Source organism: Hemiscyllium ocellatum, chromosome 38 (assembly GCF_020745735.1).
Source record: "Hemiscyllium ocellatum isolate sHemOce1 chromosome 38, sHemOce1.pat.X.cur, whole genome shotgun sequence".
Taxonomy (NCBI): domain Eukaryota; kingdom Metazoa; phylum Chordata; class Chondrichthyes; order Orectolobiformes; family Hemiscylliidae; genus Hemiscyllium; species Hemiscyllium ocellatum.
This window is the reverse complement of record NC_083438.1, coordinates 19117417-19261595: the sequence shown is the minus strand read 5'-3', so window position 1 is coordinate 19261595 and position 144179 is coordinate 19117417.

Sequence of the window (144179 nt, the reverse complement as noted above, 5' to 3'; positions counted from 1 at the left end):
CTACACCAGCTGTACAGCCACGTGTTAAGCTGTGCCCACTCCCTGTTCCTCGCCTCGCTATCTCGTGGCAAAAGTAGTAAACTAGAGAACACTACTCTGTTCATCTGCTTTGCAGCTTCTATCCTAACTCCCTGAAATCACTTTTTTATACCGTCGATCATTTTCCTTGCCATATCATCAGTACCAACATGTAAAAAGATTTCTGGCTGTTCCCCCTCCCCTTTTACCCGATTGGAGACGCCTCAGACCCTGGCACGAGGGAGGCAACATACCTTCCGTGAATCCAAATTCTGACCACAAAATCTCCTGTCGATTCCCCTAACTATCGAGTCCCCTACCACGAGTACTTTTCTATTGTGCCCCATTCGCTTCTTTGCCACAGTGTCAGGCTCAGTGCCAGAGAACTGATTGCTATGGCTTTCCTCTGGTAGGTCAGCCCCGCCAGCAGCATCCAAAACGGTGCACTTATTGCTGAGGGGAATGTCCACACTGGATCTCTGCACTGTCTGTCCCCTTTCCTCCCCCTAACTGTTACCCATCTATCCTTGTCCTGAGCCTGAGGAGTGTCCAACTCCTGGTAACTCCTCTCAATTACCCCCTAAGCCTCCCGAATAATCCGTAGTTCATCCAGCTCCAGCTCCAATTCCCTAACACGGTTTTCAAGGAGATGCAGTTGGGTGCACTTCCTGCAGACAAAGTCAGTGGAGACGTGTGCCATGTCTCCCACCTGCCACATTCTGCAGGAGGAGCATGCAACTGCCCTAGCATTGATACCCGACATATCTTAACACCCACTCAGTACTAAAGCAGAAAGCTTAGGTCAAGTTGCTACAAAATTAATAACAAACTTATGTTCAATAGAGAAATTTTAGAATTAACCTTATTATTATTATCTAGGTTAGAGGAGGAGGGCGGTGCGAGACACTACAGCTGTATAATCTCGGGTCTAGCCGCCTTACTGATATATATGGTCACTGCTTTCCTTCGTGGCTGTCTTTCTGGTCCTCGTCACTTCCTCCCCTGCTCCCGCCCCTTCTGTGAAGGGGAAAACACCGCTGTCCGCTACTGGTAGGTATTTTTTGAAAAAAAAAACTGCCTTACCTTAGCTGCAGTCTTTCGGTTTGGTCTTACATCCGCTACTGCTCGCACTCAAAATGGCCGTTGGCGTCAAAGGGTGAGAATTTATACTCACTGCTTTCCTTCCCGGCTGCCCCTCTGGTCAGGTCATTTCCGTTGTCAGTTACTTAAATTCCAGTTCCAGATGTTCATGTATAAATAAGCAAGTGATCAGATCGTGTACAGTTGGTTTACAATAGAAGAGAAACAAATGTTGAGTGTCAGAAATTCAAAGCTTTACATTGGTTGACACCATTGCTTTTGAAATAGAAATGACAATTGATATTGTGCATTCCGAGTTTAATTAAGTCAAGTTCAAAAGTGTTATATTAAGACAATAAACTGAGCAAATCAAATCAAAACTTTATTTCTGATTTAGAATCTCTCTCCTTCAGATATGTTGATATGTTTATTCAAATCATTAGGTCCAACAAAATACTTCCATTTAGAAGTTAATTGACATATTGTGTGGAACTGTCGCCGAATTAGATTCTAGGACTGTGCACTTAACAGGAAAACAGTAAATATCTAAGAAGAAAGGACAATGGTGAAACATTTGAAATATCCAGATTTGAATCGTTTTGTTTTCGTGTCTGTTCCAAACTTTCTATCTTGAGATTTCCATTTCTTTCCAACATAGATTTGAGCTGATAAAGAATCTTGTCCATCATTTAATTTCTTATTATTATTCCCTGTAGCGCACTGTTCACAGATAAGTGTTACTTCTCTACTCCTGGATTTTTATTCCTGAACTTTTCCTCTGATTTTCTGGAACAGAGTTAAGTGTATGAAACTTCTGCGATGTCGTGGATGCAGTGTTTTTTTTAACGTAAGAAAAATGTGCTATTCCGTAATAGTATGCCTTTGGTACATTCTGCTAACAATGTCGACAGCTATGGCCAATGACAGTAGAAACAGCAATATCTCAAATACTTAGTACCTCTAGAGTAAATGAAGACTTAATCTTTCGGTTTTCACACCTTCCGACCTGATTGTAGCCAGGAAACGTTTGATATATCAGATTAAGTTCGACTTGGAATACGATGAAATAAGTGATAGGTGGAGAATGGGTCCAATGAGTCAGAAAACAATAGTTGGGCAGACGAAGAAGTGGGTAAATGTCTGTATTCAACAATGAATTGCTTGTACTTAAGGCCATTGGTGGCATACAATGAGCTCAGTAAGATAGCCTGTCATGTGTGTAGAAGACCTTGTGTGTGTGAATTAGGTGCTGACATGGTAGAAGGTACACAAGAAGTAATTGAGGTATTGAGAACAACGAGTTGCAAGCTTCCTAATCCGAAAATGAAGAGCATCCCTTGCAGCTTGCACTGAGCGTAGAAGTGTCTTTTCAACAAGTCCGAGACAGAGAATTCTACCAAGTTACATTGTTCTGTGCTGAAGTGACAGGCAACTACAAATGCAGGAACATTTCTGCAGAGAGAACGTAGGTGTTCTGAAATGCAGTCAACTAGTCTGCTAGTCTCACTGTAGAGGTGACTGTACTGTGAGCATTGGATACAGTAGAATAGATTATCCTGAGAGCAGGCAAAATGCAACTTTACATGGAAAATATTACTGGGCTCTTTGGTATTAAAGGGGGTTTGAAATAAACAGATTAGGTGTTCCACGTTAAGCAACTTCCAGGCAAGGTGACTTGGGAGTATGGGGAGGTGCATATGTAGAAAAGATATAGACCAAGTCGTCCAGCAGGGAAGTGGCCCCTCCAGAATGATGACAAGAGGGGAGTGCGTCTAATGGTGACATTTGACTTGATACATGGCTGATAGTAATGAATTCTGGCTTGAGTAGAATCTTCAATGTTATTATTCTGAACGCACAGCAGACCTTGGAATGATCATTGGGGCAGACGGAGTATTTCTCCATTTGGAGAAAATAGCTTCCTTGTCTATTTAATAAAAGAAAATTAGAATTGCAAAGAAAAGTAGAATTGCAAAGAAATAACTAAACAGCATGTCAAGTCATGTTAAAAGTTACAGTACAATTAACCAATAGCTATGACCTAATAATGCGCATTTTACTTCAAATGAATATATGTTCTAGTTACACTCCCGTTACTTAGGATGGACAAGGAGTCAGGGTATGCAGAATTGCAACAGGGGAAAGCTACATAAGCTACATCAGCTACATACGCTCGATAAACAAAGAGAATGTGTGACGTTAAATCAAAGTGTTCAAACATTTGTGCACCCTTTGGTTGAAGTCAAGTTCACCCATTCCAAACCTGCAGTCAGCTTTTAGTTGCAGCACCAATGCACTATTTCTTCGTTACTAAAGAAATGAGCAGTACTGCGTCACATAACCTGAGAAACTTAACGTCCAAATGTTTACTAATGATGTGCATCCAGCTGACTGGAAATTAACTGTTCTTCAAAATCCAGAAAGGTGTCTATTTCCATGGGTTCTGTTCAAGAAATCCTTATTTTGATATGCCCATTTGATTTTTGTCATTGGCAATATTACACTCTACAATGTTAAAGTGTAATAGCAAGTTCGAATGGCCACGTGTCTTAGAACATTCAATGCAGATATCGAAATTAATCTTTCAAAAGAAAGAACAGTAAAGGCTTTCAAAAGTTGTGAACACAATCGTCTTTTAACGTATGCTGCATTCTGTAAGAATCGAATTACTCGTTCCAACAGCTCACCTTCTTGCGTTTTTGAACTAGAAATGATTCGTAACATTGTTGTAATGATTTCAAACACATTGCATTTACGATAACCTATAGAAATGCATTGAAACGAAGCGTATATCAGGAGAATTATAACATTCGTGTACTTGCTTATAAATTGCAGAAAATAAGATTATTCGCTATGTCATAATTTATGGCTCAAAAATCAGATGTCTTTCTGCAGCATTATTACACGTAATTATCGCGTCTATTTACACGTGAAATACATCAAATGTGATTGGACAAAAACTAACAAACTTTGCGTGAGTGCATCGTAGCGAATCGTTGCCTGCTGAAACAAAAAAAGATGTTTGTGTACGTTGACCAATGATGCAGTTCCACCAACCTTTTTTGTCAATCAATGGTCAATGCTATAGTTTTGTGGTTTCGAACTAATAGAATTTCACCCTTCACGCCTGTTCTGCCATTCATTATGACGATGGCAGAACTATAAATTATCTCAGCTTCTCCTACCTGAATTGTCCCCGTAACCCTTATTTTAACAACCAATGAAAAGAAAACATTCAACCGTGTCTTGAATATGTTTAATGAACTTGCTTCTATTGTTGCATTGAGTGGAGAATTGCATGGATGACTACTGTCTTGGAAACGCAGGAACTCCTCATCTCTGTCCTAAATCTAGCCCGCTAATTCTGAGGCCATGTCTCCCAGTCGTGGACTCACGCAGCATTGGAAACAACTTGCCTGCCTCTATCGTAATTCTGCCTTCCTTAATTTTATCTCTTTCTCCAAAAAGCACCTCTTATTCTTCGAAATTTTCTTGAATATAATCTCAGGCACCTCAACCTCTCGTCACCTCCAGAATCAACCCATTGGGCGTCATCTGCACCTCCTCCAAAAAGAACATATTCATTGTTAAGAAAGGACAACAGAACTGTGCACAACAATCAACGTTTGGGCTCATCAACAACTATCCAATTGTAACAGAATTGCAGTAGAGATTTGGCTTTCTCATAAATGTTACAAGAAGGAACTTAATACTTAGTAACTCGATGATGCTGCTCCGATAACAAGTCTATGTTGTCCTTTTTTATTTCCTTTTCAGAGGATTGCATAGAAGTTGTTTCATAATGCCTAGCTTGGATTTGCATCGGTGGGATTTAGGGCCGATTTGAATATAATTAACAGATACTGCCTCACACTAAAGCCTTTCATGTTTAAAACAAAGTGCACTAAGAATACATAGCAGCCAATTCCTCATGCTCAGCTTTTCTCTTGTTTCTGATGTTTTTCGCAGTCAGACCAGTTTGAGGCTGTTGACCGAAGAACCAGATCGATGGAAAAGTGCGTTCCATATTGATATCACTCTCTATCTTTTGTAAGACCGTGTTTTTGATCCTACCTTTTGTGCATATCCGTGTTTAAGGAAGTCCTTGCAAGTGTTTGTAAAGAATTGTTAACTTAGTTTTGTAGGTTCAGTTTTCAGGTAGGTGATTTTTTTCTGTATTTTGTTTTCTTCTGTTTGTATTTAATTTGGTAATCTTGAAAACTAATTTTGTTTAGTTTAAAAAATAAAGGTTTCACCATCTGCATCACCACTGGAATAAGCGCACTGTACCTGCTTTTAAGAAAAAAAAATTACCATCTACTACAAATTTTGAACTACTTTCTTGAAACGTTTTGGGATAGTGGGAGACCGACCCTGGAGCATAACGAATTGGGATGCCTTTGCGGGGTTTATTCCACAATTCCGATTTTAAATCAGAGTTTGATTAGATTAGATTCCCTACAGTGTGGAAACAGGCCTTTCGGCCCAAAAACTGATCCTCTGAACAGCAACCCATCCAGACCCAATCCCCTCTGACTAATGCACTTAACACGATGTGTAATTTAGCAGAGCCAATTCACCTGATTTACTCATCTTTGGGAGGAAACCGGGTCATCTGGCGGACACCCAACGCAGACGCGGGGAGAATGTGCAAACTCCACACAGACAGTCGCCCCATGTTGGAAGCGAACCTCTAACTCTGGTGCAGAGCAAACCACTGAACTACCGTGCCTCCAACAGTGTTGGACTTGAATGCAGTGAGTGATCGGTGTTAGTTTATTTTGTTCTGCATGTTGCTTCAAACAGTGCTTAGGAAACAATAGCTCCTTCAGTAAGCAAGAGTTTTCTGGGAGTGGAATAGATAACTTTGGAGCATTTACAAATAGTGATAAAGGGCAAGTTGCTGGAATTTTAGACAGACGGGGTTTTGGAGCAACCTACTTCCCTGGTCAAAGGACCTGTATTTAGAGCAATAGCTCCACATTGAAATTTCTAGGAACACCTACAGAAATGAGTAATATCCAAAAGAAAATTGGGCAGCTTAAGTTAGAGGCAAAAGCCAGGGAAAGGGCTACAGAAATGAGAGTTTTGAATTGTCAGTAAAAGTAGAGGAAAAAAGAAAGTCAGTGCGTCGGATTTGCAAAACAAATAAAAAGATAGTAAACGACAGAGTCGATAGAGATAAAGAGAGAAATAAGGGAGATAAACTGATAAAGACGAATGGAAGAAAGAGTGAGTTTGAACTTTAGAAATTGGCACGTAGATAGGAGTTCAAAAATTCATTTCATGAAGTATGGAGAACTGATTTGGAAAAAGCAGGTAGCGAAGATGTCGAGAAATGTCATTCGAAGCTGAAATGGCAAATGATTATGAGTAGGTCCATAAAACAAAATTTTGCTTCTGAAAGCAATGTCATTCCATGATGGATGGTAATTGGAGAAAAATGAAGTCGTTTCTTAGAAATGGAACAGTAGATTTCGGTGAAGATCATAAACATAACTTACAACAGGGTGGATATGAAACACTTGAAGTGGAAAGAAGAGTTTAAAAATCTCCAGTGTTTTCTATACAATAAAATGGGCCACATGAAATCACAGTGTTGGTGCATTAAGAAAAGTAAAATGTACCCAAATGTACGAAAATTGGTTAAGCCAAAGAATTCTGTAGAAGTGGTAATGGATAGCGCATTGCATGCAATAAAGCCCCGCCAGAATATATAAGCTAGTCGAAGGTTGGTTGAGGAGGTAGTGCTAGACCTTCTCAAAACATGTACCTGCGAAGTTACTGTCAAGATGGCCAGCAGTCGCAGGCAAAGATGTTCTAACATGAAGAGGTGCAGGATCCTATCAGTTTGTGAATATGAATGATGAGGAGATAAATACTTCTGAAAGACAATTGCCTGAAAAGATAAAAGTAATGTGAATGCACAGTGAAACGAAAAGGTCTCAACTATTTTAAGTGATGTCAGAGTGTCCAGTTGTGGAGGGGAAAAGTGGCGATAGGAGTAGTTGACAAACTCTCTGATACAGGGTTACAATGTGCCCGTATTAATCATATAGCTGTTTCACAGGAAGGAGTTCTGCCTACACTGGTTGGAAAGCTAGAGGATAGTCAGGCAAACGAAATATTGCTGGACAACGAAGAGGAAGTGAGGCCTGCAGATGCTGGATATTAATTCGAGGGGGTCGTGCTGGAAAAGCACAGGCAGCATCAGAGAATCAGGACGATCGTAATTTCCAACAAAATCCTTTCATCAGGAATTGTGCAACACATATCCTTGGATCTTTCCAGATTGTGTGGTAATGTGCTAACAAAGTCACCTGTTGAAACAGAAGAGGTCTAAGAATTCACATAAGAAAATTGAAGTGGAATAAGCAAAGACACTGTTTGATCAGATGAGGAGATACAAACCAAGAGGTGATGGATGACAAAGCACATCTTTAGCTCAGATAAATGAACTGAGTTAAACCAGAAAGATTAAAAAAAACTAAAAGTAGTTGCATCAAAATGAATACTTAGCAAAGAATCTGAATGCATTTCTGAATGCTGTTGCCTTAAAAATGATGACTTAATGAGGTAACTGAGGCAATCAGTTACTCAGGCAAATGAGAAATGGCAAACGTTCAGCAAGTCATATTGCCAGTTGTTGAGAAAAGGGAAGGGGTATGAGTGGCACACAGGCTACCACCAAGGGGTTATTTAGGAGTGAGACACACGCACTCTTAAAAAATATCATTGACCTGAACTGCACAAGAATGGAGTTTAATTTTGCCAGGTATGTCAAATAATTGGACAACTACAATCAATAATTAAACCCTCAAATTTAATACTTATTCCTCAATATGGTTATCCTTAGAGAATGCGGGTGGTGGCACAGTCGTTAGCACTACTGCCTCACAGCGCCAGAGACCCACGTTCAATTCCCGCCTCAGGTGACTGTGTGGGGTTTGCACACTCTCCCCGTGTCTGCGTGGGTTTTCTCCGGTTTCTTCCCATATTCCAAAAGATGTGCAGATCAGGTAAACTGGCCATGCTAAATTGCCCGTAGTGTTAGGTGTAGGGAAATTGGTCTGGGTGGGTTGCACGTCTTTGTGGACTTGTTTGGCAAAAGGGTCTGTTTCTACACTGTAAGTAATCGAATAATCTTAATTGATTCCGTGGTGGCCTTTGATAAAATAAAAGAGCAGAAATCAGTATTTGTTAACAATAATGGGTGTGTCGACTAAATATCCTGACGTCGTTCATAGGAAAATATCATAAGAAAAAGCGTTGTAGAGCAGTTACTCCATTTTTCTCTCAATATGGAATACTCACAGTGATGCAATCAGAACACGGGTCATATCTAAACTTATATCAAAAGTATTCAAAGACATTATGAACATCTTAGGAATAGAACAATACCACTTTATTGCATAGCAGCAAGAATCGCACGGAGCCCAAAAGGTGACATCAGACATTGAGGGCCAATTTTCGGGCTTATAGTCATGACTATCCAAATGATTTGCATAACGAAGTTCCTCCCTGTTTTCTCCGATCAGAGATGCAATAAATGAATCAATCAAATTCAGTCCATTTCAATTTCATTTTGTGCATGAAGTGAGAGATCCAATAAAATTGATTAAGGAGAAATTTGTAAGTCAGAATTCAGAGAACACATTTTTTGACGAAAACAAATTTTCAGGAATGAATAAACAGAGTGAGGGGGTTGGCTTCACAGAATTTAGAAGTTTCATCGCATGCAATAAACATGAAGCAAACAGGCACTCAAAAATCATGAATTTTGATATCATGGACATGATGTTAATATTGCTTCCATTAATAGGTGAACCTTTAAAAGACAGGATTAATGGAAATTGTCATGTCAAAAGGAGATTGAGTGAGGTGAACAATTTGTTGCGGATTCCAGACAGATGAAATTTAACAGAGTGTATGATGTGAATATCCTAACAAGGTATTTTAGGAGGAAGGAAATCAAATTGAGGCAGTATTATTGGTTGCAACACAGGGGGAAAAAACTTCAGACTATTATGCATTGAACATTCCTCTAATTAAACTGGACAGTGAGGAAGTCACAAAAATTGCGATAAGTGATAGAGCTCCATTGCAGAGAAAAAAAAACCGAAATGACCTGAAAGAGTTATTACTATCACATAGAGATATATGTGAAATTAAGCTGGTAAGTACTAATCTAATTAAGCATGATATGGATTTCGGAGATACTGCTTCGATTTGGGAACATCCTTATAGGCATACTCCTCTAAGGTTGGGAAATGTTGAAATGGAGATTGAACACATGTTCCAAGAGGACATAATCGAACTGATTGACAGTGACTGACGCACACTTACAACAACAGTGTAAAACCAAGTGGTACCGAATGCTTGTGTATGGACTATCACAATGTCAATGCAGTTACAAGGACTGAAAAATGTCAAATTGCACATTTGTAAGAATGTGACGGGAAGGTGGGACAATAAACCTGTATTTCTCAGTTTGCTTGTACAGAGCACGCTGGCATGTACTTTTGTCGGAAAGATTGAAGACAATTTCAGATTTTTTAACGTGGAATGAACTGTATCAGTTGATAACCTTGTCATTCGGTATAAAAATTGTCAGACACATTGCAGAGAATAACGAAAATATCATTTCCAGATTACCCAATTGTATTTGTACGTATTGATGTCCTGGTGATTTTTTGGCATGCATGGAAGGCATATTTACAATATTTATCAGGGTTGTTCGCTCGACTTCTGAAGGCAGGCTTGGTGATAAACGTGGCTGAGACTGAAATTGCCAAAAATCCAAGTCATTAACCTCGTCAATGTTTTGGAAATGTATAATTTGCCCGTTGGGATTCAAAAACAAAGGTAATTAGGAGTTTCGCAGACTATCGATGAATACTGCAATCATACTGTCGCTGTGATTGAGTGAATTTTATGAAAGTTTGTACCAAATGTTGGCAGTGTGGCTGCAACACTCACTGAATTCTGAAACAAAAAAAAGTTTCAGTGAACATTGGACTGTCCAAAGCTATTTGACAGATTGAAATCTGTGTTCGCCACTACTGCAGTATTCGGCACACCTATTCAAGCAAAGATATTCAACATGGCTATCAATGTAACTGATATGGGTATTGGTGCTGTGCTCAGGGAGAAAAACGACAAGTGATTCGAAAAACTTGCGAGATATTTCTCCTGGAAGTTGTATATTCATCAGCAGAAATATTCCAAAGTTGAGAAGGAGACTTTGAGGTTCTTGTTGACGTTGAAACATTGCAATTTTTTTATTTTACCGTCAATACATCTGAGATAATTACATATGCTCATCATAACTCATTGAAGTTAGTGACGAAATTTAAATACAAAATTTCCAGGCGGTTTTGATGGCGTGTGTTGTTGCAGTTATTCAATTTGAAAGTTGTGCATGTGGTAGCTGGAGAAAACGTGATTGACGATGCATTTTGAAGAGGTGAATGAAAATCAGAAACGTTCAGTGGCAGCAGTAAAACAGACTGAAACAAATGTAGTAATGCATTTTTGCATGTTTCTATGTGTGTTTTCGGCTAAGAAGAATGTACGTTTGTGGCCAATTTAAAATTAATCAATCTTTGGATATTGATACTTTTTTTTAAGGCGGAGATCTGTCATGATGTTGCTCCTTCAGCAAGATACTGTTGTTCTGGAGTTTTATTTTTCTCAGGGAGTCGTAAAAGCAGCAATTCTGAATAGTGGATAGATTTATGGGCAATTTGGTAATATCTAACATGTAGTGGATGAGTCAAAACATATTCAATTAAAAATATGTTTGTACAACGGAAAGAGCTTGGCCTGTTCTCCCAACTCAGCCTTACATCGGTTTGAATTGGTTTTGACAGTCAGCCAGTTTGGAATCAGCTCATCATTCAGCCATTTCTTAGAAGCCATTGTTCCATGCGCAATCTCTCTCTCTCCCTCTCTCTCTCTCTCTCTCTCTCTCTCTTTCTCTTTCCCTAAAATAACTTGTATTTGATTATATTTTTTATGCTAAGGGGTGTCAATAGATATTCTTGCAAGCATTTTAAACGACATCGTTAAGTTTGAATGATCTGTGGGGTACAGTTGTACAGTTAGCTGATTTTGTATTCCGCTCACTTCCGTTTGAATTTAATTTGATAATCTTGTAAATAAGCTCTGATTTTTAACTCGACATGGTTTTACCAGCTGCAGCATTCCCAAAGTATGCATGTTACACCTGCCTAATCCAATTATTTCAGTTAGGGTCGGGGCTACTACCTTGAAATATTTGAGGGATTTATAGCCTGTTCCATAACAGTGAATCCATTGAAAAGATCATTCGTCAAAGTTATGTTGCCCTTCCAGTAGCCTCTGAATATTATGCAAACTTTGTTCAACCTGTGAACATCGTGAAGAATATTCGAACGTGTTTCTTTGCAACAGAGAATGTATCTCGTCAGTTGTTCTATATTTCGAAGCAAGCTAACTTTGACAATAGACATTAGGTGCATGAGTAGGTCATTCATTACGTTCATTGCTGACCATCCACTATTAGTATCCTGCTCCTAACTTATCCCTGTAACTCTTGATTCCACTAACTTTAAGAAATCACCTCTTATTTGAAAGTATCCCATGTACGTGGTCTCCACTGCCTTCTGAGTCAGAGAAGTCTAAGTATATATTCCTGGCCCTGCAAGACTACAACTGATGGAACATAGTCCCAGGTCAATGATCCGGCTGTCATCAAATGTAATGGCTGAACGAAGAATGAAGTACAGGAACGCAACACAACCATAGACTAAAGGTCGAAATATGTCCATTTTATATTGCATTCCCACCACGCACTGGACCGATTACCTTAACACCAATGTCAATAATTGTGTTTTTTGGACAGTTTCAAGGCGTGATTGCACCACTTAATGCTTGCAATACTGTCTCTGTCAAATGAATTTTCTCAAGTGTGGCTACACTGCCATGTGTGTTATTCTTTAGCATTTTCAAAGTATGCATACGTGCCAAGGTTTGCATTTGAAAAACATAAAGGCTCTTTTGCAATTTCTTTTTGCACAGTCTTCAATATTAGAATGTTTCCATTCCAAGGATGCACTTTGTACAACACATATCGTCAGCTCGTGCTCATCCTATTCAGCTTAATTTTAAGGTGTGGCGAGTTAAGACGTGATTCAACAGGATGTTGCTGAGAATGAATGGTTTGACTCATAGGGAGAAGCGGGTTTGTGAGGGATTTCTTTCACTGGAGCATAGGAGGTTGAGGGTGATAGTATACAGGTTTATAAAATCATAACGGGTGTGGATAAGTTAATCAGCATGCATATTTTCGTTAGGGTGGGGGGTGTCAAGACTTGAGGGCATGTATTTAAAATGAGACAAGAATGACTTAAAATACATGAAGTGGCATTCTTTTTAAACGTTGGGAGTAGTTCAGATGTGGAGTTAACGTCCACAAAAAATGGTGGTTGTGGATACAGTACCAACATTTTTTAAAAAGTATGTGTGAATACACAAATAAGTAATGTTTGGAGGAATATGGGCAAAACACAGACAGTTGTGATTTATTTTATTTGAGGCCATGTTCATCATTAAATGTTTGAACAAGAGAGACTGATTCCATGGTGCATCACACCAAAAATCTAATCTCTATTTCTTAGCGTAAACAAATAAAATAGTTGGAAAGAAATCAAATTAGCACCGGTTTCTGAGTGATATGAATTAATTTCTCTGGCAATCAAACTCTAAAAACAAAATCCAGGCACACTTCCACGTGAAATACGTGTGATGCAAATGCTGTAAAATGTTATGTCATCTATCACAAATCCGTGTACACTGATGCTCTATTTTCCTATGGACAGCAACCAAACAAAACCCACACTATCTCCCTCTGTCGGAAATATTATTTTGCCTGCTTGCGAACTGCTCTGAAGAAGGATCTAATCGAAATTATTATTCAAATTAGCATTTTGAATTATCAATTCAAGTAAATTTTTTTTAGAAATAACTTTTCTCAATTGTTAAAAAGGAGGCTGTTTCCTTCCCTTCGATTAACAAAGCTGAAATTGTTTTCTGTGCTGTGAAATGTACAAGTGTTAGAACTCCATGAAAAATTGAGTGAGTGTTCCTCATATCCATATCTTGCTAATTCATACTTACAGTTGTAGATATTCTGAAAATATGCTCCCTGTATGTTAACAAGATGCTGAAAAGATTAAACACAAGTGCAAAATTAAGTTGCATCTATTAAGAATCTGTCCAAATCTCTGAAAATGTTTTAAGAACATAGCTCATACTGTAAACTTTCTTGTGTTAAATGCAGGTGGGGAATGAATGTTCCAGTTCTGATAAAACCAGTGAAGCCACTCGGATTTGAGTGCAACAAACAATACTTAAATACTGCTGTTGAATGAACACTTAATGTAGAATAACGTAAGGGTTGGAAAACCGAGAGGATGCAATAATTATTATTAATTAGATGTTCCAATTCAGTAACATCCCATATACACAACCCTTGAAAAAAGATAAGTCTAAACTCAGATTCTTCCTGACAATGCTCGATTGTACTGGCACTATTTTATTGCTTTTCATGCCCGTTTATTTATGTTCTATTACTGCCTTCTAAAGTTGCCCCACAACATGCAATACTCCTTACGATTGTCAACCAAAAGTAACTGTCATTTTGATAGTTTCTTTTTTGCATCTTGAAGGAATTATCATTTTTAGAACTGCAGTTTAATTCGCCAAGACCCTGCGCTAACACCATCTGAACTCAAAAGTATTCCAAACTCAAAATGCAACAGCAGTAAATGCATAGGTACAGTGCCAACTAAAATTATGCTCTAAGAAACTCAACATCCTGACTCGGAAATATATCGCCATTGTTTCATTGTCGCAAGTTCGAAATCCTATAAGTCTCTCCATCTAACAATGTGAATCTACCTGCCAGCATGGGAAACAGCACTTGAAGAAGGCAGATCACCGTCGGCTTTTCAAGTGCAACTAGTAGTGGGCAATCAATGAAGTCCGAGCAAATAATACAGATGAAAAAAAGGCTTTTATTTCAAAGTTTTTTTTTGCTGTCGATGTGAATTACACTTTTCACCTATTTTCCAAAAACTGTTTAATCAACGTTTGTATATTATTTTATTACTTACCATTTTTATTTTATTTTAAAAACTTGTTTGAAATAAAGCTGCTACAATTTCAAACTCAGTCCGAAATTCTGTCACGTTGTCACTATTAATAAATCAGATCCTTTCACAGCATACAATTGAAATAACCACTTTTTTCAGATCTGGATCGAGGTCCAAAACTTTTGGTGTCTAGATTTCCCTTCAAAATGCCAGTTGAGGACGACATCTGTACTAGATTCCTAAATGTCGTTGTGCAAAGCTTTGCTGCTCATTTAGGTTACCTTCTCAATTTGCAGACGTGGATTCCCTGATATCACAGCATTGTACAAAAGATAATTACATCTCTCAACATGGCCAAACTATTTTATTCATTATAAATACAACAAACTCATGCTTCATGCTCCTAGGGTTAGCTAAATCTTCCTATCTGATAGCGTATCTGACTTATCTCCTATACAAACCTCGTGTTTTCAAATCAATTCTTTCATTTATCGTTAAGAAGTTAAGGGCACTTATGAGTGACTTAGTCTGCATATAGATTTTGTGAGTCAAATTAGTCCCAGGACCGTGAGGAAGGAATTTCAAGGATGTCCACATGATGTTTTACTGAAACAGTTCCTTAAGGGAAAAGCTCGTGATTAGAATATCTTAGACTAGGGATTACACAAGGGAGGAGGAATGACGTTCTGTGAGACTCTTTGCGGTTGAGAGATGCGAATGTCAAAGAACTCTTCATCGTGATGTGGAATGAGGCCTTTGATGATAGGATAATGTTCGTGAACACTGACATCACAAAACAGCTTAATCAAATTATTAGCTGAACACAGCAATTACACAGAGTCATGGCGTTCTTGACAACTGATACGATAGTAATATATCTTTTCAAATTTGAGTAGAGTGGTAGTAAGGGATTCAAACACCAACGGCATTTTAGAAGAGAAAACATGGATAAACGCCCTTTTTTCAGACGATTTTAAAACTTTTTGTCGTATCTAGTATTTATACAATGGAAGCAACTGCATTGACATTCATTAGACGGTGTCGTAAATTATCGGTACAGATACACACACACACAATCTCTCTCTCTCACACAGACACCCACACACACACACACAGAAACACAGACATGCACACGTATGTATACGTTTGCATGACCACAATGGCAGTTTTAATTTGCAGCCTTTTTCGTTAGTGCATCAAACATCGAGAATTCCAAGGCATACATTCAAAATCAGCCATGGACTCAGAGATGAGTTATGATAAGAAACCCTCTGAACAAATCTTGAGAAAGATCCTTTTACGAGATAGAACAAACTTTGTGAAAGAGAAGTGCCTGGTCCCACGAGAATCAAGAGATTGCAACAAAAGATTAATGGATATGTTGAAGGTATAAATGTGACTGACGAAATAAAATAAGGACTTTAACTGACTCTCTGTGGAGAGACATCTGCACACAGTCGGGAGAATCCCCATCTTGCCAGCAGAGACGGTGTCAAAATCAGTTTTGAAATGCATATTATGGCAGGGAGGCCTAATCACAAGGATGATTGACAGAACAAAGGTGGAATACTGAGTCATGTCTCAGAATACGAATGGATTGATTAAGATGTGTTGTGATTGTCACAGTGCAGGTGCTAAGCATATGAAGCAAACATAAAGAGATCTTGGGAAGACAATGAAGTTGTTCATTAATGATGCTAATTCATCGGACTGGATGTGTTGTTTAGAGAGGATATGGCAATGTGTGATGTCAATATTCCATATAATCCGTGTAATATAGCAAAGCAATCATTACCATATTGTGAAAAGTAAATGCGTAAAGATAGCTCTCACAACGTGCTTTGGTAAGCTGCTTAGAAGATCGATTTGTTTTCGTGTTTGGAGCAGATTTGTCGTTCAGATTTAGATTTTGGATATAATTTTGTTCGCTGAGCTGTTAAATCCATTTTTAGACGTTTTGTTACCATACCAGGTAATATCAGCACTGAGCCTCCAGTGAAGCACTGATGATAAGACTATTTTTTTTGTTTATGTGCTTACGTTTCCTTACGTGTGTGCTGTCATGCCCTGTGGTGATGTCGTTTTCTGTCACTAATTCCTTTCCTGTTCTCTATCTGAGGAGGAGGCAAATGGGATCTAATTCAAAGTGTTTTTTTTTTCAAGTTCAATTGAATTGCCATGCTTCTAGGAATTCTAATGCTTTTCTCTGTTTGGCTTGTTCTAGTATGCATGTGTTGTCCCAGTGGAAATGGTATTTTTCCTCATCTCTAAGCAATGGTATTAAAGATCCACGCTCACTACTATAAATTAAACTACTTTAAACCCTATAAAGAGTCCATTGGAAATATAAACTGATGGAAATCTGCATTAGAAGAAAACGTGTTTTGGAAAAATTGATCGGATTGAGGACTGATAAATACCCAATGCCTGATGAACTATATTTCACTATATGTGTCGAAGTGAGGCTAGAAAATGTTGATAAATTGGCCCTAATCATTCATGATTCTTTAGACTCTGGAACAGTCCATACAGAATGGAGTGTATTTAACGTAATCTTAATTATAATGGGAAGAGTTAGAAGGACAGGTTGAAATGTTAAACCAGTGCGGGTGATAGCAGTAATGGGGAAGATTCAAGAATTTTAAAGCAAAATCCTTGGAGAAAGATATTGGAATTGGATGCAGTCAGCGGGGAATCGCAAACCAAAAATAATGCTTGATCAATTTACTGGAATAATCGACAATTTGCTAAACGAGTTTGTTGTGTGAGGCAATGGGCATTCAGAAGGCTTTTGACAAAGTTCCAAGTTAGAGATTATTGCGTTAAAATTTAATCAAGGGACTGTGATAGTGCATTGAAATTGATTAAAACTAGTTGAAATACGGGAAGCAGAAACAAGTTAAGAATATATTTTGTTCTGAATGGCACATATTAACTGTTAGGATACCAACCGGTCATCACCAGCAAATCTGCTGTTCACAATGTGTGCTAATGATTTAGATGACGAAACTAAAAATAATATATATAAACTTGCATATGACATACAGATAATGGAACACGATGTTACACGGGTGGTGAAATGCAATTGGATACTCTGACTTGTCAAATGCCTGGCAATTGCAGCATAATATGCATAAAGGTGAGGTTATCTTATCCACACACGTCACATAATTAGGTTATTAGATCACTAGCTCAATAGTTTAAAGTTGAGATAAATGGAAATGCAATGAGTCCCTAGTATCATAACCACACCATCTCTGGAAGTAAATATTCAGATGCGGCAGACAGGAAAGAAACCACACTTATCTTTGCCTTCATTGTGCGTACATTTGAGAACAGCAACAAAGTCATATTGCTGCGAAAGCAGGAGACATTATTTCGATTGCACTTGTAACATTGTATGCAGTTTGACTTCCTTATCTAAATATGAATGCTCCTGCTATGCAGGACTGCAGCCACGATTTGACATATTAGTTCTTGGCATTGCATCACGAATGCTTAAGTAGAAACTACGTCGGTTCAGAATGGATTCCTGGGATGTCAGAAAAATGAGATGACATCACGCAGAAAACCATAATGTTTCAATAGGAAAAGACATGATAGATGCAGCAGAATTTTCACGTTGGTGGGGAATTCAGAAACATTAGCCTCAGCTCAATAATCAGAAATAAAATTATTAGAACAGAGATGTGAAGAAAAAAAAATGCAAATAGGCACAGAATATGGAACGATGAAATTCAGCAAATTATTGAAGCGAAAATATTCTATTTTTTCACGAAACAAAAGATATGTTAAACTATTATGGACAAAGGGATCAAGCAAAATGTGGGGAGTTTGAGATTTGTGTTTTGAGCTCGATGTTCAGCCAAGGTCACCTTTAAACCGAAAGAAGGCTAGAAGGCTCGAATGGCCTTATCCTGCTCTCTCTCTTATGTTTTGATCCACCTTGCCTGTCTTCCACTAATTTAAGAAATATTATCTTCTTACTTGTCACTATGCCGCATTATTCTATATTGAACTAAATCAGGAGAGAGTAAATAACTGGGCGCTGTTTTGTCTGCAGCTTTAGAGACTGATGATTTACGGTTTTGAATTTCATAATATCATGAGGTGCACAGAAAGGATAATTAGACAAGGACTTTTCCCTGTGCTGGGACTCTGCGGAACTAGAGGGTTGGGGGTGAGGTGGAAAGTTTAAAAAGGTTCTAAGTGTCACCTTTTTGGCACAATGGGTTGTGTGTGTATGGAATGACCTGCCAGAAGAGGCCATGGAAACTTGTACAATTAGAACATTTAAAAGTGATCTGAATGTGTATATGAATAGGAAGTATTGGGAGAAATATGCATGATGTGCTGTCAAATAGGACAAGATTAATTTTGGCCATTTGTTAAACATGGGCGAGTTAGCCAGAATTGCCCGTTTCTGTACTGTAAATCTTTATGGCTGCATTTCTTTATCTCTCTTTATGTCATTAGATCATTGTTGATATTCTGAATGAAGGATTGCTCTCTCAGCTGGAAGGTACATGTTCAGATGATTTGTCACCATACTAGGTAACATCTTGCGAGCCTCAGGACAAAGCACTGAGGTGATGTCATTTCCTATGGTGCTGTCGCTTCATATTCATTTCGTGATTGTGTTGCAGTGTCAAAGAACTTGGAGATGAACTGTCCAAAATTGCGTATTTGCTGTATGCTCAATGCTCAGTATTGTTCCGCCTGTCTTTTCAATACCCTTACTTCTTTTACAAAATTACGGTCCTTCCAGTTTTGAATACTGTTACAATTCAATACTGGTAACAAGGTGATCTCAACCAAGCACAAACAACACCAATATCTGTCTCTCAGGTTATCAGTCCCATTATTTTTTGCCTGTAACCAACCATCCTGAAGTATTGCAAGTGCTGAGCACTCATCCATGTCGTTCGGAAATCTGTGCTTCCCGCGAACTAATATTCTCCTGACAGTTTGAGAATCCGGTTTTCCTGTTGTGATGCTAACTAATTGGCGGAGATGGGCCTTTTTTGGATTAGAAATTGTAATACACTTGTTATCTAAAAAATGCGACTTTCCAGTCCTCTGTTATCAATATACAAAGTTTGCCGTCCAAAAATATCTGAATAAATTTACCTCCTAGCTCCCGGGTTTGTTGCTATTCCATGAAACCAAATTAATTCTATCAAGCTCAATACCGAAATCTTACCTTACCTGTGCTTTGTTGTTTGAGCAGCAATTTATCCCTTCTTGCCTCTCTACCTGCATGCTTCTAAGAGATCACCACACGACTTTTGTCATCCGCTTTTTTCCCTCTCTACCTCAGAGTATTGAGGATAGTGATGCAATGTTCCACTTCTGAACAACGGAAGTGATGTTTGTATAACCTGTGATAATTCCGTCAGGTTTATTTGCCTGGGAAAGATCCTATGTTCGTGACATCAGACATAGCAAACATTATAGACTGTTAAAACTCACACAACACTAGGTTATAGTCCATCAGGACTATCACCTAATGAAGGAGAGACACTCTGAAAGCTATTGTGCTTCCAATTAAACCTGTTGGACTGCAACCTGGTTTTGTGTGGTTTTTAACTTTGTACTGTCCATTCCAATATCGACATCTCCAAATCATGATTATAGATAGTACATTTTGTTAGTAACTGTCATCACGTAACCTTGAAAGCTCACTGATCAACTTACAGTTTACATTTTTTTTAAATTCTAGCCGTTTAATAAAACTGTACCCACACTCACATTTTTTTTTTCCAATTGGAACTCCTGCATAATGTGAGTTTTCTTTGAATTAGTTTAGTGCTCAACACCTTTTGCAATTTTGCCCCCAAATTTTCAAGTAACTGTTTTTGTTTTCTTCCCATAGTAGCTTTCTTTAATTATTCAGCAACTTAGATTAACAGAGGAATACCAGGCTCTCTTTCAGACGCAATTGCAGCATGTCTATGACACCACTGTTCTTTTTTTTTCATATATGTCTTCTCTCACCTCAGTGTTTGACATTAATCCAAACCATTTTTTAAAATTTGAATTTATAGCCATTCTTTCACCTCTGAGTTCAGAATGAATATTGTCGCCACTTTACTGTTCTTTGAAAACTTTCTATGTAATCTGCTAGCACAGGTTTTATAATGGCCTCTCTGTGCATCAATAATAAAATTGCTGTCTATCTCTGATAAGACGAATGGTGACTATCCCTGATCGAATCATGCTGTTCTAATTGCATAACACATGCTTACATCAATTCCATCTCCACTACGTCCATGAACAGTGATTTTACAAACAATTATCTGTATTTGGCTAGTTTATCGTTACAAATCTTCTTGAAATGAACCCATGCATTTGCTGTCTTCCCATCATTGGGCATCTATTTTGCGGCCAGAAATAAAGTAACATTTTGGAACAGAAGAGCTGTATTTTTTTCCCTCAATTCCCATAGCAGCCAAGGTTACAACTTAGCGTTTTTATTCACTTCTAAATCAGTCTGAAGTTACAATAGCGCCTGAATTTTTCTGTCACAACGATCAAGATCCGAAATTTTCTACTTCCCGACATATTACTTCAATCCACATTCTCCATAGTGACGAACGTTTACATATAATCATTTTAAAATGCACAATTGTTCTCCAGTTCTCTGCACAGAACATTATTTGCGTCGTCAATAGGCCTTTCAAAAGTTCGGATTCTCCTTTATCTTACCTAACAATGTGTTATTGAAGCTCCATGTATGCTCTCCTGACTGCTTTGTTTAGATGTCACATTTTATTTTCTTGAATCCACGAGATTGGCTCTCTTTGCAGCAGGTAAACTCCATTCTGCTTCAACATAACAAATTCTGGTTATTACTGAAACTCCAGGGTTCGCTGGAATCTATGCTTCTGTATTTAACTATGAACAGTTGCAATTTTCTCATAGACCGTCTTTTCCGTCCTCCCAAAAAAGCACACGTGTTTGCACAATCATATAGACAGACACATGCACAAACACACACAGGCACGCGCGCACACACACACACACACACACACACACACACACACACACACACACACACACACACACACACACACACACACACACAATTCTTATGCACATTCAAGGAGATAATTGAACCCACTGTACCTGGTCCTGAACTGTATGGTTTTAATCAACCTGCTTTTGCGGATATAAATTTGCACAGTGCATTTCAGTTTTTTTCATGTCAAACGAAAACTGTATATTGTAGAGTTCATGGGAATGCTCTATCACTGCCATTTCGGCCACCTGTCCGTATTTATTCACCGAATTAAGGACAGAACTTGATTGCATCGATTTGGTGGTGACAGGTTGTTTGCTCACGTGCAGCGAATATTCAGAAAGCTGTTCAGCAAATGTCAGTGAACTTTGTGCCATTTTGTCAGACATCATGTTGGGGAAAATTAAGGGAGGGAGTTATTAGGGACAGTTTTAACTATATTTGGAAATGGACGGACTGATTACGGATCGTCGACAGGTAATGAAATCGCGTACCTCTAAAATGATTGTGTCTTTTGAAGAAGTGAGGGAGTAGATCAGTGAAGGCAGACCACTGGACATTATACATTTACACTTCAATAAGGAATTTGACGTGGGTCCACATGGTAAATTGATTAGCAAGTTGTAATCACCTGGAATACAGGGAAAGCTAAATACTTTGATTCAAAATTTCTCAAATGAGGGGATGGATGGTAGTGGTGGAGCGTTACTTTTGTGACTGGACATCCGTTTTCTGTCATGTATTCTGAGTATTAGATGTGAATATTTGGTGATGACTAGTAAGCTTGAACAAACATCAACTTTGGTGGTGTAGTGGAAGCAGTTTAACTCAGAGTATAATAGGCCCGTGATCATGTGGACAAAGGGGCCAAGGCGTGGCATTGATTTTTAAGTTAGATAAATTTGAGGAGTGCTGTTAGATGGAACAAATCGAACAAGACTTAAACACTTAAAGTTAAGGTTCTGCGGAGTGTTGCACAACAATAGATCTTGGGGTGCAGGTTAACATTAGCTTTAAAGTGCAATCGCACGTAAGTGAAGTCTTCACAAAGGCTTTTGCTATGCCTGCATTTGTTGGCTTCTAAACTCCAAATTGAGCTCAGGGGTTTGGATAAATTTATGCAGCTGTGCAGTGCACTGGTAGGTCAGTCTTGTAATTCTTTTTCTTTCCAATTCGCATCTCTCTTCTACTTGAAAGATGTTATTAAACTTAAAATGGCATGGAATAAAATTCGCAAGAATGTTGCCGAACTTGGAGGTTTTAACCTACAGAAAGAGGTAGAAAAGGGCTATTTTCGCTGGGGCTTCGGTGGCTGAGGGATAAAAGTCATAAACATTTTATCAAGTTTGTATCTTCATGAACCGCGCCAATAGTGTTACGAGCCAAATAATCTGTACCCAACCCAGTTGAGGGATTCCAAAGCATGACAGCATATGATTAATGGAAGAAGAGAAAGAATTGAAAGAGGCCTAAGGTTCAACTTTGTCACATACATTGTTGTGCATGCATAGAAAGAGCTGCTGGGGGAGCGGGTGGGTGATTGGGGGGTGAACTGAGCCTATTCCAATCCCCACATTTGAAAGGAATCTGGATGTGGATATGAATAGGAAGTGTTTAGAGGGATAAGGGAAAATGCTAAAAATTGGGCTGGAATAGTTTAGGATGTCAGCTTGTCATTTTTCAGTTAGACAAAATTGTCTGTTTCCATGTTATATTTCTCTATGAGTCTACGACTCTCTGATGCATGTTCGACTTGTGGATATCAAGTTTGAAAAAAATCATGACGACATTACAAAATAAATCTGCATCCTCCATACCATTTATATATTGATCGTTCCAATTAGCATTTCTTGTAGTTGCAGCCCTTAATTAATTAACTGCTTTTGAACTAATACACATCAGTGACTTGACTAAATATCTATGTCTCCATAACTAATGAGTGTTTGTTGGTTTATGTACCATCCCAACAGTATGATTGCCCCTTCCCACTATCTTTTCATGCTTACGTTTCACACGCAAATTCTCCTTGGAGGACACATCTCGATAACCCTGGTCCATATATAACAGACTGTTTGAATAATAATGAAACTGCACGCAAATGTTATGCCATTCACGTTGGTTACCTGTATTTTTTCTTATTCATTCGTGAATACTTACGGGCAAGTACCGATGATTTTCTTCTGAAGCATTAGCTTCCATTCACTTTGAAAGAGTTTGGAACTGGAAAATGGGTGGCTGACTGAAATGTCAAATTACTTGGCTGGACATGTTGCTTTATGCGAATGGTTTTGAAGCAATTACTTCCTGTTCTCCATTTTCTGTGAAAATATTTAATGTCACATTTTTATCATAAAAAGTAAAACTCTCCGTCACACCTAACTATTTCTTCACTTTCAGGAAATACCACACTTGTAAGTTATCTGTCAATTAAGACATACCAATTCGTCGTGTGCTCTCGTTTTGGTTGATCTTTGTGCATCACACCCCACCATTTCTGGTGTGATTGCAAGTGCTATCCATTTACTTTCCTCAAGGTAAACAGTTCAACAATTTACATGTAGGATACACTCTTACTGAACACTTTCAGTACTTCACAAAAGTTGGCAGTTAATGCAAATAAACTGATTCTTACGATAGATAGGCAACTTGAATTTGTGAACGCTACAGGTAGTGCTCAGAAAAACCAAATAAATGTACTCCCACAAATCTAACCCCAGCTTCCAATCCCATCACACACGACACTTATGGCGACAAGCATGGAGAGGAGATAATAAAATAGTGTTATATGTGGGGGAAACATGTCCTGCGAAATAGTTAACTAGCCTGTATACATAGGTGAGTGCTGACATTTCCTTAATTTTCTAGACGTTACAGTTGTCTGCACATTTTCCTTCCGATTTTCTTTCTTCTCCACCGGATGTAATGAACAATTATGCATGATTCCTAACCACTTCCATCTTTATGAATTGTTCGACTGAAAGCAAAATGTCATCTGCCGAATCAACATTGTGAAGACTTTGCCAATTTATTTAGAATCCCTCACCTATTCAGTTATCCAGGAACTCACCAGATATTCCGTGTCAGGTTCACGTGTTTTGCCAACCACAGTTAGTCTAAACTGCACAAACCATTCAGCTGCACAACTGAATCTTCATTTGATTATTTACATGAAAAGAGTAAATTCCATGAACACCTTTTTCCTGTGGTTTGCAGCCAATCAAAATAACTTTATTAGGTTGCATTTACATGATTTCGAATCATGCAGATCTTTCGTTTCCTTCAGCATTTTATTTTGTAATATAGTTTAGCATTTTCCCAGTACATTTTAACTTCAAAATGCAGACAAGATTTTAAGAAATGCAACATGTGCATGGGAGATTTTCCCTTGTCTAATTTGACAGGTTAACTTTCATAAACTGAAAATTAAATTTCAAATCAACAATATGTAATTTTGCAAAGGATGTGCAGGGATTACTAGAAATATATTAAACCAACTGCTCTATTTTATTTAATTTTCCATTATCATCATTAAAGAAAAATGATTTTAATCTTTTTCATATTTCTACAGCCATAGCAGACACACCAACACAAGTCATTTAAAGAAAATTGTTTTCGAGCCTCTTGGGTTACATGCTGCACAATTCTTCTTTCTTTTTCATTTGCATTGAATCTATGTTATTTGTTGCATATATAATGCCATCATTCCAATCGTGTGAATATAAAATTTAGACAGAATGTATTTAACTAAAAATACTTTTATTTTTCGATCCTTTGCCGCATTTTGGAGCATTCTGCATAATATTGAGAATATAAATCTTATTGCAGATCGCATGATTTATAGAGATGTACCAAATTAGACACGGTAAAATTTCTGCATCCATTCAAGCTGCTATCAAATTGTTTAAAACGTTTAACTCTCTATCAGATGCTATGTATTAACAACGTACGAAAAATTTAAATGATGATTATGTTTGAATCATTTATTTGGATGTCCGCAGGCATGCATTACACAATGGCAGCTTTGCTAATTGACTTCTCTTCGTCAGCTTGAAGATTAATATTGTCACATAACAGTGAAACAAAATGTTATAACCATGCAATGGCGTATGCTGTGGCATTGTAATACATGGTTGACTGTTCAAACAGGAATATATCTGATGATACTGCAAACTGTTGGAACAAATTTATTTCCACGTGAACATAGCATGTGCTTATGGGAATGATTAGCTATCATATACCTCTTTTTGGTGTTAGCTAAACCTACATGTCAATGAAAAAAAGCAATTCCATGTAAATGTGTGCCGAACACAGTATTGAATCTAATGGTTCGACGTCTTAGATTTTTGAAAGTTCTTGCGTTTAGCATGTACCATTACGTGTGTCAAAACAAGCAAAATTGATGACACAACAACAGAGTTGCAGTTTAAACATCCAGAGGTGCGAAGTTCCAGCAGAAGACATGTTGAGGGAATTGATAGCATAGATTTTTATTCCTACTGAAGCTTCATTATACGAGACAAGCTACATTCTGAAGGGGAAAGGCAATGAGTACTCATTTCTGCTGTTACTAAATGGCTTAGTTCCTTGCTAACAGTTCTACTCATCATTGCATGTTGCTTCTGTTTTCATTTGAATCAATGTTTTCGGACCAGTGATTTCTCTTTTTGTTTGGTACAATTTCATCGAACATTTTCATTGTGTAGTGTGGCATTATCTGCTGCTGCATTTCCATCAGAAAACAAACTTAGCTCTCCAAAACCATGAATAAGCATTTCTTTAAATGGTAACAATGTTAAGCTTTAGTACATTCCAGAGAAAGATTCGTGCTGACTTATATTGTAACATTGGGAGTAGTAAGTACAAACCATATCAAACTGACATTGCTTAACACTCGATTGTAGCAATTGCAATCTCCAAGAGATGTATTACATTTTTATCTACCCAGGAATTTCAGAATAAACTGAAACTATTTATGGAGGATCCTCCTTGGAAACAGATGGTAACCTAGGCTCGAAAATATATTCATACAGGAGTTGTGGAACTGCTCGGCAGTGGAGACAAAACGGGTATGTTTAATCATAATTCAGATATAAGGACATAACAATTGTGTTGTGAAATGTGATAGGACAATGTTCCAAGTGGGTGATTTGTATAACGTGTGTGATAGACTGCTAACCTGTGTGAATATCGTACAGTGCGATCTAATACCATGATATTTCAATTTGAAAGAAAAAAAAAGTTGGAATGTCCAGTACACAGTGATGTCGACGTGAGCTGTAAAACATTCAAATGTGCTTGCTGCACAAAAAAACATGATAGTGGAGCATAATGCAGTAGAATCATCTTTATAAAATGTATTTTCAAGGCACTGTTGAATGAGAAGTTATAGAACACATTCGGCCATGTCACACAGCAAAAAGCTAGTCATAAAAGAAAAGAAATGTCTAATACAAGAAAATAGACTGCACATTGGGAAGAATCGGAGAAGTAATTACAGAATTAGCGAATGAAACAGGCAGAGACATTGATGTGAATTCTGATCATGACAAAATATGAGAGTGCATGTTCCATTAATATTTGCAGTTCATGGACTTCTAAAGTGTTATATAGTTGGCAGGGATAAAGGAATGGAAGACGTTAAGATGGAAATTGAAGACCTACCAAAGAAAAAACGTACAATCCACTCTTTTGGGTTAGACATGGCTTAGATAAACAACTCAAATAAAGACAAATTTGGAAATGCTTTCGAAAGAATGTAGCTGTCACCCAAATTTATAATGAAGCATTTTTTTTTACTTTCGGATTGGCCATTACTGAAAATAATAGCGTTGTTAAATTAATAAGGTGCAGTTTATGTCATATGATTGGACCCTGGTCGTTTCTATCATCTGTCCTACCCAAGCCAGTGGAAAAGATGAGTACATTTGTTGTAAAGAACAGTGCTTGAACGTTAAAGACCTTTTCATTAATTTTATGTAGTTTACAGTATATGCTTGTGAGTGGAATAATGTGAAATTTCTCGAGTAGCTTTGTGATGAAAATTGTGACAATAATTGAAAGCTTTGGATGTTTTGTCAATATTTTCGCAATTGAAAACCAAGTTCTTTACTTTTCCCTACAGTCGAACGATGTGCTTCAATAGATGCAGCTAAAAGATAGAAAATGTTGTAGGGAAACACAAAATCCAGGCATTGAAAGTTGCCGACTTTAATTTCTGAAATCTTATGAAGTCTAGATAGTCCTCAACTTGTTATTAAGCTGAAAGCAAAGTCTGTCAAAATATTTTAGTTGTATACAATGTAGGTTCCAATATTTATTACGTATTAAATATCTTCATTTCCTTCCAAAATATGTTTCTTTTTCAACAATATTATTTTTTAATTTATTTTTTTGTATTTCAGACTGCTCAATATTATTTTAGCTCAACATTTCCTGAAACTCACTTCTTAGGAAGAATTTGAGTATTCTTATTAAACAAACACAATTATATGATCAAATGTCAATGGCAAACATATTTTTTTTCTGTGAAATCCCAAAGGACTGGTATAATAATGAAAACTATTTCCTAACTGCATAAATATCCCATAACATCAGTCTAAGGGATAATTTTATGTTATTAGCATACTGTGACATTGATAAAAAATAACGAGATTCTTTCCGATCATTTGCAATGCTATTTTACAACGAGTGAGGGTACCATTTGATTCGTTTTATGGACCAGCCCTGATCTCATCAAACATGACGTGAATGCAGCCCAGACCCTGACTTTATCAATTGTCTTAGACAGTTAAAAGTACTCCAGATATGATGTAGCTGGTCAAACGATTTGGCTTTAGATAAATGAGAATATTTTTACTCACCACAGAATGAAACAAAAATAATCTAAAACAGAAATTGGAATAATACATATTTGAAAACCCAAAAGACATGATGTCCCCACAAATTAAAAAAAAATGCTGTTAGAATTTCCTGCAATATTCCCATATACACAATCCTTATCAAAAATAAAATTCAAACAGAGGTTCTTACGGGAGGGATGTTAGCCAGAGGGAGAGAGAGAGGGTCTGCGAGAAACGTTGTTTGAATCAAGGCACATTCATTTTCCAAAAGCATTGATTTCTTGCTAATACAATAAGTTTTAACGAAAGACCCTTGACTGAGAGAACGAGCCACTAAACGTTCATTGTATGTATGTGTTAAAAAAAACTTTAAATCGTTCTTCCCTGTTTATTCCCTTTGGCAGTAACCGTCAGTCATTAGCAAACTCTCTTATTCTGGACACATCAGAAGGTCTGCCTTTTAAAATCCCTCTTGAAGAAAACCAAGCACAACATTCGTAAATGAGCAATATCATCACACCTCCAGCCAGATCAAGAATGAATGAAAATTGGATTCATTTTAAATCCTCTTAATATTGCACTGATAATATTCTACTACTGATATGCATTACATTAAATATATTCATGCAAACATGAAAACTACAACATTCTCTTTCAGTCTGTTTACCCCGCTGAGTCACAACAATGACTCGGGGAAAGCCATTTCCTCCTCCCACATGAACAATTTCCAAATTGAATGATTGTAATAACAAGTTCCATTTAAATAATGTGAAATTCTTGCCTTTAAATTTGGGCGGCACGGTGGCACGGTGGTTAGCACTGCTGCCTCACAGCGCCAGAGACCTGGGTTCAATTCCTGCCTCAGGCAACTGACTGTGTGGAGTTTGCACGTTCTCCCCGTGTCTGCGTGGGTTTCCTCCGGGTGTTCTGGTTTCCTCCCACAGTCCAAAGATGTGCGGGTCAGGTGAATTGGCCATGCTAAATTGCCTGTAGTGTTAGGTAAGGGATAAATATAGGGGTATGGGTGGGTTGCGCTTTGGCAGGGCGGTGTGGACTTGTTGGGCCGAAGGGCCTGTTTCCACACTGTAAGTAATCTAAAAAAATTTGTCCAAAACGTCAATGAGTTATGGTCAGTACGTAGAATCATATCAGATACATTGCTGGTGACACAAATGTTGAAATGCTTTTCATCCACGTTTCAACAATTGTTCAGCAATTATGTAATCTCATCATGCATATGCTCCATTTTCAAATTCGATGTTTGTAATAACAAACTTCTTCTAAACGATCCGGATAGCCTTTTCCTTAAATTTCTTCACCAACTTCAATAGGTTATGATATACAGATAAAAATGCCTCAGATACTTTATTATTAACTTACATGTTGAAATGTTATCATGCTAATAGCACAATCAAAATCTCTTTCTCAGCTGTGCAATATTTCTGTTGATGAATACTCAACTTCACGGAAGAATACCACACTGGCGTTATTTTATCTTTTTGTCATCTTCATGTACGAAATAGCAACAGTATCCAAATCACTCCTGTCAATAGCCAGGTTGAATTGGTTTGCGCAATTAAGTGTGGCTAATAATAGTGCAGCAGTTAACACAGCTTCCAGGCTGTCAAATGCTTTCAGATAGAATTCTGTCCGTTGAATCTTCCTGCTGTTCTTTAATAACTCTGTCCGTAGAGCAGCCGCACTGTCAAAATGGTATGAATTTCCAATAAAACCATTCTATCCTACGAATCGTCATACTGCTCTTTTTATCGATCTTATGGAAAACTCCAAAATTACCAGGGTGGTTGCATTCTATTGAGGCATTTGTCCATGTCCTAATAATGAAACAGGAAGTTGAATTTTGTATGATCAAACGCACTGTTCGTCGGGTATATCACCAAGCCTGCCTCCTGAATTGGATCCAAGAATGTTGATAAATTTTGGAAATTCTTTTTTAAAAATCAACAGGTCATACACATATGAATGTGTTTATATATGTATATGTGTGTGTGTGTGTGTGTGTGTGTGTGTGTATATATATATGTGTGTGTGTGTATATATATATATATATATATAATATATATACACACTTTTCATATAATTTCAAATTAATATGGTTCATTCGGGATTCGTTCTTCAGAATAATGAATCTGCCAGTCTGCATGTCCTTATTTTTCAATGCAGCATTTCAAACATGGTTTCAGGTGTGAATCAGGATTTTCAACAGCGGTTGACACTGAGATACCCCTTTGGTTACCACTTTTTTTTGGAACATTACTATGAGCAAGCTTGAATTTCTACAACTCACATTGATAACGTTGTCTTGGAGCATGTGTTAATCTCCTTTTGAATCAGTGCCAACTTTACAGTGTTAAGCTTATAAGGATGCTGCTCAGTCAAAACAAGATTTCCTATATCTCCACCATGCATGGTTCTTTTAGTACTTCCCAGCTGGTCTTTACATATTTCCTCAAGAGAAGTTAGTAACAGTTTTAAAGCAATTCAGAATTTCTCAGGAGGGTAACAGCGTAATTTGCGTCACTTTTGACACCTTCTTCATTGACTAATATAATTTGACGAACGCATAATTCAGAATCCTTTGAAATTGGTTCTTCACTCTGTGTTGCAAACATTTAAACATTCTCCTTTTGCTTTAATTCCCTCTCAATATATATCGTGAGGATACTCACATGACACACTCTCTGAGATTCATTTCTATCTGGAGACTTTATCAAATAGTTCACCTCATTCAATCTCCTTCCGACATGATAATGTTCACTGATACTTGCTATTAACGATTCAGCTAGAATTTTAAGTAACACTGAAACATTAACTCCTGAGAGCATTGAAAACAAACGTGTCTGTATCTTGTTTCACTGGATACTGGGATGTTTTTAAATGCTTTCTGGCTAACTCCCCGCTCTATCACACAGCTCTGTAAAGTTTTTCACGAAGTCTACGTGTATGCTCCCCAACTTTGTTTCTTGAATTTCTCCTTAATTCCTTTTAGCGGTACTCTCGTTACATGTTGAAAGACTAATTCACATGGACTGAATTTGGTAAATTGATTTGTTGCGTCTCTGACGATAAGATGTACAAGTGTACTTCCATTATCACAATTATCTGGATAATCAAGAGTATAAGCCCACAACATGGTCTTTAATTTATGAAACGACATTTCAAGCGAATTGTGTTTGTTATACAGTGAATTTAAGTTATTTTATTTATAGGTGTGCAGTAATTCCTTGAATAATGTTGATGTGAAGTTTAATCCTTGACATGAATGTTAGTGGTAGTGCACATCAAGAGAAAAAAAATAATTTGTCAGGAAACGACAACCCTTTTAACTGTAATATTGCTTAATGGAGTCCTTTTGGAGAATCTAGAGGACATATTTATTCAGTTTTACAAATTCTGATACCCACCTTTTGTTTCCCATGGGGTCGTATGCAAACAATTAAATTAACGTAAAAATGTCTTCCAATGAAGGAATGAGTATTAAAAGTGCAGATTTAATTAAGTCCTTCGATATTCCAGTTATCTGACATATATGACATTACGGACAAAATGTAACTACATGCTGATGCACACCACACTACTTAACTAATGTTTTTGTGTTTCACCTGGAGTTTTGCTTACTGCAAAATTATCTCCCACTGGTAGTACATGGGTGCCTGTGACATATCATTTCTATAACCGACTTACAATATGATGAATTGTCAATCAATATCTCAGACACTTGAATATGTTATAATCGACATTTCAAGGAAAGTCTTGGAATAAAGTGTGGAAACAGGCTCTTCTTCCCAACAACCTGACCAACTCCCTGAACATATTAAAAACATTCTCTTAAATTATGCTTCCAACCTACGCAACCCTGAACACTCTGGGTAATTTAACTGATCAGAATACCTTTGGACCGTGGGAGGAAATCAGAGGATCCGAAGAAAACACATGCAGACATTTTCTTAAGGCGTGAATCCAACCCAGGTCCTTGACAACATGAAGCAGGGCTAACCACTAAGCCACTCTTAAATAACACTTTCTTCTCAGAAGACAGCACTCAGGGTACCATTCCGTTTTCTCTTTTGTGCATTACTACAAAACGGGGCCCCACCCCTCACCGCCCCCGCCCTCCCAACCCGATAAATTTAAAGCAGCAACACAGAAAATATTTATCCAATGCAATAACTTGTGAAAATTCATGAGGCCAAAAGTTACTCAAAATAAAAATTAACAACGTTATTTCTTCAAGTGTAACAGATAAAAATTAACTTAGAACTTTTTACCATTTTTTCCAGTATTCTGTACTTTACTTTCCCTTCCATAATAGCAGTCCAATAAAAACCTCAAGTAAAATAATTTTAAAAAAAACAAATTTAAGAATCAAGGACCTTTTGGCTCTTTCCTTCGCATCTTCGGACCTAGAATTTCTTCTTTTTCAACATTTTTGTTTCACATGTCATTGATAGATTTAGGTAACTTTCAGAAAGTTATGTTTTGGGAACTTTGGACTTCGTGGTGGCTTGGCAATTCTCCCCTAAATTGTTAGAGTTTTCCAGGTCTTATACACCAAGTCATTGGATTGTTTCATTGTCTTTTTTTAAAAAAAATATTGTCAATATGCTAAATTCAAACTTAATTGCAAGTTGGTATTTTGAAGTAAAACTTTAAACTGATTCGTCGAAGTGAACTATGCTTTTGTCTCATAACAACTCAGCCAGTACTAGCTGCTGGACCAATCGTTATATGGCAAATTCACCAGCAGTCTGGGTGCTTGCCACGTCCTTCACGCTCTACTTTTCATAACACCTCTACCTGATGAATGACATCAACCGTCATCATGAAAAGATGGCATCGTTCTTTTTTGGTATTTTAAAGCAAATTACCATAACATTCAGATAACTTTAACGTGATTCACTTTAACTTCTTCCTCACTCTCTCTCATCCCCCCTGTCTGTGTATATATAGCATGATAGAGATGAAGTCCACTATTTACTTTATCTGTTACATCCGCGATCATGCCTCTGCTAAATGTACATTTTTCAAATTAAAAGTCTGTAAGTAAAGACTTCAACGAAAAAGTCTCATATCTTTGTCTTTACAGCCTTCTAAGAATGTAAGGGGATGGTAATCACAGTACATAAACGTATCTGTGACATTGTTCATGACCAACAGATAAATGTTGGAAAGCGGTACCAAACACAATATTATTTTTGATCATGGTGTATTACTTCTGGTGAATGCTGAGCTTCCTGAAAAGTAACCAACTGGCACTTCGATTCCATCCTCATTTTCCAGAAACAGTACAGCTCCAATTCCAATGTCAATGTCATTGGTGGCGATTAGAACATAGAACGTAGAAAAATACAGCGCAGTACAGGCCCTTCGGCCCTCGATGTTGCGCCGACCGAAGCTACCGAACCTACACTAGCCCAATAACCTCCATATGCTTGTCCAATGCCCGCTTAATTGACCATAAAGAGGGAGAGTCCACCACTGCTACTGGCAGGGCATTCCATGAACTCACAACCCGCTGAGTAAAAAATCTACCCCTAACATCTGTCCTGTACCTACCACCCCTTAATTTAAAGCTGTGTCCCCTAGTAACAGATGACTCCATTAGCGGAAAAAGGTTCTCACTGTCAACCGTATCTAAACCCCTAATCATCTTTTACACCTCTATCAAATCTCCCCTAAACCTTCTTTTCTCCAATGAGAAAAGCCCCAAGTGCCTCAGCCTTTCCTCATACGATCTTCCTACCATGCCAGGCAACATCCTGGTAAACCTCCTCTGCACTCGTTCCAATGTCTCCACATACTTCCTATAGTATGGCGACCAAAACTGCACACAATACTCCAGATGAGGCCGCACCAGAGTCTTATACAACTGCAACATGACCTCAGGACTCCGGAACTCAATTCCTCTACCAATAAAGCCCAGTACACCATATGCCTTCTTCAAAGCACTATTTACCTGGGTGGCAACTTTCAGAGATCTGTGCACATGGACACCAAGATCCCTCTGCTCATCCACACTACCAAGTAGTCTACCATCAGCCCAGTAATCCATCTTCTTGTTACTCCTACCAAAGTGAATGACTTCACACGTAGCTACATTGAACTCCATTTGCCACTTTTCTGCCCAGCTCTGCAACTTATCTATATCCCGCTGTAACCTGCCACATCCTTCTTCGCTGTCCACAACTCCACCGACTTTCGTGTCATCCACAAACTTGCTCACCCAGCCTTCAAGCCCCTCTTCCAGGTCATTTATAAAAATGACGAGCAGCAATGGTCCCAAAACAGATCCTTGTGGAACACCGCTATTAACTGCGCACCAAGATGAACCTATACCATCAACTACTACCCTCTATCTCCTTCCAGCCAGCCAATTCCTAATCCAAACGTCTAATGCACCCTCAATGCCATATCTCCGGAGTTTTTGCATTAGCCTGCCATGGGGTACCTTATCGAACGCCTTGCTAAAATCCATATACACCACATCTACTGCTTTACCATGATCCACTTCCTTGGTCACCTTCTCAAAGAACTCAATAAGGTTTGTGAGGCACGACCTGCCCTTCACAAAACCATGCTGACTATCCTTGATCAAAATTATTCCTATCCAGATGTTCATAAATCCTATCCCTTACAATTCTCTAGAAGACTTTGCCCACAACAGAAGTGAGACTCACTGGCCTATAGTTACTAGGGCTATCCCTACTCCCCTTCTCGAACAAGGGGACCACATTCGCTATCCTCCAGTCTTCTAGCACTATTCCTGTAGACAACGACGACATAAAAATCAAGACCAATGGCTCCGCTATCTCCTCCCCAGCTTCCCAGAGGATCCTAGGATAAATGCTATCAGGCCCAGGGGACTTATCCATTTTCATCCTTTCCAGTATTCCCCAGACCTCTTCCCTACGTACCTCATGGCCATCCATTCTAATCACTTGTGACTCAATATTCACATCAGCAACAGTGTCCTGTTCCTGAGTGAATACTGATGAAAAGTATTGATTTAGTGTCTCTCCAATCTCCTCCGCTTCCACGCACAACTTCCCACTACTATCCTTGACTGGACCGATACCTACCCTAGTCATCCTTTTATTCCTGACATACCTATAGAAAGCCTTTGGGTTTTCCCTAATCCTACCAACTAAGGACTTTTCATGTCCCCTTCTCGCTGCTCTTAGCTCTCTCTTTAGATCCTTCCTGGCTACCTTATAACTCTTAATCGCCCCAACTGAACCTTCACGCCTCATCTTTACATAGGCCGTCCTCTTCCCTTTCACAAGGGATTCCAATTCCTTATTAAACCACGGCTCCCTCACAAGACCCTTTACTCCCTGCCTGACTGGTACATACTTATCAAGGACAACCATTAGCTGTTCCTTGAACAATCTCCACATATCATTTGTGTTCTTCCCTTGAAGCCTATTTTTCCATTCCACACATCCTAAGTCATGCCTCACCGCATCATAATTTCCCTGCCCCCTGCTATAACTCTTGCCCTGCAGTGCACACTTATCCCTCTCCATCACTAGAGTAAAAGTCACCGAGTTGTTGTCACTGTCCCCGAAGTGTCACCTACCTCCAAGTCTAACACCTGGCCTGGTACATTACCTAGAACCAAATCCAATATAGCCTCACCTCTGTTGGCTTGTCTACATATTGTGTCAGGAAACCCTCCTGCACAAATTGGACAACCACCGACCGATCTAACGACCTCGAGCTATAGCTTTCCCAGTCAATATCTGGGAAGTTAAAGTCCCCCATAACAACCACCCTGCTACTTTCACTCTTCTCCTGAATCATCCTTGCAATACTTTCCTCTGCTTCTCTCGGACTATTAGGAGGCCTGTAGAAAACTCCTAACAGGGTGACCTCACCTTTCCTATTTCTAACCTCCGCCCAAACTACCTCAGATGACAAGTCTTCCTCCATCACCCTTTCCACCGCTGCAATACTATCCTTGACAAGCAATGTCACACCTCCCCCTCTTTTACCCTCATCTCTGACCCTGATTGAAAAATGTTTGGAAAACTTTGGTGTAGGTAGACCTGGTTTAGTGTTTTAAATTGCTTTGAAATGCTGGAATGCCTCCTGGCACTGTTCGTTAACCCGGCAACAACTCTGCTCATGGGTTCTTTTTTGGAATGTGGCGGGTGCGTTTTTCATTCCAAAGGACATCACTTTAAATTGATTTAGTCCATTTGATGTTGGAAACACAAATGTTATTTCCCGATCTCTGATAAATATTCCTGTCAGCATCGACACAGTCAGTTCAATTTAGCGATATAACTCACCTGTCCATCGTTCTCGAAACAGACCCCCCAATCTTTTAAATGGATATTGTCAGATTTTGTTAGCACGTTGACCTTCCAATAATCCAGGCAGAATCAAATAATCCTTTACAATTTGGGAATTGAGGCAAGCAGCATCTCAGAAGTTTTTATTCCGCCACCTGCTTCATTCTGCACTGTGCCCTCTTTAGGTGCTGTTTAGCAAAATTACCTAATTGATTTAACATCTTCTGCACCTCCGAACTAAGTGTAAGATCTATGACTTTGGTCCTGTCATTTTTTCTTTACTTCATTTCAAATGACTTTTCACTTTATGCCTGAAAATTGACTCGAAGTGAGTGAACTGACATTCCGGCAGTCACTCCCTTTGCAACTTCACACACTTGAGTTGGCAATTCACCCTGATGTTACATAGGGGTACGCTGAATATGTGTCCATCTATCCCACAAATTACCACAGTTGCGGGTAAGGGATCAAAAAGAATTCATATTCGCTCATCTCTCACAACCAGCAACTGGTTACAAACGGTATCTCTCAAAATTATGACTTCTTGTCCTTCTCGTCCAGTTCTTTCTGAGGAAACATTTCCCACAAAGGCGGATGTTTTGTCGAGATCAGCTAGTAACTACACATCCAACGCCGTCAAGTCTCTGCACTTCCCTCCACCTTCTTGGTTCTTCATGTGATCTATTTTACTCCCTTCACTGATGCTACTGACTTAGCTTCTTTTACTGTTTAATTCTATTCTCCCTGCTATAGGAACAACGCTGCTAAGCTTGAAAAGATTCAGTAAACATTTGCAATAATATGTTGGTGTATTTTAGTTATGTGGCCAAGCTGAATGGGCTGGAACACTTTCCCTTGGAGAATCAGAAGGTGAGTGGTGACTTCAGACAGATTAACAGTTCGTTAGAGGCATGCATTGTTAGAACACACAACGCCTTTTGTCAAGTGTAGGGTAGTCCAAAACTATAGCATGTAACTTTTAGTTGTGAGGAGAAGGATTTCAGAGAATCTTAGGGTCAATATTGTCATGCAGATTGTGCAGGTTCAGAACAAGCGGCTAGAGGAGCTGGTGGAGGTGTGTATAACTGCAACATGTAAAGGACATTTGGATGGATGCCTGAACGACAAGTGTTTAGAATGTTATGCGCCAAATCCTGTCCAACTAGAGTGGTCTGTTTTGAACCGCTGGTAAGCATAGACGAGTTGGAACAAAGGGTCTGTTGCAGTTATGTGCAACTCCATGACTCGATGAGTGTATGAAGGAAACACAGTCACTTGTTTTCAGGTCGAAAACATTGTCCTTACTCAATAAGAAAACAATAACAAGATAGTGATTCAATTAGGTATATTTTAAATAATTCCTGCGTAGATATGAAAGAAATGTCGACTCATTGAAGCTCTTCAACTCTATGCTACTTTCTCCCCACTCCCACCCTCCTCTAGCTGATCTCTTCACGATTCAGGCTCACTGCATTTATTCCTGATGAAGGGCTCTTGTCCGAAACCTCGATTTTGCTGATCATTGGATGCTGCCTGTACTTGTGTGCTCTTCCAGCACCACTAATCCAGAATCTGGCTTCCAGCATCTGCAGTCATTGTTTTTACCTCATTTTTAGTTGGGCCAAGTTCCGTCAAATATGAAGACTCAGAAAAGCTGGAGATTGCATTTTTTGACAGATTGATAGGAATTATCAGTTGACTTTAAGAATTTCAGAATGGAATTAAGTTTGCATTCAGAAGCCAATTGGTTTTGCTAAACGTTTACGTCAGATCAACAAAAGTTAACCACCAGAACTTGATCAACAACAGATCGAAAAAAAAGTCTGAAGGGCAAGACACTCAGTAAACAGAAAAAACACGGATTAGCCAGCATTATGGCGTACCGTTTGCATGTAGGTAAAAAAAATAACTGCAAGCTTTAGAGTTTAAAATATGCACGAAATGAAATAGCATGATGGAAGGGATTACAAAAGTGCATTATCGATATTAAAGACTCTCTGATCATCTTGGTTCGTGCAAAACCGCGATCTATTCAAAATAATATTATTTTAGGGGAATATCCTTCTATTTATGAAAAAAAGATATGCAGTTAGATACAGTGGACGCAACACAAATATTATAATGTCATATAAATACATACCATCAAATTTATTGAATGAAGCCTGCGACTGAAAGAAAACCATGGAATCGTCAATGACTAAATGATTTCTATGTATCATGTGAAAAAGAAGTATACATCATATATTCTTCCCCAGTAACAATTCGAGAATTCTGAAACTGGATTATATGCTGAAATATTTGGAGTGCAATCTACAAGTAGAAAGGGACGAATTACATTGGGAAGTTTATTTTAAAGCTTTCTTTAATAAGCTAACACCTCTTGAATTTGTTATGCTCTTGTTCAGAAATGGAAGCACTGGAAAGAAAATTAAAAGTCACAGGTCAGAAAACAATGAAATTCTTTTATTTAATGATTATATGGCAATTAAAACGTGTTACATTGTGTCCATTCCTGAAATTTTCGTTTTGAAATATGATTTGACTTTGTCTAAATGTCTGAGATGGACAAAATCTTTTGAAAACATCTGACGGAAGCTACAATACTTTTGGAGACAGAATTTGACTTTCAAATACACTTGTAGAAGACATGGTACATATAATGTAATCTTTGTCCCGTAACTCTGGATTTGTATGTCCAACCGTGCGAAGTATGTGTTCAGCTTTCGTTTTGGCAATAATAGCACACCGTAATAAGATTCCCCATTTAAGAAACCGGTCAAGAAATACAAAGGTTTATGTATTGCCATTAATATTATGTAGGAGATTATTTCAGCCATTTTCTTTCTGTAAGCATTAAGTGTTTTTACCCTCAATATAAAACAGATTTCCACATGCTTTGCGAAATATTGAGTTTTCTGAGATCGGTAAATAGTGATGCATTGTCTTTTTCGATAATGGACATTCCTTTCGTGATATACACGATTCTACAGCTTCACGTCTAATGTTTACAGTTTTGACAATGCTAGCCAAACCAATTTCATCCATTTAGCTCTGCCAGAGTTTGCGATTTTTGAAGGAGATGTCAGAAATTTAAACTAATATAAAGAAATAACTCAATTCCATTGCCATGAACAGCAACGATGTCCATCTGATTCAACTGTCTGTCACCACATTATGCTTGATACGTTAGAAAAGAAGCACATTACTTTGTGATATCCACCACTGTATATTTTAGTACGATAAGTAAAGTAAACACTATTTTTCTACATTCACTACTTGTATCATTATGACGTAATTCGCCGCTATCTGTACCATTCCTTGCTTTGAGAAACTGGTACCAGTGTTTGAGAACCACTGCACTGACTTAGCTTTCAGTTTACGTGTTAATTTCGTTCCACTGGACATTCACCTCAAATATGTACCTCGTTTCGCTGCTTTTTTTCTCGATATTCCATGCAAACGTGATTATCAGTAGATTATCTCTTATTTAGCACAAAAGTTGAAAGGCGGAAATTGAACAAACTGTTTATTACAAAGACGAAGAAGAAATTTGTTTCGGGTTCTGATACATGTTTCTTACTTCTTTGGCAACAAGTAATGTCATACTTCACCTCCATTCAATTGCAGTCACTGTGCTGAATTTGAGACACTGTCCTCAACATGACAGTACGTTACAAAATGTTTTGTGACAATACGAGAACTGTATTTTTCAGTCCTTGTATAGGTTAAAAGGATAAATGATAAATATAAGATATTTCATATTTGTACCACTGTCAGAATTAACTGATCTAGTCCCTAATAGCATATAACATAATAATATGCATTACTGATTTATCTTTTGCTGGTGTCCATTTTAGTTTGCTCATAAATTTTATAGTTTCTCAATTTGACAGTTTTTCAAATGCGTGTCACTTTTTGTCAAGTAAATTATTTTCTCACAATTTCTATTTTTCATACAAGTATTCCTTGTTCAAAAGGCTGAAAACGAACTAGGTTTTGAGTAAATTTGCGAATTCTAATGCTAATTTGCCCTGATTCCATTTCTTATTGTAACATCGCAGAATGAAAACATTCCTTTCCAAGAAATTCTTACGGAAAAGACAAAAAAAAACCCCAAAACTACCCAGGAAAATAGACAAAAGACTGGCTTTTAAAAAATCATTTAAAGAAAAGTGTAGGTAATGCATTCTAGATGGATTTTCATTTGTCAAACCACTCGACTTTAACCGAACCTCAAATGATATCTACACTGCCATTAAAATGCAGAAAAAATTGAACTGAAAGAAAGCAATCTGCAACACTGCAATTGTATCGAAATGTTCAACAATAATATATATAAAACCAATTATGTATTATCTGCCAATAAAGGAGTATCCCATAAAGTAAACCTGAGCAAAGGCATATTCAACAAAATAGGTTGTCTCACAAGCAATTCTAGACAACGGAAGAGAACCACTGCTCTTAGTCATAACAGAGTGCAATAACAGCTTACACATTCAGATTGAAGACCACGGCAACTGCAGAAAGGTAAAACTGAAAATCGTGATTCTGTGTCGGCTTAACCCCATTTATGCAGGCTGCTTCTTTGTTTTAAATGTTAAAGAAGCCTCACAAGATATCTATGTTATTGCAGACTGCACGGTGACTCTGTCTAACCTTTCCTCATAAAGAAAGGGCAAACTAAATTTCTGAAGTGCATAAGAGCGTCACACGTCCCGGTTGAAAGAAAATAACCCCTAAATATATAAAGATGGCGTCATTTTTAAATAAAACCTTTAGTCTTATACTATGAACACGAACCTATACAGGCATGAGATTGATTGTAAGCATGCAAACATTCACTGCTACAGACTAATCTATTTCATTATTTGCCACCACCGTGCGCCTTTTTCATACTTCATCAAATTTGTTACAACAGAGCAATTAAATTCACTTGAACTGGAACATGTCTAATTTTCACGGTGAAGGTTGCAATAACAAGCTACATTGGGACAATCTTTTACATATTTTTTCCAAAAACTTCAAGTGGTTATGATCAAAATATGCAACTATCTCTGCCAAATTATTGTCAATATAAATGTTGGAATTTTGAAATGAAAGCACAAAAAGCAAGGCCTTCTTTTAAGTTGTGCTATGCTTCTATTGATACATATTGAATTTACTGAAAAAATATCAATACTTCGATATATGTTATCGTCGTCTTCATGGAAATGTACAATACTGACACATATATCACTCATATCAGTAGCCAGTCTCAGATGGCATTGTGCATTTAGGTGTGACTAACAATGGGGCATTGGTTCACAATGTTTTTGGCCGATCAGTTGCCTTCAGAATTTCTTCAGCAAGTCAATTAGTAGAGTAATCACCTGCCAAATGTTGGTATATACTTCGTGTAAGAAAAGAAAACGTCTGAGTTCCATGAATTGGAGAGACTGACTCTTTGCCTAAGTTCGGGAAAATCCCCAAATGCCGAACGGCAGGGCAGAGGAACCTGACATACCCTTTTGTGGATACATTCTTAACAATGTTTAACACCAAGCTTGCCACTTGCAGTCAAATGAACAATTTTGGTCGATGTACCAGACTTTCCTTCAATACGTGACTAGAAATCACGATTTTGTCAAAGCACAGCACGAAATTGCAACTCCTGAAATGACTGTATTTGATTGTCTTCAATATATATCTTCATTTCTCATACTAAATGGCTTGCGTTTGAAAACGTGCACTCAATCGGCATCAAGAACACCAAACCAAACATTTCTTGGCTCTTCCGGAAAAAGACGACTTCCAGTTTCTTCCGAGTCTGTCCCACCTTCCAAGTGCTGCATCCCAAATGTGGAATGGGATTCGAAAAAGATTGTCTATGATCTTTGATTTTCCGTTTGTCCACATATACTCATTGGGCAAAATTTGGTCTTTGCAACATGACTATGGGTGAGCTCCATTTGCTGTATCTGTCTTCGATTGTTTTGTCTTTGAGTAGGCTTTTCATCCCTTTTGAACCTTTGCCGACTTGGAAGAATTAGAAGTTAAGTTTAGAAGGATGCTGCTTAACTGGAATAATATTTCCGATGTCTATATCATGCATAATTAAATTAGAACTTGCCAATTCATTCCCACACAATGTCCCAGGTGATTGCAACAACTTGTTGAAGTCATTTCGAAACTCCACTGCAAGGTAACTCAATAATTCATTCCTGTTTTTGAGAACTTCCTCATTGTCCAAATTAATTTGAAGAAATTCCAATTCACTAACATCAGAACTTGAATTTTTACACTGTATTATAGCCTGTAACACATTCTCCTTTTACTTTGCTTCACGGTCAAAATAAGTCTTGACCATATTCATGTTCGTGAAAATGTTTTTTTTATTCTGTGTGGCGTTGTTATCAAACAATTCACCTCACTCAATTTCTTTCTGGATTGATAAGGTCGACTAAATCATGCGTTTCAAAGTTCATTGACTGAAAAAATAAAACTAGCACTTTGTCACCAGTAGAAAACGTAAGCTTTTTGACTTCTTATGTACAGCCTGTTTCATCACATGACGTGACACTTTCAAATGCCAATTTGCTAAATCAAGCCCTTTATTTGTTATGTCACTAAAAATTGTCAAATAGTCCAAACATATGATCTCTAAAGTCTGACTTATCAATTTCTCATGACTGCATTTCAGCTGTCCTTTCAACATATGTCTGAAAAGTAATCCACGTGCACTGAATTTGATTTATCAGATCCTTCCTTCATTTCAAAATGTGCGAATGGAATTCATTTATCCAAATCCTCAGGATAGTCCTCACTATAAGAAGACAACATGGTCTTCAATTTAGAATATGACTATTCTCGTGCTTCCTGTGAGTCTAAACTGTACATAATGCATTCGACTTGTCCTATTACTAAGCTATCCATAACTTCCTTGAATTCTTTGAGTATAAAACTTGAACCTCAACATGATTGTATATCTATGAACAGTCAGAGTCTCGAAATACCAACTAGGTAACTTCTGCACAATCCTTCACGATGCTGGTCAATGCAAGAATCTGTTAAAGTCAAATACGTGCATGCAATATGATAAATTAAAATAATTCCCTGTTTATTGCCGATCCCAGTCCTATGCAAGCAATTATGCATTTTATAAAAGCATTGTCAGACGTGTGAATAGGTATTAAGGATGCTGATTATATCCGGGAAATGCATTCTGAGCTTCTTAATAAACTGAGAAAGAAGACTTTTTTATTTTAGAAACCTCATGGCATTCATAGGAGGTCCAGACCATTGAGAAACTTTTTTTGGTCTCATGGTTTAAATTTTCTTAATTACAATATCTAAATGTTTGCAGTTCGTATGCTAGCCACAACACATCCTTTTTATCGCTACCAAGAAAACAACCTGATGAACTTCTATCCATTTCCTATTGGTCTGAGTATCAAATGGTCTCCATTTCCATTATTTTTTAAAATATATTGTAACATTCTCTAAAATACTCAGCTTATTCTTTTCGTATGATTTTTGTTTTGTTTCAAGTGCTTTACCTTTTCATATTTTCTTTGTAATTCTGCTAATTTATCTGAGCTAATAATATCTACTTTATTATCTTCTTTTCTTTTCATTGTTCGCGTAATTATGCTTTCTATAATTTGATCATTAAAGTCCTTACCTTTAATGATGAATTTCTCCTCATCCTTCATATTGTGGCTTTCCGAACTTTTTACTGTGCTGTTTGGAGAAATCCTAGGATGTATTTCCTGTAGCACAGCGGTTTCCTGATTTTCATTTGTGTTTTCCACCAAAATTAGCATCGGCCACAAATGTTATGCAGATATATAATTAAATGGATAAACTTTATTTCTGGAAGAAACATTTCCTGCTCTACTCCTAGCCGTACTTGACCACTTTTCAGAGGATTCCCAATCCCAACACTGCACTTGTCATCATAAATTCCACATATTACCATCTTTGTTGGCAATTCTCCTTCTGAATTTCATATCTCCGTATGCCTCACCAACAAAAAAAAACTTGTTCACTTTTCTCATAAAATTTAATTTGTGCATCTGCTCCTCATGGCATACATGAATAAACATCACCCTCGAAAATAGTCATGTAAAGAGAGCTAGCACTTCCTTCTCAACCAAACCCTGACCAGTTGTATACTCTTTTGCAACCTATTAGTTCCCACACTTTTTTTAATCACTTCAGCAAAATTCACCAGTCTATTTATTTTCCCACATCCGTCTTCCCAGTACATTTTATTCAACGTCCCTACTGATATTTCAAGCAAGTGATATTATTACACGAGAGGTAAATGAGCTTTGTTTTTACTTTTTTTTCCCGCAATGAGGTTCCTTTCTTTCTTGTGCTAATCTAGCTTTAATATCTTCAATGATTTAACATTTTCCTTAGCATCTCAAGATTGCTTTGCAAGCCCTGTTTCTATTCTTCACAGATGGCAACTGATGTCGAAATCCAAACATTTGATTATGAACAAACAAGTAGACATGTGGAATATACACTGTGATGTTGTCATTTAAATCTCATTACTTCAGGAAGTGAAGGTTTGAAATTCGTCAATAGTATCATCTCCCTAAAAGTGTCTTACGTTAGATCTATTTTCAATGACTTTATCACTCCATCAACATTACTTTGTTTTAATTTTTCAAACTCTGAACGCGATTGATGAGTTTATTATTTCTTGCATGCGAAACTCATTGTCTGTGTGCTGTGGTTCTAGCTCACATACACACAAGATGGCGTTTATCACTTTTCCATCCTAACCAGAAAACAATTAGGATATTGTATCCGGCCATTTTGCTTGGTTTGTCACTTTCTCAAATAAAATGAACACTTTTTACATTCTTCTCATTAAAATTTAACATCGCTTGGGTATATTAAAAAAAATCAACACCAGACCTCTTGTTACGTTGGCATTGTTCTCCATCTCTTCCATCATCACTGCTCCTAATCTCCAAAACGACATCCACCAGTTTAAGTCTACTTTGAATTGTCAGTTCCAAACTGTGAAGCTCACAATTATTTTTGTTTTCCCTTTCCTGAGCAAGGCCTTCATTTTCTTCTTAACTTTCTGTTGTCAATCGCATATAACAACGTCTCATTTCCTTTTCATGTTCGAGCTGCTTCATTTTCAAACGAATTTCAGCCAATTTGCATGATCCCAATGGCATTTCCAAACATTGCGGTTATAGAGCAATTGCTGTGACTTCCTCCCCTTCGCGCGCTGACAGAGGTAACCCCACCTAGAGATTGTCTGAGAATTTAAAACTCTTTGCCTTTTTTACTTTCTGCAAATTTATAGAAATAAGTTCTCCCCTGCACAGATATCTCCGCAGATTAAATGAACCATTATTATGCAATGCATACACTATTTAAATTAACTCAATTCCACACGCGAAAAGAAATACCACAATCACCAATCCCTGCCTATGAAACCAATAATTCCAAACGCAACCTGGAATTAGAGAACATGATCTCCAAAACTCCCGAGTTTATTGTATACAAAGTCAAGCCCCTCGATCTTCAATGCATGTGACGAAGATACCCTAGATGAGCACATTTTCTTTTTGCAATGGTCAATGCAAGGTGGTGCATAGAGAGAGAGAGTTTTATATCTGTAGATATTTAAACATATCAAAGAGAAAGAGAAAGAGGTGTGTGTGTCGAAGTGTACACAAAATAAAACGAAAGGAAAGTAAGTGACTAAAATGTAAAGCTGTCGAATTGCTAAAAGGCCATGAAAACATCCATTGCGAATGAAAATTGCTATGGACCACGTAAGAACCCCACTATATTATAAGAAGGTAGCCCGGATATTAGGTTTCATAGTTGTCTTAGGCAGATGAAAGTTAGGTATACCAGGAATGATGCAGCTGGTGAAACCACTCACCTCTCCACAAAAAAGAGAATTTGTGTAAATACTACTAAATGAAACACGTTTGAAGGAGGAAAGAAAACTAGAATAAGTTAATCAATCTGAAAACATAACTGACTCGGTCACTTGATATCGCCGTTCCAAATTCCTGAAATATTCCCATCATTAGACCTCAAGACAGAAAAGGTATTTTCAAACCAAAGTTTATTTTCCGGCAGATAAGTTAGAGAGAGAAAACATAGCGAGAGATCTTTTGCTGAAGCATGGAGCCTTTCACTATCGCTGCTTCTCAGCCACCAGCAGTTTCTAACGTCAAGAATGAAACCAAACTGAAGAAATCCCTGACAACTGACTACTTCTCTTTCATTGCACAAGTGACTTAACAAAAACAAACAAAAACTATTTTCCTTGATTGTAGCCTGAGTAAGCATATGTTTAATTGCAATCAAAGAGACCTTTATCCAAACAATTCAGAACCTCTGCGTTTTTCAACCCCACTTGGAAAAAAAACTTAACCTTGTTAAAGGAGCTGCATTATCACATCTACACGGATTAATTTCAATACCTCTTAATCTTACACTTGTATACACGGCAACACATGTATATTACATTGATTATAATCATGCAAACATTCTCGAGTAAGTTACATTTCTGTCCACTACTTCTGTCACCGAATGCCTTAGTTTCTCGTCCAAGTGTCGCAAATTCGTCAGCAGTCATGTTTTCTCGTCCATCCATTTGCAAAATTTGCACACATTCAGTGGTTGTAATGACAACATCATCTAAACAGGCTGGAATTTTCTTCTCAAATTTCTCCCAAAACGTTAGTGGATTATGATCAGTACATACGTTTGTCTCAGATATATTACTGGTATCATAAACGTTGAAATGATATCACAATACCAAGATCAACGTCTCCCTCTTAAATGTTGATTGTTTCTGTGAATTAATGTTCAGTTTCTGAGAAGAATACCCGGTAGACATTTCTATCTTCATGTCATCTTCCTATAAGAGCATAGCTCAGGTAAGCAGAACACTTGCACTGATATCCTCTTCAAGTAATTGTGCTTGATTAACTGTCGGTAATAATGAGGCACGGTTTGATACAAAGCTAAAGCTGTGAAATGCCTTCGAACAGACCGTTATGCTTTGAAACATCTTGTCTTTATGTAATAATCCAGGGAGTGGAGCAGGCACACTGATAAAATTCGATGCAAAATCCCAATAAAACTCATGAGTTGTGACACTGTTCCTTTCCAAAATGGTGTTGCATACATCCCACTTAGTTTTGATATTGCATTCTTCAGGAGCATTTGTCCATGCCAAATACCATGGCTCAGAAAATTGAGCTAGGCTTTGCAAATTCACTAACATCCAGGTTTATCATCAAGGCTGCTTCCTGAAGCCTATTGAAAAATGTATTCCACACAATTGAGAATGCGGAACTGAACTGATTGGCTAGTCTTTGAAAAGGGACTGTCACATTTTCCTTGCTGAATGGGATGACTTTATAGTTATACAGTCACATGGCATCATGAAAGGCGCAATTGCCGTCAGTCTATTGGGTAAAGATGCGTGCCAGTACCCTCGGATGAATTTCAATTTGGAAATATAGGTTGATCCTCCCACCTTTTAAGCACAGTCTTGCAAAAGTGGAATCGAATATGAATCAGACGTTGTAACTGCATTGACTTTTCGATAGTCCTCGTAAAAACTTTGGATACTATTTGGAATTGGAATCATTATTATTGGTGAGCCCCAATCACGAGAAAGAAAATCTTCCATTACACCCATGTGGGACGTTCTTTCCAACTCCTTTTCAATCTGTGCCAACTACAGGGAATTAAACCAATAAGGATGTTGCTAAATCTGAATAGCTTTTCATATCGAAATCATTCATCTTTTTTTTGCTCACCCCAGCTTAATTCCACATATCTCAAAATGCTATACTTTATTGAAATCCTACCCATCTTTTCGATTTTACTGGAAGGTAGCACAATAATTCATCCGAACTTCTGACAACTTCCTCACTGTACTATTTAATATGAAGAATGAGAAATTCTGAATCCCCTGACTTTTGTGCTTCACTTTGTTTTGTACCTCGTAACACATTCTCTCTTTGCTTCTCTTTCCTATGAAATGCCTTAAAAGCATATTCACACCACACACTCCGTTAGATTTCTTTCTCTCCAGAGTCCTGATCAAGTAGTACACCTCAGTCAAACTCCTTTCCATTGATAAGGTCCACCTAATTTTGCTATTAAAAATTGACAAGTCACTGAAAATAACTCGGACATGTTTTGCGGATTTTTGATTTCTTCTCTGCTTCTTGGTCCATTGTAAGAGGTGACACTTTTAAATGCAGTCGAGCAACTTGACTGCTATATGAAGCCATTATCCAGAAGAATGTCACACATTGTCAAAATATGCCATCTCTGAATTCGACTCACCATTTTTTCCATACTTTTTTAAAATTATTCCTGTCACATCATGTAGAGAATATACTTCAAATGAAATGGTTTTGGCCAATTCATTTGATTCATCTCTGATAAAAAAAAATACAACGGAATTTATTTATCACAATCTTAATTTTCAACTCTTGACATGGACTTTAATGTTGATGCCACCATTCTAGTGCTACCTGCGATACTAGATCTTCTGCAGTAGATTACATTGTTTTATTCCTAGACTGTCTGTTACTTTCATGAGTTTATGTAAAATTTGAAACTCCATCTGATTGGATCTCTGCATGTTTAGCGTATCTAGTGAAAAAAGAATTGAATAACTCCTGCAACCCTTTTACATGTGATGTTGCATCATAGAATGCTCTCAGAAAATCTCATGGACACATTCATTATTATTAACAAATACTGATACCAACACATTGTTTTATTTAGGGGATCAATTCTGTGATCAATTAGGACCCATGCAACTTATTTGTCAAATGCAGGAATTGTTCTTAAATGTGGGGATTTTGTTTTTTTTTTGCCTGCGGTTTCCAATTAGCTGACATGTATGACATGTTTGCCAAACTTCAACTACATCCTTGTGCAGTGCAGACCAAAAAATGTTTCTGCATTTTGGTTTAGTAATTCGTGAGTGACACTATACAATTGATATTCAATTCTATGTCGAGAGTGTGGTGCAGGAAAAGCACAGCGGGCCAGGTCGCATCTCGGGAGCAAGAAAACTGACGTTTCGGGCAACAATCTTCATTAGGAATGTGGCAGGGATCCTTTGGGGTTGTGGGATAATTGGGATGGTGGGTCTGGGGGGGAACGTAGCAGGGTGTGTAATAGATGGAAGGAGGTGGAGTAAAAGTGATCAGTCGGAGTCCAGGCTGAAGCAGATAGGCGGGGAGGAATTTGGACATGTTGGACAGATTCTGAAGATGGTGCTGAGCTGGAACGTTGGAACTGGAATAAGGTGGAGGCATGGGAAATGAGGAAACTGATGAAATCCACATTGATGCCATGGGGTTGGAGAATCCCTAGGTGAAAGACGAGGCGTATTTCCTCCTGACGTAGTTGGGAATGGAGTGGAGATGAAGGAGTTCGAAGACATGTTTGTTCTTGGCAGAGAGGATTGGGGGAGTTGGAGTGTCAAGCGACAGGTTGGTGGAGTTGGTTGGTGCGGTTGTCGCAGAGAGTTTCTCTGAAGTACTCTGCAAATAAGCATCCTGCCTCCCTGATGTAAAGGAGATGGCAGCGTAAGCAATGGATACAGTCAGTAACTGTCATGTGTGGAAGTGCAGGTGAAACTTTGATGGATGTGGAATGCTCTTTTGCGGCTTTTGACAGATGTGAAGAGAAGGTGTGGACACACGTGTGCAATTCCTGTGGTGCCAGTGTCCGTTTCTCGGAGGGGAGGGTGGGTTGTTTTAGGGCAGGACCTGATAAGGTAGTTGTGGATGGAACTTTCTTTATGGAAAGCGTTTGGGATAGGGAGAGGAAAATATCTCTTGTGGTGGTAGAGTCCATTTGTTGGTGATGGAAATGGCAGAGGACTACACGGTGTCTACAGAGGTCGGTTGAGTGGAAGATTTGGACTGGGGCCCGTTGTGTCATTTTTACGGTTTGAGGAGTGGGGTTCGAGGGCAGAGGCATGAGAAGTGAATGGGTTTTGCTGGAGGGTATCATTCAAACACGTGCAATGGGAAATCACACTCTCCACATCCCAGCATGCTGAACCCATCTCTGCATCCGAGCTTACTAATGACATAGAACAGTTCTTCTACTGCCTCTACCTCCAAGCGTCCTAATGCCCACACCTCCCCCCTCACCCCAGTCCAAGGACCCAAATGATCCTTCCACATTCATCAAAGTTTCGCCTGCACTTTGACACAAATCATTTATTGTATCGATTGCTCTCGATGAAGTTTCATTTGGGTAGACAGGATGCCTACTGGCAGAGAGCTTCAGAGAACATATCTTAGACACACACACCAACTAACCTCAACGCCCTGTGGCTTCAACTCCCCCTCGCACTCCACCAAGGATATGTAGGTCCTGGGCCTCCACCCATCGACAATTCTGCATTAGCCGACGCCTGGATGAAGACATCCTCATCTACCACCTTGGCACCTTCCAACCCATGGCATCAATGTGGATTTCAATAGTTTCGTTATTTCCTCTCCCCCACCTCATCCTAATCCAAGCTTTTAGCTCAGCACCGACCTCATGACTTGTCTCATCTGTCTATCTTCTATCCCAGCAATCTGCTCCATCCTTCCCTCCGACCAACTACCATTACCCACACATCCATCCACTTATTACACGCTCAACTATATTTCCTCCGAGGCACAACTCTCCTCAAATTTATCTGTACACCCCAAGGTTCACGGCCTCATTCCCGATGTAAGTATTTTGCTAGAAACGTCGATTTTCCGGCTCGCTGGGTGCTGCTTGACATGCTGTTTTATTCCAGCACCACACTCTTGACTCTTATCCCCAGCATATGCAGTCCCCATTTTTGCCTACGACCATTGTATAACCTACTGGTAATACGACTTGATCAACTTCTGCCCATTTCTCATCTGCCAGAATATGTGCTTTTCTCAGTATCCTCATGAAGACATTTTTTAAAAGGATGATATCATGCAGGGATACATTCAGATTTTTTTTCCTCTATATGCTTTTTGATGCAATTGCTCCATTCATTCATTTTTCTGCTGTTCCTCAGATCCTTTCTTTTGACATACAGATGACTACTTTGACATCCATCTTTTCCTGTTTGCTCTCATGTGTCTGTTCAAAATGGCCTCTGATAACTCCACTTCAACTTGCACATATGGACACATTGACATTTACTGTTTCAACTGGTGAGCTTTTGACTGCGCTACCACACCATCAAGAATATTCCAAGCACATGCCTGTGATAATATATCACTTGTCTGATTTTCCACTGACTTTTTAAGCACAGTAGGAAGCGTTCCTGTCTGTAAACTCGAATTATTTGAGCAAGAACAATGTGTATTCCTGAAGCTTTGAGTTCTTCCTGTACTCCTGACGAGACGTCTTCACTTTTAACTCGACACTCGATCCTTACTCTACATAATTCAGCACTTATTGTCTCACTTATATTCCACTTCCAAGTTCTTTTGTAACAGTACTCCTGAGATATCAATCTTTTCAACTTTAAAGCATCTTATAACTCTTAATATTATAACGTCCTTACTTGATGATCTTTTCCTACCTGGGTAAACGTTATCCTTTGCAATTAAACGGTTTAAGAAGATCTCACACTTTCTCCTTCAACAACCACTGATCAGTTTGTAGGTCTGGTGCCGATTTGCAACCTCTGCTGTGATTTCCGTTACCACTCCAAACAAAACAACAAGCACTGACTTATCCGGTTATCTTACATCTGGGTTCCCAGCTATTTCTGTAAATGACTGAAAATGTGGCAGTATTGTGTACTACTGTATTGGAGTGATAACACCGGACAAGTTTAACTTCTCTTCTCTTTCCACTGTATCATTTTGTCACTTTAGTAATAATCCTTTTGCTCCTCACCGTGAGGATTTCACTTTTCCGCAATTTATATTGTTCATTGATTGAAATTGATGTTTGAATCCAAAATTTACTTTATGGACCAACTCGCAATCATCAGCCAGTGCAGCTACGAATCTTGCTGTTTAAACTGTCTGCTCTTTGACATGAGTTCTCAGTACATCAGGAAGAGAAGTTTTAAAGTTCCCCAAAATAATCGTCCCTCAAAGAATATCATAGGCATGTTCCATTTTAAATACCCTTTTCCACCTATCAATATCATTTGTTAGATCCATTACATCTCAATCACGGCTTTACCAGTGACCCTCCTTAAATTCCTGAAATGTTGCCTGTCGACTTATGTCATAATCTCAAATGGCGTTCTTCCACTCGATCCACGCCACAGATACTTCCTCTGATAGAGATGCAAATGTCTCACTAGCGCTATCTACATTTTTTTTGTGTTATGAAAATCCATTTAGTCACTGGCTACTTTATGTATTTAGCCAAATTCTGAAATGAAATGAAACATTCATCTACATCTTTTTCATAAAATTTCGGCAATATTTCTATATATATATATATATAGAGAGAGAGAGAGAGAGAGAGAGAGAAACAGATCCACACCAGGTCTTTTGCTATACTGGGTTATTTCATTCTCACTTTCTTCCTCAGTAAGTTTACCTTCAAACTTCACATTAACCCTTTCAAGCTGACGTTGATCTCTTAATGCAAATTTATGAAGTTCAACCTCTCTCTCGTTCTTTCTTCCTTCACACTTTCTCAGTCTTCTTACACTCTTTCTCTCCCTTTTCGAATTCTTATTCGACTGCCTGTAACTCAAGCTGCTTCATTTTCAATTAAAGTTCTACTATTTCCAAATATTCTTATGACTTAACGGGCAAATTTAAATGCTGAGTTACTGTTATAATGTTCTCCGCAATCCTCATGTATGGAGTTTAAACTCCACCTGACTAACAATTACAGCTTAACTAAGACTTACAGCAGTTTTGGATTGTCTACCATTTGTAAAACTTCAAAGTCACATCTTCCACACCCACAAGCTTTTTCGTAATAGCAAGAAGCATATTTGAAAAGTATTGTTAATCGACCCTAACAACTATCAATCACTGCCTTTTAGGAAGTAAGGACTGCAGATGGTGGAGGTCAAATTCGAACAGTGTGATTCCTGAAAATCACAAAAGTTTAGGCTGCATTCGAGGAGCAGGAGAGCCTATGTTTTGGAATGTGTGGAAGGATGGAGTAAGGGTTTGAGTGAAAAATAGGAGGTTAGCAATGCGGCTGGGTTTGGACAGCTGGGAAGTGGATAGGTGGATATAGGTGGGAGCGATGATTGTAGGATGTGATCGAGGGTGGAATGGATAAGTTGGAAGAAAAATGTGCGTATAGGGCAGCTGAAGAGGGCGGTTCCGATTTGAAGGGTTGGATCTGCATTGAGGTAAGGGTGGAGGGGAGATGATGAAACACGTGAATTCGAGAATAATGCTGCGTGGTTGAAGAGTCAGAAGACAGAACATGAAATGTTCTTCCTTCAAGCGTAATGAGAGTTGGATTGACGTTGAAGGAGGATTCGCATGCCCCTGTTGCATTGGGTGACAGGCGGGGCGAAAGTTGAAGTGGTCAGCAACTGGGTGCGTCTTTTCCAGAAATGTTCCATAAAACACTCTGCTATATGGGGTTCTGTCTCCCCAGAGTGGAGGACACCACATCGAGAGAAACAGACAGATGTTGAGGTTTTTGGATGTCCAGGAAAATTTCTGCCAGATGAGGAAGGATCCTCTGGGGTCTTAGATGGCAATAAAGGGGAAGTGTTGGCGCAAGTTTTACACCTCTTTAGCAGCCAAGAAAGATGAAGGAAGTGGAGTGGCGGAAACTGTCCTGTCAGTATGTTATTTTCCACTTACCTGCTCCAGCCTCCATTCCAGACTATCACCAACACACTCCCCCAACCTGCATCCACCTATCCGCTTCCCAGCTATTTCTCATAGCCTCACGCAACTGACTATTTACATCTCAGCCCCCCGACACACACGCCCCCGCCCCCGTCTCCCCGCCACCTCCCCCCACCCCCACCCCCACAAACACACACATTCCTGATGAAGCGTTTATGGCTGATCATTCTCTTTTCCTGCTTTTAGGATGCTGCCTGACGTACTGTATTTTCCCTATTGACAAATTGTTACTCCCCTTGCGTCCAAGAACCCTGATCACATTTGAACTCCCAATTTGCTATGGATCCGGCCAGATACTATCAAAACATTTTACAAAGTTAAACAAGACACGAACATTTCTAATTGTATTAGGTGGATATAAGGTGGAACGTGGAGGTGTCCTGCAGCTGCTCTAAGTAAACAGTATTAAACGAAACAGAATTAATTTACAGAAGATATAATTAAACACAAAGGAATGAGACCAGAATATAGAATAACTTAACCTACCCAAAAACTCGAATGACTCTCTCATGATTTAATGATTTTGTTTCAATTTCCTGCAACTTCCACATACACGCACCTATTGACAAAACAAAAAAAAGATAAGTTCATCCCACGTTCTTCCAGAAGAGATGTTAGAGAGAGATAATCAGCCTGGGATGACTTTCTGAAGCATGGGACTCATCTTTAGAGTCGTTGCTTCTGTATCCCTAGCAGTTTCTGATTGCTAAAACTAAACCATACTGCAAATACCACTGACACTCATCTTTCATTGCACAGGCATGTCTTAATAAAAGAAAAAAAAGTTCTTTTCTTAGATTGCTTCCTGAGGCAGTAAATGTTAGATTTTAGCAAAGTAGCCAAGGCAAAACGGAAACTCTATTTTATGTATCCACTTTTGACGTACAAAACAAAACAAGTACAACATAACCTTGTAATGGAGCAGCATTTTCACAAAACTCAGTAAAATACATTGCCTCACATGCAATTCCAGCATTACTAAGATAATTCGGGATTTTGGTTCTTACAGAGTTTGGAATAAATGTTTCCCCATTTAACATCAAAGATCATCATAACTGCCGAAAGACGAAACGAGAAAAACATGCCTCTGTGACACGTTTTCTGCATTCATTTTGTCTACTTGTATCGTTTCAAATTAAATAAATGCCCTCGCAAGCAGGTTATTTGATTTGCATTGAGCACACAGTTCGAAACACTTGTCTCAATATTTCTTCGTAAAATAATTGTACCATTATGAATCGCCATGTAAAGATATCTGAACGTTTTTATTTTTATATAGCTGACAGAGAATCTTCATTTCCGCATCACTCACATTTACGATGATATCTCACTTTGAACATCTCTGTAAAATTAAGCCACCTAATTTTCTAAAACATGGTTATTCATTATAACCTCAACAGATTTATGTTACATTGAAATGTTGGAGCAGATTAAACAGAAACATCACGACACAGCAATGCCTCAACAGAAAATAATTTGAATAAATGTATTCCTTCATCAGGCATGAAACTGATCTTGTCCTATTTAGATTTTAAAAATACATTCATTTCTTCGCATTTTCTGTTGCAGAAAACATGTTACAACAATGTCAGAAAGGTAATCGTGTGAAAATTATCCGCTCAAGCTCTATTGAACACTCAAAATAAAGTATTCTGTAGGCGTTTCTTGGGTTAACTGATATTGTTTCTTTTCTTCAATTCTTAGAGTTTAAAGAAAAGTCTCAAAACGATGGTGAGTCACCAATCCTTCTCAAGTGAACAAATGCAACAATGTTGTCCTTATGTATTGTCATGTATCTCTTATTATTTGGTGAGAGAGTTTAAATTCGACCATGAGGAATTGATGTACAATTCTGCATTTTTTTCCTATTTATCTCTCAACTGAAATCATTTGAAGGTAAAATAGCGATTGAAATTAGTTGTGAATTCCATCAAATTTGTTCTGATATTAATGCTCAAACTCCATATTGGGTATGTTCACAGTAAATTGAAGCAGTAAAAGACGTTGAATGAGGGTCGCTTCTGTTGCCCTTCAAGAACATTTTTCCCCTGATCGGTTGCTATTTCTACTTTGTAATTACCACCGTCCAGTGACAGTGAAAGATTCCAAAGACAAGAATCATCAAACTGTAAATATCGTTGCAAAGCATGCCTACTATATTGCCACGCAATCACTTTGCATTATCAATCACGAGAAAGCAATTGTGGTGGTCGTTTAACTTTAGAGTGATAACTACTCCAGCGACGGGGACGTTAGGAAGTGCAATCATTCACGGTAATCTCTGGCGCCATAGGAATTGAATTTATGGCATTGGCACCATTTTGCATTACAACCTGGCAAGAATCAAATTGTGTGCTATGTCGAAACAAACAATAAAGTTTAGTTTCAAACTTCTGTAAAAGTTTATTCCCTTTTCCAAATTCCACCAAATGATGTTCCAATTACCTTATGTGAAGGAAAAAACAGTGCAGACAGCCCTGAAACAGACCATGTCAATCGCGATTCCAATGTGAATGCGTTTCCTGTGCGTGGCACATACCTCTGCAAACTTATTTTTTATTCATGTACCTATCTAGCTGTGCTTAAAATTTTGTTATTGTACCTGCACCCATCACGTTTTCTTGCACATTCACACACTAATCAGTCTTTCTGTAAAAAATGATTGCTACCCATATCGTTTGAAATATTTCTTATCTCAGCTTTAGAAATATGTCACCCATCTTAAACTTCCTCACCTTAGCGAAAAGATCGTTGCTCTCCACATTATCTACACCATGTCGTCAAAATTTCTAAAATATCATATCTTAATCTCCAATGCTCCTGTGAAAATGCTTCCATAATATCCGATGCATTTTCGTATGTTACACTATTCATTCCCGGCAATATCCAGGTAAAGAGGGCGACCAGAACTGCTTAGACTACCCAAAAGAGGCTTCACCGAAGTCCAGTGAACCTCAACATAATGTCCCATGCCCTATAGACAAATATCTGAGCAACGTAGGCAAGTATGACATTCTTAAGAAACCCATATTACTGTGGTGCACATTTCTAAGAACTGTTCACCTAAACACATAGGTCTGATTGGTCTATACCACTACCTTTGGCCGTACCATGAATTCTATGAATCCTGGCCTTGTTTACTTTATCAAAATGCTACCTCGCATTTATACAAATTAATGTCTGTCTGCCAGTCGACAGCCCATTCACCCATTTATCAATATCTATTCTTAACCTTATGACACTCCTTCAGACTCTCCCTACACCATACGTTTTGGTGTCACCCAGAGGCGTACTAACCCTTCGTCTTATATTCTAATACAACCTATTGATACAAATATCAAGCAAAAAGGGAGAGTCTCCTGAAACCTGTCGAACACTACTGGTCTCAGTCCTGGAGTCCAACAACCATCTTACAAGACTCTCTGTGCCGAACTATGAGGTAAGTTTTATAGCCAATTAGAAAGCTGATAATCTGTCTGAAGTATTTAGATTAGATTAGATTAGACTTACAGTGTGGAAACAGGCCCTTCGGCCCAACAAGTCCACACCGACCCGCCGAAGCGAAACCCACCCATACCCCTACATTTACTCCTTACCTAACACTACGGGCAATTTAGCATGGCCAATTCACCTAACCCGCACATCTTTGGACTGTGGGAGGAAACCGGAGCACCCGGAGGAAACCCACGCTGACACGGGGAGAACGTGCAAACTCCACACAGTCAGTCGCCTGAGTCGGGAACTGAACCCGGGTCTCAGGCGCTGTGAGGCAGCAGTGCTAACCACTGTGCCACCGTGCCGCCCACAATGGCATGATCAATAATTAGCATTACAGATGAAACCAAACATAACTTTTGGTTATGTTTATAATTTTGAAAGGATTTCTCCTACCAACCTTTTTCCAAATAATGGACACCCTAAATATATTAGCCACACAACAGTACATCAGCCCCTCACCCATTCTAATAGAGCAGAGTTACACCAAAACTCGTCAAGCTTTCTTCAAAATGCAAATACCGGATTCACATTATCAATCTAAAACACGTCGGAATTACTTGCAAAATATTTATATTTTCCTTCAATTCCGAAATAAAAAAAGTTCTTAAACATTCCATGCAGTTTCGCCAAGGTCCTGAATACATGATTTACGCCATCTTCTTTTCATGTTCTAGTCCCATTTTAATGAATAGCATCATTAAAACGAAAGAGAAAATCATATTTTGCTGCATTATCTTCTATCTGGCACTTTTTTTTGTACATAAATGATAACTTATTTGTATTTGGTTCTCACATCATTTTATCCGTTTCAGAGCATAAATCAATACCTATCTCAGAATTAGCTGAATATCTATATAACATGCCCACTCTCCTCTCATCACATTCTTTCAAATAAATTATGGCAAACTGACTTCACAGTCCATGTGTTAATCCATTCGTTGTGCCATTGTAAATACCCTCTGTGTGTGATCAAATCCTGCCAAGATTTAACGTTAACATGTGATAATTACAATAGAAGCTGAACTACGTGCGAGTCATCTCAACTCAGCTCAAGTCTACTTAGGAAATTTCCTATTGAAAATTCACAGTCAATGAGCTACGCGAGATCAGGGGAATAAAAACGATTCATCAAGCATTAAACACAATCTGACTGATAATGAAATCAGGAGACTTTTGTAGCAACGTCGGAATGATAAAAGGAATTTTTGCTAGATATAGTTTGACGCACAGATGTTAAGGTGATTTGAGTAGGATAAACTGGAGTTGAGGATCAGGTGCCGATAAAAATGCGTGATATCAATCATACGCCAAATGTTCATTGGTTGATGATATCTGACAACGTGATTAGAAACTTATGGTTGCTGTCAATTTGAAGGTAAGTGTGGGAATTATTTACAGCATCGTAGAATACTTATCCTTAATCAAATTGAGAATTCAATAAAAGACGTTCTGAACAAGGCACTGTGTTGATACTGCATGACACGAGAATTAGTGAACTATATTGTGATTCATGATGGGGAAAGACCCTTACGACACTCTGGCTCAGAGATGATGAGCTGTAGTCTGAGCTTCAAACGCAGTGTCATGTCAAGGCAGAGGTGTGTTACTGGATGAAGTATTTCAGCAGAGGGTCAAAACACTTGAATGATTTTGAATGATGTTAGTGGTTAGGTACAGTTGGCTGCAAGTATGAGCCATGCAGGAAGACGAATTCAGAACGTAGCTTCACTCTTTGAGCATGCCTTGTTTTGTTAAAGGTGTCATGGTGGTTCAATGTCGAGCAGTATTACCTGATAGCATCAAGAACCCGTTTTTGATTACAGCCTCAGGAAAATATCACTGTAGATTTTCCATATTCTAGTGTATGGTCGGGAGCTGCACTTTCCTCCCACAGTCCAACAATATGCAGTTTAGATTGAGTAACTCTACTACATTGCATATAGCATGCTCAAGAATGAATGTTAGATGGATTAGCTATGGAAAATATAGGCTTACAGGTTTTCATTCTGTGTGGGCGGCTCTTTGCATGAATTGCCCTCACAATGTCATTCGGACTATCTCCAATCGAACTATAGTTTTCTAAGTAATTACAATCTTATCTCTCCGATTCATCCCCAATGCTTTGCCCACCTCTGACGTCAAATCTACTGGTCTGTAATTCCCAGAATTTTCCCTATTCTATCATCTGGCACTATTGCATTGAACAGTGAGGACGCAATGATCATCACCAAAGGTGCAACAATCGCTTTTCTTGCGTCTGCCAATATGTTAGGGTATAACCCGTCTTACTAAGGGGATGTATCTATCCTGAGGTGTTTTTCAAAATTTCCAGCATATCATCGTTCATAGCATTAACGCGCTGTCGCGCATCAGTCCGTTTCACGCCATCCAAGGTAACATCAAGATCTTTCTCAGTTGTGAACATTGAAACAAAGTATTCTTTCAGGACCTCACCCACTTCACCTGACACGAAGGACAAGTTCTGTCCACAATCTCTGATCGACCCAAATCTCACTCTGGCCATCCTCTTGTCCTTAGGTAAGGGTAGAAAGCATTAGGACATTTCTTAATGTGACCCACTAAAGCGTTTTCATGCTCCTCATGGCTCTCCTTAATTCATTCTTCAGTTTTTTTCCTGTCTACATTGTAACCCTCACAAGCTCTTTCTAATCCTTACTTCCCCTTCTTTCAGATAGCTTCCTCGTTCATCTTGAATGGATGTTCCGCATCCCTTTTCACCCAAAGATTTTAAACGTTACATCCCTTCTGTTCTTCAGGTACACAACTGTACAGCGCTATTAGCGGTTTCTTCCTAAACACTTGCCACATTTCTATTGTGCAATTTCCTGAGAAAACGTGTTTGCGAATTATTCGCCCAGTTCCTGCCCACAGCATTGTAATTCCAAATACTCCAATTAAAAACTTTTCCTTACCACCTACTCCTATCCTCTGCCTGAGTATATTGAAGGTCAGGGGTTTGGATCACCCCCACTGAAATGTTCTCTCACCAAGAACACTAAAACCTAGTCTGTTTCCTTGCAAAACATCAAATCCAATATGGTCTCCACTCTAGTTGTCATATTTACTTACTGCATCAAGAAACCTTCTGGAACATACTTCACAATAACTGCGACATGCAAAATACTTGAGCTAAATATGTTCCAATCAATATTAGGGAAGTTAAAGGCACCCATGTCAACAACTCTCTTACTTCTGCACCTTTCCAAAATCTGCCTCCGAATCTCCTCTGTGGATCTGTTGCTACTGGGGACCTTGGGAAAACTCCCAATAAAGTGTCTGCTCCTTTCCTGTTTCTGACTTGCACCCTTACTGACTCTGGAGACAAACCCTCCTCGACAACCGTCTATTCTGCAGCTGCGATACTACGCCTGATTAATAATGCCACATCTTCACCTTTTTACCTTCCCATCCCCCTTAATTCATTTTGAAACATCTAAACTCTCAAACACCCAACAACCATTCCTGCCCCTGTGATACCTAAGTCTATGTAATGGCCACAACATCAAAGTTCCAAATTCTGATCCCTGCTCTGTGTTCGCCACACTTATTCTGGACATTTCTTTCATTAAAATGCACACACTTCAATATTTCACAATAATTGTAACTTTGATCCGCTCAAGTTGCTGCCCCTCTTCACAAACTTTCTGCACACTACTTTCTGCAAATACTACGGGTATTTGCTACATACTCGATAATTTTGTATGTATTCAAGTTCCCACTCCTCTTCCAATATAGTTGGAACCCTTCTGAAGAGGTTTCAACCAGTATATTCGTGCACCTACCAGTTCAGGTGCAACCCGTCCTTCTTGCATATCCATAACATTCCCCTCCTACACTCACCCTGAAACCATGAGTTCATCTGCACTCGCTCTCTCTTCCAAACCTTACTAGCACATGGAACCGGTAGTGATCCTGAGATTGTTAAACCACTTGTGCTACCTTCCAGCTTTCAAACTAGCGTCTTATATTCTCTTTTCAGTTTCTTCTCAATTTCCCTTCCGATGTCATTCTTTCAAATATGTCTACTCTCCCTCCCTATTAGAATACTGTAGTCTCAATTGGAGATTTGATTGAACCTGTTACATGCAAAGCAATCTACCAACTAGGGTTGTTGTGGTTCTGTTCGCCGAGTTGGGAATTTGTGTTGCAGAAGTTTCGACCCTTGTCGAGGTGACATCCTCAGTCCTTGGGAGCCTCCTGTGAAGCACTTCTGTGATGTTTCCTTCGGCATTTATAGTGATTTGTATCTGCCGCTTCCCGTTGTCCATTCCAACTATCCACTGTAATGGCCGGTATATTGGTTCCAGGTCGATGTGCGTATTGATTGAATCTGATAGAAACAGATTCAATCAAAAAGCACATCGACCTGGACCCAATATGCCAGCCGTTACAGTGGACATCTGGAACAGACAACTGGAAGCGGCAGATACAAATTACGATAAATGCAGGAGAAAACTTCACAGAAGCTCTTCACAGGAGGCTCCCAAGCACTGAGGAAGCCACCTAGACAGGGGACGAAATGTCTGCAACACAAATTCCTAGCTAGGTGAACCGAATGACAACAACGAGCACACGAGCTACAAATCTTCTTCCAAACTTTGACCAACTAGGATTCTTGTTCACGAACACAGAACCTCTTTTCTGTCCCGCTCAAGGTTGCATCTCCTGTCACTATACCTGTCCTATCCTCCACCCTCCATTCCTTTCTGAGACACAGAGCCAGTCTCAGTGCCAGAAACTTGGCCGCTGTGTTTTTTCCCTGTTTGATCGTCCCTGCCTACAGTATCCAAAATGGAATACTTACTTTTGATGGGAATTGTCACAAGGTGTCCCTGCACTGTCAGCATATTCTCTTTTCCTCTACTGAACATCATTTTGTCCTATAACGTAGGTATGACTGCCTCCCTGCAATTCCTTTATGTCTTAGCATCATCATTATTTAATAAGCAAACTCGCCAATTTAAAAAAATGGTGTGGAGAAATGTGTTCAAATCTGTGTGACATTCTTATCAGAAGTGATCAGAACTTGAACTTCAGCCACGAAAGACAAGGAGAAACTTTTGAAAAGAAGACAGTCAGTGTAGGTTTTAGGGTGCTGTTCTTAAATGCAGGTAGTGAACATAACGAGGTAAATTAGCTTTTGCACAGCTTGGAAAATACAGATGCAAAAGTTATGGGGAGCCCAGATGCATTGTTGCAAGGCAGTTGTTGTTGAGAACTGAATACCCGAGACTATTTGATACACATGTTATCATATTCGTCGTGCAGTGTAGGACAGAGACGATGGAATCATAAATGAATCGGCCTGCCTTCAAATATGTGAGGGGGGCACTGTCCAGAATATATTATAAAGGAAGCTTAGCACGGAAGACTGTGGACAAGCAATGCTTGCAGTTTCGGGTATAAGGCTGGAGGTAGACAAGAATTTCATTCTCATGAAGAAGCGGTGGTTAAGTGATTCATGCCTGATAGGGAAGTCGGGAACGGCATAAATGCAGAAAAAGAGTTTTAAAAAAGGTGAATATTAATCAGAAAATGAAGGAAAATAGGAATGGTTTGAAAAACAGAGATAACAACGTAAGAGGCAATGGACGAAGGGGTGATGTTTATCTATTATGAGATTAAGTTATCGACTAACATAGATGAATTTTGCAACAATTTTGTTTGAAGGAATTTAAATGCAAGTGAGAGGCCACATTGGAAATTAAACAATTGGAAGATGAGACTGGAAATGTAGCAACTAGAGCCAAAGGAATAATGGAGAAACTGAATAGCTGCTTTGCATTAGTTCTCAGAGTGGAAAACACCATCATATTTTCAGTATGTCAAGACAGTAGTCGTAAAGGTAAGCATAGTGGCCACACCAAGGTGAAATGGCTGGGGCAGTGAAAGATCAGAAGATAGACAAATCATCCGTATAGGATACATTACCAAATAATAAATTGAGAAGATAGCTGAGGATATTGTCGAGGCACCACTGGAGTAACAGAACAGACCAGCGCCTTTGCAAACTACCAAGCAAACTCCCTTTTTTAAAGGAAGATCAGCTGCAGGTGGTAAAAACTGTGGAGCTGTTTGCCAGAACTGTTTTATTCGTCAGATTTTAGAATCCATTTTTACGGATGAGATTTCTAAATATTTGAGGTTTTTTGCAAACATATGTTGGAGAAAGCACAGCTTTATCAAGGAGAACTCATACCTGATGAATATCATAGAATTCGTTATGACCAAACTGACAAGTTAGACATTGGAATGTCAGTGGTATGGTCTATTTAAATTTCCAGAAATAATTTGACAATGTGGTACAGTGGAGGTTGTGGTAGAAGGCAGACCGTAAAGGTAGAAAGGTTTTTTTTTAGTATTGCAATGAGTGACCCTTGGATTTGCACAGGGGTCAATGCTTGGATCGCATTATTTGCATTATACATAAACGATGCACATAAAGGAACTGAGGGCACAAAGATACGCGGATGGGCAATTATTGTTGTGGAAGTGGAGAGGCTATTGAATGACTTGGACATGATAGGAAAATGTACATAGTTACATTGTGGGAAAATATGAGATTATGCGCTTAGCTCGGAAGGATAGTGACATAATACATTTTCTAAACTGGTAAATGCTTTAGAACTCTGAAGTACAAAGGCACTTCCGAGTTTTAGTTTAGGATTCACTTGAGTTTAGAATAAGGATTCGGGTTGGTGGTAATAAAGTTATTTGCGATGTTCACATTTGTTTCAAGAAGGCTGGAATGAAAGAGCAGATACGTATGACAGAGACTCTACAAGGGTGCAGTCAAGCCATGTTTAGAATAGCGGGAGAAATGTTGGGCCCAATCTCCAAGAAAATACCACTCACGGTGTTTGCGAGAAGTTTTGTAAGAATTTTGCCAGGCAATACGTGATTTATAATTGAGGAGCATTTTAAGACTTCAGGTCAATAAAAACTGGAATTGAAAAGAATGAGAGAGGTTCCGTTGCAACTCACAACAGGGCCCCTGATGGATTGAATAGAGAGGTGACACTTCGACGTTCGGAGAAGCTAAGGTCCGAGGGATCACATTCAGGGTGAAGGCAAAATTCTTTAGAAGTGTGATGATGAGGAATTTCGTCAGACTTATGGGTAATTAATCTATGAAACACAATGCTGAACATAACTGTGCAAACCCAGTAATTGATGGCATTTCTGGTTGACATAGAACTGTTCCTGAAAAGTAAGTGCAAAGAAGGTTACAGGCAAAATGCAGAGAATTGGATTGTAAATCATATCGGCCAAAGTCGATTGGTGGACGAGATACGATGGGCCAGATGGCTTCACTCTGCACAAATACCTTACCATCTTATAGTCACATGTTCCTCAGCAATGCAACGTTCGTGCACAAGTGGTTTTCTGGACATCAGAAAATAATTTTCTTAACGAATGACAATGATTTTTTAAAAAACTGGTACAATGCAGCTTTACTTTTAAGTCTGCAAACATTTAAAAATGTACTTATTCATTTGTGGGAGCCGTTAGCTGGCCATTACTGACTGTTCATCAATAGCTGCACTTAAGAATTAAGTGATGAACAGCAGTTGTGTTGAATTACTGAAGTCCTGCTGTGGTTGATCAACAAAACTATTCTGGAAGGAAATCTAAGACATTACTCAAGCAACAGTGAAGGGATCGAAGATATATTTCAAAGTCAGAATGCTGAGTGGTTTGGAGAGGAACTTCAAGTTAGTGGTATTCTCGCATATCTGCTGTCTTTATCCATTTGTATGGAAGTGTTGTGCATCGTGAGGTTGCTCTCTAAGGATCTTCATTGAATTTCTGCAGTGCATTTTTATATTATACAGTCTGCTCTTACTGAACATTGGTGATTGATTGGGTGATGTGTGTGGATACAGGGCTAAACAAGTGACCTGCTGCAAAGTGAGTGTCGTCAGAATTCTTATACATTTTGAGCATGAACTGATTGAGGCACGGGAGAAGTGTTCAATCACACGTCTGACATCTGTCTTATCGGTGATGGGTAGACATGGGGGAGTTAGGGCATGCATTATTCTAAGCCTGTGTCATGTTGGTGTCGCCACTCATTATGTGATGAGAACAATTCAGTTTCTGGTCAGTTATAAAGCCTATGTTATTGATCATGGGTGATTGAGTAATGGTAACACTGTTCAATGTCAAGGGGTCCTTCTGAGATTGTCTATTATTGACGATCGTCATAGCCTATCATTTGTACATTTGAATGTTGCTTGCCATCTTGACAAATGCTTACATGAAATGCAAAACCAACACATCGATAGTTCTGCTTTAACTACAAGATTTGTCGTTCTTTCAAAGAATAATATTACATTGGTTTAACGGGACTGAGCAAAGTCATGATGAATCTGCACGACTAGCATAAAGTCATCTGCCTGTCCAGCTGCAAAAAGACTAATGCTCAATTGAAAAAAAATATACACAGAGTGTGTTAAGTCAATCAAATTATTCATTCTGTTTTTATCCCTCAATTCCTTCTTCAATCTTTGTTGCCTTTGTTCCAATGGAGCAAGTCCAGAACAAAGCTAATTTTGGAACTGAACATTAGTGTGATATGATGGAATAAGGCATGTATTTTAACAATCTAAATTACTGTACGTTCATCAGGGAGCGATTAATCAGCATTTCTGCTTCAGGTACTTTAATTTCAAGTTCCTCTTCCTTTTCCTCACTGACTACACAACCATCACTGACAACTGTAATTGAAATAGTTTCACTGTTTTGTATCAGCTATAATGATGGCAAGTTCATTTTTGTTTCCCTTCATTTTCCATGAATGCATTCTGCACGATTTTCAATCCTGGCCCTTCCTCGAGGTGATGTTCAATTTAACTACTCTCTCGTTTCAAATAATCATAAAATCCTTGTTCTGAATTATATTGCAAAATTATGCTGTTTAGCCTCGTACCTAATTCCGTTCTATCCATTAATGTTCTTGTTACTCTTTGGCGCCAAATAAATTTCGTTGACACATCTGACTTACCACTTGCCTCTTCAGAACCACACTTCGTTGTTAACACTATTCACACTTGCCTTAACAGCAGAGCAACAAACTGTTGGCTAACTGTTTATATAATTGTTAACTTTTCGTTAGAATGTAAAGAATGTTTATAACTTAAATACAAAATTTTCATTGCATAATATGTTCAAATAACAAGTAACATATTGACAGAGAGGATGGCGCTTAAACAGTGCATTTTTCTTACAATTCTCTGACTTTTCAATGACTCATCATTATAATATGCGATTGCATGTTGATATGCTACTAATGTAATTTAGAAATTTATGTCCAATGATTTATTGGATAATGTTGGAATGTTTGCATCGGAATCAACTTTGTAGATCTCACCAAACATGTCATAATTAAACACATACAATCAAATTCATTTTTTTGCGATTTGTAAGTATTTTCATTCAGGGATTCATCGAGTATTAGCGAGGCACGGGAACTTTTCTCGATGTAAGATTTTATTTAACAAGTCACCTTTCTAGAGAACTTTGTAGAGCATAATTGTATTAGCAGTTGAATTAATTCTGGTCACCAGGAAAATTCTACCAAAACCCATCCCGCACTTCTTCCTTATTTACTACATTCATTTGGGCTACGAAATCACCTTTCTGTGTATAATTGATGAAGTATTACGGCATCTGCCTTTTTTTAGTTCTCAGCGTTTACAACAGCGTGACGACATGCATTGTATTTAATTTCAATTTCAGTAGGATCTATGCTTTATTTCAACTTGTTTTCATTGATGCATTTATTTTAAGTGATGAAAGGTGGATTTAAGCGTGAAGACATTACACTTTCTTTCCCCATCTTCCAACGATTATCACTTTCAGATATTAAATCTTACTGGCTGGTTAGAAATGATGTGAATGCGAAAAAGTGCAAACATATGGTGCGAAATTTCAATGCAAATATATCAAATAGCATAGAAAAACATATCAGAAAATATAGAGTGGTCCTCAATTGAATACAGAGTGAGATCGTGTTTGGTCCCTTGGAAAAGGTCATAGATGTTTACATCATGCTGACGAAACAAATGATGGTTGATTCTAGATTTCAATTTGCAACTGGAAATAAAAAAAAACTTGTAGTTTCAATGTGATTATTAATGCACGAGAGCATTTTGAAACATAGGAATGAGGAGAAAGCAAAGCAATTTAAAAAAACTGGAACAGTGATTAGCACTTCTGTTGAAAATGTGTTGCTGGAAAAGCGCAGCAGGTCAGGCAGCATCCAAGGAACAGGAGATTCGACGTTTCGGGCATATGACTTCTTCCTGAAGAAGGGCTTATGCCCAAAACGATGAATCTCCTGTTCCTTGGATGCTGCCTGACCTGCTGCGCTTATCCAGCAACACATTTTCAGCTCTGATCTCCAGCATCTGCAGACCTCACTTTCTCCTCGAAGATTTTAACCTACTGCGAATCCTCTTGCAAGGATGCCTTCTTTGAAGAAGCTCTCTTCCTCCCTCTACAAGGATTTCAGTGAGTCCCTCTCTCACTCCACACCACAGGTAATCTCCTCTGCACAGAAGCTCTTCAGCCACGTTGTCAAAAAAAGACTCGCTACCACAGACACATCTCCTTCCTCAGCACCTGCCTACGGAACTGACTCATCCCGCATGACTCCGGACTACATTCCGACATTCCTGAAGAAGGGCTTATGCCCAAAACGTCTAATCTCCTGTTCCTTGGATGCTGCCTGACCTGCTGCGCTTTTCCAGCAACATACTTTCAGCTCTGATCTTCAGCATCTGCAGACCTCACTTTCTCCTCGAAGATTAGCACTTCTGCCTGTGATTCCCCCGGGTGCTCCTGTATCCCCAAAATCCAAAGATCTGAAGGTTAGTTGAATGAGATATTCTGAAGTGCCCACAGTGCCCAGGCACATGCAAGTTAATTGACTTCTGGTGGGACGCTCTTCAGAAATTTGTTGTGGACGCGATGGCCCAACCACCCTACATCCAGAGCGTAAGGATTTTATGATACTAACTTATTGTAACTTTCAAATGTGCTATGAGTGAATTGCGCCCTTACATGATGCAAAGCCCTGTCTTTTACCAAACTGATTTATCTTGTAAATAGCTGCCTATGTCAGTATATCTTCATGGTTTCTGGCAGTTGTCATACAAATCAAGGCATTGTAAGTATAGCTTTAGAGGGTGGGAGCAGAAATGGTAGATAGAATGAATGTATTTAGCTGTCTGCTTTTTGGGCTATATGCTTTTCCTAAAAGGATGCGTTCACCTCAAATATTGAAATAGAGTAATGTTATAAACGCCTCAGAAAATTCTCCAATTCCATCACTTCAGAGTTGATTTCCACGATTTCTCATCTGCAGTGTCCAAGAAATACTGGATTTTGAATGTTTCTTTCGAATGGAAATTTCGAAGTGTATATATTTGCTGTCAAGAATCTCAATCAGCTATGCAGTCACATCTCTGGATACAAAACCTCTCCGTTCTTATCATAAGACAGTGCACGCTGAGATAAATGTTTCATGCTCATTCATTAGTTACTTCATCTTTGCAACACTTCAGAAATTTGATTTGAGATGTTTTGTACTTTCACTTTATGTCAGACAGATTTCCTTTTCTGTGAAAATGGTTACCTTCAGTCACTTCAAATCACTTTATTGATGTGCCTTGCAAACTTATAATTGTAGTGTGAGATGTATTCCCGTGCATGTTGTTAATTATTTTACGTTACAGATAATATAGTTGCAAATTACAGTGTGGACACTCGAATTCAGAAGAGTATTTTGACATAAACTAGAATGAATTGTGAACAATGCTCGTAATAGTGCAGGACGACAGAACTGCCTTTGCTAAAGTAATGCTGTGTATCAAGGTGGTAATTCAGTGATCGAGACTGCTTGAAAAGTAAGACGTCAGCACGAGTGAGTTCGGTAAATTTCCGCAAGTCTACCTGGTGCATTCAGGTGTGGAAATAACGGATTCTGGCATAATAGCAGAGAATGTTGGTGTAAGGTTGTCTAAACCAAAAAAAAGGAAATAGCTGAAGGAAACCAGCATGTCTAGCTGCATTTGCAGAGAACCAAACTCATCCAAGAAGATTTCTGGAATCGAAAAACTAGCTCTCTTTTTGTCTCGAAAGGTTCTGCCATGCATGTTCAGTTTCTTCTGAAATGGTTATCTTCATCTGAGATTTTCAGCAACCCTATTTCTTTTTTGTATTATAGTTTGTGGTGACATTCAGTGTAGCGGAGAAATATTTACGATAAGATGAAACAGAATGCGACCCATCTGTCATTCCTTAAAACTTGCTGTCCGGTTGCTTGTGCATAGGTGATGGAGTTATATTTGGCTTGATTCGCTTCAGTCCCTAAAAAATGTTGAGAGCGAATTTACATAAGGAGACAAAAAACGCGAATCTGTGGCAAAAATGATAGAAACTACAAAAATAATCTTATGTTTGAAATGTGATCACAATTCTGAGATTGCCTTTTTCCAGAGATATGGATGAAGAAGTTCAGGGACGTTTTTTGAGTCTATCAATTATTGTATCTTCATCAGTGAACTGCTCACAGTTTGAAATACACATTGATTCCTTAACTGTGAGGAACTCGTAAACAACTCGAAATATTAATTCAATCTCTCTTTTCACAGATGCTGTCAGCCCAGCTGAGTTCTTATATTACTTTTGAGTCCAAAATTCGATATTGCTAAACTATACTCCTCACATTGATGCCGTGTCAATGATTGTATAAGTCCTAGTAACCTAAGAAATTATGCTCAGAACAAGCTTTATGTTTTGTTAAATGTCATGGAACGTTCCATACTTAAATTGATATTCATGATCATTTACAGAAAAATTGTTGCTGGAAAAAACGTTAGGTAATGTCTGTTTCAAAGTCTAATTTATCGTATTTTTTTCCAATTTCTTACTTATATTTGGTAATTATTCATGCTTGCAGGATTGTTAGCGTGTTTTTCCTTCCAGCTTGACAGCTGTTGTTAACGTTAAAAAAAAACGTTTCAATTTGCTTTTATGAGGAACGAAGATCTTGCTGGAATGACTGATGTCTACTTTAGTTCTATTCAGATAAAGTTCCGCAGCTGGCATCCCTGTATCGAAGGGAAAAATAAAAGAAGTCGAATAGTTTCAGTAAAGATGATAGTTTGCTTTATATTACGTGACAGTTGCTTGTGTTTGAATTGAAAAAAACAACAGCTGAAACTGTTCATAATAAAGTGTGCATTGTAAGGTTAAGGTTTAGAAAATATTCAGTATTGTGGATCAAACCAGGCCTTTTCAAAAAATTTTTAAAATGTATCCTAGTCTGGAAGTTTTTTCTTATTTTGAACATAAATGCAAAAAGCATGTTTTAATGCGCTGCCAATATTCAGAATTCTCGACATTAAGCAAAACAAAATTTATTTAAAAACTGTAGGTCAAATACAAAGAAACAAAGAAGATAAAATTAGTTAAATACCGGAAAAAATAAATATTAAAACAATCTAATTTTTTTTGTCCTTAAATCTCACCAAAAGCCTTATTTTATTTGGATCAGTATATAAGATGATGTTACACATTACAGAAAATATGCATGTTGTTCTGTTATAATACCAAATTAAGCTAAGAATTTCCTTCTCACACGTGAAATATTTCTGTTGATTATCATTCGATTTTCTGGGAAAATGCCCGATATGTATTGCTATCTTCTCGCGGTGTTATTGAAAGAGTAACATACTTACACTCACAACAGTTTCATTGATATAAACCTAGAATAGTTTTGCAAAATTGTCTGTGACTCACACTGGGATAGTAGCCAAGATACTTTTCAGGCTCTTAAATGTTTTCTAACAGTCCACCGTCCACTGGAATTTTCCGAATTTCTTTAGGAAGTAAATAATTGAAGCAACCAACCTTTTAACATTCGGTACGAACGTCTGATAAAACGCAATCAGCTCTGGAATCTTTGAACTGCCTGTTTGGTCATTGCAGAGAAATCTACCTAATAATGGTGGCTTTCATACCCAGTGCGTCTTTGTACAATAACATGGCTCAGGAATGTGACTAGGGCTGTTGCAAACTCAAAATTAACCACGCTGATCACCATGACTGCCTCCCGAAATCGAACGAAAAATTGCAAAATATGCTGCAAATATTCCATCCACATGTAACTAAAACCATCAGATCGTCGTACTAAATCATTCATTTGTTTAATCCAGAAACAACTTTACCGCCTGTCAGGCAAAGGTGACGAAGCCATTTTTCATACCAAGTAACATGACTTTGCGTATATATACTTAACGTGGTGCAACGGGAATTGAATTTTTCTTCATTATTTCGGATAAAGTTATCTACCAATGTCTCTGAATGAGTCCAACTTAAAAATGTGATATACTTGTTCCAGGTTCTCACTGCAGTCTACCCTAAGTGAATGTGGCAAGAATCAGGTTGTTATGACTTTAAATAGTCCAAACATAATCATTGGGAGCCGTCTGGATTTGGCATTATTAATTTTGATAAGCTCCAGTCCCTGAAAATCACTACGATATTGTTGTCTTTGAAAATGTATTCAATCTCTTTTTGAAACTGTGCCAACTTTAGAGGGTTAAGGCATTAATGATGTTGTTTATTAGAAAAAAAATCTTTCATGTGTCTATATTAGGTATAACTAGATAAAAACTTCCCGGTTTATTGCCACACTACTCCCCATGCAGTCGTAATGATTCTCTCGGATCATTTATATTTTCCTCTCGAAAGTAACTGAATACGTTTTCCCAATTTTGAGAATTGTTGCAATTTAATTTGATGAAAGTTCAATTCAGCATCCACTGGGCCTGTTTCTTCACTTTGTGATGTAGCCAGTAACCTTTTGCTTTCCTGCCCAGTCAAAAATAGCTTTTGTGCATATCCACATGTCACATTCTGTGATATTTCTTTCTCCTTGCCATACTTATCCAATAACCCAATCACTCAATCTTCTTAGGTAAGGTCAGCTAAGACTTGCATTTAAGGATTTACCTCTCATTGGATGTAATAATGACACTTTATGACCACTAGCAAAATTGCTATTTTTTTTCCATTTATTGTTTGCTGCCTGGTTCACCTGCGCTGTGCTGCGTGTAAATGCTGCCTAGCCAAATAACTCGTTCAATGTAATCTTTCTTAAAAATTGATATATAGTCGAAACGTGTGGTCTCCGAATTCTGCCTCATCAATTTCACCATAATTAATGTCAGTGATCGCTTCAATTCATGCTCGCAAATGAGTTGAAATGGATGGAATTAAGTGCATTAATTAGTTGTGTCCCGAATTGCAAAAACCAGCATCGTAATTCATTGATGTCAGTCTTCTGGGGATCTTGATTATCAGTTCTTAATATGTTCTTCAAAGTCTGATGCTACTGGCCTTATGCTCCGTGCGTTTCTCGTTGCCACACAGTAGGATTGAATTGTTTTATTTTTATTTTATTTTTATGCCATGCATCGCAAACTTGATTAATTTTGATGTAAAGCTTGGCCTTTATCTGAAACTGTCTCTCTGAATAATGCCTATCTCACGAGAAATTTTAGTTACTGGTTTGCACTCCATTTTGCTGTAACATTGGGTAATGGACTTTCCTTCAGGTATGCACTGGACACATCCATTATAATTAACAAATACTGATGCCGACAACTGTTTTAGGCGTATGCAATCAGCTTAAACGCTTGCAAAAATTCCTCAAATGCCTCATTGCTCTGAATGATGCTGGATTTCTTATTGCCACATTTGTTGCAAATACCCAAACATCGCGGCCAAATTTCTGCAAATTCCTTGTACAGTCATGACCAGTAAAACAATGTTTCACATTTTGGCTTGAGTCCTCCGTTCTCCTAAATTTCCTCTTAATCATAATTCTTGCACAAAACGGAAAATCTCCTTTCTGTGACGTACAAGGGGTACAGCTTGATGAATCTCTGCCCATTTTGCATTCACCTGTATATGCAATCGTTTCTGTTTCCTCATCAAGAAGTCAATTTTATGGCAGTAATGTTCTGTGATACACTCAGATTCTTCTTCTGTGTTAGCTTTTAGACGTAATTGCTTTTAGATTTTCATTCTTCTGTTGTAATGCAGTTCATTTCCCTAAATTGAAAATATTCGTCTCCTGTTCTGTTTCTGTTCTTCTCAACCGTTTGATCAAACAGGGTATCTGATAAATGTATTTCAAAGTCCCTATCTTTATTCTTTGCTTTCTCATCCTGTTTCAATGCATTGAATTGTGATATTACAATCACACAATCAAATAATTCCAGAATATCTCAACCATCCAACCACAAAAGGCAGCGATTCCACCTGTGTTCCAGCTACATTATTACGAAGGAAGAATTGTATTGCTGGAAGCACACGTACCTTCTGCAGTCCTACAAACACTTCGTCACCTTTTACTTGGCACCCCAACTTCACTTTACAGAATGGAATAGTTCTCATTTCACCACGAATTCGCCATAACACCAACTTTTCAAACTGTCTATTAGAATTTGATTCCCTGCTCCTGCTGGCAAATGTGAGTAAATCTTGCCTCTGCAAGTAAATCAGTTAGGAAGAGCAAACAACCCCTGATCAAATTGTACGTTCTGATGCAGCCTGTTTTTGTCTGCTTCAACAATGCTTTTGTCTTCGATTTCAATAAACTTTTCCAGCTCATGTTGTTTTTCCAACATCTACTTGCCCCGTGCTGTTTGATCACCAATAACGTGGTTTGAAATGGTATACCTTATTACAGTGATAACATCTAAGCTTTCTCCTTCATGGTTTTTTTTAATGCTTTTCCTTACCATCTGAGGATTTTTTTTCTTTTCCCAATTCCTATCACCTAGAAAGAAATTGACATCAGAATCCAAACTTTAATTTTTTGACACAACTCATCTTTATCAGCTATTTCACCTTCTTTTCTCGCAGTTGCAACTCTCTGCTCTTTCATATGATTTCGCATTACGTCATGCAGTGATTTTGTCCTCCTCCAAAATAATAGTTGCCCTGCGCACGTCACATATTGGATGCATTTTCAGTGTTTTTGTCCATTCTATGATTCTTTAAAACTCGACTTGGTTTTACCAGAGTTGCGACTTATTTTCCTGCACCTTACCTTTAGGCTTCTGGCACTGGCTTTTAGGCCTATTAGATAGCACTCTTAACCTCATCATGACCCCCAGATAACCCTGCAGTTATTGATACAAACACGCCACGAGCTCCACCTCCCAAGTTCGTTTAGATTAACTGTACCAACTTGGTCACCAGCCACCTCATTTGTTAAGCCACTTTCACAACTGAAGTTAAGAAAATACTTCTGCATCTTCTCGCCGAATTTCGACTGTGCTTGGACACAATAAAACACTTCACTATAAGACCTTTTGCCAAGCCAATGGCTTACCTCATCCTCACTATCCTCCTCACTAAGCATAATATTTATCTTCACTTCTGCCCTTTTAAATCGATACTCTACTCTAATTAACAACTCTTGAAAGTTTACATTCAGTCTTCTGTTTCTTCTTTCCTCTGCTACGGTTTTCCTCTCAGTTCCATTGTCTTTTGCTTTTACTCGTAATTCACACCATTTCATTTCCTTTTCTCTTTCTATTTGTACTTTCGATTTTGTATCTTAATCAATACATATCATTTGCAATTGTAGTTTTGCTATTTCCAAAGTTTGTGTTGAATTTTCAGGAATTTGAAATGTGGAGATATTGATGAAATAATTCCCCAATTTCCTCACAGACCAACTCCAGCTTATCTAACATTTCCAAAAATATTAGTTTGTTCACTTTTAATGAAACTGCCGAAGTCACTACTTCCAATTGCAGAAAACCTTTAGTGATTGAATGAGCAAATAATATTAAAAGGCACAACCTCTGTAAAATTATTAAATCAAACACTGAAATAGAACACTGTAAGAATTATCATTCGCCGCCTTTGACACAGAAACTCTGAAACCAATGCCACAAAATAACTTTTTTAAAGTGACAGCATTGTCACATGGGGAGGCACCAATGCCATAAAATGATAAATACGGCTAGAGCTTTTCACATATTTTGTACAAACCAGTTTTGGACGAGCAAAATGTATTGAATTTATAATATTTGTTTACATTTTCAATTATATGATAACGAAAAAATAGTTGAAATTATACAATTATGAAATCAAAAACATGTTCCCAACACTCACAATGAAATCCGTAGGTGCATCAACGTTGTGGATTCAAGATTTCATGTTACAGTTGTATATAAAACAGTTAAAACGTTGCCCCACCAATTTTCACCGTTGAAGTCAGAGACGATACTGGGTTAGTAACTAATGACATGTAATTGAATTGACATTACCAAGCTGTCTGTTCAGCACAAGTTGAAAAAAAATTTCAAGATTCGAAAATAATTCTGAGCACTACGAGAAGATGCATGAGCAAAATTGTTTCAACTCTAATTAAACATGACAAAAGCAGATACCTGAGAGATCTTAGGACTTCACTTTTTTTTGCATAATTGGAGCAATGGTTTCATTGGAAATTGTGAGCACAAAATAATGCTTCTCTAGTCAAATTGCGGTCTTCCAAAAGAGAAAACCGCCATCTTGTTCAGTGCTTTTAATGCAGTGAAATTAATTTTAGATGGGGAGTGCTCAGTTCGTACATTTGCCTGACTCATTGGTTTATGTTTTGAGTGTTGGAAATAACGCAAATTGATCCCCTGTTCTGCTGTGAATGAACAGGAAAAGATCGTGATGACTACCCTTATTTAAGGCATGATAACACGCAAACATTCTACTACCCCTCTTTAATGAGAAAAAGGCTTCATGGTTCAGTCAGCATCACATTTTTTAGATTTATATCAAAGGAAACATAAAGCTGGGATTCCAAAAGACACTGCCCACTGTTAGCATCAGGATATGTCCAACAGAAGAACTGCGAAGCGCTAAATAAAGCAATGCAATCCAATTGTGTTTTTAAACGAAAGCTCAAATTAAAGTCTAGCCTCATTGAGTTAGGGAGCTAATTGATTTCAAAGATTGTGCATTAGGTCGTATATCATTTTCGTGCCACATTCATGGGCAGTATCAATCCTTATGCCATGAATCCCTCCAAAGTTCACATACGTTTTCTGGTGATATATGTGCACTTCCTCCTTCTCATGTAACAAGGAAGCTATTGCCTCAAAGGTGGACTACTGTCCTTCCCAAACTATGATAGGAATATAGATCTCCAGGGATGCAGTAAGCATACTCACCGGTGTGAAAAGAATCTCTGGCATGCTTGAATCAATGTCCATGTTTTCGGATTCAATGTTGCCAAACGAAAAGTTGCAGTGAAAAAAAGATGCATGTTTAGTCTCCATTCTACTAACTCTTTCAAGAAATGCATAAAATACATTGGAATGTTGCATATATGTTGACATGACTGAGGAATTGAAAAAATGCGGCAAATTATGATTTCTCAATCTCCATTCAGATTTTTCCTCTGATTTTGCTCTGGTAATTGCAATTAGGATTGTAGTACAGAGGAATGAATGGACACGTGACATTTTCTTACCAGTGATACATGAAAGTGATTTTGTGACAGAATATTTCATCTACGATATAACAGATTTAAAAGTATAATCAATGCAGCCTTCAAGTTAGCTTGGCTACAAATATAAGTATTTGAATCACCCATGATTCGCTGTTTTAAAAGAATTGAGATTTACAGAGTTGTCTAATCTCATAAACTCAAGTATTGCAGTTTTACACAATCAAACAAAGATAACGAGATGGTTAGCTTGGAAATGCCAAATTTTCAAATCACCAATGTGTTCCAAGCAAAGCTATGACTTCAATAAATCTCACTCTTGGAAAAGAATTGGAGAATTGTCATCCTGTAATTTTTTGGTGCAGTTCATCAAAACTAAAGCAAAATTACCATCGAATGGAGTAGCAGTCCGCATTCAACTGGACAACTTTCGGTCTCCTCATGTTATCAACGGCAACTGTGAAGAAATCTGAAAAATCTAAAACAAAATGTTCATGTCGAAACTGGAGGTGAAAATGAATCCGTTTTTTTTCTGCAATTAGTGGGGAAAATGGCTTGCGCTTCCATGGCAACAATATGCAAAGTATCTGTTGGTACGGCAGTAATAACTTTAAAACGTTAATCTTTGATGTGAAATAAATTTACTGCACCTGGCAAAAGAACACGCAACATTGTAAAAGACGGATACTGAAGAAAGTAACTTTTTATAAAAGCACTCACATGATCAGTACATTTTGCAAACGGCAAGTCTACTTATTTCATCACCATATATTTTCTTTTTTAAGCACATTCATTAAATCAAACATATTCAATATAAAGTAATCAGCTACGATCCGAACAATTGCAAAAGGTGAAACAAGTTCTCAGCATAGAATATGGAAACAAAAATATAATTCTGAGGACAATAAGCAAATGATTCCGATCAATATTAATAATTTTCGAAGCAACAATCTGTGGTCTGCAAAGAATCAAAGCAAAAGCTTTCGAGATTGGCTCAAAATGACACGTTAGTTTGAATTTTGTTCATCAGAGCTCGTGTGACGAAATAAGTTGGCAAGATGTTCAGTTGCATACGGAATGCAGCTCTTGTTTTTAATTCTGGGAGCTAGTCAATACACATATTTGGTTTGTGAAGTAACAGCATGCACAGATTGTGCTATCGTCCTTTATTCATGGTGCATTTTTATATGAGAGTAGTGGGAACTCTATTATGTTCAATGCGTCTTAAAAACATGACACGACTAAATAAAAACCTATTGACATTAGTGCAGCTTTTTGCGTCCAATGCTGGTAAAATAAGTCTCAAAGAATTATCGACTCACAGAGGCATAAAGCACAAATCAGACCCTTTGGTTCGGAAACTAAACGATTTATACCTGCCTATTACTGACTTACAATCCAACCAAATTTTTCCGCTTCACATAACCATTCCCAATGTTTTTTATATATATATATAAAATGTGTTGCATTGTACACACATTCATCATTTCTTCAGGAAGTTCATTCCACACTCCAACTACCTCTTGGGTAAAAAAATGTTGCTTCTAATATCTCTTCTCTCACCCTATAATTTGCTCCCTAGTCTTGAAATTCCAGCTGGTCAAGCATTGAACAAAATGAAAAACTACTTGACGGTGGATGACAATAACAATTATGGGAATTAATGTATAATATTACACACTGGCCACTCTCATACCCAACGCAGCTGATGACTTGAGCTTTGGATTTTCGAGGTTTTGGCACAAAGATGGACGAGTCAGGATGTCCTTTACCCTGGTGCAGTTTGCTGATAGACGAATAAGGCACTAATACACACGAAATCATATAATTGCATCATGATCACGATTGGCTTCGTATTTCAGTATTAACAAACGTCACAACGAATAAATTAAGGATTTAAGCTTATTGATTAAATTAATGTGGTATTAAAACAAAAGAAAATCTGTTGTATGGTGGTGCAGAAAGCAGTGAAAAGTAATTATTCTTGCTGAATATATTATGATCTACCCAACAAATGGGGCAAAATCTGAACAATTCTGATGACAACTTCAAATTAATTTCGTAATTGAAATAGAATTTCCAAACTACCAAAGTACTAGAAGCAACTACCTGCTCAATTACTAGTAATCATCAAAATTGTCACAATGTACTATTCATCAGATGATTTAATGTCACTGATTCAGCAACAATGGGGTAGAAATATTAACTTCCATTTAAACACAACGTCCCTTTTCCTTACGAACCAAAATAGACAGGATAACTGATAGACTTACAATTTCAGTGCAAACGTTATCACATTTGAACTTTAATTTGAATTCAAATGAGTCTGCAAGAATCACAATCATTCAATTCAATGGCAAAATTAATTTTATCCACCCTTTCTAAATGGTACATCGTAAAATGACTGCGGGTGCACCACACTGCGTTCAAAAGGCCTGCATGTTACAGGGTTTATACAGCTGGGTTGCAGTGTATAAACCCTGGCATTAATTCTCCTCTGTAATTCCATTCAGATTACCAAAAAATTATATAAGTTGGGACCTTAGACGTTGATTAAAGACTGCTGAGTTGAATAGAGAGATTTTAAAATGAAACAAGTAAACAAAACTTGTTAATTTCATAAAGTGCAATCAAAATACAGACATAACTAACTCTGAAGTATACAGCCGTTTGTTCATCCAAAAGAAACAAATTCATGTTTTCTTTTATCATAAAGTGTTGATGAAATTCTGTGTGAGAATTTCTAATATGCAGGTCCAGTTCATTTTTCACTAATAGTTGCAGAGAATCAATGAATTTTAGCTGTGCTGTTGATGCCCAAAAGTTGTGTAAATGAATAACATAAAATGGGAAAAATTAACGGCAACAGTCTTAACAGACAAAGACAAAGAATAATGTTTTAACGGTTTGTTATTTGCTTCCATGTGAAATGCAGAACAAGGCAACAAATCATTTTGCCAGTAGATATGCAAAAAGGAGTACTGGAAATAGATGCTTTGGACAAAATGTCAATGTGCCGGTAAAATACAGCATCATAAAGGAAAGATATCTAACAATACTGTAGCTGCAGTTTAACTTCAAAGTTAGTTAGGAGGTACTTTTTTATTTCTCGGTTCGAGAGCTTAAGCCATGGTAATTCGTTCCCTTTTTTTCTTTCAGAATAATGTTGTTCAAGAATAGCAAGCTATATATGTATAATAACTAGAAATGGAAAATTATTCATGGCATGGTAATTGTTTTCGCACTATATTGCTAGAACCATTCACTATTTCCCAACAGAACCTGCAAAACTACAGACATTCAGGCAAATATTAGATAGTTACTCTATTGTTTAAACATTCTAATTACCAGGAGAATAATTTCCAGAAACTGCATTACTTTTAAGAATTACTGACATGATAAGTGTAGACATGTCAATTGTCCTTTGACTGGGTAGCTATATGACAATTCCAACTGTGAAAGCACGGTCAATAAGGAGGGAAAAGGTCGAATCACAAAGTAGCTTTCTTAGTTGAAAGTGAAACAAAAATTATGGTAACAGGTTATGAAACCAACATGGCCGATGCCGGTTACAAATTCAACAATAACATGGAACTGAAAACTCTCATAATGACTATTTCATTTATTTTAAAATTATCTTTCTACTTGTCCTCATGCAGTTACTTGATCTGGTCTATCTGATACTTCACAAAGCCAAGAGTTCAATTGACACTTCACTGCACTCTGAAACGGCCAAGAATCAGTACTACTAACAGACATTTTTAATGTTTTGTGAATATGAGTGGATAGGTAGCAGTATGCATTCCTAATTGGTCCGTTCAATGAGCTGCTCGGGATTTCATCCAATCTTCGTTCACTTTCTAGGTGACATCATCCATGTTTTGTTGTCTTCCGAGAAGCGGTTTTGCACTGTTCCACTGAAATTTTGTGTTTCTGTTTGAACTGTTTCTGGTTATTGCTGGTTCTGGATTTTCCATTGCGGTATGCATTTCGGGTCCAGATCAAATTGTTGTTGATGGAGTCTGAGGATGTGGACTATGCTTCCAAGGGTTCCTTTGCTATTCTTTGTTTATCTGATCTTCGGAAGATTCTGTTGGCCCAGTCAAACTCAGGGTACTTGTTCGTGTGTATAGCTACCAGGGAGAGTTGGTCCTGTTGCTTGTTAGCTAATTGATGCTTATGGATGTGGTTCCCTAAATGTCTGCCTGATCAATCTGTCTCACGCTTAGTACAGATGGTGCATTAATGTTTAAGCTACAATTTCTGGATCAATGGTGCTGGAAGAGCACAGCAGTTCAGGCAGCATCCAAAGTGAAGCTAAATCGACGTTTCAGCCAAAAGCCCTTCATTAGGGCTTTTGCTGGAAATGTCGATTTCGCTGAACTTTGGATGTTGCCTGAAATGCTGTGCTCTTCCAGCACCACTGATCCAGAATCTGATTTCCAGCATCTACAGTCATTGATTTAACCTCGTTTAAACCACAATGTCCAAACTGCTCCAATGGGAAAAAAAAACAGAACCATCGCTAAACAGAAAAAAACTCCAGTATAACCACACAAATTCAAAGTATAACAGGACGGCAATGCTGTATAGGAGGCAAAACAGTACCAATGGTGTTACCTAGAAAGGGAGTGAAACGGTTCCCAGTAAACCTAGAAGCTTTAGTGAACAACCCAAAAACGAACCGAAGATATTTTGTTTTAGTTTGTGAGGCAAACAGACTGCCAGCCATTGCTAAAGGTGCCAGTAATGAAAATCGTGTCATCCCGTAGTAAACCTGTAAACATTTAGGTTGTTTCACAAAATTGGTCAAGGAGCAGTGGAAATATTCATAGATATGAATTTTACAGTGGATGAAATCTATCTAAGTACACCTGAAAAGATCCAAGCCATATTGTAGTAGATTATCAATGTATTTGGGGAGCATGAGGATTGAACAGCTCATCTATTAACATTGAACAACTAATCTCACAACTCATCAAAACATCTTATGTTGCACAAGACCCAATGCACTGGTCGAACTTATTTTAACCCTCTTTACATCCAATTTCCACAATGTCCAAACTGCTCCAATGGAAAAAAACAGAACCATCGCTAAACAGAAAAATCCCCAGCATAAATACACAAAAATTAAAAGTATAACAGGACAGCAATGCTGTACAGGAGGCAACACAGTACTAATGGTGTTTCCTAGAAAGGGAGTGAAACGGTTCCCAGTAAACCTAGCAGCTTCAGTGAACAGCCCAAAAACGAACTGAAGATGTTTTGTTTTAGTTTGTGAGGCAAATAGACTGCCAGCCATTGCTAAAGGTGCCAGTAATGAAAATCGTGGCAACATTTAGATTGTTTCACAAATTTGTTCAATGAGCAGTGGAAATATTCATAGATATGAATTTTACAGTGGATGAAATTTATCTAAGTACACCTGAAAAGATCCAAGCCATATTGTAGTAGATTATCAATGTATTTGGGGAGCATGAGAATTGAACAGCTCATCTCCTAACATTGAACAACTAATCTCACAACTCATCAAAACATCTTATGTTGCACAAGTCCCATTGCAGTGGTCGAACTTACTTTAACCCTCTTTACTTCCAACTGCCAAAACGACTCGAAGAACAAACCCTCTACCTAACAAGAATAATAGAAAAAAACGTCTTGGCACGCTAATATACTCCAGGCACATCCCCAGTGCAGGCGTCTAAAGTGTTTCCCGAAAGCTGTTCTGCATCTATCTTCTCCCGAACGTTTAGTGTAGACAATGCATATAATTTTTAGGGTACGATATCCAAACGTCAATGGAAAAGCCGGATCCATGACTAATTAGAAACATGACAAGCAAAACCAGACAAATTTAAAATGGAACAGGACAGCAAAGCTGTCACCTTTGATGACAGGTTGAAAGGGAATGAAACGACTCCCAGTAAACCTATCAGTTTCAGCAAGCAACCCAAAAAAAAATCCAAGACGTGCTTTTATTTAAGCTCTGAAGGCAACCAAAACATCTGCCAGTGCTAACGGCACTGGGAAGGAAAATCGTACCATGTATAGTGCATCTAAAAACGATGAGAATATCTCCAAAATTGTGAGAATTATCTTTACTGTTAGCCAAGGAGCAATGGAAATATTCATAAGTGAAATTCATACAGTGGACGAAATGCACTTACGTGAACCTCAACAGAACCAATCCATGTTGTGGTAGATTAGCAAAGTATTTGGGAAGCGTGAGAATTGTACAGCTCATCTACAACCATTGAACAACTAAGCTCACAACTCAGCAAAGCATCATTTAATACACAAGCCCCATTGCACAGGTAACACATACTTTAACCATCTTAGCTTCCAGACCCCGAAAAGACACAAAGAAACATAACCTCAACACAACAGATTTTAAAAATTAGCATCTGGCAACCCTTTATACTCCAGACATAGCCCTTCTGCCAGGTTTGTAAATTGTTGCCCGAAAGCTGTTCCCAAAATGATCTGGTTTACAGCATTTTCATCGCCTCCATGAATCATCAAATAACATCGATCAAAGACGGATCTTCTTTGGAGTAATTGAGTATTCTGGTGGCGTCTGAGGAGAAACAAACAGAGATAACCTTTGGAGACTATTACAAGCTCTCTATATTTCTGCCGAGGGTTTACATCGCACTCACAACATGAACGCTGCATCATTCTCCACAGATGCTGCTAGAAATCACACAAAACCAGGCCCAACAGGTTTATTTGGAAACATCATCATGAGCGTTGCTAATTCAACAAGAGGTTTTAGAGTAAAGGATCATAAGACATGAAATTTGGAGCAAACAATTACAGTGTCACGCCGTATTATATTGAACAAAACTGGATTGTTAAGTCTTTAATCTTTGCAGTTTTGATTTCAATATCATGTAAACCCCAGGCTTTCTTTTAGGTCACTTCCTCGTGGTTACTTGATGTTTTGTAGCAAAACATGACATCTCAACTCAGAAAATGCATGAAAGGTGTGACGTCATAGTGTGTTTGTATCCCAGGCTTGAGTCAGACTGGTTACATTTCAAAAGTTGGATTAACAACATATTGTATGTATTGACTGTATAGATTGACTGCCTGCAATATGTGCATTTTTGAGTAAAATAAAATTTATCTGCATGTATATTTCTGCAACCACAAATTAACTCCGAGAACTTGTATATATGTGTGCATGCAGGACAGAGAGAAAGATGGGGACATGAAACTTATGCATGTGAGTGTGCACGTCTGAGTGTGCCTGTACTTGAGACTGTGTGCTTGCTTGTGTGTAAAGTTGCTATAGTGTATCTCTGAGTGTGATACAGTATAAGCCTGTGAAAGGGTGTGTGTGTGTGGGTGTCAGTATAAGGTGACTACATGCTTGTATGTGAGAAAGAGGGTGAGAGTGTACAGTTTTGTGTGATCACTTGTAGTGCGACAGGAACATAAGACCCCGGTTGAGGCCATCCTCGTCTGCCAAACCTGGCTCACAGCTTCAGCTTTGCAACTTTGCACTGTTAGGAGAAAGTGAGGGCTGCAGATGCTGGAGACCAGAGTTGAAAAGTGTGGTGGTGGAAAAACGCAGCAGGCCACGCAGCATCTGAGGAGCAGGAGAATCGACGTTTCGGGCATAAGCTTATTCCCGAAACGTCGATTCTCCTGCTCCTCGGATGCTGCCTGCCCTGTTGTGTTTTTCCAGAACCACATTTTTGAACTTTGCACTGTGGCCTCTCCCGAAGTCTGCCTGGAGAATGGTGATCCGAAGATGTAATGCCGACTGTCCCTGATCACTGAAGTGTTCCACGACTGGGAGGGAATAGGCCTCTCTGTTGACTGCTGTGCAGTAACTATTCATCCATTTCCGTAGTTTCTGCTTGTTCTCATCAATGTATCATGCATCAGGGCATTCTTGCCGACAGCGTATGAGATCGACACCCTTGGCCATGTCAAATGAATACCTGCCACGTACACGATGGGTAGTGTCCCCAAACATCATGGTGGTTACCGGTTGGAAACGTTGTGCGGTGGTTGAGATCTCAGCGTTGTACAGTGTTGGGGTCGATGTTGTGTTAAAGGCTGGGCAGTTTACTGCAACCGATTGTCTGTTTAATTTCTTGCACTGTTCAAGGTAAAATAGTACCTGAGGGAATGTCTTGGCGAGTTGCTCATCCTCAACAATCACCTCATCAATAACACGAAACAGTCGATTAATCAAAGCCCTTCAAATGTTAGACAGGCTTAAGCGATGACACTTTGAGAATATAAATGCTGTTTTTATTTATTTGCACGTGGAATGTCGAATTCAAAGGTGAACCATCATTTTTCATTATTGCTGGCGAGAAGGGCTTAGTGAGCTCCCGTCTTAAACCGGTGAAGTCTTGGAAGCTTCACTAGAACTGCAATAACCTGATAGAGGGAATTCGTAGGATATGTCTCAGGAACACCGAATCACTAGCGATATATTTCCAAGTATTAGTGTTGAGTGGTTTGGATGGCAACTTGCATGTTGTGGGCATTCGCTTTAATCTAATTCGTTTGGTGTTGGAAGTGGTAGTGTTGTTTAGATTGGAACCTTCTGTGACCTTGGACAATTTCTGCACTTGATCTTGTAACTAATGATTGCAATTGTTAATTAACATTTTATGTTAAGGAAATTGATGTTTTTGGATACAGTGCCAAGCAAAGATGCTTCTCGTTCTGAATGGTGAAAAAACCCTTGACTGCTCTTGAAACTGAAATAATTCAGACAACTGCAGAATATTCTACCACACCACTGATCTGTTCCTTGGAGAGGGAGGACAGCTTTTGCAGTGTCAAGAATATAGTTAGTTGCAGACGTGCAGTATTCTTCTTGTCTGAGTTGCTCTCGTAACCATTGTGTTTTTATGGTGAGTCCAGTTGAACCTTGTTTTCATGGTGAGGCCCAGAAATTTGCTGATATGGCGATTCATTGATGGTGACGCCATTGAATATCAAGTAAGGAAATTAGATTTTTCTCTTTGTGAAAGTACCCAGTGACGGACACTTTTGTCCTGTGAAAGTCATTTAACTCATCTTAATAGAAAATGTACATTGGCAAAATTTATTCTATTTGAAATAGATTATTTAAGTATCAGATCTGCTGTACATCATGCAATCATCGGTGACTGTTTCCACTTCTGACGATCTGATGGAGCAAATTTCATTTATGGAAAAAATGAAGATTGTTTAGGCTAGTTCATTACTCGGATGAACACCACCAAATACAAGCTGGCGCTGTGAGAATGCAACTCCAGATAATATCTTCCTATGAGCCATGTTCTGTATTACTCCATTCGGAGTAAAATTGCCACATAATCACCAATGATTCCAATTATTTTCTTTTTCTTTTCTTTCCTCTCTCAGGATTCTTGATGCCATCTCTCAATTCAATGTTGATTCGATATCAAATGTTGTCACTCCGACATAGACAGTGGAATACTTTTGTTTAGAATTTTGTTGGTCACTTCTCTGCGCTGTTTGATTTTCTTGCAAACTTTTCATCTCCTTCGACGATGATATGTTCAGCGCTGTGTAGCCTCTGGATGAAAAATGTTGTACAATACCTGAACCTATAGGCTTATATTTGCTATGGCAGGTGGTTCTACGCTCGATTTTATACTGCAGTCGTCTTTAAAGGAAGTCTGCTTCGCTGTGTTTATTTATTTAAGCAGTGGATGAATAACAGGCCTCCAAGAATTCTCGAGCTTGTCTTTGTTTAGCCTATCTCAGTATCATAACTTTATCCCAGCTGAGTTGCTGTCTTTCTTTGTGAGTGTGTGTCGATATGAGGGACGATTAGTCATGTATTTTTGTTGCAAGCCGTTGTGCATGTATTGTGATGGTGGTTTTCCCGTCCATTTATCCTTTGTAATGTTTCTTGCAGTTTCTGCGAGTTATTTCATCTGTCACATTCGTTATTCATGTTGTGTTTATGGGTTATTTCGTCTTTGATAGTACCTGGCAAAATTTGGCTGAGGGTTTGTATGTTTTTCACTATTCCCCCTCGATCTTGAAATTCTCATGATTAATTCAGAGATAATGATAAAATAGATGTCGGTGGTCAGTCTGTAGAGGGCAAAGTGTCTTTTTGATGTTATCTGTATGCCAGGTGTTGGTGGTTGAAGCTGTTAGTAACAGCAAATACTTTATATAGGACCTCTTCTTTTTCTGTGAGTGGGTGTTCCAGTCTTCGGGCTGGAACTGGGGGCGTACTGTGCTACCATTACTGCTTAACCACGAACCCAGAAATGAGATAGTCCGTGTGTGTACCATTTAATTGCTCGTATACCTCGTCATTAAAGGAAATGTGTGCAGAAAAGCATAAATCCAGTAACTTCGCTGATCACTTCATACTCGATCTGTATTGTCAGTTTGTTTTGAAATGTGGCTAGTGTTTCCTTAACTAATGTTATATTGATGCTGATCAACAGCGTTGTAACATTAATGAGGTCATCATTTCATCTTAATCGACTTTTGCATCTATGATGTTGTTGAGTAATTCCTGTGCAAAATGCATGGAGTGTGTTGAGCCCACGAAGGTGTTTCAGTCTGCAGGGAAACTTCTTGGCTAGTCTGTCAGTGTGTCTGGCAGGGAGACAAAAGGCTGAGAGGGTTGTCTCACATGTGCAGTTTGGGGAGACTTTGAAAACGGGATGTTAAAATCTTCCAACTTCATTTTCTAGACGTCTTTGTTATTGTTTTTCCAGGTTTTCCCAGTCTTGAAATGTCTAGGTAATTTTGTGGCTTAGTTATCACTTCCCTCTGTTGATCGGTGTCGGCATCTACAAGTAGTTTCTTTGCTTTTACAATGAACATTATTCCGATTTGTTCCTAACTTCTGTCAGGCAGCCCTTGTTTGCAGGTATTATCAGGATGTGCTTATCTTTTTTTTAACCTTTCAAGGGCTTCTGCACCTGAGATGTTGAGTGGAGTAGAGCGATTTCTCCTGTTTAGTGCGGAGAATATGATCTGTCGGATTATCTGTTGTGTTTCCTCTGTCTTCATTGCATTGTATTATGTCCTCTAGTGGTGTCAGGAAGTCTGTTTTGTTGGCATCCTTGTAGTTGTAATTAAGTCCTCGATAAGAAGAGGTATTTTTGTTATCATTTAGTTGCCGAACTGATACATTTCTTAAAAATTGTCTGTTTTGTTGTCATCCTTGCTGTGGAGCAGTTTCACCAGTTTTTCTTGTAGTCCTCATTTTCTTCGTGGTCGTGGTTCTGTGTTGCTTGGTGTTTATGGTCTTTCAAGTATCATGGTACACTGATGATTACTTAATTCAACATTTTTTGTGGCACTCGATTTCGCATTCTTAACTGCGGAGACGGTTGTGGGCATCTGTTACCATTACCTGGACCATCCTGTGGCGATTACATTTGGCTTTTTGTTTGAATTTTGTCAGAGGAGGTTTGCATTTCACGCTGTGGCGTTTTACTTGGTTTCAGAGGCATTCGTTCAGAAAATGGAATTGCTCACTGATAGCACTTAGCTGGTTGACATAGCTTTCACTTCAACGAGCATGTTTGCGTGTATTCTCCCCATATGTATTTTACTGTCTACTTCACGTGTTTTTAAGCTTTTAGTTCCAGAAACAATCCCTATCAAAAGATCACATATGCACAAATACAGAACGAATAGAACATATAAAATGACATGCAGCAACAGCAAGAAACTTTACATCAAAACAATGGGCAGAAAACTCACCATCATAATACACACGCATTTACAACAAAAGATGACCAGTCGTTCTCATATCAGTGCACACTGAAAATAAAGGCGACTAATCCAACTGGGAGAACATTACAATACTGGGACAGGCTAACCAAGGCAAGAAAGCAAACTCCTGGAAGTCGAGTATTCATCCACTGTTTAAATGACTTCATCTGCAGAGCACTGCAGCACGAAACTGGAAGTAGATTCGCGCACCACAACAAACTCTGGGCAAATCACAATGACTGCATTTTATCCAGAGGCTACACAGCATTGAATATGTCACCCAGGAGTGAGACAAGACATTTGCAAGAAACATTAACCAGCTCGATGAAATGACGAATAGGATTAGTCACAAATGGAACTACAGGTCTTCAGTAAAACTCTTTTCTTTCATATTGAGCAAAGATTGCGATGTGGTAAGGAACTGACTCAATGTAAGCATTCAAACTCCTAGACCAGGAGACCCGGGTTCAAGCCAGCCACCTGTAGCAGCTCTGAATAAATTGATAAGGAAAAAAATGACTATTCAAAAAAAAAGTGCTGTGATTACTTGTGATGGTGACTATACACAAAACGAGCAATTTGATGATGCAAGTGTGAGAATAAATTTTCATCTGTATGTGCAAGGACAGTTCTGGCTGTGTAGTAAGAAGTTATGATCTTGAAAAAAAATCAAAGTTCTCTTTGATTGGAAAACTGGAAAATCTAATTCCAATACCAGTAAATTAAACCAACCTTTTGTCCCATTGCCTTGCATTTAGTTGGAAGATGGAGAATATTGTACAATGAATTCAGTTTATACAAAAATGCAGATAAATTAGAAAGCTGAACTTTTGAATGTTGTTTGCTTTTGAGGTCTGTTTCCATCGCTGAAGACACCAAAGCAACATTGAAACTCGACTCAAGTATTTTTTTTCCATTAAGTCTGTGTGTGCGTCTGTTTATGAGTGCTTTCAATCCGTTCATATTAGAGACGGGATGCAAAGAGACAAAAAGTCTAATAGCAATAATTATGTCTCCATAATGCTCGCCAGCACTATTGATACCATTCCGTAATGTATCATTAATAATACAACACCTCTGTCATAGTTCACCATGAGGAAGGGTCTGAATGCAGTGAGCAAAAGATTTTTCCCCCTTAACTACGTATTCCCCCTTAACCATGTACGCAAGCAATCAGAAAAGAAAAGTCTATTTTGATTTTCAGACCTGGAACATCTGAAACAAGCTCTGGTCAAAGCAGGTCTGCGATTTTTTACATTATGCCACATTGTTCATTAAAAAGCTGTTTTTCTTTGATATTTAAGAACGCATATTTAAGATTATGATTTTTTTTTGCTGAACGTTGGCCGTTATTTAAAGTTATGTCTGTTAAAACGTATGTTTCATCACTCATCTCTGAGATAAAGTTTGAATATGCAAGCTAAGAATGCAAGCAAAATTTTTATTTCCACACGATTGCAAGAAAATGTTGCATAATGATCACGCAACTCATGCTCATATCTATTTGAATTAAGTATGGTTCAAAATGTTATCGTATCAATAATTGCAACGCATGTTGTTTGTTATGGCATCTCATTGAATCATTCTACTCTTTAGAGCCAATATCGTATTCATGCTTGGACATAGTAATGCCAAAGTGAATTATAAAATTGCAACAGTTCTGTTTCATGACTCTAGCAATGATGCATATTATTCACAGAACAAAAATTGCTCCAGTGTCAACAAGGTAAGAGAAAAAAAATGCTAAGCTAAAATTCATAGAATCTAATCAGAGATGAAATATTCATGCAATTCAACTTCTAGTGCCAAGTCGTTCAACATTGTCTTAATTACATCCGTTAGAGCATGCCAAGAAATGCAAGAACTACGGTGAGTAATGTTAGATAATGTTTTTTTTTCCTGACAGACAATTGGAAGCATTATTACAGCACTTCTACGAGGGTACAGGTAGATAACAAGGAATTAAAAGCAAAATCAGAAATTGTCCGAGAAACTCCAAAAGTCTTGCAACATCTGTGTGGGGGTGGGGTGGGGGGGGGTGGGGAGTAACGTAGAGATACATTTCGAATCCAGGTTAGACTCTTGTTGAGAGCCCAGGATTTTAGAAATATCCTCCTCCTTTTTTTAAAAGAAGAGTCAACAAGAGCTGAACACGGGACTGTGCTGTGTGATGAGAAGGAGGAAGGAAACTTCAGCGTGGATGGATTTAGCGAAAACAAGCCAGAAATTTAGTAATTAAGTGAATTACAATATAAAGAGTGAAATTAATTATGATTTCTCTTGTAGTTGACGTATGGTGGAATTTGAATTCAATTGATATTTGAAAAAAAAGTGTCTTTTGATGAACAGAAATCCATTATTGATTGCTGGAAAAAAAATTGGCTACTTTACTAACATCCTTTACAGAAGGAAACTGCCATGCTTACCTAGTCTTTCCCGCATTGCGAATCCAGACGTACAGTAATGTGTTTTAATTTAACTGCCCTCTGGGTAATTTGGGATGGACAAGAAGGGCTGCCCAGTCACAGATGATAACAAACCATGAATGAATAAAGCATGTTGTCGTGGTTCTGTTCGCTAAGCTGGAAGTTTTTGTTGCAAACGCTTCATCCCCTTTCTAGGTGACATCCTCAGTGCTTGGGAGCCTCCTGTGAAGCGCTTCTGTCAAGTTTCCTTCAGCATTTATAGTGGCGTGTCTCTGCTGCTTCCGGTTGTCAGTTGCTGTCCGCTGCAGTGGCCGGTATAAAGCAAAAATAAAGAAGGAAAATATGTCTCCATTAAATAGTATTAGCACAATGCACTTGAAACGAACATTTCAAGAAATAAAAGAATAAAAACCGTGGATGGATTAAACTGTGGAAATAAGGAAACAAATACACATACCTGGAGAACGAAAGAGAAATAACGAAGAAGCAACATGAGGCAAAGCACAGTCATATTGAAACCGATTGGAAGTATTTTTAGAAAATTGTGATAATAGTTACTGAAGACAAAATATTCTGCAATATTACCCTGCAGATCAACATTTCCTCAGGCAAGTTGCTCGGAAATAAGGATAAGAATTAAAAGTATAACAGAGTTACAAAAAGACAGACCTGGATAAACTTAACTGAAATTATCACACTTCGGTGAAACAAAATATTGTAACAGTAAAAATGTCGAAGACTTAGCCAATAAAGATGTATATATAGATTGGGACCTCAATTATCAATAACAAATGTTGCAATTATGGAGAATAGTGAAATATTTACTGCACAAACCTTGTAAGGATTTATGTGACGTAAGACATTGACAATTGTATTCGTTGGATTTGGATTCAATCTGCAAATCTTGACGACAACAAATCCATCTATCTGCACGTTTCTGAATTGTTTCCTGTTTTATCTTATATCGACTTGCCTTGCAAGATAAAATATAGATAGGAAATTTAGATCATCAAGCCTGGTTTGGCACGTAATGTGACTGTGGTTGATCACTTCAATATCTTTCACCCTACAGATGCACCTAGCCATTTCTGCTACGGCTACCGAGAAATCTGTCAATTCTGCCGTAAAGATGTGTCAAAGTATTGACTACAGTCATTCTGAATTTTCTTAACATTCACAATGAACCAAATAAATCAACAGTCATTCTGAACTTTAACAACATTCAGAGTAAAATAAAATGAATCAACGTCAGTATCTGGATCATTAGCAGCATCCACATTTTGTTTTAATTATGAACATTAGTTTAACAAGGAATACAGCGAACTGAAACAAATGATTTGTTTTAGTGATTTGGAAGATTCAATTGGATCGCAAAGCATATTGTAAAAATTCTGGAGGAACTGGGCAGGTTTACATTTAATATTCATATCGCAGTCTACCGCTCTAGCAAATGTCTAAGGATTAATGACATACTCTGTATTCGGCAAATGCATGCATTTTCTTATGGAATGAAAAACTCCTACAATACACCAGGAGCAAGTAATCAAATTTGGAGTCAATTGCGGCATAAGTTTTGTACCACAGAAAGAAGTGTTATTTTTTCTTTTTGCAAAAATGGCAAAAAAAACCAATTTGCCATAAACAAGGGAATGTTGGAAAAAATTGTGAGTGTTAATTCTGTTCTGTTCTGTTCCATTCTGTTTACATTGTTATTTGTTTGTGCAGTCTTGGTGTCATGGGAAGGCCAGCATTTTTTACAGGTTCTTAATTGTGGTTAAGAAAGTAGCGATGAGCTCTCTTTATGATGTGTTTTAGTGGACACACTGGACGATGGTTGAAAATGCTTTTAGGCAGTGAAACTCACGATTTTGTGCGAGCGACAATTAAGTATCAGTCCAGCTTTTTGAAGGCTGAATTGTGAGTTCTTTGGAGAGATTCTTAATGACAGTGGCAACCACAGGTATTTGCTGTTTTTGTCATTCAATATGGACGTGGACCTGTTTTTGGAAGGCTCTTTCTAAGGCGTATTTGCAAATTCCAGTACTGTGAATTGTTGATAGTACACACTGACCATTGTTATCAAATAGAGTTGACGTGAAGCCAATCAAGAAACTGTCTTGCCTTTACTGTTGTTAATTATCTTGAGTGTTCTCGGACCAGCACCTATCCTGGCAATTGTGGAGAATTCCAAAACACTTCCAACTTATGCACTTTGCATATTGGAGAGGCTTTGGGGAGTCAGAAGTAGCGTTGCTTACGTAACAATCCTAGCCACTCACCGGCTTTTGCAGCAATTGTGTTTATGTAGAGAGCCCAAATTAATTTCTAATCAATGATAAGCTGAACATATTGATAATGAGATACTCCTACATAATAACGCCATTGAATGCCAGAGAACAATGGTAAATTCTCTATTGTGAACAACAGTTATTGCCTGTTAATTCTGTTGTGTGAATTTTACTTACTACTATGTCAGTTCAAGCCTGGATGTAGGTCAGACATTGCGGTATTTGAATATGGCCAGCTTCAATATCCAAGTAACGCAAATTTGCTGAATGTTTGCCATCATCATCGAACATCCGCAGATGTGATTACATGTTCGAGTGAAGGTCATCAATGAAGCAGTTTGAGAAGGTTTGGGCTCGGGCATGATGCTGATGAGCTTGTATGGACATGTACTGCAGACAAATTATGAACTTCCACAAACGCATGCATCTTTCTCTGTGTCCGGTTTGATTGCAGCCGATTGACAATATTCCTTCAGATGGACATTGACTCCGGCTCTTGCCAGACAACTTAATGCCAGACTTAATGATATGTATGTTCGATGGAACAGGCCATTAATCTCACCGCATGTCATCAGTAAAATGCTTTGACGATGTTTGAGTCAAGATTGTAATGAAGTCAAGAACTGAACAGCCCTGGCAGAAGTAAAACTGGGTGCTCCTGAGCAGATTAATATTGAACTGGTATTTCTTCATTGCAGTATTGTTGACACTTTCCCTGACTTTACTGACGATCACAAGAAGCCTTGTATGGCGGCAAGTGGCCGGATGGATCTGTCCTTTTTTTTTCAGAACAGAATATGGCCAATGTTCCAGGTTGATGTATAAATGGCGCTGTGCAAAAACAGGAATACGTGACGGGCATGTTTTCATGCACAAGTCTTCTGTGGTATGCTTGAATGTTGTCAAGTATCAAAGTCTTTGCACTAAGCCATTTCTTGCCATCATGTAAGTAAGTAGCATTATCTGAAGACATGCGTGCGTGATGCTGTGTGACTACTGGAAGAGGCCGAGATGGAAGATCTTCTGGGATTTCCATTCGTTGACTTATCCAAATAATATTTTTTTTTTATTTTTGCACTGATATTTTGGGCTCGTCTTCGCGTGAAGATCAAGAGATTTGAGAAGTGTACTCCTCTTGTGAGTTGTTTAATTGGCCTGCAACATTTTCGACTTGATGTGAAAAGAAGGCACAGCCTCGATCTGATCAGGGAGTTGTGTGGTCAGTTCCTTCTTTTCGCTATAACTCACTTGTGTGGATTAGGATGATAAGTATTACCTTCGGCATCTTCAGCATGTACCCGACTTATTTGTAAGTATGCATTTTTCTACTACAGGCATACCGTCCTGCACTGACCTGTAAAACAGAGTTCGTTCTCTTGCTTGGTGGTGGTGGTTGAGTAGCGTATACATTGAGCAATTGTTTTGTAGCTTTTGTTGGAACACATTTCTGATGTTGAATGCCCACAGTACCTCTTCGATGAAAATCTTTAGTCGTGAGCTCTGCTCGATGTACATAGAACATTACAGCACAGTACAGATCCTTCAGCCCCCGATGTTGCACCGACCTGTCATACCAAACTGAAGCCCATCTAACCTACACTATTCCATGTACGTCCATGTGCTATTCCAATGACGACTTAAATATACTTAAACTTGGCGATTCGACTACCGTTGTAAACAAAGCATTCCATACCCTTACTACTCTCTGTGTAAAGAAACTACCTCTGACATCCGTCCTATATCTATCACCCCTCAATTTAAAGCAATGCCCCCGCGAGCTCGCTATCACCACACTTGGAAAAATGCTCTCTCTCTCCTCCCCATGCAACCAACTGATTATCTGCACAGCAGCAATGGCGGTTCAATGGTAATGTTTTGTGTTCTATCTTCAAGAATGGAAATGTGTCATTCTCATCTGGTATTACTGACATATAACTCTAGACCGAGTGTAATGCAGTAGTGATATCGTTGCTTCTCTGAAATGGCCTTGCCATCGTCAGGTGTACAAAGTGCTACAAAGTCTCAAAAACAAACAAACAGGCGGTTGACCTGGCACCGACCTGGGTATCAATAAAGACAATATCGAAACTGCCTGACGTCACTGCAAAGACCTCCTAATGAATATCTTGGGTCAAGTTCCAAAATTGAGACAGCTAACTCACTGACTCTTCTAGCAACAGATTGGGATAATTAAACTCAAGGAATCATATGTTACGTCAAATATCCAATCAACACCAGCACTATACTTAGATATGCGCTGCCTCACAGCGGGACAGAGATGGCAGAATTGAGGGTACAGTGCTATATGACGACTGAGGGAATTCTCCTTGGATGCATCAACATTGATTCCAAAGCAAATCAGGTGTTATGGATTCAAACTGAAATCGGACATGGAAACCGTCCTTCCTCAGCTGACAATTGGTACTTCTCCCTTCAAGGATAGGCTGAGGATGATCATGGGAAACAACGTACTCTGCATGGGGAATCTCAACGGTCACCACCAAGATTGGTTCAGTAACAATATGACAAATCAAACTGGTAGTGTCCTAAAGGACATAGGTGTTACACTCTGTGTCAGCTGATGATGGAATCTCAAGAAGGAAAAAATAATAATTGACGTCATTTTTACCAATCTGCCAGCTGGAAATACACTTGTCTCTGGCAGTATTCTTAAGAACGACCAGAGTACAGTCCTTCACAAGTCGAAGTTCCACCTTTAAATTAAAAATAAACTCCATCGTGTTGTGTGGCACTAGCTTAATGCTGAATGAAACAGGTTTTGAACAAATATAGGAACAAAACAGTGGGCATTCCTGAGGCCTTCAGAAACAACAGAAGTGTACTCCACAATCCATTACACATTTCATAACGTCATATTCACAGCTCAACTATGACTATGAAACTAGGGGTTCAACCTTGCTTCAATGGACAATGCAGAAGCATGTCAGGAGCATCACTAGACATACGGGAAGATGAGGTAAACAGGACCAGTTGCACGCCAAATTGCATAAGCAGTAAGTAAGTGCCAGCACTAAGTGAACCCATAACCATACCTCAGATTTAAGTTCTGCATTCTTCTCATGTTCAGACTTGAATGGTAGAGGACACTTGTATACCATGTTGAAGGAAGAGATTCCTCAAAATCCTCATCCTCAATAATGGAAGAGCTCAGGGCATCAATTCTAAACATAAGCTTGACGCATGAGGAGCAACTTTCGGCAAAACTGTCTAATGGATGATCATCTCGGCCGCTTCCAGAGGTCCAAAAAATTACAGTTAGAACATTTCAGCCAACTCTATTCACTCCACGTGATAGGAATAAATGATTGGAGGCACTGGATACTGCTTAGTCTAAGGTCCTGACAATATTTCGATAATGGAACTGAAGACTTGCTCTTCAGAACTTGCTGGCACTTGAGCCAAGGTATTCGGAACAGTTGCAAGACTGTTCTCTATCCAACAATGTGAAACATTTTCTAGGCACGTCATTGAAATCTTAAATTATGGGAACAGGCCAATCGGTTGAACAAGACAAAAATAGTTCTCTGAAGAGTGTCCAATTCAGACACTTCTCTACCCTACCCCTGTATTTCGTTTATCTAAACCATCTAACCTTTATATACATGAACACAATGGTAGATTTAGCATAGTGGATCCATCTAACCTGTACATATTTGGACTGTACGAAGAAAAGGAACTCATCGCAAAAAGCTGTGCAGCACTGGGAATATTCCTAAACTCTACTCCGACAGAGGAGAAAGATTGCTAACCATGGAGCCACTGTGCCACTGGGTGGATTTGTCCTGTGTATTAATATCAGAACTAATCCCAGCAGCCCACTAACACCCCATCAGGACATGCTCAATCATAAGCAAGTCGATTGAAGGTGTCATCAGTAATGATACCAAGCAGAACCTGCTCAGCAATAACTTGCTCAGTCATCCTCAATTTTGTTTCTGCTGGAGCCACTCAGCTTCTGACCTCATTGCAGGATTTGTTTCAAACGTGAACAAAAAAGTTGAATTCCATGGGTAAAATCAGAGTGACAGACCTTGAAATCGCGGTTGCATTCGATCTTTTATTTTCACAGAACGTTTTTGTCCAATTCAATGTGAGGAATGATTAAGTCAGAATCATCTGGATGTGATTCTTCACGTTCATTACTAAAAGCCTTCTTTTTTATCGAACATAGAGCAGTGCAGCACAGTACAGCCTCTTTGGCTCATGATGTTGTGCCGAGTATTCATTTTATTCTAAGATCAACCTAACCTACACATCTTTCCATCTCCATTAATGACGAGCGACTTGACACTGACATTTTTTTTCAAACACACTGACCGCCACCCTACCTGGATTACACCTCTTCCCACTCTACCTCCTGCAAAAATACCATCCAGTATTCTCAATTCATCCACCTCGGCCATATCTGCTCCGAGGACGATCAGTTCCAACACAGAATACACCAGATGGCCTCCTTCTTAACAGATCGCAATTGCCCTTCTGACGTTTTTGAAGGTGCTCGCCAACGTATATCATCCACATCCCGCACCTCCGCCCTTAAACTCCACCCCTCCAAATGTAACAAGCGCAGAACCCCATGATTATCACTTTCCACCCTAACAACCTTCGCGTTAAACATATCATCCACCGACATTTCCACCACATCCAAATTGAACCCACTACCAGGGAAATATTTCCCTTGCCAGACCTTCCCGCTTTCTGCTAAGACCATTCCCTCGGTGACTACTCGGTCAGGTCCATACCCCCAACAAATCTCACTCCCTACCTTGCACCTCCCCTGCCGTCACAGGAATTGCAAAACCTGAAGCCACACCTCATCCGCCACCACCAACCAAGGCCCGAAAGGAGCCTTCCACATCCATCAAAGTTTCACCTGCACATTCGTTTATGTCGTTTATTGTATCCGTTGCTACATATGTTGCTTCCTCTACATTGGGGAAACTGGACGCCTCCTTGCAGAGCTCTTAAGAGAACATCTCTGGAATACCAGCAACAATCAACCCCACAACCCAGTGGCCCAATATTTCACCTCCCCGTCCCACTCTGCCGAGGACATGCACATACTCGGCCTCCACCACCGCCGCTCCGTCACCGCCCTGGGCCTGGAGGAAGAATGCCTTATCTTCTGCCTCAGAACATTTCAACCCCAGGGCATCAAAGTGGACTTCATCAGTTTCCTCATTTCCCCTCACCCCACCTTACCTCAGTTCCAAACTTCCAGCTCAGCACTATCCTCATGAATTGTCCTACCTGCCCATTTCCATTCCCACCTGCCCGCTCCACCCTCCCCTCTGACCTATCACCTCCATCCCCGTCCCATTCACCTATTGTACTCTTTGCTACCTTCCCCCACCCTCCTCCCTGACATAACATCTCCATCTCCACCTCATTCGTCTATTGTAGTCTTTGCTATCTTTCCCACCCTCCTCTCTGCCCTATCATCTCCGTCCCCACCCACATTCACCTATTGTACTCTCTGCTACCTTGCCCCAGCGCCCCCATCCTCAAGTTATCCCTCCACCCTGGAGGCTTCCAGCCTTTATTGCAAATGAAGGGCTTCAGCCGGACCTGCTGTGCTGTTCTAGCACTACCCTGATCTAAAATCTGGTCTCCAGCAGTTGCAGTCTTCACTTTTGCCACTCTTTTCAATTTCGTAGACTGTGAACTTCGACTCAGCATTCATTTTCCTCAGTCGTGTTAATTGGCCAATTTACTTGACTCATAAGATGCATCGCCATTGGCAAAACGTACAAATGCAATTCATTTGTTGCTCCTCACTATGATGATACTCTTAATTAAAGGTCCTCAACGTTTTGATTAAATTTTGTTCGAATGCACCCTGCGATTGTTAGGTAATTGGCTTAACTTGGTTTATTCTGACTTTATCCATGATTATCTTGAGTAATCTTCATGTAACATTTGACCTTCATCCGATTGTATCTCTGTGGATAGTCCAGAGGTGACAAGTAATTAGCGGAAAGAGAAACCCTTTTCAGTTCCCTCTTGCTGCGAAATTGCATAAAGGACTGCACACTGGATGACTAATGGATACATCTGACATGGTATTAAAACATACCGATTGCCATTTTTGTTCTTTATTGGGAGATCCTATGCATACAATTAAGACTTTGTTTAAAAAAGAACTTCCACATTGCTGGAATATGTATTATCACTGGCTGAAGTTTTTCTTATTCATTTACGGGTGTCATTTCTGGCAAAATACAATCACATCTTTATGACGGTCAGACAATAAAATGTCTTTTTTGCATTAAGTTTTACCTTTATCCAAATGATTTCCTGCCAGACTATGTGCCACCCGTAACACCTCTTCCTTCTGTAACTCATCAGTGATACTATTTGCTGAACATCTGCTCAATTTCCATCTGCCTGAATAAGCTATGTTCACCATTTCCACATCAAAGTTTCCTTTTAACGTGGTAACATTCCCTGAGACAATCAGTCCATTCTTCTGTGCCTACTTTTTGGTGCAAATGCTTCATATTCCATTATTTCCATTTTTATTCGTTTAACGTCATTAAAATATCAATATTCACTTGTTTCAACTGTTTTTTTAAACATTCGATCAAAAATAGTTTCTGCTAATAGAATTTCGTTTAATTGTTCGTACTCATTGATATCTCCTCTATCTTCAACTATGGCTTTGTTATATTTTTTTCTGCACAGTCAGCAAAACCCCTGTTTATACTTCATCTAACAATTCAATAGCCTGATTCCAATTATTTTTTTTAAATACAATAGGGGAGACTCAATCTGTGATCCACTTACATCTTTATGAATCTTTCTTTCGCTCTCACAGAATTTATGTATTAATCATCACACTCTTCCAGACGCATTAGACTTGGCTAATATTGTAAAACACTGCTCTTCGTAGCATGATTTCTTCATATTATAACATTTTCTGACAATGCAATTTCTGAATTATATATCTCCGAATCTAATACCATCAAAGTTTGACGTGCTTCCCTTATCCCTTAAGGTGTGAATTCATTTACATGCACACCCTGATACACAGGCCGCAAAATTACCAACAGAAGTAAATTATTTTCAGCGATCTCAAACTTCCTTCCAAACCAACCTCTGGCAAGACCATGCATTTCTTTACAGCTCTTTGCATTTTATGCTCTTCACAATCTCAATAAATTCCAGCAGTGTCCCTGGTTATACACATCAGTCTTCTCACTATTTGTTTTTGTTTAAGTCACCAACATTGCGACTTCGTTAGTCCTAACTGATTACAGCTTTGAGTCACTCCGTATGGCTTCCTGAGGCACAGTGTTTTACTGTCTTCAATAAGAGGTCATTTTTCCCCTTACCGACTGAGGACTAACTTTCATCCAATTTATATAATTCACGAATTGGAATTTATTTCAGAGACACAATTTGATGTGTGAATTGATATAAAGTTAGATTTTTTTTCTATTGTTGTTTATTGCAGTTTTATATTCATGATACTTCTAATGAGCTTTCAATACATCAGGACATAATTTTTGAAGTGCACGAAAAGAACAGTCTCTCCAAGAGCTTCATATGTCTGAGTATATACAATGCCGTTATCGACATATCAAAGTTACATTGTTTGCTCCGTTAAAACGCTGTGCACGTTCGACCAGGTTTTGTTCTTAGTTTTCGAGGAAATTGTCTTCTCACATTATTTCACATGCACGACAGGTTTCTGTTTTTCACGCTATTATACTGCCTATATGTTCGTTCTGTAAATAAAATAAAGACTTTACCAGCTCTACGTACGAATTTTGTTCATTTTACCAATAATCACATAGCCAGGGGCCACTTCATTTTGTGGCCAACACTCAAATGAAATTACTAGAGGTTCCACATTCCTTTTGCATTCCTTAAAAGTGAATATCAACACTTAACAATCATTCGATCAAATCGTGTTAAATCCACTAAAATTCATGATTTTAATCCACTCAACAGCTTTTTTTTAATTATGGTCTAGACCAAACAGTGTGAATATGTATTTTGGAAAGAGTGGCGAACACAACTATTTAATTAATTTATACTTAAAGGCTCGGAAATGACTGCCAGACTATTCAGACCCCTTTGCATCATGGTCGCCCACAAACCTAACAACACATTAAAAAACAGCTTATGAACTTGAAAGATCCTATGCAGACAACTAGCAAAACTAATATTATTTACAAAATAACGTACACGAACTGTAACAAACGTTACATTGGACAAGCAGGCAGAAAACTAGCCACCAGAATACATGAATATCAACTAGCCACAAAAAGACATGACCCTCTCTCACTAGTATTCTTACATACAGGTACAGAAAGACACCACTTCAACTGGAACACCAAGCAGAGACACGGACGAGAATTCCGAGATGTGTGGCATTCTAACCAGAACCTGAATGAATAAACACATTGATTTTAATTCCATTTACCACCCCCTGAAGAAAAGAACAGGAAATTACAACTCCGCAGGAAAAGCACCACCAACCAAAAGAAACCCAGGCGTATTAATAGAAAGCAAGAAACATCAGCTGTGCTTCGTCCGAAGGCTCGCTGAAGATGTTACCTAGCATGCTGACGAAATATCCTTTCAGCTCAGCCAGCAAACTTACACCCAGACCCTCAAACTGAGCTACAAATCTTCTCGAAACTCACTAACTTAAAGGCTCTTGTGAGATAGTGTGATCCACAGGTGAATCGTTTGACCGACTGTTAAGATTTAAAAAGTGTACTCGTTTTTCAACAGACTACATACAAATCACACGAGATTTTTTTTAAAATATAAAGTTAACATTAACGAAATGCTTCAGACATAACAAATGCAAATCAAATTAACAACATAGCAGCATCCCAGAAACTCACCCTTGGCAAGCAAATTGAGCAAAACAAACTTTCTTGATCTCCTTTCCTGTCGAGGAGAAAGGAACACCGAAAATCAAAATAACCACCAGCTGTTATAATCCAGGCCAGACCCTGTAAAATTGTTCTACAAGGTGGCTCAGACCTGAATTTTGATTGTTGTTTTAAGCAAGTTAACTCTTCGTTCCTCTTCCCTTAAGCCCATAGGCCCCAGCGTTGCAATGTCTGGTCCTACCTGTTCCCCAAGATCCACAAGCCCAACTACCCCAGCGGAACCCATCGCCTCAGCATGCGCCTGCCCCACCGAACTCATCTCATCCGAACTTGATTCCATCCTCTCGCACTTAGTGCAAAGAGTTCCCACCTACATCCGTGAAATCAAACGCGCCCTCCATCTCTTGAGCAACGTCTATTTCGCCGCCCGCTGTGCTTTATCTTCATATGGACATCCAGTCCCTATACACGTCCAAGGATGGACTTCAGGCCGTCCACATCTTCCCCTCAAAAAAAAACAATCCAGTCCCCCCAAATACTCTCCTCCACTTCACTGAAATGTTCCATACACTCAACAACTTTTCCTTTAGTTGTTTTCACAATACTGCGAAAAACTAAAACAAACCAGAGAGAAGAAGATCAAGGAGAACCGGCCACTAAACTTCCATAGTGCATTTTTTTAAACTGGTAGGCCTTCTGCCAGAGGCAGAATCTGTTAGCTGTTATCAAGTTGGCACTAAACACTCTCAACTCCAGTCATTTCAGTGTCTTTGCCGTTTATGATCACTCGGGAAAAAAAAACAGCAAGAACAGCATAACATTGTTGAAACATGAGCTCTGTCACATAGCAGAGAGATAACTCTTCGTTTTGTTCTGAGAGAGACATAGATGGCAAGAGAGAGTGAAGGGGGAGGGGGAGAGTGATATCTATCAACTTGAGCAATCAAAATAAATCCGCAAAGGAGTGCAAATTTATGATCTGCGTCTGTGTCAGCCTGCCTCTAACCACTCATGCTTCTACCATCTAAATTAACACAAAAATGATGGGAGCTCAACGCTGGTAATCCATCCATCTGAAGGTGACATTCATGCACAACTGTAGTCATATCTTTGTGCAAATGAAGTAGCAAAGAATACATATCTCTTGAAGGCATAATATCGTTTAAACAAAGAATGATATGCCTGTTATAATGAGATTTTTAAAAAATGATCACGAGGTTAATTTTTATGGAGATGTCGTATTCACAAAGGACAATTGTCCATATTAATTCTACAGGTTTCTTTTACTATGCATGGTTATTCTGAGATGTCAAATTTTATTTCTGTGTGTTCGTGTCTGTGTGAATGTCTACTACCTCTATGACTTTGTGTGAATAGATTTCTGTACCAATTGTCACCTGGTCTAGCCCTAAACAATCATTTATTCCTTTCAAAATATTTTGGAGGTACAGCACTGTCATGAATCACTTCTCCTCAGTTGATTTTTTTCGATCCATTAAATCATAGTAACAAAAATGATAACATAAATTTCTGTAAAAGCTCAGACAGTCTGGTAGCATCTGTGGAGCAAAATCACAGTTAACTTTTCGTGTCGAGTGATCCTTCGACAAAACAAATGGAAAATGTTGGTTTATATGCATTCACAGATCGGGTGAGTGGAGTAGTTTGATAGTCAATGTTAGATGACTTAGAGCCCAATCAATGAGAAGAGCAGTTGGATAGACAAAGTATTTAATAACCATACCGTTAGGAGGATGAAAATATGTTAATGGGGGCAGTTATAGGCTGAAAATAAGCTGCTTGTAAAACAATACCCGATTTGTGTGGTTTTGGGATAATGACATGGGAGTGCTCAAGCTAGAAAACTGCTGAAATCGATTTTAAGTCCAGAAAGCTTCAGGCTCCCCAAGCAGAAAATGAAGTGTGATTCTTCAGGCTTGCACTCAGCTTCTCTGAAACACTGCAGCAAACCTCAGACTGATGATGGCAACGGGGATGTCGTTTTGCAGTGGGATGCAAATGGAAACTCATTTTTTTTGTGGACTACTTACGAATGTCAACCAATCTATGCTTTGCTTGCTTAATCTGCAGGAAATTGCATGTGAACAACAAACACAGTAAAATAAGTTCTTTAAAGAGCGAGTAAAACGTTGCCCCTGCTGCAAGACGTGCTTTGGGTGTTTAAATACTGAGGAGGAAGTAATTGGATAGGTGTTATATACTTTACAGTGGCACGTGAACGAGATATAAGGTTGTGGGTGGGGAAAACAGATGTTGGAAATGGATAAAGAGTGAACAGGGGGATCTCGGAGGTAAGAGTCTCTGCGAAAGTGAAACAAAAAAGGGGAGCCGAATATCTGTCTGGAACAGTTGTTGCACATTCATCCACATCCATTCTCCTCTGAGCACACGCCCATTGCTTCTTGATTATTTTAATATTTTTGAAGCTGTAAATCACCTGATGTGGTATCACTTGTTTAATGATTCACTTTTTATTTCCCGAAACATTTGAAATGAACAACCCTTTTGCAATTTTCTCTGTTGAACATTGTATTATGCAATCATTTTTCTCTGAGCTTAAATAGTGATTTGGGTCTGGAATGAATTATTTTTCATTGCCTATGGAATATCACCTCCAAGATTTTAATTCCTTTCTCTTATTCCCATTTATCCAGATGAAAGACTGGCTGAAAGAGAAATAGGTGAAGTGTTTCAGTTATTTCACAATATTATTGATTAACTAAAATCAACCTACAATTTGCAGCCAATAGAAGTTATGGGCAAAGAATAATGGAACCAGATGACATTGACATGATCTGGTTAACTTACCCTGTGTCTTTCTTCTCTGTCTCACTATTTTAACATGAACATAAGTTGTCAATGACATTGCTTCGACGTATTTTTCTTTGCACCATAATTATCATTAGGAATGATTTGGATGTTTTGTAAATTTTTTGGTAATATCTTTGTTTTCGTGTGATGTAACTCTACAAAAATCTAAAGTCGCTGTCATCTATAAGAATCACAAGCAGGAGTAAACCTTTTGAATTTACTTTGTCATTGAATACGATCGTGTTTGTTTACACATTCTGCACACCTAATGCACCTTTGCGGATAAGGGAGAGATGGCTGCCATTAATTTACCTTGCAGATCACAGCGTTTCAGTCAAATGTGTGGAATTTAAGAACGACATCCATGCATGATTATTTCAAACTAGTGTTGGTTTCACGCTACATAACAAGCAGGTCTACCAATGAATAAACCTAAATGGCCACACCACTCTACAGTTCTCAGTGACGCTCAGGTTTCATGAAAGAATAAATGAGATCTTACTCCTGATAAAAGGAGTCGACAGAGGATTTATTCGTTCTCTTTCTTCGTTGTTGTATGATGCCCAAGCGGTTTCCACTTTTTTTCAAAGAATGTCTTCTACATTTTTTTAAAGAACATCTTTTGGGTCAGAATTGAAATTAACACATTTAAAGTTTTGTATCGATCAGAAAATATAATGTTATTTTTTGGCTAATGCTTTGGACAAGTCATTCAATGTTATGCTTGGCTGTCAAAACGTATCAGACCAAAAAAAAAACTGTCTTCAACAAACAATAAATCAAAATGAAATCAAAATGCAAAATCTTATGTGAAATGAATAAACCGTAATTTTATGTTTCAAACTGAGATGCGAGTACTGCTCGGAATTGAAAAAATACATTTACTAATAAGATGAATGCAATGATACTATTCACCTCTATTACAGAGGTCGAGAGACTGAAGATGACGATCAATTCTGGTAAAAAAAAATGGAATTCAAAGTATATACATTTGAATATTTACTCAGATTTGCAGCTGCTTCCATCAATTACGTTACTGCTTGTAATATAATGTTGTGGTAAATGGGTAATCCGAAGTGCATTTCTCTGCAGTAAGTGACACAAAGGTATTAGAACTGACTCCAAAGAAGACCACAATTCGAATCACCAAACTTCTATGTCATTCAATACAAAAGTCATTATGCCATTCGAAACTCCCTTCTATTCCATTCTAAAGCTGCCTCTCATCCAAATAGAAACACAATTCTTTACTGAAATTACGCATTTATTTCACTTTCAATCAGGTAATCGGCTTCGACTCTAAAAGAAAATGCTGGCATGATTTTCTCAGAGCTACATTTTCTAATGTTAATAATTATATATATTTTAAGGGAAATTGTGATATTTATTAATTCTATTAATGATGCTTCTACATATCCGTTTTTTTTCACAATGTCTAATTCACCTTCCAATCTACTGTTGTTCTCTGATGGTAAGGATTATCTTTTCACAGAAAAAAAACACTTCACGTCCAAGTAACATAAGCTGAACGCACCTTTAAAAGCTTCAATCAAAAATTTATTAAAAGTGCAACATTGAAAAATTAATGCCAGTCCTGTTTTGCAAGGAGACTACTCACATATAACATGTCTTTTCTGTACTCATCGAAATATTATACTGATTGTACAGCAGGAATTCAGTGACATCCGGAGAGGATTGCAGAGATGGCACTGGAGAATGGGACTAGCTGGGTAGCTCTTTCTGTAGCCAAGACAGTGCGATGGTTCGCATGTACTTTGTCTGTCCTATAAATTTATATTTTTCTCTGATTTGGCAAATAGTCAATGCGTTTTGAGTGTGTTGTGGGGACAGATATTATTTCAAACCAAACATATCGTCTAAACCAATATCCCATGTATTCCTCTGAACATTGCAATTAACAAAACCACGAATGTGTATCAGCAATTTTATTTTATTACTGAATGTACATATGACAACATTTTCCATATAACCAATTTCAATGTCACTTCAGAAGTTTAGCCAAAAATGAACAGTTATTTTTAATGAACTACCCGATACACAACAGGAATCTTCATGCCGACGTAATGTAGATTGTAGACTTGAGAATAATACTTTTAAAAGTTCCATAATTCTTAGATATGGACTTACTGACTCATTGTAAAATAACTTAAATCTCTACTTGTCCTGTGATTTCTTCTTTCTTGTGCTTTATTCCGAATTTCAGAAGCAAAATGCATCCAATAGTTATCAGAACCTGGAAATCTGAAAACATTTGTTGAAGCAGAATTTGTGGTTCTGAATCGACTATGAGATACAATGGATCTCGAAGGCGTATCTTTATGAAGACAACGATGAGAATGGGATATTTTAAATCTCAATAAATTATTAATGTGACTAGTCTTGAACAATTGATAACGGAATTGATAATTGAATGGTGGTGGAAAGCAACAGGAAGTTAACATATATTTGATAATGTCAGGGTAATTAATATATAGGTGTATGGAATACAAGCTTTAGCATTGCCTAAGCATTAATTGGACATTAAATTGCAGGTGAACGTCCACTCTTACATGTTATTAAAAAGAACATTCTTGTCCAATAGGTCATTGCCAAACATATTACGATCCAGGTAATCATCATTTATTCCTATTTACGTCATAACTACATCACCATCATCACTCTCTTTTATGGGGAATTTGCTTATTTTCTTGGCTTTGACTGGACAACAGTTAGTACCTGGGAGTAATAGGAAAGGAAATTCACAGGAGAGCTGCTAATTGTATTTGTGATGAGTGAACTATCCAATGGACCAAATTCCGACGACAATTCCAAAACCAAGAAAATCCCAATTAACATAACCATTCATATTAATGTGCAAGATGTAATGAATGAACTAGGAAAATAAAAGTAAATATTTCACTATTGAATAACATCTCCATTTTAAATGTGCCTATGTGGTTGTATATTAGAGCAATGATATTCGAAGTGTTGTCAAATATGTAATTATATTTCCATTTCACTTTTGATGCATATATGTCCATGTTTTTGTTCGTTATAAGGACTAGAAGTAAATTTGAAAATACAGTGTATTTAAAATAGCAGTGTGCAATGTATTTTATGATTGTCAGAAAATACATGTCGCATTCAGAAAGGTTCAATACCTGCTTGCTTCAGCTGTGTGGAATGATATCTCTGAACTGATTGATTTGGAAAAGAGTGGAAGTCCATAAACTCTTAATGAATGGAACTTATTATGCGACCAATGCAGCAAAGTGAATTCGTCAGAATTGTGGGAACATTGCAGGAATATACCAAGGAACCATGAAAAGATATTTCTCGTGATCACGCCTGATCTTTCACTAATATACAATATCGCTGATGTAGTGCACTGGAGTTATTTTCCTGCACTGCCACCATATCCATTCATGTTTTCATGTGGAGAAATCTGCCGATTTTTGTCTTGAACTTACATAACGGCTGAAAATCTATAGCTCTATATTCTGGACAATTCTTAGGCTTCTCTTCTGTCTGAGTGTCCAAATGAATCATTCAAAACACAAAATAAATGATCTGTTGTGTTTTGTAATTCAGAAAAAGGCATCTATTCCTTGCTGCTAGTGCATGAAGGAACACCTTCTCAAAGTGTAAACTTCTGATCAGTTCCAAATAAAAATGTACCAACCAGCGAGCCTTTTATTCTTCAGAGGTCTGTCAACAATCTGTCAATATTTCTATGACCGTCCTCATATGGCAATACAACCAACATCTAAACCAATTGGGGAGGTTTAATTTTCTGTTTGATTATCAAGGATTTTCTTTGTCTAGTCGGTATACAATTCGTCATACGAATTTTGCAATCTTCGTGAAAACTTGTATGTAAACTTTTTTTTGTTTTCGTTTAATTGCAGATTTGGAAGCATTAATTCGAGACTTGAGTAAGCAAATTTATCAGAAAACCTGTTGAACAATTCATCAAACATGCTTCTGGCGAATTATCTAACCATGGCAAGCGTTCTTACAAGTCGAACAATCAACTAGCTACAAAACTGAATTTTATTGTTACTGAGCAGTGACCAAGTGATCGAAGTGGTGCTATTTAATTGTTTGCGCTATCAGAAATATGATTACTTATATTCCCTACTGAAAAACTCATAAAAATTCTAACTGACGATTGGTGCATCAAAGTAAAAGGCTTCAGACCAATTCATTCAAGCACATTACTCTTTTTTTTGTTTGTTTGTTTTCTTTTGCACCACTCTTCCCCATCAAATACTGACTGCTACACCATATTTCCAAGCATACAGAAATTAGAAACGTCTATTCACCCAAGTATAGATGTTTTTAGTCAATTTTAATCATTTCCCCAATATTCATCAATGGTAAAAAAAAACCAGAAGGGCATGGATGATAGTAAATTATATTATTCTCAACGGGCTGTAGTGATTTCTTCGTATCATTCGGAAAATTTTGGTCTCCTAGGTTTTCCTAAGTTTCAGAAGGAACTCAGAAAGCAACAATGTCGCTGCATGTCTGAAGTGTCCTGTAGGGGAGAATCATGCAAGGATGATTGTTGGAAAAAAATGGGATTTCTTTAACAAGACTGGAATATGTAATAAACTAATTAGAAAAAAGTGCGTTTTGTGTAACTAATTAGTGGCGAAAAAGGGGAGTTAATGTTTCTGGTCGATTGATCCTTCTCCACAAATGTTGCCTCACTTGTTGAGTAATGGAAACAATTTATGTTTTTGGTTCTTAGTTTTTGATGATGTACACAAAAAAGAAACTCTTTCAGTTTAGCTCCAGCTTCTATGGTGTGATATGATTTTTATTCCCCTGGCACATTGGACTGGAATTTCTAATGCTATGCCAATAAATTGACTGAAATGATATATGATTTATAAACCTTCTCTTACATAGTACTACGTAACCAAAATTGCCTTCAGATGAGACTATCGAACGAATTTCAATTCCAATTATGAGCAGAGAAGATTTTGAATTCATTTCCTTTCTCATGAAATAATGGAACATATTAACATTCCACGATTTAGGATAAAGTTTTTCACACCTCAGAATAGCATTACTCATTGAAGTGTTTGTATTATTATTTATGAAAGTTACTCCACAAAATAGAAGTTGTTTCCAAAGGATAGCTTGCCATGCTTTATCAACTCCCTGCTTCAACACAATTAGAAGAAGCAACAGTACGGTTTACTTGATAGCTGAAATATAAAACAGTACAAAAGATTGACTGGCAACATAGTGAATATGTGTTTCTTACATTTTTTTTTAAAAAAACAATATAATTATAAACCATCTCGAATAAATTTGCCCATGGGTGTACTTCATTGACATCTGTTTATTAAGTAGATCTTTTACCACAGCAAAAGTTCAGAAAATCTAAGGAAAATGCTGGAAATACACATAATTGTAATTACAGTATAATGCTGATTTAGAGTTTAAATCAGTGCAATATTTATGATGGAAAGGTAAAAACAAAATCACCGCCGTTTTTCTTTGAATTACCTAGTACCTTAACAGACTAAGGCATATCAGTCAATGGCGAAGAGAAATAACGAAAAGAAAAACAACTACCTGCTCATATTTATGAATTAGAGAATCATAAGTATATTGGATATCATCTTTCCGGACAGCAGATGCAGTTGTAAAGAAACCAACCCATGACATTATAAATTAGCATAAACAGTACAGCACAGAAAAGGTCATTTGGGGCTCGAAGTTGTGCAGATCTTTCAGCCTCCTATAAGATCAAACTAACTTACATACTCCTCATTTTGCGATCATCCATATACCTCTCCAACATGCGCTTAAATATCCCCATGTACCTGACACGACTACCATTGCTAGCAGTGCAATCCAAGCACCCACCATTCTAATAAAAAAACTACCCCCAGCATCTCCTGGGCAACATTCACCGATCCTCTTGAAATCATGTTATCTTGTGATAACCATTTCCACAATGGGAAAAAGTTCCTGGCTATCCACATTATGCGTCCTCTCATTAATTTGTACAATTCAATAGAGTAACATCTCATCATTCATCGTCGATGAGAAAACCAATAGCTCCCTCAACTGTGGGCCACATCCTCGACTCCAGGCAGCATTCTGGTAAATTTCCACTGCACATTCTGTAAAGCTTCCACATTCTTCTTATAATGTGACGACCAGAACTCAACTAACCAGGCTTTATCGAGCTACAGCATAACCTCGCAGCTCTTAAATCCAGTCGCCTGCGAACGAAAGCCAACACACTGTAAGCCTTCTTAAAAGCCTATCAGATTGCTTTGCATATTTGAGTGCTTGCTGACATAAACCACAAGATCCCTCTGTTTCTCCACACTGCCAAGAATTCTGCCTTTAACCCTGTAATCTGCATTCAAATTTGACCTTCCAAACTGAACCATTACACACTTTCCCATCTGCCACTTCTCAGATCAGCTTGCAACCTGTCATTGTCCCGTTGCAAACTACACGTCATTGCTTATTCAGAGATAAGCTATTTCCCAGTTTGAGGGATTCAATAAGAAGAGGTCACGCGTTCGAGGTGAGAGGTGAAACGCTTATGCAGGATATACAAGGATAGTACTTCACACAGAGGGTGGCAGTTGCCTGGAATGCATTGCCAGCAGAGACCATACAGGCAGACTTGGCAGAGTTTTTCAAGGTGTCTCCGGATAGATGCTTGCGTGGAGAGCAGAGGGATACAAATACTTAGGAATTGGGCGATAAGTTTAACCAGTAGATTTGGCTCGGCTCGGGCTTGGAGGGCCGAAGGGCCTCTTTTCTGTGGTGTGAATTGTCTTTGCCATTGTTCAGACGGCCAATATGACAATTCACAATGCAGACAAAAGCATAAACAATCTTGTATGAGTCAGGGTCGAGGTCAGATCACGTGGAATACTGACAAAATTAAATATCTAGAGAATTATTAACAGAATTAACAGTGGCTTTTCTTCAGTTCCGTTCGTCCTCGTTCTCTGCTTTATCATGAAATCAGGACTGTAACGATAAACTTCAACTGTTTTCTACAGTTGAACTGCTGGTATTATCTCTCTTACTGTTTATCTCTTAAAAATGTCTGTTCATGCTGCAGCCGGCACACTCCCAGAAAAGGTATTCCAGAGTGAACAAACGTGAAGAATCATTGAGAAACCAACACATATGTTCCAAAATACATGAGACTTTGATTCATCAATACATTTTGTTTGTCTCACTTAAGTTTCTGTCAACATTTTAACTGTCTGCTTACGCAGTTAATTCTTTTTGTGACAATCTAGCTATAGATTCATAGGCATTAAAAGGCAATCAAACAGGAGGCTGGAAGAACACTGCAAACTGGGCAGCATTAGAAGGTGCAGAAATCAATGTTACAGTTGCAACACTTCTTCAGTATGGCGGTGTACGAAATTAGAACTGCAGATAAAAAGGATTGGTGGCAGGGTCGTGAGGTTGGGATAGGTAAATACAGTGAAGAGCAGAACTCAGTTGGTCATTTGGGAGGATTGAATCCGATTGGAAGGAATTGTCTGCAAGAGCTATGGAAGGGAGGGGGAGGAGCTGGGAAGGGAGACAGTGAATAGGAAGGGGGTTTATTTGACATTGGAGAACTCAGTGTTGAGTCTCACGTATTGTACGGTGCCCAGGAGGAAGATGAGGAGCTGTTGCTCCAATTTGTGGGTGTGTTTCATTGTGGCAATGGACGAGGCTAAGTATGGTCATGTCAGAAAGCGAATGGGAAGAGAAATGAAAATAAACAATGATTAGAATCTTAGGTCCACGGGCGCAGCTGAGATGCTCAATGAAAAGCTCCCTGAATTGATGTTTTATTTCCCGATCTACAAAAGACCACATCCAGAACACCAGATGCAGCAATCTAGGCGGTAGGAGAGGCTGGCAAGTTTTCTTCTAAACTGGAGTGCCTCTTTGTGGCATTGGATTAAGGAGAGGGGGTAATCAGGATCTGCATATTTTGCTGTTGTTGGGGAACGTACCCAGGGGTTTGGGGGGGGGGTGGAGCTGTTTGTGGGGAGAATGATGTGAACCAAGGTTCGCCAAAAGGAACTGTCTTTGCGGAAAGCAGAGAGTCGTTGACTCATAGAGATGTACAGCATGGAAACAGACCCATCAGTCCAACAAGTCCATGCCGACCAGATATCCCAAGCCAATCTAGTCCCATCTGCCAGCACCCGGCCCATATCCCTCCAAACCCTTCCTATTCATATACCCATCCAAATGCCTCTTAAATGTTGCAATTGTACCAGCCTCCACCACATCCTCTGGCAGCTCATTCCATACACGCACCACTCTCTGACTGTCTGTGTGAAAAAGTTGACCCTGAGGTCTTTTTTTTTATCTTTCCCCTCTCACCCTAAAGCTATGCCCTCTAGTTCTGGACTCCCCGACCCCATGAAAAAGACGTTGTCTATTTATCCTCTCCACGCCCCTCATAATTTTGTAAGAAGGGGAGGATATTCCTGGTAGTGCTTTCTATGTGGAGTTGACAGATATGTTTAAGAATGATATGTTGCATTTAGACACTGGTTAGGTGGCCGATGACGACAAAGTGGTCAGAGTCTTTATCGCGTTTAGACATGAGTTAGAACAGAGAAGTGGGGAATGGTGGAGGTACAATGGAGGGCTGACTGGATGATGGTGCGAGCTAGTGTGTCATTCAAAATAGGTGGTCATTCGTGATGCTTGAAAGTGGGATGTTTTCTCGGGAAAGCAGATGCGGCAGAGACAGTGAAATTGGATGAATGGATGGAGTCCTTTTGAAGTTACTGGATGGGAGTATGTGTAGTCCAGGCATTTATTGGAGTCTGCGGATTTATAATAAACGTCCGTCTGGAGCTTTCCGCCATAATTAGAAAAGAAGAGGTCAAAAAAGGACGGAGAGTTATCTGGGGTGGATAATTCGTGGAGGGTGAGTGGATGGGCTGTTGGAGAGGAAGAAGCTGAGAGTTTGAAATCCATCCTTGTGGGGTATGCGTTTGCGAAGGGTCTGCACTTACAAAGTGAAGATAAAGTGCTTTTGTCAGAGAATTGCAATTACGAAACAGGTGGAGAGCATGGTTAGCACTACGTACCACTCTTACCATCTGCCCTCCCCACATCTCCCTGCCTTCCACGCTTCCCTTCGCACATTCTTGGTTGAAGCCACTGTCTCGATGAAGCCACTCTCACGTACCTTCTCCTGAAACCGTAATACCTGCCTGCACACCACTACCCTCATTTCATCCTACGCTACAATCAGTCCTTCCATGTGAGACAGATGTCCATCTGCTTCTCCTCCAACCGAGTTTACTGGATCAGTACTCCTGATATCGTCTTCTCTACATGGGGGAGATCAAACATAAACTTGGGGCACGTTTCCCCAACCATCTTAGCCTGGCTGGATGCGGCCAGCCTGACCTCCCAATTACTACGCATTTTAATTTATCTTCCCACTCGCTATCAGAAATGGCAATTTGTTGCCTCTTACTACACCACAGCAAATCAGATTGCAAATTGGAGGGACTGGAGGACTCAAGTTGAGGTTGCCAATTTCAAATAACTTCACATCCCAATGCATCAGTCACCCTTCCATTCTAGGAATGACCCTTCCTTCCAGCTACCAAATGATTCATTCCTTCTTTGACCAACTAGCTTGTACCCGTTACCTGTTATTATACAGCTTGACCTCACCACCCAGCTACTCTCTTACACTCCACTTTATCTCCAGCTCACTTAGCACCCAATCCCAGTCCTCAAAGGAGATTGCGCCCGAAAGGTTGACTTCTCCACCTCTTTCTGCTGCCTGACGTTCGGCTTTATTCCAGCCTCCTGCTTGTTTATCTTGGATTCCAGCATCTGCAGTATTTTTTGCCGCTACGAAATTGAAGCAGGATATGTGACAGGAAAAAGTTCACGATAATTAACAAACATCTAGTCGCACTTGTTCACATATTCCAAATTTTCCATCATAGAACTGGAAGTGATATCATAGCAATAGACCATCAATATCCTGCTCAGCTGTTACAAGCTTGCCTTACTAAACTACCATCTTGCTTAAGCATTCTGAACAGCACGCACCCATTGAGTGAAAAAAACTCCTTAAATTTCCTTTCATCAAAAACACAAACACTTCAAATCTATGCTGCCTGGTTATCAACCCCGAAAACGGGGAGAAGATCTCTTCCATGCCGTTTATCTGTGCCCCTCGATAATTGTACCAAACTGTAGCATGAACCCTCTCACCCCTGTGTTGATTCATGCAAAACAAATTGCACTTATCAAAACTTTCCTCATAGGTGGAAAGTTCCACACTTGGAAGAATCGTTAGTATCCTCCTTTGCACTCACAATGGTATGATCAGATAAAGTGTTACTTCAGTTAATGCATTTTAAATGCAAGATAATATCCATCCAGCTGCATTAAGAACATCTGTCCGATTTCTTTGAGAAATTAACAAAAAGCAAACTTATAGAGTTTTATGAAATCAAAAAGAGCATGAATGTCCAAAACTAGAGGGCATAGGTTTAGGGTGAGAGGGGACTGACTTCAAATAGATGTAAGGGGCAACGTGCTTATGCAGAGGGCGTATGTGTATAGAATGAATTACGAGATGAAGTGATGGATGTTTGTACAATAAAACATTTGGCAATCATTTGGATGGGTATATGAATATGAAGGTTTCAGAGTGATACGGGCCAAGTGCTGGTGAATCAGTCTAGATAAATTTAGGATATATGGTCAGCATGGACGAGTTCAAACAAAAGGTCTTTTCCATGCTGTACATCTCTATTACTCTCTGATGCAGTGCATTTATGTATTATGAACAAATATTAGTCAGTGTTTTACATTTTCATTGCTTTTTTTATTTAATTAATATGGTTCGGTGATTGCTATTTGTTTCATGATAACATCTGAAAGTAATTCTATCTCCTTTATTGTAATCATCATAGTACAATTTGCAGGCTTATCACTATTTGGCTCTTATTGAAAAAATGAGCTGAATTTCTTCGTACAAAATGCTTGCAAAGGTTTGTTAACTTTGTTGCTAATTCAACTTTGATTGCCTCAAAATTCTAAAATATACTGCCTCGGTGTAAACAAGTCTCTCTTTTTAAAAAAAGGCCTATTATAGGAACCTGACTTCTTCTTTGTTTGAAATTGTGATAAGCAAGAGAGGGATCATCAGAGGCTCCGTTTTCTTTTTTAATTAATTTGGAGAATGACAGTAATGTCTCACGAGTAAAAGTAAAATTATGTATTTTCCTGAAGCAGCCGAATCACTCTCACTTTATTTTGTCCCATTTTGAACCTTCGAAATTTGCCTGTGTTGAATTAGAGTCTTTATCTTTGTAAAATTTAAATTTCTTCGAATCACTCAAAACCACAGAATTGTTACAGCATAGAATGCAGTCATTCAGCCAATTGTATCCTAAAGTTCACCAACTGAGCATTTTGCCATAAATATTCTGACATTCTCAGCGAAACTCAAGCAGAATTCTTCCTACAAAAAAGCCATACAACAAATCAGTTTTGGGTTTACAATTATAGGTTTGACTCAGAAATGACGCCTTCCAAAACTGAAAAACTTACCACGTGATTTTCTTTTGACTCGTTTTTCTTCCTTTTTTTTGTCAATCGTCCAAAAAAAATCGTTCACTTCCATTGCCTCACACTTCCTATCAAGTTGTCACATGCAAGTTTCCTGTAGCTCTGAGTCAATTCACCTAATTTATTTGAAAATAGGCCAAAGTTTTGCACTGTTTTATTTTCACTCAATTCACTATGGCAATCCATTTTACGTTAACAGACAAATTGCCAATTGACTGTCGTGACTTGTAGAAAAACAACTAAATATTTTATTAAACTAAAAAAAACCTTCCTCCAAATAAATATACTGCCAAGTTAGGACATGTATTCAATACAATGCACTCCATTCCTCTACTTCTTTTTGCATTTATTCTGTATGCATTTCGTCATCTAGAGTACTCAAATGTGTTTTTCTCGCTTCTTGTTACACTGTATTTTCCTTCATTGAATGTGCAATACTTTCCAATGCATGACGTATCTCCAGTCTGCATTTACTGTGTTACTGATTTATTTGTATATATTTAATTCCCGTTTTCTAAAGCTCGCTTGCTCACCGTCCACAACTTAAGAAATTAGTTCCCTTGGTTTTCTTGTGATCCACCATGAGCAAACTCGCTCATTAATAGATTATGATTGTTTCACCCTAAAAGACGAGAGTGGATCAAGCCTCGCCTGATATACAATTAAAGTTTTGCCATTCTAAGTAAATTTTTCGTAAAAAGCATATTGTTGTGTGATATAAGCAGTTGTTTCGGGATAAAGACAGGTGGACCAACGCCGGAGTACTAGCATTAGGCAAATTTAGGATAGGCATAAATACATAGGCAGCAGTCCTGATGTCAAGTTTCCATGCAACGTTGGTTAGGGTGAGTGAATTGCTAGGAAATGTTTAGAACATATTTAATGATGGGACAGACAACAGCAAGTTTACCTTTAAAATAAAATGCTTACAAGAGAAATCTTAATTCTTCCAGTTTTGAAATTGTGACAAGGAAGGAGAGCTAATCGGAATTGGCTTTTTTTTTTACGTTGGAGATTGCCAACATTGACTATTGAGTAAAAGGAGAATTATACATTTTCAGTAGCAGCCTAATTGGGAACAAAACCGAATGGAGATGCCATTTTGGTGCGCAGGTGAATTCACAGCTCAGTAGTCCAACTTTAGGCGATTATTAAAGTGCCACTGTTAAGCTTTTATTAAAAAAATGTTTCAAACTGGAACATTGACGTGCAACTTTAATTATCAATAGTTAAGATTCTTTCAACAGTTTAAGGAAAATCATTCTGTCAAGTGTCACAGGGTCGTTGTACAGAATAGTTGCAAAAGTGAACAGCATGTTGTGCTTCATATTAATGATAGATATTTGCAGCTTCGCCTGATTTTGCACACTTTATTTAAGACTCAAAATCGTACCATTATGAACAGACACTTTGTTTTTTATCACGGGCTCAAATAGAATTAAATGCTTAAAAATTTCTGAGGACAAAATTTGTGATAAACTCTTTTTGAGGATGTTGATACAGCATGTTCGTCACGTATGATTAACATTTTCAGCCAACACTGCAACGACATAATGAATTTCAGCATTTTACCCTGAGGTGGCACTGAGGCATAGCAGCAGGAAGTTCAAATACTTGTTACATATCCATAGGTATCCTTGCATAATGAAAGACAAAACAGAAAAGAAGATGGGAATAAATACAGATCTCGAGACTTCAGAAATTATAAAAAAAAATTATTCATCTTGGTTAGCAGAATTCGGATACTAATTTGTAGAATCACTTTGCATGTTGTCTTCATAAGTGTGATTCGGTTCATGCAATTTCCAAGGTTTGTTCTGGAACCAAAGATGTTTCGAAGTACGAATTTCTGTGAGCAACATAATTATGACATTCTCGTGGATGTACAAGTATCATATGGAAGAGTTCAATTGTGGGTGCAAACTTATTAGCTGACATTCTGTTACTTTGTAACTATGGCTGAAGGCTGTGAAATAAAGAATCACAAGTGAAGAATGACTTGTCCTGTTTATAGAACTTTGCGATTATTTAATATTGGATTAATGTTTTTGATTAAACTGTTCAAATTATTGAAACATACACATTTACACGTGATGCAATGTGCCAAAATGTAAATATAAAAGAGATGTTTCAATAACGTTTACGACTTTGTATTTTTATCCAGCCAAATCAATCCTTGAAAAAGAGTTAGGTAAATGGTTCTTTGGAAACTACTTATCGTATTGCCTATATATGAAACTGTTTTTTTCTCGTTCTATTTTCCTTACTTTATATACAATATCTAGTTGCTTACAGTATCAAAATTACAAAATGTGCAAAAAGGTCACAGTAAAGATTTCCATTTGTATTAGATCAACTTTTTAATATTTTATTTTGTGTCTACCTGCATGGCGTTGCACTATGTAATTTTAAGTATTATCTTTTAATTTGCATCTTTTTAAGGTTGATTTTGAATGTTGATGTTAACTTCATGGCCCATAAGAATTATAATTGCAATAATATTGATGAAACATCGTTTCAGTCAGAGTCATATTTCAGCTTAATATGCATGGATAATTAACATCATAATAGCTCCCCTTAAAGGTTGCTTAATTACTTTGACGTGGGCTTGTAATCTAATGAAATGGTCCACTAAAATGAAGTCACGCATTTAAAATACATTAGATCCGTACAGCATTCATATTATGAAGCGAAATATAAGATGACCCAGTAAATATACCGGCAAATTGAAACATGATTGATTGTACATGTACTAACATTTGAGAATAAAAAAGGAAGTATGAATGATGGGAGCGTGAAACGGAAACAAGGAAGTGCGGCTGCAAGCTAGCAGTTCTAGCAACAAATGTGGGAAGAGAGCAACTTGTATGTTTTGATACTCAAGACCCTCCAAAAAATATGTGTACATTTATTTTTGGGGTTGTAACTTTGTAATTTTAATAGGTGGATTAGGGCATTGAAAATGGTTCAAAGCTGTTGTGGTTCTGTTCGCCGAGCTGAGAGTTTTTGTTGCAAACGTTTCGTCCCCTTTCTAGGTGACATCCTCAGTGCTTGGGAGTCTCCTGTGAAGCGCTTCTGTGTTGATTCCTCCAGCATATATAGTGGTTTGAATCTGCCGCTTCCGGTTGTCAGTTGCTGTCCGCTGCAGTGGCCGGTATATAGGAGCTAGGTCGATGTGTCTGTTGATAGAATTTGTGGATGAGTGCCATGCCTCTAGGAATTCCCTGGCTGTTCTCTGTTTGGCTTGCTCTATAATAGTGGTGTTTCCCAATCGAATTCATGTTGTTTGTCATCTGAGTGTATAGCGACTAAGGATAGCTGGTCGTGTCGTTTCGTGGCTAGTTGGTGTTTATGGATGCGGGTTGTCAGCTGTCTTCCTGTTTGTCCTATGTAGTGTCCTAGAAAGGGGACGAAACGTTTGCAACAAAAACTCTCAGCTCGGCGAACAGAACCACAACAACGAGCACCCGAGCTACAAATCTTCTCACAAACTATGGTTCAAAGCTATAACACTGTAAGTGAGACAATTGCTTTGGAGAAGTTCAAGAAATCACTTCCTGAATGCATGTGAACTCGTTTGGAAGAGCAGTGATTTCAAAGTATAAAATTGACAGCAGATGTTGCGGTAGATCATCAGTTCACTAATAAATTAAATTTGTCTTCCGAAATCAGTTTCAGTCTGTAAAAGATAGAAATTGGGCAAAGAAAAATATTCAGGTAGGAAAGGGAAAAAAAACTCATTGAAGAAAGGAAATATTGTTTACACAGAGAGTAACAATGAAAGCCATGAACAGCAAAAAGACATAAAACAGCTCAGATATTTTTATGCTAATAAAGCAGGTGACATGAAGTCGCAGTGCTTTTATTTCAGAAGAAGAAGTGGTAGGAAGGATGGCGGAAAATGTGATAAGTCAATGAATTTTACTGAAGTATTGAAGAAATACACTATTGAACTAAAATTGAGGCGAAACTCTGTAAAACCAGATCAAGGTTTGGTTGAGAAGGAAAATATTTCTAAAGAATTTACTTGCAGGATTATATTTACTCGTGAATTCATGGAAAAGTATGTAAACAAATTAAGATTTCATCATGTGTGTGACCAGGTCATTATTCGACGTGGAGGAATGGGACGATATGTTGTTCAAAAGGAGTCCATCATATGAAGTGAAAATGCCGACTCTGATAAAAAGTGTTGCTGCTGAAGTAGGGGTAATACGAAAATTCTCGGTTCCAGAAACATAGATAATCCTTGATAATGTTATAACCCTGTATCAAATGTGAGATTGATGCTTACTACTGTTGAAAAATCCAATAGAAAAGCAGGTAACTGCAGTATTTAAGCAAGTACGCGTTTGGAAAATTCCTCACTCTGCTTTTGCATGGTCACAAAGCCATAAGTGAATTATAAGAAAATATGTGTGTTCAAATGGTTGCGAGAAAAGAAAAATAGAGGACAACTGGATATTGTTAGTTTGTAGAAACCAGTTATTTCATATTGTAAAGTTGAAAAAGTAAAGAAAATAAAACCTAAAAGAGTTGTGGATATTATAATTTAGAAACAAAAGCAGAAATTGCTGCAAAATCTCAGCTGTTCTGGGAGTACCTGTGGACAGAAATCGCAGTGAATATCTCGGGTCGACTGACCCTATCTCTGTATTTCTGTTTTTCTGTGTGTCTGAATGAAAAAAAAACACAGCAGGATCAAAAACCATGTAGAAAATGCGAATCTGAGTATACACTGGATATCTGCTCTCTTAAGACTCAGTTCTTGCTTGGTAATTGAAGATCATCATTTATTCGGGTGAAAGGAAAAAATGGACAGAATTTCAAAAAGTTGTATTACCTCTCGATTTTAAATAGGTGGCGTTGTGGACACCCCGCAGGATATCATTAGGTATTTGTTTTTGTATAAGGAAAGTACCGAAACATTTTAATTGACCTGGATTGCATAGAATGTGAGTAACTTTTGCCAGTCATGTGATATGTGTTAAATAATTGCAACATCTTAGGTAGCTATATAACCAACACCATGAATACCTGATTCTGTATTTGAGAAGTATTTTACAAGCAATCCAATTGACTTTGGAGGGTGCTACTTCAAATTTTTACGGCAAATCAGTATTTGTTGACTGCAATGACTGCATCTGCTAACTTTCTAGAGTTAAACCAATCACACATTATGGGATCCAAAGCGATTACAGAAGAGTTGGGTTTTTTTGCGTAAATTTAACTGTACACGGACTACCCACAGATACACAATTGGAACAGATGTCATATTGTACAACAAATATATCAATTCGAATCGACAGTTTTCCATTCAGAACCACACGGAGCATTTAATTGGTGAAATAAAATTTAATATCTAAGTCGATGATTGACAGTCAAGACTACCGAAAAAATTGGGAGATAGGAAGGAATTCTATTTGTGTTTTCTTTTTGTAATTAATTATACATGCAAATTAGCAATTATTTTCAGTCTTTTGAATTTCGTAATGGGCATAAGGTAAGATGACCAAAGAAAAAAAATTGAAGAGATATGGACGAGTCTGGGTTCAAAGGCGATATATTGGATTGTGCACCAAATTTCAGTGAAATATTACATATTGGGCTGAGTGACAACATTTGAAAGTAATGTAAGTTGTGATGAAAGAGGAAGAAGTCATGTTATCCAAAACAGTAACTTTCATTATTGAGAAAAAGAGTTCATATTATTACCAGTGAGAGTTCACTGTCTAAAACCAAGATTTAGGCGGTTTAACCCATCGAAATTAAATTATTTGATATGAACACCACATTGAAAGTAATCTCAGTGCATGTCTTGTGAATATCATTGATTTTTTTTTAAATCAAGCTGAAATGTTAAAGGGGAATGTGTTATTGATATGAACAGAGTGCGCAGACCCAGGTTCAGACAAACCTGAGCATTTCTCCAATTATTTTGGGCAATGTGGACGATCACAAAAATTGGCAACATTTTTTTTTACCTTCCAGTTGAAAATCGACACGATATGTAAGAGATATTAAATGTTGAAATCTCATGGTGAGATAAATGGGAAGCAAAATCTGATTAGGTTAGATGTAGTATAGGAAATTCAATTCGACTTCAGCCACATTCGGACCACCTTAAGACTGTAATGTTGCCATTGTTCAAAAAGAGATTGCAGGCAATTTCAAAAGTGATGTAATATAAGTGAACTGCAATGAAAGGACCTCACCCAAAGTAATTTCACCAAAACTAAATAATACCCAACCATTATGTATGGACTTAGGCAAAATCAAAGAAATGACAAAATCTGTTTCATATCCTATTTCACTGCATTTAAACGGTGGGGCAAGGAACTTCGGTTGGAAAGTCCATCTTACTGAGATGATAGTGGGAGGTACATTTTTACATGTAAAAAAAAGGAAGGAAGTTTCGGTTTTCCTGACTCTGAATGTACTGTACTTATTCAAGTCCTTGCTATTTTGTACTATAAAAATGCACCAACTGCACTTAAAAAATGAAAGCAATGAAGCTAATTCAGGACGAACCAACTGTGTGTTGTACATCGACGACGTGATTAATATTGTCACATATGGGTGGAATATTTGAAGCATTTAGCAGGATTGTTTTACTGACTTCAGAACGGGGGCTTGTTGATAAGTCGGACTAACAGCTCAAAAAATCCCATGACGTGTTCCTTGGCTATGGCATTAGACATGGACAAATGGCTCAGTTAATGTCAAAATAGTTTCTGTGGATATGCCTTCCATCAGCAAAGAGAAACCTACTGAGATTCGAAAAACTGTGCCTTAAATGTACAGTGTTTGTAAAAACATTTCGAATTTTGGTTGCTTCACCGACTGATTTCTTGAAAAACTGCAGATCATTTCAATGGAAGGAAAATTGTTAGAAGGTATTAGATATCCTGAAAGCTGTGTTACCCACTGGTTCACTGTGATCCACACCTACGTACATAATGCCATTCAAGGTGGCTGCTATTGTGAATAATGAAGATGTCTGTGCTTTACTCATGCAGGAAGACAACAAGAGGATGTAAAATCTTACTGATCAGTTTTCAAGAAATTTGAAGAACTACCAACAGACGTATTGCATTTGTAAGAATTGCCATACACCAACATTTCAAAAGCCTGAAATCATTGAAAACTAGAATTGCTAAGTGGGGAAACAGGCAATCTGGCCCAGAAATGCCACAATGACATTCCGAACATTAACTCAATCATACCCATTCCCTTACATTTCCACTTACTAATCCATCAAATCGACACACGTCTGAAATCTATGGGCAATTTTGCATGGCCAATACACATAACCTCTTTGGATTATGAAAGGAAGCCGGAGAACGAGGAAGAAATTTACATAATGTATCTGAGACAATACTATATACTGAAGATAACATCTTAAATATTTTGGCCATAATAATGGTTTAAAAATACAAAGCTTTTGCATTGAGCTTATAATTGTAGCAGAACAAATTGAAAATTATACATGTAGCAGAATTACAAACATGCAATTGCCATCATATTGTCCAGAATTTGATGAAGACAAATAGAACATCAGCGAATAGTGATGTTCGGTGGAAGGAAAATAAAACTGATTCAGATGGATTCTACAATTGACTGTTTGCATGTTAGCTATTAACCTAAATGGGTAGCTTGATTAGTGATCGTAAGCATGGCTTTGTGAGGGGCAGTCCTGCCTCACAACACGTCTTGAACTCTTTGTGGGTGTGACAAAACGCATTGTTGAAAGTCAAGCAGTGAATGTGGTTACTGTGGATTTTAGCAATGTTTTTGATAATATACCACAACATAGGCTCATTCAGAATGTGAGGTTGCAGGAAACTGGGAAATTTGGCTGTCTGGGTACAGAATTTTTTGACCCATGGAAGATAGTGTCAAATGAAATTAAACATATTCAGCCTGGAGCTCGGAGATCTGAGGTGTTCCGCAGGAATATGTTCTGGGACCTCTGTTCTTTGTGATGTTTATAAATTTCTTAGATGAGCAGTAGGAAAGGTTGCTAGCACGTTGATCACACGTAGATTGTTGGAGTTGTGGATATTGTGGAAAGCTGTTGTAGGCTTCAAGGAGACAATAACAGGATGTGCAGCTGGGCTGGGAAGTGGCAAACGGAATACCTTCTGGAAAAGTGTGAAGCGATTCATTTTGAGTTTTCGAATTCCACTGCAAATTGCAGGGATCATGTCATGATTCTTGGCCCTGTGGAGTAGCAGTGGGATCTTGGGTTCCACGTCCATAGATCCCTGTATGTTGCCAACTAGTTCACAAGGTTGTTAAGAAGGCATATGGTGTATTAGATTTCATGAGTAGAGGAATTGAGTTTAAGAGCCGCGAGTTTGTACTGCAGTACTACAGACTCCTGCTTGGATGACACTTGGAATATTGTTTTCAGTTTTGGTCACCTCATTATCGGAAGAATGTGGAAGGTTTCGAGAGAGTATAGCAGAGATTTACCAGGATGCTGCCTGGAGTAGACGGCATGTCTAAAAAAGAAAGTTTTAGGGAGTTCGGACTGTTCCAAATAAAGTGAGGAATGTTGGGACATGATATAATTGTGGTGTCCAAGATAATGAACGCCATAAATACAGTGGATAGCCAGAGACCTTTTCAACGGGGATAAAATAGCTATCAATGTGATGACATAAATTTAAGCTGATTAGTGAAGAGTTTAGGGTAGATGCCAGATGAAGGTACTTTACACATTGAATGGTCCTTGCGAGGAATTCAACGCTGGCAATTGTAGTAGCCTCAAACACGTTAGGGTCATTTGACTAACTCTTGGTTAGTCACATGGATGATTGCAAGATGTCAGAAATGCAGGTTTATTTAATGGAAGAGTAGGATAAAAGGATGGTGCAACATCGAGGGCCGAATTGCCTGTTCTGTGCTGCACTACGCTATGTTCTATGTTCTCCATGTGTATGCTAATTGCTTAAGTTGGAAGATTTTTTTTCAAATGATCATCTTTGTTTATTGGTATCCAGTTTTGTTTGTGGCGTTTGGATGTTGCAGACACTGCCTTCACGAATTGTACTTTTGTTTTCAACTGACAAAATGTTTGAGACGGTGGTAAAGAACTGTTTACTCAACGCCAATTACACAAACAGCTTGTGAGCACTTTTAAAGAAACGTGGTACATAGAAGTAGCCTGAATGAAGGTTGACAAGCTCCACAAAACCACGACTTACTTTTGAGGTTTCTGCAGTTACAGAGATCTTGATACTGCACGTTGAAGTTCTCATTTCTCTCTCTTGCAACCACAAGCTGGGTTTCACTTCCTGCTGCTAGAATTACACGAGACAATCTGCATATCTGAATGTGTCTTTGCCAAGGGTGTGAATAAAGTGTGTTACTATACTGGAACAGCTAATTTGCTTGTGTTCGTGCATAGAATTTGCAAACATATCGATTGAGTTACAATTAAGCTCATACTTTTCTTTTAGTTTTAATTTGTCTGGAATTTGACTGCAGTGAAAGAATAACGTGTGCTTTGCTTATGGTCGAATAATTTGACCAATAAAATTGCACTAGGAATGCAACACTTCACTGGTAATCTTAAAATCAGAAGCGATTAGCGTTCCTTGAAATATTCTTAACATATTTTGAGGATCCTGTGGTCCTATGTATCAAGTATAAACGTCATCATTGTTAATAATATTATAAATTTGCAAACATGTTGCTAAAGAGAATTTGACTCAGCAAAACATCGAAAAGTTTTCTATTCCGCCGAACGTTTCACTCAATTCAAACCAGGATGTTAATCAGACAGACAGCAACAATGTTAATGCAAATAGTCAAATCGAAATCTGCAAACAACGTGCATCCTATTGACTTACAGTGGATGCAGCGCCTGCCAACATAAGGAAGTTACGTTTTCACGCTTTATAACAAAAATACAACATTTGAACACATTCAGCCATTTAGTCATTACTCCTATTGGGCACGATCGCTTTTTCAGCCTGCTCCTGGTTGATGCTCCATATCAGCACAAAATGCCTCAGCATCTGTAATCTCGTGTCATGCCTAAATTTTGTACACTAGAACAAAAACAACTATTTTCCTCACTAGTAGCAATCTTGCAACAGAATTTCCTTTTCTAACTGCTTACTCCACCTGCAGTGTTGTGATCGTTGATCTTGTAAAACAACCAAAGTGTTTTTATGTGTGACACTTGTTAGATCTGCAAAAATTGGTACAATACTGCGCCGTTTGCCTTGTCTTCTAAAAAAGTGGGAAATTTCACATTTTCCACATAATTCTCCCACTGCCAAATATTTGGCATTGCATCAGCACCATTTGAAATTCTTGAAAAAAAAATTACATGTTCTCTGTCACTCGTACTGCAAAATGATAAGTGAGCTCAATGGATGTGAAATATAACCTCGACTCTCTTCCAAGGCGTTAAGCTGTATCCGGAACTGCTCTGTGTGCATCAGTGGTAATCGTGATTAATCTTTTGTTCACTCCCTTCCACTGCAAATATCGTTATTGCATTTGGATTAAAAGATAAAATCTTTTTTTAAAAAATAGTGAAATAATGCCCAAAACATGCTTGCAATTTCCTGCTGATGACGTTCAGTAATGGCGTTGTGTTCTGCAGAGAGCGATCCATCACAACGAAAGACTACTTGCTTCAAAAATACTTATGTTCAATGTTTCATTCAATGCAATAGTTCATATCAGGAATGGATGATTTTTAGAATAGAAATGGGAAGTCTGCTGACGATATATTTGCCAAATGGTGTAGGCGATTTTAAAGAACTGTTTTTTAGTCTTAATCATATGATCAAGAGAGAACAATTCAAATACAGAAATCCTAAGTTGAATAGAATTACATTTTAAAACATTAAAGAGAACGGTTATTAGCATATGTTTCGATTGTGAGATATAAAGTGCTGGAGAGAGACAGCTAGATAGATAGATAGATAGATAGATAGATAGATAGATAGATAGATAGATAGATAGATAGATAGATAGATAGATAGATAGACAGGCAGACAGTCAGACTGACAGATAGGTAGATAGATAGATAGATAGATAGATAGATAGATAGATAGATAGATAGATAGATAGATAGATAGACAGACATACAGACTGACATACAGACAGACGGACAGACAGACGGACAGACAGGTAGATAGATAGATAATACATAGATAGATAGATAGATAGTTTGATCAATTCAGTGTGAAAGAGAGGGACAGAATATTAGGCATACAAAGAAAGAGAGGTGGGAACGTAGAAACCGAAAGGAAGACAAACAATACTTCTCTCTCTATTCTTAAACCCTGCTTCAAATAGTGTAATCTAAGTGTGGGATGATATCAAGAAGTTTTCTTGACATCGTAGCAATTGCGCTCACGCTCTACAACTCAATAAATTACCATTGCAACATACGTTGCATTACTGCATCATGCATTCTTGGAAAATATTAGAATGTACAGGCTCGAGAAGTAACATGGCGCACCAGAGTGAGATTGTACATGCAGTCCAAAAACAATATTCTGCCTGAATGAAAATTAACTGGTTAGAAAGTCGGAAATGAAGAGATGTGGCTTTTGTTAAGAATCTTAATATAGATTAAACAGAGAAAAGGGTTACCTAACAGAAGAGCACAGACGATTTTTTTTATTTACTGCATGTATTTGTTTCCATCTACAAACCATTGAAACTGGTTACATTAATGCAGATATAAACGTCTGAATAATTGAAACATGGTAAATAATATGTTGCGAGTTAATGACTTTATAATAAACCATTCCTGGAAACATTTCATAGAAATGAATTATTGAATGTACTAAATGCTGAAATATATGAATAAAGAAAAGCCACAGATAATTGCTGATGGCCAATCTTACCCTGTACAACTGAGTCAGCACCACTCACCTATCTCTACAAACACCCTTGAATGAAATGTCTCTACTTGTATTTTATAAATGAAGTGCTGGACTTTAGATGTGATCAGTAGTTGTTGTGACTGTGAAGCAAAAGGAATGCTGATACTTTCCAAAGAATTGAGTACGTGAGGCGGGATATATATGTCACACACAAAACAATAGCTAAATCAAAACCTGAAACAGTTTTAAGAATGGAAGGGAGAAGAAGTATCTTCCTAGTCTGTCCAACTGTAAAATATATATACATTTAACAGAATATTATTTTAACTGACCATCGACCAAACCTTACTTGTGCTGTGTATTTATTTGAGCACATAGACGTTGATGGCGACATATGCATGCATATAACCATAATTGTTATTCATGAATTGAAATTTATATGTTAAGAACGCCATTCTGGATGTCTTTCAAGGATCTGAAGTGTACCTTTCACATGCAGAGCACAATTATCGAATGGAAATATCTGCCAGAGGTTGTGTTAAAATCGGGTACAATTAAACAAATTAAGTTATATTCGAGAGGGCATTACAATAGGAATTTTATTTCATTTCCTTTATTTTTTCCTTACCCCCACACTACTGCCTAAATGCTGTAGTGCTTATATATTCCCCAGCACCCATGTTGTGTTTGTGCAGGTGTGAGACACAGTAGAAAGACACAAGGTGTACAAATTTTTGTTCAATTTCCACCACCAGGAAGAAAGGAAACACCCGGGTGGCCAGTGACAAGCAGTGCCCTTCACATCAAAGGGCAATGCTGTGTAATCAAACAGTGAAGGAGAGGGCAGAGATTAAATCAATATAGAGTTGGAGGGGGAAAGAATTCGCTCCACTCCCTGTGGCGCCCATCTCTCCCTGAACAACTCCAGGTAGTTGGTGGACACTGCGTGCTTCTTCTCCAAGGACACCCAGGCTCTAAAGTTACCGCAGAAGAGGGGCAGGCATTCAGCCCTATCGACCCCCTCCACGGCCCGCTGCCTGGACCTGTTTATCGCCAGTTCGGCAAGGCCCAGGAGCAGACCCACGAGGACGTCTTCAGACCTGCCTTCCCTCCTTCATACCAGGAGCACGAAAATCAGAAGCGTGGGACTGTAGTGCAACCAAAAGCAGAGGAGGAGGTTTTTGAGAAAATCAAAAAGGGAGTGCAAGCGCCCACACCCAGTATACAAGTGGTCCACGGACTCCGCAGTGCCACAGAACAAGCTGTTGGGCTGGGAGTCCGTGAATCACTGCAATCTGTGGTTGCAGGGGACGGCTGCATTGAGCACCCTCCACCCAGATCCCCGAGAGAAAGGGGAGGACTCCCACGTAGAGAGCCCTCCACTGGGGATCCCCACTGCCCGGTGGCAAATGGGCACGCCAAGGCGTGTCCAGACAGTGGATGAGGGAGAAGAGGTGGACGGTGTGCAGCAGCAATGTATACAGGGGCCGCCTTTTTACCCCCTGAAAGGGAACAAAATTAAAATTCCGGAGGTGGCTCAGGTTGGGTGGAAAAGGCGCCCATGGGCAGTACGGGACCTTGGGGCCAATGTGAAATTCCGTCCGGGCTGGGGTGAGTGCGGACGGGATCCCACCGCACATCAGAGTGTCCTCCAACTGGTGCACTACGTCGGGGCCAAGCACCGGCGTTTAAAGGTATCAGATGGCGGTGGCCACGTACCGTACATCTACAACTGCCCTGCTCATTATGTCCTGCGGCAGCATCCAGCCCAGACCCCCGGGACCCAGCACGTCCCCGACCCTGGTCACGCTCGCCACCACAGCCCGCCCTCTGACAGCCACTTGAACCCGTGAGTACAGAGGTGCGGATTCCTGAGCAACGGTCACTGACGACAGCCGCTACTCCTGCCAGAGGGTAGGCGTGGCGCGATTCGACCATGTTCCAGACAATGATCAGGTCCTGGTAAAGGACAGGCAGCGTCTTGAGGGCGACCTCCAAACTGTCATGGTCGATGAACAGGAGCTGCGTGTCATAGTTGAGGTTACGCACCTGGCGGAAAAAAAATCGTCACCAGGGCGCACCACCAAGGACAAGGCTCGACGTAAAGCTATCACTGCAAGGTCTGAAGATGGAACATTGTGAACTGGGTGCGGATGCACAATAGGAACTTTTAACGGGATAGTGATCAATTGCTGGCAACTTGACAAAATGACATTTTAATGTCTGATCAGCACAGGTGTGTTGGAGTAATGGGTCTGATTCTGTGCTTTATGAATACTAATTGGGGATAACTTCTACTAACTTGGAGTAAAAGCAGAAATTTTGAGAGCCCATAGGTTGCATATTACATACGAAGATTACAACTATAATTATAGTCGATTTCCGATATTAAGGACAGATTAATGGAAAGGTGTGCACTAACAAGTCAGAAGAGAAATATTGAAAGATAATGCATGCATGGCCTGAAGTATCGTTCAGAAGGAAAGTATTAAGGTTTTGCATTATCGAACTAAGAAATTTGGCTGATGGCGACACACGAGTGAATTTCTGCAATAAAGTGGTAATAAGTGTGGTTATGCAATTTAAAATGAACGGTGATGGTTGTGGTCATGGAATTTAAAGTGAATTGGCATCTATAATTCCGAACAATAAAACAAGTCACGATGTTCATAAATTGAAACGACCCTTGCATTGTACAGGAAAAGTAAACCACACTTGCAGGGCCTGGCTGAAAATTTCCCATCATCGCTAAGCATAAGTAGTGTTGGGAAGAACGGACACGAGGGAATGTATTGTCCTATATTCAAGAAGGGCTGCAAAGTAAAACATGGTAACTGTACACCAGTAAGCCAAACATATGTGCTAAGTAAGGTACTTGGGAAGATTCTGATGGATAAGATATGCATGCATTTAGAAAGACAGAGTTTGATCACGAAAAGTTAACAGTGGTTTGTGCATGGAAAATCATGCTTCATAAATTTACTCGAGTTGTTTGATAAAGTAACCAAGAAAGTTGACGGGTGCAGAATGGTAGATAACTTATATGAATTTAAATAAGGCCTTTGAATTATTCATCAAGAATGGTGTTTATGACATGCACGAGATAGCCGTCTCACGAAGGTTGGATTGTATGGAATCCTGGCAAACTGAGTACATATTTATTTTGACTGCACGAAGCATAGTATAATAGTGGAAGAATGATTGTTGGACTGAAGGCCTGCGACTAATCGTGTGACTCAGGGGTTGCTGCAGCACTCATTGCTTTTGTAAAACTACATGAATGTTTTGGATGAGAATTTACAACGCATGTTTAGTCAGTTTGCAGATGAAATTAAATGGGCGGTATTGTTGACAGTGATGAAGGTTATTAGAAATTGTAGTCGGGCCTTGATTCTCTGGGGAAGTGTGTCGAGATATGACAAATGTAGCTTAATATAGATAAGTGTAAGGAGTTGCCCTTGAAAAGTTTAATTTGGGGAGGCGTTTCATGGTGAAAGATAGGGTCTTCACGAGTGAAATGGAAAAGAGGACCTTGGTGTTCAGGTGCACGGTTCTCTAAAAACAGAACCATAAATAGACAGTTTATTAAAGTAAACATTTAGAACACTGACCTTCATCAGTCAGAGCATTGAATATAAAAGATGGAAAGTTATGTTGAAGTTTTACAGGACATTAGTCAGACAGAGTTGGAGTATTGCATTCTGGTTGAGTCACCTTGCAATAGGAAGGGTGTTATTAAATTGGAAAGTGCGCAGAATAAATTCACAAGGGCATTGACAGGACTCAAAGTTCAGAGCTAGAGGAAGATGTTAGACAAGCTCAGAGTTTTTCTTTAAAGCTAAGGGGACAAAAGGGGGAGAGTTTATCGAAGTGTACAAGAGAGGTATGGATAGAGTGAATGCTCTACGTCGTTACTTTAGGTTTGCAGAACCAATAGCAAGGGGGCAGCAGTTTAAGGTTAGGAGGAAAGACAGTATTTTACACAGAGGGTGATACACAGATGGAATTTGCTGCCCGTAGAAGTGTTTGACGTGGGCACATTATAAACGTCTGAAAGGCATGTGGTCAAAATCATGAAAACGAAGTATTTGGAAAGATACATGCAAAGTGCAGGGAAATGGGTTTAGCATGGATGGCCATTTTGGTCAGCATAGACCACTTTGGGCCAAGGGCTATCGGACTGTCTGACTCTCTATCACTCCATATTTGATCAGATCGGACAACATAAATACACTAGCAGAAAGTGAGGATTCCAGATGCTAGAGATCAGAGTTGAGAGTGTGGTGCTGGAAAAGCACAGCAGATCAGGCTGCACCCGAGGTACAGAAGAATCGACATTTTGGCATTACTCCTTCAGCAGAAATGAGTGATGCACGTCTTATGACTGAAAAGTCGGTTCTCCTGTATCTCAAATGCTGCCTGACCTGCTGTGGTTTTCCAGCACCCTATTCTCGACAATAATATACCCACAGTGTATAAAATTAATAATTACATTAACTACATATATGCACGCAGGCATGCTTTTGCTCCAATTGTGGCAACTTATATGGTAATAGGTAATGACTGTAAACGACACCAAAAAGGTGAACATTGTGCACATCGTACTCAGTATCAGAGACGGGCAGGGTTACAATATCATAATGGGAAGGAATTTGAAAATAAATTTTCATTTTTATTAGAAAAATAACTATATTGTGCTGAAAGCAATAATCTCTTTGCAAACAAGGCCATATATTTGAGATATGAAATGTTAATATACATGACTAATCAGTTGGAAATGTCTTTAAGGACTACTTAGATAGACAGTCAGAAAGATGTAATTATGCCGATCAAATGCAATATGAGAACACTTAATGAGAGAATGGAACAGAGTAGGCAATAAAAACATTTTGATACATCTAAAAGAGGGTTAAAGTGAAATTATTAAATTTCATATTATTCATAAAGATAAATGAGTTATGAAATTTCAGATGTACACAAGTAACAGAATGTATGCTAATCATAATCAGGAACAGTTCAACAAGGCCTCTTAAGAATATAAAAAAAATGTGTGCACTTGGTTTAGTACAAACAAAAGGAAATCAGTTAAGACACAACGATTTTTGACAAGAATCATTGACCTGAGTAAATATGCAGAATAACTCATCATAACAGACGACTTAAGCATTCTGCATACGAGGAAAATTAGCTTTTCAATACTCTTAGAAGTGATTTGTTTCATGGAAGTGTAGATTGTGGATGACACATTCACAGAGCAGAGAATTGTAGTTCTGCAGCTGATGCTATTAAGCCAAACGTTTGCTGACTCTGATGTTGCATCAGGGAAAATTGACTTTGCACTGAAGACGTTTTAATTGGAAATTGCACTGTGGATTTAAAATTATTCTTTCCAGCCACAGACGTGCTATATCATATTGCTTCTGAGAACGAAGCTCATACACAATCCTAACAGCGTTTCAGTATTCTTGAAACGTATTCTTCTGTAGGGTGAGTTACCTTTTTTTGCCGATTTCAAGTCAAGTTGCATAGTATATTGATAATGAGATTCTGATGATCTTACTACTAAAAATTTGCATTCAGGTGACATTTGTCAGCCTATTTGTAATCTTCACGAATGCAATTTTGCTCCCGATGCAATCCATCATATTCTCTTTGTACAGTGTGTACAAAGCATATCGAACTCTTTGACGAGAAGTACAATATATAAATTAAAATCAAGTCATTACAACGTACGTATAAACTGTCCATTGTCACTGATATGAGCCTGTAGATACCGTGTGGAGGGGGTGCCCGAATGGAATGACTGCTGGACAGGTAATCCCGCGACCAAGGTAATTTCTGGGGACCTCGCTCGAATCCCACCACTGCAGATGGTGCAACTCGAAGTCCACAAAAAACATTGGAACTAAGAGTCTAACAATGATAATGAATCCACTGTCGATTGTTTGACCAAGCCATCTGCTTCAGTAATGTCATTTTAGGTAGGAAATTGGCATCCTTACCAGGTCTGGCCTGCATGTGACTCCAGAACCAAGTTATGCGGCTGTCCCATAACTGCATTCTGTGCTTTTGGGGATGAGAAATAAATGTTGGCCAAGTCAGTGACGCCTTCATGCCATGAGTGTGAAACTCAAAGACTATCAAATCTTTACAGCTACTAAACAAATCAAGTTTCTGTTCATTTTATCATCTATGCTTTTTTATTAATCTCTTGAAGTTTACTTGAAATATCAGAGACATGCAAAATGTGTGACAAGAATAGCAAAATGTCGAAGTGAAGAACTTTTCTTTTTAATATTGCTTCACTTTTCTTTTATTTCCTTAACCCCGTCTTTGTTTACTCGTTTTTTTCTTTTCTTTTCAACCTCACGCACCTTCATCTTTTCTTTTAAAAATCGATTTGCTTAAATTCTTTTTTTTTTCCCTTCCGCCTTCAGTATTTTATTGGAACTGACTGATCGTGACTTATAAAATTTTGCGTTATTTTCCTTTCAGAGTTGAACAAACTGACAGAACTTATAAAGAGCATGGGTGAGAGTGAAAAAAAGGAAAAACAAATCTAGATGTAGGAACATAGACGTTGAACTATGTGTAATTTGGAGTAAATTAGTTTAAGCAAAATTGAAAAATGTACACAAAACCAACAACTGAAGGTAGAATAAGAGATTTAGCACTTACAAAATCAGTTTTATAGTATTTTACAGATTCAAACGAGACTTTCAAGCATTTGTCAGAAAAAGTCGTGCAGTTTGGAATTTTCTGTTTCTTGCAACACTACCTGACAGCTTGCTTTATATACGTAATTTCATATGCATAAGAAACATTTCAAGTGCGTTCCACTGAAGATTATTTTGTGTATTTTCGAACAAAAATCTATCTCCTAAAATATAAGTACCCACAGATACATTCATTTTCCTTCAATTGCCGATGTCTAATAAAATACAGTCAAGGTTTACTCATTCTAATTACTAACATGAATGCAATTTAAGCGTTATGAACAGTCAACAGAAAAATGAGGCTACATCTTCATCATCTCAGGCCGAAGATTACGCATAAATGGATGCAAGCAAACTGCCAACTGATGCTCTTCTTTTTGATTTTTCTGTTTGTCCCTTTATTGTCAAACTCATTAGCAAACATACAAAAACATACGGAATAATGTGTGTAAAGTTGAATGTAGTTTTAAATCCCAGTCCACAAACTGCACAGTTAAATTCAGCATCAGGTTAAGGCATGCATGATGTATTGTATATTATGACAGATACTTTCATAAAATCTTTCGATAATAAAATTCTTCAAAGCCACAGAATTACAAACACATCCTCTACGATGGTATGCAATAACTTCCAAAAATAGTTCAAGTTGTGACTTCAGCAAGGAAATGCCCAAAATACACTGGCGAAATTCTGCTCACAGAAATGTTATGAAAAAGCTACAGAGTAAACATTTTTGCCAACAATTGAACAAAACCTGTCACCCTATAAATAAATGTTAAGTGAGGAATATGAAATACACCAAAAAAAGGTTAAACAACGCATTTTGATTGGCTTAATTTAGTAACCTTTGGGAATTAGATTTCACAAACATCTATCTGCTCCAAGAAGGAGTGCCGATTGCATGATCGATATATAGCCAATTATTTTGTTCACATTCGACAAAAAAGCTTTGTACTTCTGCTGATGAATTAACACTCCAAGTACAGGTGTGTCACAACGTGTCGTCAGAAATATATGTAGAGGTGGGCAAATGCACAATGTTTAATTTTCTACAGAAATCACATTGTAGCAAATACTATTATTAAATACTTTTCTTTAGATGGCGTATGAATATTGGAGAAAACAATATTTTGTGTTTGGAAATCATTATAACAACTAAAAATACATTTGAAACTAGAATAGGAATTGGATTTGGAGATTGGCAGTAATACTCAACAAATCATTTCTGATAAAGAAAAGTTCACTTTCCAGTTCGATGAGCAACATCAGAACTGAAATGTAGAAAGCTCTTGACCACTTTGTATCCAAAAGCATGTTGATAGATGACAAACACGTAAACTAAGACAAAACTGCCATAGCTACATGTGTCCAGAGATTCAGGTTATGTTTTGTGAGAAAGGTACAACTGGTCATTGTTCAAGTTTTGGATCAGAACGAAGGCAAAATTGAGAACTTAAATCATTCATGGTGAACTGCATTATAATAGCAGAATTGTGTACTGGAAATGTATAATGCTTAAATCCTGTTTGAAATGCACTTTCATGACTTTAAACTGGAGACCCACTTCACATTATGATACAGATTTGCACGTTACTTACAGTCAAATAACTATACAATATCTGACGCCCAATATTTCATAAGGAATTTAAAGATGATGTTTACCAACGATCACGATGGAGGTAATGGAATTTCTTTTTTATTCAGAAAAGGATGGAAAATTCAAATCAGATGGTGAGTTAGTACCAGATTGCAAAACGTTCTATAATTGCAGTGTCATGTATTTTCCGTTTTACATTTGATTAGACCATTTTTATTCCATATTATTTTCTCAAGCACGCAAGTCAAATGATTCAATATGCCATGAGGCAAAACTGGACTTCAAATGTTCACTGCATGAAAAGTGAAAATGTTTTCTCAAAGGAATAATGGAACAGACTTATCTGCGTTGCATCATTGAAAAGCAACAACAACGAAAATATAAAGCACGTTTTTTTTTGTTTAGTTCAATGACTTGATTCTTTAGTGTCCTTTATGCAAATAGTTAACAACGAGGTATACGGTCTTACTGATGTTATTTAAAAATAAAGATGCAGTATTTCATTAGCAGCAGAAACTTGGCGTTCAATCATGGCTCCAAAGTGATCACTAATAATTGTGAAATCTTTGATTTTGACTTTAAATCTCCTCCAAATTATATTAAATATTCAGAATTGCCATCAACAGAGAGTGGAGATTCTGTCCCCTCCCCCCCCCCCCCCCCCCGCGCCGTGAATAATAACCAGTTCCATATACTCAGATGCAAATGATTTGAACATTTGTAATGTGCAATATTTTCTGATTTACAGACAGACTGCTACTCGACAAAACAATAGGTGCGCTTTTTTTCCAATTGACATCTTGGATGAATAATTAAATCAAAATTAATTTGAAACATATGGGGTGCAGGGGTGTGGGAATTACTGGTTTTCATTATGCGTTGTAACAACACATTTTATTGTTAACCAACATTAAAGATGATCAACTTCAGGCATATCTTTCTCAACTTCTGAAATCCACGTGTTTCTGATTTACTCATGAAAATGTTTCCCAAACATTTTCCAATGCAAACATGTATTGAACAAGATGGTTACCAACATCCTGGGCTCGTAGGTTGGGGAGGGTTGCAGGATTGCTTTTGATCTTTGGAGAGTTTAAACAGACGGATAGAAACTTAGGTTTTAATTACAGTGTTAAGGAATTTGAAAGTATTGATGTCAGACATTAGGTTTAAACATCTCAAAAGTTCACTGGCAAGCAAAATGTTGGTTTGAAGTGTATCTATGTAAATGCCAGAACCATCTGTAATAAGTTAGGTGAACTCACGGCATGGATTGGTACCTTGGACATCGATGTTGTGGCTATTTCTGAGAAATGGATAGAAGAGATAGGAAGGATTGTTGCAAGTTCTGCAATAAGGACACAGAAGATGGCAGGTCACGAAGAGGTGTGTCATTGTCAGTCATTAACAGGATTACAATGGCAGAACGGACGTTTGAGGACGGGTCTACTGCGGAGGTATGAGCTGAGGTCGGAAAGAGGTAATGATGCTCAACTGTTCGGAGTTTTCTATAGGCCTCTGAAGAATTCTAGAGGGGTAGAGCAAAGGATAGTAAAGGTGATTTTGGATAGGAGCGAAATTAACATGGTAGGTGTTATGGGGGTCATTAACTTTTCAAATATTGAATGAGAACACTACAGTTCATGTATTTTAGATGAGTCAGGTTTTGTCCAATGTGTGAAAGATGCTCTCCTAATACAATGTGCAGACAAGTCAGCAAACGCGAGGCTGTGTTGGATTTGTTACTGGGTAATAAAATACGACAGATTTTTGATCAGCACTTTGGTGACAGTGGTGACAATGTGGTTATATTTTTTATAGCAATGGAAAGAGATAGGTACATAACGCAGGGCTGGCCTTATTGAAGGATAAAGGATATTATGATACGATTAAGCAAGATATAGGATACAAAGGATGGGGAAGAAAATGCAGGGCATGCGCATTAGTGGAATATGGAGATTATTCAAGGTACAGCTGCTATGTATCCTTGATAGACATGTACCTATCAGACAGGGAGAACGTAGTCGAGCGAGTGAGCCGTGATTTACTAAATAATTTGAATCTCTTGTCAATAGGAAGAAGAAGGCTAATGTTGGGATCAGACGTGGAGGTTCAATTAGAGGGTTTCAGAATTGCAAGTTAGTCAGAAAAGCCAGGAGTGGACATGAGAAGTCGTAAGAAGATGGGATCAAGTAAATCATTAAAACTTTCTTCAGGTATATTCGGAATAAAGAATAACGAGAGAAAGATTAGGGCCAAAACAAGTGCAGCAGTGGAAAGTTGTGCATGGTGTCCGAAGACTAGGAACTGCACTAAATTATTTCTTTCCTCAGTATCACACTGGAAACAGACAATGTTTCCAAGGAGAGTACTGTGATACACTGTTCTAAATGAGATGGTGTTGAGGTTCAAAAGGAGGAGGTGTTAGCAATTTTGGAAAGTATGAGATTATATGCATCTCTGGTAACATAGTACATAGAACAATACAGGGCAGAATAGGGCTTTCGGCCCTCGAAATTGCACGACCCGTGAACTAATCTAAATTCATCCTCCTCAACTATTCCATCATCATCCATGTGCTTAGTCATGGATTGTTTAAAATCTACCTGATGTGCCTGAGTTAACTACATTGGCAGCCTGGGTATTCCACACTCTCTCTGTGTGAAGGACTTGCCTCTGACATCTATCTTAAATCTATTGCCCCTTGTACAACAGATATCGTTTCCTAGTAAACAAACTTTCACTGTCCACCCTACCTCAACCTCTGATCACCTTGTATGTCTCTTTCAAATCAATTCTTAGAAATCTTCTTTCCAATGACAACAGAACCCAGTCTTTCAGTTTTTCCTCTTAAGAACTTCCCTCCAGATCAGGCAAAATCCTGGTAACCAAAAGAGAAAATTCTGAATAATCTTAGCAGTTATGGCACCATCTGTAAGGAGAGAAAAGAGCTGACGATTCGAGTCCAACTGACCCTTTGTCAAAGCTTATGTCAGATGCTGCCAGACCTGCTAAGATTATTCAGCATTTTCTCTTTTGGTTTTAGATTTCAGCTTCCGCAGTAATTTGCTTTTTGCTAACATCCTGGTAAATCTCCTCAGCACATTTTCCAATATTTTACACATCCTTCCTGTAATAGGGCGACCAAATCTATACACATTCCAAGTGTGTCAGTACTGGTGTTTTGTATAGTTGCAGGTTGACATCATATCTCCGGAACACAATCCCTACACCAACAAAACCTGACATGCTGTATGCCCTTTAACAGCAGTTTCAAACTGGGTGGCAACTTTCAGGGATTGATGTACATGGATTCCAAGATGCCTCTGCACATTCACACTAGCAATAACCATCTGGTCTTATTGTCACATCCACCCCTTCTTCCGTTTAAGATGAGATGCAATTTCCCATACCTGTCACTTCCACCCTGTCTGGCAGGGATATACCTCTCAAGGACACACATTCTATACCCCATTCTATACATCCTAAGTCTTTTATACTCGCATCATAATTTCCCTTTCCCCATCGATAGCGCTTGCCCTGTGACATGTTCTTGTCTCTTTCTATCACTAAACTACACGTAACTGAATTTTGGACACACTTCCCAAAGTGTTCACCCACGACTAAATCAAACATCCCGCCTAGGTCGTTACCAAGTACCAAACCAAGTGTGGCCTCTCCTCTTATCGACCCTTCGACATACTGTGTCAGGAAACCCTCCTGCCCACATGGAACAAAACCTGATTCATCCGTCGTTATAGTTTTTACAGTTAGTTTTGGGGAAGTTAAAGTTCCTCATAATAACACAGGGACATAGATAAGCTGCATAACTGGGCTGAGTGGTGGAAAATTGAGTTTAATGATGATAAGTGTGAGGTGATTCAAGTTGGAAGGGGTAATAGGAATAAAGAGTACTGGGCTCATGGTAATATTCTTGATGTTATAGAAGAGCAGAGAGACCTCGGTGTCCATTTACATTGATCCCTGAAAGTTGCCACCTAGTTTTGTAGGCTTGTTAAGATGGCATACGGTGCTTTTGTTGGTAGAAGGTTTGAGATTCGGAACCACGAGGGACATGCTGCACGTCTACAATATTCTCATGCTGCCACACTTGACGAATTGTGAACGATACTGTTTGCCGCATTGTAAGAAGGATGTGGAAGCTTTGCAAACCGTCCATAGGAGATTTACTAGGATGTTGCCTGGCATGGAGGGACGCTGAGGGACTTTAGGCTGTCTTTGTTAGAGAAAAGAAGGTTGACAAGTGACTTAATTAAGACATGTAATAAAATCATAATATTAGATATGGTGAACAGTCAAAGCCCTTTTCTCGGATGATGATGTCTAGCACGAGGGCATATAGATGTAAATTGAGTGGTGGTTGATATAGGACAGATATCAGTGGTCATTAATTTACACAGATAGTAACAGCATCGTGGAACGGGCTACCAGCAAAAGTAGTAGACTCGTTCAAGTTTAAAGGAATTCAACATATGGATGAAATTGAAATAGGATAGTATAGATAGGCTGCAGATTGATTCCACAGGTTCGAACAACATCGAGGGCAAAAAGGTCTGAAATGCATTTTAATGTTCTATGTTTTCAATTTATTGTGTTGTCTCTATTAGTTCTTTCATCCATTATGAAAATATCTAATATTTAACAAAATATTTGTTTTCCTTTATCTGTAAACGTTTTGCATTTTTCAAATATTTTGTCTCTTCTTCACCATACAAAAGCTATACATGTGCATTAAAATAATCTTCAAAACATCCAATCTGTGAAGCTTCAATGCACACAAAACTAACATTTAAACTGCATTAACCATGATGTTTGTTAAAAATTCATCCTCCTCCTGCCATTTACCATTTGATACAGAAATAGTAATGCATTGACAAACTCTTAAATACGATTTTTATAGCAGCCTGGTATACTTGCAGGAGTTCGCCATGTAATAATTCAATGCTTCTCAGTTTATTGTACTATATTATGATAATTCGACAGTGGAACACGTTTAACAGCGGTTTAATGTTATGTGACTCGATCTTTGCCATACCAATGAGATTCTAATATCGTTCAAAACTCTGATGTAAAGTTTTGAGTTGATCATAATTCAGTACTCGTGTTTAATGAGGTTACAGCAATAGCGGTAACATTTCTGCAGATGACGAGATGATTATTAGTCATGGTAGAGTTTGCAACTTCTTTTTTTTTAAGTCTTCCCAGCTAACTGACCCAAATTAAATACACAAATGAACGATAAATGTACTAAATTAATAAAACAAGTGCAAAATCTCCAAATTAATATTCTGGTCTAGTTGACATCATTTTTTTTTCCTGGGCGATTTATTATAACTCTTATTGACCTAGTATTCCATCTCTTTCTCAGTTTACTAAATTAATAACCTCAATGTACACAACACAGATTATTTGATTCAGTATTATTTATTTGTGTCTTTGCATTAAGCATTTTCATGGTATCTCAGCTCAGCTGGAAGTAGGAACATTTGTTGCCAATTGACGATTTTACTCAGATAAGATAAAAATAGACCTAGCATTTATGTGGCTGGAGTGAGAGATAATACTAAATAAAAGCACGTTGTATGTTTAACAGGTATATTTCCCAGCAGGGCATTAGTGAACACATCAGGTGCTGGGACAATCACTGCTAGCTTAAGTGGAACTTATATCAGCATGATTTCAGTTCACATCTTTAAAGCTATGGCGCCAATAGAGCATTTAATGAACTATTTTTATTGTTATTCGCTCGTGGACGTCACTGTCTGACTAACATTTATTTCCCTCCATAGTCGGCCTTGAGAAGCTATCATTTACATGTGTTCTTGAACTACTGCCGACTCCGTGCTTTAAGGAGAACCACAATGGCCATGGGGCTCTCAGAATCATAACCACGATGTCATTCGAGAATTTTGCATTAAACGCACTGAAATGTATGTCGGATATGCTTGGTGCAAAACAATATTTTACAAAATAGCCAGACATATCCTTGAACTATTCAATCCAACAGGTAAAACACGTTTTCCTTCTTACAAAACCATCATGACTGCCGTTGGGTGATCCTTAAGTCTCCAAATATATGTTTTATTCTGCCATCAGTTTTTTTTATACAATGTTTTCCCTCCCATTAATGGTAAACTGACTGTCCTGTAGTTTCCTGGTTTGTATCAACCGTCATCCTTGAAGAATTGTGCAATGCTAGACATCCTGCAGTCCTGTGGTATCTTTCCATTGGTTAGAGTGAAGTTAAGGTGTAATTCGTAGTCTCTTATAATCTACTCCCTTCCATCTCACATACTCATTAATACATTGCATGTTAGCCTGGGACTGTGTCTAATAAACATTCCTGTCAAACACATTGCGAATATTCTCTCTCAATGATAAGTTCTTCAAGTACGTCACACACGCTTCCACCTTAATGTCTACGCCTATATCATCCTTCTTTACCGTGTTTACAGATGCATATTTCACAATAGAACCGCAGCTATATATTATGAGAACACACAGATTGCGAGTTTTGTCCCTGATATGCTGAATTCTTCTCCTGATTATTCCCTGGCCACAAATACACTTAAGAATCGTCTTTGGACTTTAGGTAATGTTTCTAATTAGTTTACTTCAAAAAAGAATTCATTTCATTGCACTCCTATTTATTCGTTTTATTTTTCTTTTTCCAATCCCCTGCCATTATGGTACTTCTGCAGGACATCGGCTGTTTTGAACATGCAGTACTGAAGATAACATTTGTTTCCTTATTTCAGCCCACTGCCTTCCTCAATGTTCAAGGCTTTTTTCTTTCCTCATCCTTTGTATTCATAGAATTACGTTGACCTGGCATTCTTGCTATGATCTCTTTCAAGATCTCTGCAAGTAACTAAAAAAATCCCTACCTCGTAATA